Genomic DNA, 141751 nt, shown 5'->3' with positions numbered 1-141751 from the left:
CCGAGCTGACACAACAAACAAACAAGTCAAAATGATGAAAGACAACATGCATCAATACCAACAATAACATTACAGAAGACAAACTTCAAGTTAAAGTTAAAATAAACTCACACTGATCCAGAATGAACCCCAGACCTGATCCCTTCAGAACCCCAGACCTGATCCTTTCAGAACCCCAAACCTGATCCTTTCAGAACCCCAAACCTGATCCCTGCAGAACCCCAGACCTGATCCCTGCAAAACCTCAGAGCTGACCCCTGGACTCATCCGGACTGAACAGAAACCAGGACCCTCTGAATCCTGACAGTCTCAGACTCACTTTGTAGATGATCTTTGCTGCTTCGTTCAGGATGCAGGACTTCCAGTTTTCATCAGTCGTCTGAAAAACAAAACAGATCAAAGACTCGAGAAGCGAGAGTGTGTCACTGTGTGTGTCACTGTGTGTGTCACTGTGTGTGTTACCTGCAGGCTCAGCTCTGACAGGGTGACCCCCATGGACAGGGGGCGCTGTGGATCGGAGAGCTGAAACAAACAGTCACATGTCTTGGTTAGCTGGTTCACCAGCCAGGGGATGGCTACTGTAGGCCTGAACCTGAACTGAGACCAGAATCATAAACCTAAACTGAGACCAAAACCTGGACCTGGATCTGTACTCACGTCGTCCTCGTAGCGCAGGTGGATGCTGCTGATCTTCACCTGCAGGTTCTTGATCACCTGTGTCGCCAGTTTCTCCGCAAACGTGTCCTTCTTCTCCTCCGGAGGCTTTCCTGGAACAACCACAAGACTGTGAGGACATGCCTGAGACCTGAGTCTTGAGACCTGAGTCCTGAGACCTGAGACCTGAGTCCTGAAACCTGAGGTTGTTTGTCAGCCCCTAAAAATCGCAGCTAAATCTGCTTTGTTTTCCAACAAAGGACACTGACTCCAACTGGGTCGCCCAGGATGGAGTTGCAGTCACTGCCTCTATGTATGAGAACATCTCATTAGATCGTCTGAGGGAGGTCCACCAGTTATAAAACCTGGAGACCTCCCTTCTTCAATCTCTTTTCCTTCAGCCTCTCTCCTGGGACACACAGTCCCTGGACCTACATACTGCTACCCCCCTTTCTGGACCTGGCCCGGACTCTCTGGAATACTATGCATGTGGTCTACTTGGGATAGTAGCCACACTTTTGACTAGTGAAGTCACTGTTAACTATAGTAACAACTTAGACCTGATAACCCAGCAAAGAGGGGACCAGCTGGGAACTGGACCCAGTAACAGTCTGCACCAACAAGCAACCAACTCTCAGCCTTTCCTGCTCTCCTCATCCCTTCATGGCTTTGGTGGTAAAGTAACTGGGCATACATTTAACATAGCAACAAGCAAAAGGCTGAGCACGGAATATGAACTGTAATCAATGATTTGGTTTAATGTGTTGTTGAGTGTTGATCTCTGTGAAGGTTTTTACACATCAACAACATGTTAGTTTGTCTTACACAGACTTAGAATCTTGCATGCAATTAACTATACCCTTCCCTTGGCTTTCTCAACACAGAAACCTAAGTGGTGTTCAGGTTTGAGGCGGAATAAATCCAACAGGTCTGATGTCTGAGGTTTGAGAGCCTGGTCCTTGACATACACCTGAGACCAGGACAGTCTGATTAGACGTATCCACCAGGACTTGTTCCAGTAGGAGGTCTTACCTGCTTTGTTGTCGTGTCGTTTCAGCTTCTTCAAGCCTTTTTTAGTCTTTTTATGTTTTTTTTGTCCTTTTGGGACTTTGGCAGCATTAAAGAGAGAGACAGCAGTTAGTGACAGAGACGCCCGAAGACACAGAGACAGAAAGCAGAGACACTTCAGACATTCATGCCCAGGGTCACAGAGACAGCTGAAGACACAGAGACAGGAAGCAGACACACTTTAGACCTGCAGCAGCTACCGTTAAAGACACAGTTTTTCAGCCCTCTACCATCTGGCAGCGCTACAGAACTTTGTAGACTTTAGAGCAGCTTGGGCTGGCCCCCCAGCCACACAAACCTGCTATGTCCACTGTTCCCCAAACTATATTAATCCATGTATTTCTCTCTCTTCCTCCTTGTCTTCCTGTCCTGTTCAACTCTGTCTTATTGTTTGTGTGTGTTTTATATGTTTGGATGGGATGATGGCTAATTTCGTTGCAATGGTACTTGTTACTCTGAGCAATGACAATAAAGATGATTCTGATTCTGATGTTCAATAATGATGTTTTTCATGTTCTAATTGCTCATTACATACTGTCAACATTGCTTACTTTGTACTCAGGATACATTACAGCACTGACATTTTCTCTCTTATTTAGATTAGATTAGATCCTTGTGTGTATTATGGGACTTTTTTCACACAGTATTGTTGTAAAGTATTTAACCTTTCACTGTACATAGCTTTTTCTGAATATTTTTCACTTTATTGTAAATATTTCTCTGCATCTATAAGCGAGCTCCTATGACATTTCATTGTGCGTGTACATTGATAATAAGGATATCTATCAGTAGTCCTGAGAGGACAGCAGCCAATCACAGTGCAGTGTCAACTGAACTGAAAAAGCACTAAGAGACAAACTGCTGATTCTGTTTTATTTATCAGCGATAATATCCAGAGAGACGTCTGAGAGTTCATCCATCCTCTGAATGCTCCAGGTCTCTAGTTTGTCATTGTAAAGTTTCATGAGGCTGTGATTATCCTAGAGGTCACAGCAGCTCATTTCATACACTGAGCTTCACACATGAAGAAGATTGGGCTCTTTGAACCCAGAAGAGTCTCAGCTTTCCAGTCAGACCCCATTTATGCAGCTCACAGACTGTTTAGGGACCCCAGGATGCACAAAGACTCACACCCAAGAGGACACAATGACACATTTACTGCAGGAGAAACACTGACTGTTATCAGATTAATGTGGGCATGTCATTCAAGAGGAGACTCGTGGGTTATCAAAATAAAGTGGGCATGTCTGTAAAGAGGAGACTCGTGGGTTATCAACATAAAGTGGGAATGTCTGTAAAGAGGAGACTCGTGGGTTATCAACATAAAGTGGGAATGTCTGTAAAGAGGAGACTTGTGGGTTATCAACATAAAGTGGGCATGTCTGTAAAGAGGAGACTCGACAGTTATCAACATAAAGTGGGCATGTCAGTAAAGAGGAGACTTGACGGTTATCAACATAAAGTGGGCATGTCAGTAAAGATTTGTGGGTATCAACATAAAGTGGACATGTCAGTAAAGAGGAGACTCGTGGGTTATCAACATAAAGTGGGCATGTCAGTAAAGACTTGTGGGTTATCAACATAAAGTGGGCATGTCAGTAAAGAGACTCGTGGGTTATCAACATAAAGTGGGCATGTCAGTAAAGAGGAGACTCGTGGGTTATCAGCATAAAGTGGGCATGTCAGTAAAGAAACTTGTCGATTATCAACATGCGGTGGGCATGTCAGTAAAGAGACTTGTGGGTTATCAACATGCAGTGGGCATTTCAGTAAAGAGGAGACTTGTGGGTTATCAACATAAAGTGGGCATGTCAGTAAAGAGGAGACTTGTGGGTTATCAACATAAAGTGGGCATGTCTGTAAAGAGACTTTGTGGGTTATCAACATAAAGTGGGCATGTCAGTAAAGAGGAGACTTACACACGTGGACAAAATTGTTGGTACCCCTCGGTTAATAAAAGAAAAACTCACAATGGTCACAGAAATAACTTGATTCTGACAAAAGTAATAATAAATAAAAATTCTATGAAAATTAACCAATGAAAGTCAGACATTGCTTTTGAACCATGCTTCAACAGAATTATTTTAAAAAATAAACTCATGAAACAGGCTTGGACAAAAATGATGGTACCCTTAACTTAATATTTTGTTGCACAATCTTTTGAGGCAATCACTGCAATCAAATGATCCCTGTAACTGTCAATGAGACTTCTGCACCTCTCGGCAGGTATTTTGGCCCACTCCTCATGAGCAAACTGCTCCAGTTGTCTCAGGTTTGAAGGGTGCCTTTTCCAGATGGCATGTTTCAGCTCCTTCCAAAGATGCTCAATAGGATTTAGGTCGGGGCTCATAGAAGGCCACTTTAGAATGGTCCAATGTTTTCCTCTTAGCCATTCTTGGGTGTTTTTAGCTGTGTTTTGGGTCATTATCCTGTTGCAAGACCCATGACCTGTGACTGAGACCAAGCTTTCTGACACTGGCCAGCACATTTCTCTCTAGAATCCCTTGATTGTCTTGAGATTTCCTTGTGCCCTGTGCAGATTCAAGACATCCTATGCCAGATGCAGCAAAGCAGCCCCAGGCCAGAACATAACAGAGCCTCCAATATGTTTCACAGTAGGGACAGTGTTCTTTTCTTAACATGCTTCATTTTTTCGTCTGTGAACATAGAGCTGATGTGCCTTGGCAAAAATTGCCATTTTTGTTTCATCTTCCCACAGAACATTCTCTCAGAGAAGTTTTTCTGGGCTCTTTTGTTACCATTCACATTATCCTTCTCTTTGATTTGTCATCAATTTTCCTCCTGCGGCCACGTCCAGGGAGGTTGGCTACAGTCCCATGGATCTTAAATTTCTGAATATTATGTGCAACTGTAGTCACATGAACATCAAGCTGCTTGGAGATGGTCTTATAGCCTTTACCTTTAACATGCTTGTCCATATATTTTTTTTAATCTCCTGAGACAACTCTTTCCTTCGCTTCTTCTGGTCCATGTTGAGTGTGGTACACACCATGTCACCAAACAGCACAGTGACTACCTGTACCCCTATATATAGGCCCACTGACTGATTACGATATTGTAGAGACGTCTGATGCTAAAAAGTGGACACATCTTGATTTAACATGTCCCTTTGGTTACATTATTTTCAGTCTTTTCTAGGGGTGCCATCATTTTTGTCCAAGCCTGTTTCATGAGTTTATTTTTAAAAATAGTTCTGTTGAACCGCGGTTCAAAATCAATGTCGGATTTTCATTGGTTAATTTTCATCGAATTTTTATTTATTATTACTATTGTCAGATTCAAGTTATTTCTGTGACCATTGTGGGTTTTTCTTTCATTAACCAAGGGGAACCAACAATTTTGTCCATGTGTGTATGTGTTACCCATAGAACCATTTTATTCAGATATCTTGAGGTCAAATGTCAGAGGGACTCTTTAAAAATGAACATGTCAGTTTTTCCATTGTTATAGTTTGGCGACTGTTCATGAACGAAGAATGGGATTTTTTAAAAGCTGTAATGTTGTTAAAGAACATCAGAGTTCTCAAAATTGGTGTGTGTGTGTGTGTGTGTGTGTGCGTGCGTGTGCGTGTGTGTTACCGTTGTGAGGATCCTTGTAAACAACACTCTCCAGGCTGAACAGCAAATCTCCAGTTTGAGATGCTGACAGCAAACGCAGCATGAACAGTACACACAACATGTTAACACAATAATAATGTGTGTGTGAGTCTGACAACACAAAAAGGAAATCACCAGAAAACGTAAAATTAGCGACAGAGAGAATAGAGGAGAAGAAGAGCATGAGTCAGAGGTCAGTCTGTCTCACCTCGCTGTGCAGCCGTCTGGAGCGCCTCCTCGATGCGCTGCAGCTCTCTCTGCTTGGCCTCCTGCTGGTATCGCTCCTCCTTTGCTGCATCGTATTTTATCGCTATGAGAAAAATTGAGAGGAAACAAAAGATCGACAGATTTAATGTTCAGCTACCTGCTCTGACTCTGGTCTCGCAGGCTGTAACCTCCAACTCCACATCATCCGAATCAGCAGCTCCAGGTGTGCCCAAACCTGTATTCAGATGATATCTCTGAAATCAGGCTGGAATGTTTTGACCTCCATCCTCCAGATCAATCTCTATGTGGAACCTTCTAACCTTCCAGGTTTATAAAAAAAACAGTTACTAGAGCAAACCAGTCACTACATTAACCCAGGTAACTGGAGTAAACCAGTAACTACAGTAAACCAGTAACTACAGTAATTCAGTTAACCACATTAAACCAGTAACTAGGGTAAACCAGTAACTACAGTAAACCAGTTAACTGGAGTAAACCAGTTACTACAGTGAACCAGGTAACTGGAGTAAATCAGTTAACCAAATTAAACCTGTAATTAGAGTAAACCAGTTACCCAGAGTAAACCAGACTAGCTTTAACCAGTTAAACTAGAGTGAAGCAGTTAACCAGAGTAAACCAGTAACTACAGTAAACCAGTCAATGTTTGACCTTTTAGTGAACACGTTTTCATTTGTGACCCTGAATAACTACCTGTTCTACAATCAGAACAGATCAGACCTCAACATTACTGGCAATTATTTCATAAGTTAATGTCCAAAAGCCCAAACTGTCCCTGTTAACTGGTCAATGTGTTGGTTTAAGTTGTTCCCTGAGCTGTTACTGAACGGTTTGTAATCTCACCACACTGATCAGACTAATATCAGAGGGAGCTCTAATCTTTTGTTCTGAACTACAGAGACTGTTTCCATCTTTGTATTTTTACCTTGTCGACCATATTGTCTTGTAGGTATGCAGCCATTTTTTACACTAAAACTTTTGTATATTGTACTTTATTTTGAATAAAAGCTGTTTGGAATATAGTGAATGGTGTCCTAAACCTCCAGCCTTTAATAACTGTTGACATGGTAATCTAGTTTATAGATATTTAGTTAATATTGGTAAGAGTTCTTATTTGATGGTTTAGTAAAAATTTAATCTTATTTCTGTTCCACGGAGTGGCGTCCTGAGGGGATTTAATGTAAAAATAATGACATTCCTTAATATAGACACACACCTGGAGGTGTTACAGGTTGTTAGCAAGCCTTGACCGCTAGTGCTTCAACAAAACACCAGATACAGAAGAACGCCCGCAATCACAGAATTTAGAAGACAATCCCAGATTACAGACCAGCTGACTCTACATGAACACAGGGCTGCACGATGTGGTCGATCCTCCAGATTCTACTCTGTGAAAGGTTGAGATATCTCTCTGCAGTCATTCTGTCACTAAAAGTTCCTCTCACACACTGTAGCTGTAGAAACTGTAGCTCCTTCACAATAAGAGCTCTCACACTGAACTGCAGGAATCTGACAGCAAAGAGGGATTTATTGTGAAGGAGATTTATCAGATCACATCAGAACATTTATTGTTGTTGTTGTTGTTGTTGTTGTTGTTGTTGTTGTGTGGACGTCGTGCAGCCCTGACAGAAAGCAGGGACAGGATGAGACCGGATGAGACCTGAACCACCACCTGCGACGTCTTACCGTTATAGGGACACGACTTCAGCTCTGATCCAACTGGAACACATACACACAAACACACACAGCTGAGAACACACACTCCATCATCATTAATAAACTTTTAACTCCACTCATCAGTCCTTTATGGACAAGCTCTGCCTCCAGATGAGACCAGCCAATCAGCGGGCTCCATTCACGAGCCTGTTCCAGAAAACTCTGAGCTTGTTAACCTGAAATGAGGGAAACTCTGGGTTTCTGTTCCAGAAAGGGATGTACCTTTAGTTGTGGTTGCTGTGGTAACTGACTGTGAGAAGCCCACCTAGTCTCTGCAGGTTTCTCTGAGTCTCCTCCTCTTTATAGTGGAGCGGCTAAGTGCTCATTTTTGCCAGAATCTTTCAGTTTATGATACAAGCGTGAAAATTGGCATGAACACTCTCCATGGGTCACTTAAGAAGAAAATTGTCCGAGACATTTGAAATTTTAAGATGGCTGCCATTTTAAAGATGGCCGACACCTAAGTGGAGCAGTTTAGTGATATAATGGTTTCTTTGGTGATACAAGCATAAAAATTGGCATGAACAGTCTCTGTTAGTCACTTGACAATGACCCACCGACAGTTATTTGAATTTCCAAGATGGCGGCCATTTTTCAAGATGGCCAACACCTTAGTGGAGCAGTTAAGTGATATAATGGTTTATTTGGTGATACAAGCATAAAAATTGGCATGAACAGTATCTGTGGGTCACTTGACAATAACCCACCCACAGTTACTTTGACAAAAACACTCCCAGCCACTTGAAATTTATATTTTGAAGATGGCCGCCCCCTGGATCCTCAAAAGATCAATTTTCTCATAGAAATGTATCGGGTTTTAGATTATTCTGGAAAACAAGTTTTAACACATCATAATACAGTTGTGTTGATTTGTTGATCATAGACAGATTAGACAAGAGTGAGTATCTGCACTACCAGGGCACACTGGTGATATATGACTGCTGTTAAACTCAGAGTGGGGTTCAGTGTCAGCCAATTGTAAAGTCAAAGAAGAGACGACAACTCTCTGAGTAGTTTTAGTTAACCAGGTGGTGTACAGATCGTACAGGGTAAAAATGGCATTGGATGAACGATTGGACTAAGTATAGGGTTAAGGCATGAACTTAGTTGTATCCCATACATCAAAGTGCTTATTAAAAGGTGGTAAAAGGCTAAACCCTCGGCCTCTGCCTTTGAATTTGCTGCAGACATTGCAGAAGCCAACATAACAGTTGAGATAACAAACAGCAGGATACCAAGATCATACTGGTTATGATACCATTGCAAGAAATGTTCCATTATTTCATAAAATAAATGCTCTGCCTACCTTACGTAGTCCAACCCGACTAGATGAAGGTGATGGCATAGAAAGCACATTGACAAGAAACACAGCTGGAAAGGGCACGAAAAAAGGTATTTACTGCTGCTAAAGACACTACCAAAGATATCCATGTCAAGAGGTCAAGAAGATCCCAGACTTCTTATGAGGCTGGATATGTGTGGGGACAGGCATTGAAGAGACACCCACAAATGCTGAGCCCGTCCGACTGGGGAAGGGTTAAACAGGACAAGGTGTGGAAAGTCTTCTGGACTCCACTTCTACCTATTGCGGAGAGCTGTGGGAGTTGACAAAATGTGGGTGCACCAAGGCTTGTACTGGAAAGTGTAAGTGCTACAGATATGGACTCAGTTGCCCCTGCTAGAACTTATTTGCTTGTTTCTTTTGCTAGTGTTATTCCTTGTTGTCCTTTGTGTTTTCAAGTGTAGACCTATGGCTCGGCTTCCCCTCGCCACATCGGCGCATTATGTTCTATTTTGTCACCAGCCTATTACTGTGACATGTTCAGTTTTTACTTTGTAGCATTGCTTTCACATTTTCAGTTTAGTTCCCTAGTATAGTTTCAGATACTGTTTGTCATGGTTCCGTGTCAGCCAGAGCTGCTGTTGCCTCTGGATCTGTCATTATTGCCATTCAGTATTAACCATTGCTCAATTATTATTTTGGAGCACTGTCCGTTCAGCACCACAACTGTGTTTCCCCACCCCTTAGTATTTATTTGGCATGTTTAATGGCAGTAGTAATGGTTAGTTATAAAAAAAGTAATTTAAAAAAGTATTTTAAAAAGCCGTCATGGTAAGGGAGCCTGTGTACCTCGGTGAACCCGGAGAGCTACGCCGGTGGGAGGGAACTCCTGTCAGGTTTTACCAAACTGTACAGGTCGTGGGCAAGGAGTCAGACAAAGCACAGTCAAACAACCTCTCTTGAGGAACCCAATACATTTCTATGAGAAAATTCATAATTTAAAGATCCACATGGCAGGCGGCAGTCATCCTGAAAAAAAAAATTGCCGCCTTGAAATTTCAAGTAGCTGTGGCTGGCTTATTGTCAAGTGACCCACAGATACTGCTTATGCCACTTTTTATGCGTATATCACCCAATAAACTATTGTATCACTTAACTGCTCCACTAAGGTGTCGGCCATCTTGAAAAATGGCCGCTATCTTGGAATTTCAAGTAACTGTGCGTTGCTTATTGTCAAGTGACCTACAGATACTGCTCATGCCAATTTTTATGCTTGTATCACCAAATAAACCCTTATATCATTCAATTGCTCCACTAAGTTGTCGGCCATCTTGAAAAATGGCCGCCATCTTTGAATTTCAAGTAACTGTGGGTGGGTTATTGTGAAGTGACCCACAGATACTGCTCATGCCCATTTTTATGCTTGTATCACCAAATAAACCATTATATAATTTAATTGCGCCACTAAGGTGTCGGCCATCTTGAAAAATGGCCGCCATCTTACAATTTCAAATGTCTCGGACAATTTTCTTGTTAAGTGACCCATGGAGACTGCTCATGCCAATTTTTATGCTTGTATCACCAAATAAACCATTATATCATTCAATTGCTCCACTAAGGTGTCGGCCATCTTGAAAAATGGCCGCCATCTTGGAATTTCAAGTAACTGTGGGTGGGTTATTGTCAAGTGACCAACAGAGACTTCTCATGCCAATTTGTATGCTTGTATCACCAAATAAACTATTATATCACTTAACTGCTCCACTTAGGTGTCGGCCATCTTGAAAAATGGCCGCCATCTTAAAATTTTAAATGTCTCGGACAATTTTCTTGTCAAGTGACCCATGGAGAGTGTTCATGCCAATTTTCACGCTTGTATCATAAACTGAAAGATTATATCACTTAGCCGCTCCACTATTAGAGAGACACGCCGTTTCAATTCCTCATTGATTCACAGTAATCAGCAGGTAACTGACAGTCACAATCACAATCCTGTTTATATCAGTTTGTTACTCTCCGACTGTGCAAGTTAACACTTAAATGACCATGTGTCTGTATATGAACCCTCCACTCTGACTCAGCTCTTCATCAGGTTTTCTATAAAAACCCTCATCTTTCCGTCTTTTCTGTCCTGCTGTTTGAACTCTGTTCTTATATTTCATGTTCAGGATCACAACTTAATGAATAAAGTTTAGCTTCAAAACCGCTTCACCAGTTTACCAGCAAATTTAACATGTTATAACTCCCCATACGTTCCTATGAGGATTTAAAGTTCAACCATTTGTTTTATCTGTTGCCATGGTGACCCTGCTGAACTCAGATCAGATGTTGTGGAAGCAGAAACTCAGAGTTTCTCCTCTCAGAGTTCATGTCAAACTCCTGGACCAGACCTGGAGACACAGTTTTCTTTTTAAAGATTATTTTTTGGGCATTTTTGCTTTATTGAAAGTGATAGATAGAAAGGGGGAGACAGAGGGGAGGACATGCGGCAAAAGGACCTCAGGCCGGATTCGAACCCGGGTCCGCCGCAGGAAGGACTCAGCCTTAATGGTACGCGCTCTACCAGTGTGAGCCACCGGGACGCCCCCGAGACACAGTTTTCAACAAACTCAACAGATAAAACTAGTGAGAATATAATGTATAATCATTTATTTTATTTCCAGGAATATTCCCACTGAGACTAAGAGGCAAACTGATAACAGGACGAGTCCATTAATCCTGTTTTAGATCTTTCAGCTCACGCCAACATCACTCTGCAACCACGCCATACGATCCCTCGGAAAACACATGTGACGATGTGCTGCGTGACGACGTGCTGCCTGAAAGTAACTACAGTTAATCAGTTAACTACAGTAAACTAGTAACTACAGTAAATTAGTTAGCCAGAGTAAACCAGTAACTACAGTTAATCAGTTAACTACAGTAAACTAGTAACTACAGTAAATTAGTTAGCCAGAGTAAACCAGTAACTACAGTTAACCAGTTAACTACAGTTAACCAGTTAACTACAGTAAACTAGTAACTACAGTAAATTAGTTAGCCAGAGTAAACCAGTAACTACAGTTAACTACAGTAAACTAGTAACTACGGTAAATCAGTTAACCAGAGTAAACCAGTAACTACAGTTAACTACAGTAAACTAGTAACTACGGTAAATCAGTTAACCAGAGTAAGCCAGTAACTACAGTAAGCCAATTAACTACAGTAAACTAGTAACTACAGTAAATCAGTTCACCAGAGTAAACCAGTAACTACAGTAAGCCAGTTAACTACAGTAAGCCAGTTAACTACAGTAAGCCAATTAACTACAGTAAACTAGTAACTACAGTAAATCAGTTCACCAGAGTAAACCAGTAACTACAGTAAGCCAGTTAACTACAGTAAGCCAGTTAACTACAGTAAACCAGTAACTACAGTAAACTAGTAACTATGGTAAATCAGTTATTAGAGTAAAACAATTTGCCAGAGTAAACCAGTTAACTGGAGTAAACCAGTAACTACAGTAAGCCAGTTAACTACAGTAAACTAGTAACTACGGTAAATCAGTTATTAGAGTAAACCAGTTAGCCAAAGTAAACCAGTTAACTGGAGTAAACCAGTAACTACAGTAAACCAGCGACTAGAGTAAACCAGTTAACCACAGTAAACCAGTTATCTGGAGTAAACTAGTAACAAGAGCAAACCAGTAAACTGGAGCAAATAAGTTAACTGGGGTAAACCAGTTAACTGGAGTAAACCAGTAACTACAGTAAACCAGCAAGTAGAGTAAACCAGTTAACCACAGTAAACCAGTTAACTGGAGTAAACCAGTAACTAGAGTAAACCAGTTAACCACAGTAAACCAGTTAACTCGAGTAAACTAGTAACAAGAGTAAACCAGTTAAACAGACCAAACCAGTAAACTGGAGTAAATAAGTTAACTGGGTTAAACCAATTAACTGGAGTAAATAAGTTAACTGGGGTAAACCATCGGTGCGGCATGACTTACTGGCTCCGGGGACGACCAGCAGGTAGAGGCCGTCCAGCGTGGCAACCACAGCGTCGTTGTACAGATTCTTCCAGGGAATCTTCAGAGTCAGTTTGCCTGGAAACAAACAGGAAGTGACATCATCAGGCTTTATACTTTAACATGAAGCTGTGTAATATTTATATGAAACTGAACTCACCGATCTGTCCGGCCTTCACTCTGAACGGGACATCAAACTCACTCTGAAACACAAACAGATGTTGTTGTTGTTTTATTTACTGTTCCTGTTGCTGTTATTTATTGTTACATATGAAATTTTGAGTTCTGTCAACAATCTGATGAGAGAAAATGAATCAGCAGCTGTCATAATTAAAAATAAAGGTTTTAATGGTTACAGCTGTTGATTAAAACGTGTCGTGATGACATCAGAGCGAGGAGGCGGAGCCTCAGACTGACCAGAGCATTCTCCTTCACCCTCAGGTTCTCCAGGACCACATTCCCTAAAGACACAAACATCAGATAGTTAACATCTTCAAAAACAACCAATCAAAGCTTCAGGTGAGGACAGGTGAACAGCCGTCAGCTGACAGGAGGAACCTGTCTGTCAGCTTTATGTGTTGCAGGAATGTTTGTTTTTGTCCAACAGGTGACACCTGTCCTCAGGTGTGACACAGTGGGACGCTCAGACACACCAGGAGGTTGGTACAGGTGTGACCTGGTGTAGCAGGTAAACTGACTCACTGTCTGAACTCTGCAGAGTTTTAGCTTCATTAGATCAGAATTAGACTTAATGATTCTCTGCTGATCTGTTAATGTTTCCATGAAAACATGTGAGTCAGTTTACACTTCATAATCAAATAACGTTTTAACTCAGACAGAGAGAGAGTGTGTGTTTGTTAGTTGTTAGTGTGTGTGTGTGTGTGTGTGTGTGTGTGTGTGCGCGCGCGCGTGTGTGTGTTTGTTAGTTTGTGTGCGTGTGTGTGTGTGTGTGTGTGTGTGCGTGTGTGTGTGTGTGTGTGTGTGTGTGTGTGTGTTTAACCCTGATCTGTTTGTTTATCAGATCTGCCGCCTTGTCTGTCTTGTCAAACCCCCAAACCAAGCCTGGTTCATAAACCGGGATATTCTGTGTGACTCTTTTCTAAACGCGCTTTTTAATTCGGGGTGATTGTTTCTCACCAGGAGTCTCTCTAATAAACCAAACCTCACATATTAATGTGCAGATATTCCGCCCTCTGCTCGCTGTTTCCTGGAGGAAACGAGGCGGAATCAGCAGGTGTAGCTTCACTAAAGTTTACATTTAATCAGAATGAAAGCGGGTCTGTGTGTTTCATTCATGCCGATCATCACAGCTAAAAGTGATGATCGGCAGGTTATATGTAGACATGTCATAAATGGTGTTAATATCTGTTTATAACGGACTGAGTGTAGAAACTTTCGGTTTCTGAACGGAGTCTGGCTTAGCTCAGCTAGCTCACCTCCCCAGATCCCGATCTTCAGCTGGGACTTGTCCAGGTTCTCCACGTAGTCCCCGATGAACCTGTTGAGCAGGTCGCTGACCAGAGACTCGAACACCATGATGCCGCTCCGGGACACGGTCGGACCCAGCTGCAGGGTCACCGTCGGTCCGCACCTGATTTCCGGTTCTGATGATCACAAGTCACGGATCGACTCGCTCTGCGATCCACTAGGATGATCGATTAGTGCTGCCTGCCCGCTGACAGTGATACTGAGTCAGAGCGCATCGATCAGTCAGCTGACGGAGGGCGTGGCCTTTATATATTGTTATTTATAGACGTCACGTGATTAATTATACACAAATACACGTGTACTGTGTACTAATACACGTCAGAGTAATCCAGTAGCCTACTGTGTACTAATACATATCAGAGTACTGCAGCACTGTGTACTAATACACATCAGAGTACTACAATACTGTGTACTAATCTGTACTAATACACATCAGAGTACTACAATACTGTGTACTAATCGGTACTAATACACTCAGAGTACTGCAGTACACACAAGTGCAATAGTACAAACAACAAAGTTCCCAATTGTCTCTCATTGTTAAATGTAGTAGGATTATAGAAGCATAACGTCCTGACATCATTGCTTGTTTAGAGCGGCAATAACAGATGGGACAAAACAGAACCTGGACCGACTGATGCATTGAGGGAAACTAACCCTAACCCTGAAGGAAGCAGCTAAACTCAGCATGCCAGGGGTTAACAGAGTCAGAAGCAGGAGATGAGACTGTCTTCATGTAGCATCCTGAATATTTGTTCCAGTTTGTTTTTGTTTTTAAGACTGAGATCCAAAGCAAAAGATAACATTCAAGGAAAGGACAGATTAATAAAAGCAGAATAAAACATTTTAATTAGAGTCCTGTCGACATTAAAACTCTGCAGCTTTCTTAAAAAGAACAGAAGCTGGTTCACCTTTTTGCATAAACCGTCAGCATTTGCATCAAATGTCAGTTCATCATCCAGGACAGTGGCCAAATATTTATATTGCTGCACTGCTGCCACTGGCTCCCCTTTAATCACACAGGGTGTGGGAGAGCAGGGCTTCCTCGAATCCATGACCATCTCTTTGGTCTTGGCCTGGTTTATCTGGAGGAAAGACTGGTCACACCAGTTTAAAAAAATCATTAAGTCCTGGGCCCTGAAGTGTGTTCCATCAATCAGGATTAAGGAAATGCCTGGCTTATTTTTGATAAGTCTCGCTAGTTTAGTGAGAGATGCGTTCCATCAAAGTGGTTTGTGTGAATCCCCGCTCAGTAACCATGGTACCACTGAACTAGCCTGCTCCGGGGCAGGCTAACTGACAAGTTAACTTTAGCTGTGTGTCAAATAATTCCAGATGAGCGGAAACAATGTAGCCCTGTGGCTATTATTTTCATTGATTCATATACAGATATTAAAATGTTTGTGTTGATAATACATAATAGTTCATGAAGTGTTAATATGTTAAAAATGTTGGATTATAAAATGTTAAAACAGTCATTTCATATACAGTTATAAGACAGAGATAAAAGAGTGGTGTTATTTTAAAAAAATCCTTCATAGGTAATGTCAGCACAAGGAGACCTCGATTGTTGTGGGGCAGTAAAGCATCTTTCTTTTTATTCTCCCATCTTTGTATGTCTGTAGAGCCAATCCTGTCCTCACCTTGTTCAGGTAGGAGGGACTTAGCGTCACCTACACGCTCAAAAATTGGCTGATCGGCCTGAGGTTTTCTCCTTGTCCGAGTGGGATGTGGGTTTGGCAAAAGGAGTGGAGCACTGTATTAGGCTGAAAGACCCGAGCCCCTTTCGAGAGAGAGTCAGGCGTCTTGCTCCCGCAGAAATCGATGATGTCCGCAAACATCTACAGGAGCTCCTTGCTGTAGGGATTATCAAAGAATCACGCAGCCCGTACGCTTCTCCCATAGTGATAGCTAGGAAGAAGAATGGTAAGATAAGAATGTGCGCATTGATTATCGCACCCTTAATCTGAAGACCATACCTGACCAATACACCCTTCCTCGGATCGATGATGCTTTGGCCAGCCTCACGGGAAGCCGTTGGTTTTCTGTGCTTGATCTTCGCTCTGGCTATTATCAAATTGCAATGTCTGAGGAGGACAAGGAAAAAACAGCGTTCATCTGCCCGCTTGGGTTTTACCAATTCGAGCGGATGCCCCAAGGCATCACCGGGGCCCCTGCCACGTTCCAGCGATTGATGGAAAAGGCAGTGGGAGATATGAACCTGCTTCAGTGTCTTGTTTACCTTGACGACCTCATCGTGTTTGGTCGCACCCTGGAAGAACACGAAGAACGTCTTCTGCGCGTACTTGACCGACTGGCAGAGGTCGGCTTAAAACTTTCACTGGACAAGTGCCAGTTTTGCCAGCCGGAAGTAAAGTACGTGGGACATATTGTGTCCGCAGCCGGCATTGCGACTGACCCCGACAAAATCAAGGCTGTAGCACAGTGGCAGCCACCCACCCACTTGAAGTCGCTGCAGTCATTTCTGGGGTTCTGTGGTTATTACCGCAAGTTCATCAAGAACTACTCAGCCATAGTTCGCCCCCTTACTGATTTAACAAAGGGATACCCTCCTGTAAGGAAGGGGAAGAAACCTGCCAAGTCCGATGTTCATGACTATTTTCGACCCTCTGAGCCCTTTGGCCAGCGCTGGACCCCAGCATGTACAGACGCTTTTCGCCAAATCATCCAATGCCTTACCAGTGCGCCAGTGCTGGCTTTTGCCGACGCAACAAAGCCTTACATCCTACACGTGGATGCCAGCATGGACGGGCTTGGTGCGGTCCTAAATCAAGAATACCCTGAAGGGTTGCGACCTGTGGCATTTGCTAGCCGTAAGCTATGCCTATCAGAGAAAAACTACCCGGTCCATCAACTTGAATTTCTGGCCTTGAAGTGGGCCGTGGTTAGGGTTGCCAACTCCCCGAAAAATAAATAAGGGACACTTCATTGGCAGGGCCGGCCGACCCGATTGCCTTCACCCATTCTGGCGTGGTGAAATTTTTTAGCCCCTTTTTTGTAAGTAAAATGATTTTTTAACAATTTGACTCGAACCTGAATTGAACTAGATGCATATTTTTGTGTGACATGAATACATGGAAAACAAATGATTATCCAGCAATTCACTTTAACACAAAATAACAATTAGGCCCTGTTTTTCAAAGATGTAGTGGAGTTTGCTGATAACAATTTGATTCACTTCTTTTGTTGGCTTTTAAAATGCAGCATGTATGCAATTGAATGGCCATTTTGGAAGATTATAGCATTCCATAATTCCAAATTGGTTCAGTAAAAAGGCATTAAATTCATGTCATGAACACATGGGGACCTGGTCTTCAAGAATGCACTGGAGTTTGCTGATAACAAATTGATGTATTTATTTTATTGGAGCAGCATGAATACAATTGAATGGCTATTTTGGAGTCATGCAGCTGACAAACGGGCCGTAAAGTGCAATGTAATTGCGCACTAAAATTTAAAGTGCGGATGGCGTGACCGCTGTACTGGAAGCATGTTGTTTCAGATCAGTCAGTCCACCATGGGCTACGGAAAAAGAGCGCCGGCACAACGTGCGGTGTGCTTTATAGATGTTATCACGCACTTTTTCCACCCAGGTGCTTCCTTTTACCCATTCTTCAGTATTTTTGCATCCTTTTCTGTTTTTTTCTCGGAGGGGTACTAGACACATTGCTGCTCGAAGGTGTAGCGCCCCGTAAAGCAGTGTCGGCGTCTGTGTCACTGTCACCTACGCATGCTGCTTTGTTGTCTTCTGCTATCTTCTCCTCGACCAATGGGATGAGCGTATTCTGTATCGTCATACTCGTGTGTGAATATGCTGTCAGTTCATTGGTCACAGAGCAGGACGGGGCCTGGGAACAAGTTTACCGTAAGTTTACATATAAAGCGCCCTGTTATTAAATTTTCATTGGCATTTACTGACTATTTTTTGACTGTCACAATAATACGGGACAAAGTGCGTCCCTTTTCACCTCAATACGGGACGGGTGCTTTTGTTTCTAAATACGGGACGATTCCGTTTTTCAAGGGACGGTTGGCAACCCTAGCCGTGGTGGATAAGTTCCACGATTACCTCTATGGTGCCAGATTCACGGTGAGAACCGACAACAACCCACTCACCTATGTTCTCACCACGGCGAAGTTGAGTGCTACTGGCCATAGGTGGTTGGCTAACTTAACTACCTACAACTTTGACATTAAGTATAAGCCTGGCAGAGAAAATGTGGATGCCGACTGGTTGTCCCGGAACGCCATGGAAGAGGACGACGGATGGAGACACATCCCTCAATCCGGTGTTAAGGCTCTCTGTCGCCCATTTAGTGTCTCTCAATCATCTAAACTACCCAACCGTCTCATAGACCAATTGGGAGTTCCACCTACTGTCATCCCCCCTGCTTATGCTTTATCCACTCAGCTTGGGGTGAGTTCTTTGGAACAGCTAAGCAACGAGGAGCTGCGCAAAGCCCAAGCGAGGGATCCTGACATTGGTGTCGCCAAACAAGCTGTACAAAGTGGAGTCTGGCCCCCGACCTCCCAAAGCCACATAGATGTTGCTTTGCTGCAAAGAGAAAGCAGCAGGCTTCTGATAAAGTCAGGCCTGTTGTACAGGAAAACCACCAGACCGGTGGGCGGCCAGATTTTCCAATTGGTTCTCCCCCGTGAACACCGTCTTAAAGTGCTTAAGTCCGTTCATGATGATTCTGGCCATCTGGGAGTTGACCGTATCACTGACCTGGTCAGTGATATCCCAGAAGACAGTTCCTCCACATTTCTGTGGCACTTTTGTCATGACCGTGGGGAAAGTTCAGACTTAGTTTTTTCTTTTATGTTACAGTCTGTTTTAGACCTTTTTTCTCACAATGTGACAAGGCATGAATTTACAAACCTATTCCAGTCAATCTGTTGTTTAATTCATGCAACTTGCTAAACATGTATAATTTTAGAAAAGTGTGTAAAAGTTTTTAGTAGTCCTTTATTCATTCATTTTGTTCTAGCTGTTATGACAAAAAAACACATTAAATGCAGTTTAAACCAGGACCTTCTGCTGTGGTGAAATGTATACTGACATTATCTAGTTACTTTATTTCCAATTTAGTTATTACATTTTTAGCTTTTTGTCTCCATATTGAGTTTGCTTGCAGATTGCACGGACATCCTGTAAAAGAAATCGTGTCAAAGAGTAGGCTTAGCTGCTTATTTTGTAGTTGCCAGTTATTATTTAATTTTTCAGTTTCATCATCGCTTGCTGCTGTAGTTGTTCCAGCTGTGTCCTGCAGCAAGTTGCATGGTTATACACAATCTGAAGAATGAAGATACAGCCCAAACATTATAAAGTTTTCACTTGTCCAAGTCCTTTTTTGGCTGTTCAGATTCCTACTGTTGAGATGTAACAGAATAATTAATATAGGACAGGGTTACTTCACCAAGGATTGAAAAATGTAGGAAAAGATGCCACTGAGTTGCCTGGCACACCTCTTTAACAGTTTCCCCCCCAGGCCATCAGGACCAGGGCTCTTTCTCTCCTAAATGTGACCAAGAGCTTTGCACACCATCGCCTGATCAATTATAGTGTTGCAGCTTGTAGGCCCATTTCTAAAATTTGATAGTTCTTTTTTTTAAATCAAATCTGGAATAAAATATATTTAACCCCTCAGCTAATTAAGCCTCAAACATATTCAGGAGGGACACTCCTTTATTTCTATTCTGCATCCCCACCATAGACTTAATTCCTCTCCAAGCCGCCCTAGAACACCCAGAATCCAGCTCACTTTCTACTTTCATTTTATTATTATTTTTGGCTATCTTAATCTCCTTCTTAACCAAATGATGTGCCTCCTTCCTGTCAAAATAATCACCTTTATAATATGACAGTTTCTTCTGATTGATAGCATATTTGAGTGCTTTATTAATCCACGGTTTACTATTGGGGAAGAAAGTTCATGCTTTTTGTGTAATCACCATATTTTCACAGAAAGAGATGTAACTGGATACAGTGTCTGTAAGATCATCCAAGTCTGAACAAGAGTTTTTAAACAAGTCCCAGTCTGTACATTCAAAACACTGTTGAAGTTCAAATGTGGAGTCATCAGTCCAAACAGGAACACCTTGACATTTAATTTTTCCTCTTTTTAAGGCTGACTGATAGGTGGGGACTAAATGGATAGTACAGTGGTCAGATAAACCCAGAGGAGCCATTGCTTGGAATTTATAAGCTCCCTAATGGAGCAATAGCACTGATCCAGTCCTCTACCTTGTCTGGTAGGACAGGAGATGTACTGGGAGAAGTGATTCAGAGACTTGGACATCGAACAGTGATTACAATCGCCCATTACAACATTGGGAGCATCAGGACAGATAGACTAAAGGCGCTGCACGGTTGTGTTGTCCACATTTGCCTTAGGGTGAATTTAAGCAACTGTAACAAACAGTTGTGGAAATTCACGTGGCAAATAGAACGGCCGAAGAGACACAGATAAAAGCTCATTATCAGGAGTACACACAGTTTCGCTCACGACCACAGTCCTGCACCATCGGGTGTTCACATACAGGCCACGCCCCCACCCTGAGATTAGCCTGTCAGCTGTCTGTCACGATCCACGGCCAGGGGTGCCCAAAACCATCGATTTCAAAATCAGCATCAGGATCATAGTCTTTAAGCCAGGTTATTCATCAGAAAGAAAATGATTAATAACTTATGATAACATTATTAACAGACTGAAAACAGATGAAACAGAATTAGAACACGTTGATTCAAGTTCAGCTGGAAAACTCTCCGTCCTCTGCAGCTGTCCAAACTCCCACCTGATAACATGTCCCCTCCTGTCCCTCCTGTCCCTCCCCTCCCATCCGTCCCTCCTGTCCCCTCCCTCCTGTCCGTCCCGTCCCTTCCATCCCTCCCCTCCCGTCCCAGCCAATCCCGTGTCTCTTGGTCTAATAAAAGCTGGTGTGTCTCTCAGAGTCTCCATGATCGAGCCATGGCCTTCCTGTGGATCCTCTCGTGCCTCGCCTTCGCCGGCGCTGCCTACGGTAAGATGCAACATGTCCCCTGAGAGTGAAGCATGCTGGGTAAAGTATGGCTGCAGTCACATGACTGGATGGGAGCAGCCGTTAGATCTGCTGTAAACTGTTGGCATGGAGACGGACGTGTCCAACAAAGTCTTTTTTTTTTTAAACTTTATTTAAGTATTCAATTTACAAATTATATCAAACATTAACACATAACACAATTCATAAGAGCTCTTTCACAGATACAAAAACAAAAAGTCAATAAATAAAATAAATGAATTTACAGAATAGATTCCCAAAGTCTCAGATAAGATAGAACATAAATAATAAACAACAAAATAAATAAATAAATACTAATAGCTAATACAATATCATTTTGTCATAAAATGCCAGAGAGTACATCAAATATCTTTTCATAGTAATCTAAAAATTGTGTATTCTTTTTATTTTTAACCAGGGCTAAGGATTTATAAAGTGAATTAAATTCAACCAAAAAATGAGGAAAGGTTGGCTTGGAGGCTGAACATTTTTGCTTATGCATAAAATATTTTCCCAGTAAAATGAAAAAAAAATCACTAAATACTGAAGACACTTGTGCTTCTTATTTTCATAATAACATATAACATCTTTTAGGGAAAAACAGTATGACATGATAACATGGGTGAAGACATGAGAACACAAGTCCGACCAATTTCATTGTGACATTACATTAAAAAAACAGATAGTTCAACGTTTCATCAGCATGCCCACAAAACACACAAGAGCTGAATTTTGAAATGAAAGAGTTAACAGGATATATTTTGTGAAGAATTTTGAAATGAGTTTCTTTTACTTTGTTATGAATACAGTATTTGTGAGGTAAAAGCCATGCTTTTTCCCAGTCTATGTCCTCAAAATGAGAGCGCCAATACATTTTTCTTATATGTTTATTGTTACTGTTGCTTCAAAGTCGCTGCAGTGAAACTTGTTATTAATGATGTCATGATGATGTCACCAGGCTGCGGCTCTCCCGCCATCCCTCCCGTCATCACCGGTTACTCTCGTATCGTCAATGGGGAGGAGGCGGTGCCTCACTCCTGGCCCTGGCAGGTGTCCCTGCAGGTACAAACAAACAAACACACACACACACACACACACACACACACACACACACAAACACGGTGTGTTGGTGAACATGTGGTCTCACTCTTGTTGTTGTTGTTGTTGTCCAGGACTACACCGGCTTCCACTTCTGTGGCGGCTCTCTGGTCAATGAGAACTGGGTGGTGACGGCGGCTCACTGTAACGTCAGGTGACCAGACTTTTCAATTCAATTCAATAAAGCTTTATTTGTACAAATGTTAAAAAACAATATTGCCAAAGCACAAGTACAATTTTTTTTACACAATATCTGTACGATATAAGAATCAATAAGGCAAAATCGATGCATTGCATAAAATATATGTGTGAGACAAATCAATGACAGATATACAATTCATTAAGTCAATAAAGAGACAACAACAATATATGAATGTGTCAGCTGTAATATAGTGTCGTAGGGGAGTGAATGTGTTCGATGTGTTGTGCTGGTTTTCCCTCAGGCTGTGACAGGCGCTCACATGTCTTTCTATCTTGACGTTCTCTCTCATGTTCCAGTTGTTCTTCTCTCTGAATGTCGCCTCACATTGTGACCTTTTCTCCGCAGGACATCCCACCGCGTGATCCTCGGAGAACACGACCGCTCCTCCAACGCCGAGGACATCCAGGTCATGAAGGTCGGCAAGGTGAGTGAACGCCGCCGAGATGCTGAAGGACGTTTTGACACGTCAGCATCAGGTCGTCTTTAGAGACTTGAGACTAGAACTGAGAGCAGAATGTTTGTTCTGAGTCATGAACCAGCTGAAGAGTCTCAGTCTGCAGTGAGACAGAGAGAACTGGACGCTGGCGCCCCCTGCTGAAGCTCTGACTCACTGCAGGCTGAAGGCACTTCCTGTTTGCTGGCTCAGACCGGGGGACGGCACTGTCTTCATTGCGCTCGCCGTTAAAAACTGTGTGGTTTCCCGTCAGGTGTTCAAGCACCCCCGCTACAACGGCTACACCATCAACAACGACATCCTGCTCATCAAGCTCGCCAGCCCCGCCAACATGAACATGCGCGTGTCCCCAGTGTGTGTGGCTGAGACCGGAGACAACTTCCCCGGAGGCATGAAGTGTGTGACCAGCGGCTGGGGCCTGACCCGCCACAACGGTGAGAGCCAATCACAGCGGAGCAGGGGCGGGGCCTGTAGAGTCTGTTGGTGGTGTGAACCATCAGAACTTCAATTTGTCTTAAGATGTTTGTCAGGACGTCTTTGTGTCTTCAGATCAGTTTCAGAGTGTCGATACAGAACCAACACTAGCTGCAGACTCACCTGAGTCCAGGTGAGCCGGGACATGGTGCTGCTTCTCATGTGTCTGTGTGTGTGTGTGTGTGTTGCAGCTCCCGACACCCCCGCCCTGCTGCAGCAGGCCGCCCTCCCCCTGCTGACCAATCAGCAGTGCCGTCAGTACTGGGGCAACAAGATCAGCGACCTGATGATCTGCGCCGGAGCATCTGGAGCGTCCTCCTGCATGGTGGGCAGAGTCAGACACTGTGACTGTCCGTCCTCACTTGGTGTTGTTGAGATGACTCGTTTATTGTTTGTTGTTGTTTCAGGGCGACTCTGGCGGTCCTCTGGTCTGTCAGAAGGCCGGCGCCTGGACTCTGGTTGGTATCGTGTCCTGGGGCAGCGGAACCTGCACTCCCACCATGCCCGGTGTGTACGCCCGCGTCACCGAGCTCCGCGCCTGGATGGATCAGACCATCGCCGCCAACTAAGCGTGTCAGACTGGACGCCATTAAGTTTCAACGTGATCAACAATAAAACACAAAAAGTCTCAAACAACAGCTGTCAATGTCGTTTTTACCAGTGAGCTGTGATCACAAATATAATGATAACAACAAAAAAATAGCTGATAAGAGTTTAATTTAAGAGCTGATATCTAGACATTTCAATGGTTTTCTTGATAATGATTTTGGTTATTATCATTATATTTTTCCAAACAAATGTACCTTTAGTTGTACCAGGCATTCAAATAACAAGACATTGAAGAACACAAGGGTGATCTAATATTTTTTTTCCAAGACTGTATATATATATATATAAATAATAAACATGATAATTATATAAAGAGTCACTTATTAGAACACATTTTCACTATAATTATCAGGTCTTTGGGTTTTTATTGTGGATCCTTCTTTCCTTAATGTATAAATCTGTACTCTTGTTTCTTTACTCAACTGCTTTAATTTTATTTCTGTGGTAGTTTGTCAGAGATATGAACACAGTTGAGATTTATTGGGATTTTAGTATCCAAACTCTCAAAAGCCAAAGAGCTAAAGTGAAGAATGCAAGCTGTGATTTGTTTTCTACTTTTGCACTGAAGTTGTGACTGTTCCAAATCTTCTCAACCCTAAAACTAAGCCCTTCTTTTATTTTGGGAAATTTTTTTCAGCAATGGTCTGCTAACATCAATGTATAAATAAAGGTAAATTGAGGAAAATGGTTAAATTCAATAAAGGTAAAGTCTGATCATCCAGTAAACACATCCAAACCCAAAGAATCCATACTGGTTTTTAAGAAAACCATTGTGAACAGAACATTTAAGTTGCTTCCAAACTTTTGGCCTGTAGTGTACATATAAAGAGAGAGATGTTCTTCTTGCTGCAAAGCATCAAAAGTAATTTGACATAAAGTTATAAATGTTTTTCTCAGCAGTTTATTACACAAAGAACACATTTTATCAGAAACACTATACTGTCAGTGAGGGGTCAACGTGGGGTTGAGGGGGTCAGGTACGGCGGGGTGGGATGGGGGGGGTGGGGGGGGGGGGGGGTCAGGTGCGGCGGGGGGGGCAGGTGTGGCCGACCCGGCGGCAGTAGCAGATGGCGTTGAAGAAGCGGCAGTAGCAGGTGTCACAGGGGTCGCAGCAGGGCAGTGGGTAGCCCAAGCAGGACTGCTGATGGGGGATGCAGCGCCGTGGGGACCGCATGGCCCGCCCCTGCAGCTGCAGCGCCGCCGACGAGTCCTGAACCAGGAGAAGGAGAACAGTAGTGAGAAACTGGAGTACTGTGGCTGCACCTCATGTTGTCTTTTCTCTGTTTAACAAACACCTGCACATGAATAACAACCTGCATTGTGTATTTATACTGTGAACTGTGTCCTGCTCAGGGGCACAGGAATGCCTTTATATTATTTATTTATTGTTATTTTCTTCTGTATATTACAATGGTGTATTAGGGCCAAGTTTAAAAGAAAAAAAAATACGGACCCGGAAACAAATTAAATGTGGTGAAGTAGTACCATCACCTCATGTTATGCGTTTTTACCTGTGCCATGGTGGCTGGGCCCCTCTCCCCTGGGTCTATATTTGTTTTATTTTTTTCCATACATGGCCCTAATATGCCTTCGTAGTAGATGATCTGTGTGATAAATTCATGATCTAATATCCCAGAACATGATTGTGTCCGCTGAACACCGGCCAATATTTTATTAGGTTGGATGATTAGGTAAAATGTAAATTATGTCACTCAGATCAAAGTGTTTCTTGCTGACGGACAGACTCTCATACGCTCTACTGTTTGTTTTTTTTACTTTAATAATATCCATAATAAATCTGAATGGTGGAAATAACAGATCACAAAAGGTAAAAAAGCTTCTAGAGTGATCTGTCTTTTAATTAATTATAAATGTAGAAATATGTTTGTGGTCTTTTTGTTGTTCAGAGCCCCAATAAAACAGATTTTAACTACATGGGGAATCATATAAATAAAATATAAAACTTGTGGTGACACACTTGCGTTTAATCTGTGATCTGTCTCCACTCTGGTTTGAAACTACAGTGATGTTGCTATGTGTAAGATCAGTCCGATCAGCTGCAGCGTCTAATCAATAAGTCAGGGGGCGGGGCCACCGCTAAAAGACTTCCACATAGGATGCTCTCATGTATCCTTGCTTGTGGCTCCTCCGATATGCCTCCTCTATCCTCTATCCTCCGAGCACAAACAAGAGCTTTGGGATGGTCGTAAAGATGGCGCACGTGAAAGAACTTCGGTTCAAGCGAGGATAGAGGATAGAGGAGACATAAAATAAGGGATATGGGATGCACCCCTTGTCATTAAAAAAGCCATGCCCACCTCGTCGTAGGCGCCCGCATCCATCAGGAAGTGATCCTCCACAGAGTCCACGGGCAGGAGGCCGTGGTCAGCCATGGGGTCGGGGGCGTGGCCTCTCTCTGCAGGAAGCAGAAACACTGACAACATTGATTGATCACGATACTGGAGTTGCCATACGAGATGACTGTGATACAATATACTGAGATTTAGCTGTTTAACTGCATTTAGATTAAATTCAGTCAAGAATTGTTTTGTCCAATCATAGAAAATTCTCAGTCTATTCATCTCACTTCAGTCTTTTTATTTCTCCACAATGAGAGTCAAACCCACAGACTGACCAACAAAGTATTCAGTCAAACTGAACTGAACTGATATCAAATATGTATGGACGACAACAACTGCAGCATTTTATCAAACTTTTACAAACAACAAGCTTCACTGATTAAGATGTTTCTGAATCAAACAGAAAAAAAGACTGCAGCGTTATTCCCACAACTTCCAACACGATATCGTGACACATGGACCCTGTAGATTCCTGACATCTTATAGTCTATTATGATACCAGGATCTCCAGGGGCCTCATGTATCAACGGTGCATAGGCACAAAAACATTGCGTACGCTGTTTTTCACGCACACGCCACATGTATGAAAAGTGAACTTGCCGTGAGAATGTGCAGTGGCACCGCAAACTTTTGTTTGGCGGAAACGACTGTCTTTTCTGCTCTATTTAAAACGTGTTTCATATATAAACTCAAACAACACACAACTGGCTTTGTGTTTACAGTTTATAGCTCTCGGACAATGGAGGAAAAATGCCATTCTCCACCCTCAATAACCCGTTCTAAATATGAGGGGATAGACGATTTTTTTCATCCATTATTATTATATTTTATATTTCACCTGCGTACTGCTGCTTACTTCTGCAATAATAGTATGTTAAAGTCTGTATGTTTTTTAATATTGTATATTTTCTATAATTATATATTTTCTTAAGTCTAGCCTATATATTTAGCTATTTCCACTATTTTTATATACATATATAGGCCTACCGAATTTTCCTCTGAGGATCAATAAAGTATTTCTGATTCTGATTTAACATGGAGCGGACACATTTTTCACAGTTTACCTGCCTTAATTACTGTGTCAAAGTCCTGATCACCGACTGTTTCTCCTTTGGTTTAACATGGAGATGTTAACGCTGCAGGTGCACAGCGATCCATGACGCACAGATCCCTCTCCCCGGAGAAAAAACATTTGTGTCCTTTCAGAATAAGTCAGGTGTGGTGCATATTTGATCCTGTATGTGATGTTTAATTGGGACAACAAGTTAAGAGTGAATTATAAACTGATGCGTAAAAATGATTATAGCACGCATTACACACTGGCTGCTCTAACGGCTCAGATTAAAGTCAATAACGGTGACGTTTAGAAGGAGCGTGTGTTGAGGGACCCTTCTGCCATGGTGCAGCTCTCTAATCCGGCTGCGTTAACAGCCACAGTGACACCTTGTTGCTGATCCCAGATCTGAGGCACCAAAAAGCACATTTTCCTGCCTCCACCTGGAGATCACCACGTCCACCGCAGTGGCAGTAAGTAGACTTGCCATTGTTTTGTCGATAATCAGCGGGCATGCCGGCGATTTATAGTCATTTGCATGTCATCTGCGTATTCATTTGTGGGAGGAGCCGGGGCGTGGCTGGTGGCTCGTGCATGTGCGCTCAGTTCCAGCTGATCGGGATGTATCAAGGAAAGGTGCTCTGAACCTGGCGTGAGCACAGTTTGATACATGTGGAGGAGAGTTTGCATACGTACTTTTCTAGTTTTGGGAGTATGCCATCTTTCAGTATGAAAGCTATGCACTGTTTGATACATGAAGCCCCTGGAGATGACTAAAAGTGAGCCGCTACGATCTCTGTAGAATACTGACAGCTGTCAAAATGCTAACTATGGATACTAGCTCCATGATTGGATATAATATATACAAATATATATAATACGGTGATTCTCTGCTGAATTGTCTAGTTAATTCAGTCAAAGTGTGACATTTGTTTGCAGATGAAACATTTCTTTACTTTTAACAGGCTGTCTGGTTGTTGTTGTTGTTGTTGTTGTTGTTGTTGTTGTTGTTGTTGTTGAGGTGTAAAGCTGCAGAGTGACATCGCTTCTGCCTGCTGAGCTCTGTTTAACCCTTTATTCCTCCTCACATTAACCCTCTCCTGACCTTCATTAAATCACCAGACATTAAATGTTATATTTTTTCTTTTTTCCCCCCATAAATTTCTTAAACAACTTCAGACATGATCATAACTATCAAACATTCAATCATGTTCAGAATTTTAACTCTCTACACAGCAAAAACTGGAATGTTGAAATTTCAGGGTTAAACATGTCAGAGTTGATTTCCACTCTCAAAGTGTCATTTTAACACATTCTGATTCAAATGGTGTTCAGTGTTGGAGTTATTTAACAGAGTTATTCAAGCCCAAGCAAATTAACTCTGTAGAGATGTAAAAAGCATCTTGACAGAGTTAACTTGCTTGATAGGCCCCTGGGCTTCAGTCCAGGTAAACCCATGTGTTAGGCCCCTGGGTTTTCAGCCGGGTGAACCTGTGTATCAATTAATTGTCTGCTGCGTGGCGTGGTCGTAGTAGCTGCTGGTTTCAGGAGTGGATGTGGAAACTCCTTAACCAAGAAATACTTGTCACAACCTGAGTAAAAGGCAAGGCAGTCTTTAAGTGGCATTGTGATCAACATGCTAACATGTTTTATGTGTAGGAAAGTTTATCCCAGCAGTCAGGAGTTGATTTCACATTTAAGAGGTGAACATAGTTGTTATCCTGGACCTAAGTTTAAGCTGTTTTGTTGTCAGCCGAGCTGCAGACTTCAGTTTGAAACTTATGCCGGCTTTAGAAAGCACCTCAATATTGTTCACAGCAATGTTGAACAAATTGCTCAAACTTCAGTTGCCATTTGGCATTCAAAGCTCATACGGGATCCTTAAAATGCTGTTTTTGAAAATGTATTTTTCTTGGAATTAATTATTCTGTCATTTTAATTGTTGTATTAGTTATTATTTTTTAAACTATGTAGTGTTAATTTAACCCAGTTTAGTGAGTTAAAAAGTAACTCTGATATAGTGTTAATGTAAATCGCTCAGTGTTAATTTAACCCAGTTTAGTGAGTTAAAAAGTAACTCTTAGCACAGTGTTAAATAATTAACTATTTTGAAAATGTTGATTTAACTCTGTAGAGTGTGGAGCTATATAAACCCTCAAAAAGTGTTAAAATTGACTCTATGGGAGTTGATTCAACACTCCAGTTTTTGCTGTGTACATGCCAGATTATATATTTGAATTATTCCATAATTTCTTAAAAAAACAACAACATGAAAAGTGATTTTTTCCCCCCATCTAATAATCGTCTGAGGCTGCAGCTAGACACCTCAGGGACAAAAACCCTCATTGACTTCTATTCAAATCACATTTTAATGTGTAACTGAGAATATGGTCATTCGCTCTGACTGTGATCTTGTTTCTGTGTTTCTTTCTAGTTAAGTCGTGAGTTAGACTTTAAACACTGTTTTTAGTATCTCAGTTCCTCTGTGAGTTTCACTGAACACATGATAATGTGTGTTTCTGTCAGAGAGAAACAGGTGAGAGGTGCCAGGTGACAGGTGTGGTGCAGCTCTGTGATTGGACACTGACCTCGGTCAGACAGATAGGAGGCGTCGACACGTCGCCCATCGGCCGGCCCGTCGTCCAGCTGAAGGTTCCCATGAACCAGAGAAGAAGAGAGACGCAGCAGTGTGAAGGAGCAGCAGCAGAGCAGCACGGAGCCAAACATCCCAGGGTCAGCGTCAGGGCTCAGAACAGAAGAACAGACGCCTGCACTACAACTCCCACAATCCTGCTCCTGCAAACACAGACAGCCTCTGATTGGTCCAAAGACTAAAATAACCTGAACAGCTGCTGACCACCGAGAAGACATGTATCATTACTATAATAATGACAATAACAATAATAATAACAACTAGAAAATTTCCTCTGAAAGGGCCACGGGGCTACTGCCGGTGTGTGTACACTATGATGAGATTCTTCAGAGATTTCAAACTATGCCCTTTTTGTGTGTGTGTGTGTGTGTGTGTGTGTGTGTGTGTGTGTGTGTCACATCACTATGGGGAGGAAGGGGAAGGGGACAAAACAGAGGAAGAGGAAGAAGAGGCCAAGTACATAGGCAGATCCCTGATGAAATCAGGGCTACAATTTTGCAGCCATCTCAGAAAACGGCATCCTCACCCATATTCCCCGTCATACAACACACAACATCTGTTGATTTTTTTAGACACTCTTTACAGGGACATTATCCCTGAGAATGAGAGGGGTCTAACTGGAGACCATTTCAACAAGTATGTTGTTGTTTGGGATAATGTGCGTTTTCACCACTCAAATGTCGTCAGACAGTGGTTTGCAGCACATGACAGGATGCTGGTGGAATATCTCCCTCCCTACTCGCCATTTTTGAATCCAATAAAGGAGATTTTCTCTTCCTGGAGGTGGAGGGTGTATGACCAGCGTCCACATATCTGGCCCTCTTTGCAATTCTATTTTGTTCACAGCATTGTGCAAAAGGAAAAAAACAGACCCTTATTTACAACAACCATAAAGTCCCTTTGGGTAGAGCTGTACACAACTGTAAACAATATTGTAGTACATAATGGAACTGAACATACAACATATATAGTACTGTAAATCATTCATGCACATCATGATATTCCTCTCTGTCTGGCCACATAGTTTCATCTACATCACAGCCAATATCATCTCTGGCAATGCAGCGAGGAAAGTATCTCCTCCAGTGGCAAATCCGCCCTCTGCAGGACTGTCATCCCCTTTTTCCCCGCACCCTCACCCCTCTTCGCTTGGTTCATATATGTTGTAAAGTGTTTATGGTTTATGGATTCAGCTCTGAGTGATTGTAGAGAAGTGACTTATCATTGGTTCAACTAATGCTGCACACAGCCTTCTCATCAGTGAAAGCTAAGCTTCACCTGAGTGAAATTGTAAATTATAAATTTTGCTTGACAGATTTTGACAACTAGTTCAACATTTTGAAATGAATGAATGAATGAATGAATGAAATGAGGACTATTAGTTTTATATGGAATGACTATTCAGCATCCACAAGTATAGTTAATTTTGACTGACATGATAAAGTTATAGAACAGCAGAGAGTTGTATGAAAGCACTTGATGACTGTCCAAAAGCATTTGTAATGTGTTGTAAGGAATGAGAAACTGCTACTATAACATATAAACACATGTATTTACATATATATTTTATAAAGTCTCCAGAAAGAATCTGCAGTTCAAAGCTGGATCACATTTTTACAGTTTGTGTGTTACAGATATTAATTTTCATATATAACTATAAATAATATAACTACTAAATATAACTTTAGTTCATTATATTAGATTTGACATCATTCACAGAAAGACAGGCAGAGAGACAGACAGAGCAACAGACAGACAGAGAGAGAGAGAGAGAGAGAGAGAGAGAGAGAGAGAGAGAGAGAGACAGACAGACACAACAACATGTTTATATTCATTATATTTACATAACAAAAATATCTGTGACTTTTACTTTGAAACTTTCAGGATGTTTGTCTGATAAAATGTGTTTGATAATAATAAAATGTGTCAATAATCATCTGCAGAAATGATTATTTGTTAAAAAAAAAACCCAACAACAATCAGAGAAACGATGTGAGTTAATGAGAAACACACAAAATATGCACTTTATATATATATAAATGTATTTTTCAAAGTGTATGAAGCAGCTAGACTCACCTGTTGCTGTGACTCGCTGAGACTCGCTGAGACTTGTCTCTGTTGGCTGGACGGAGATTTAAAGGAGCAGGAGGTGGGGGGGGGGGGGGGGGGGGGGTAAATGATGTCATAATTATTTAAATATAAGTTCATATTTTATTGTTTGTGTGAAAGTTATTCATTAATAAACTTCTAATAGAACTCGTCTCCGGTTTCGTCTGTTTATTATTAATATTATTGTATATGGTTTTGGTTCGCTATGCGTGTGTGTGTGCATGTGTGTGTGTGTGTGTGTGTGTGTGGAGAACATCATGTTTCTTGTGTTTCCATCAATCAGCCACTTCATTAAACTCACCGTTCGGCATCCGCCAACATGGCGCCAATTCTCTGAACTGATGACACGCTGATGACATCACAGCTGCACTCAGCTGATTACCTTCCATCAGAGGAAGTGATTTCTAATAAAACATGTTCTGATCAACAACAACAACAGCATCATTATCATAAGCGCTGGGCCGTTACCGTGGCAACACTGTCGGCTTCCACAGAAGGAAGAAGTAATCAGATTACTGCAGTAAAATTACTAGAAAAATACTAGAGAAAAGTTGTGTGACCAAACAGGGGTTAAAGTGCTTTACTGTGAAATCAAGTGGGAATGTTTCACTTCCTGTTTGTTGGTTTTAATCTGAATCAGATTCAACAAAACTTCTGAATCACCAAAGCACGTTTTTATTACAGCGTGAACGATCAGCATTAATCCATCAGCATGAGTAATCAGCGTGGACGTTCAGTGAGAACGGTCAATGTGAAATCAGAGTGAACGATCAGAGTGAATGATCAGCGTGCACAATCAGCCTGAATGATCAAATCAAAAGCAAATCAAATCAATTTTATTTATAAAGCCCAAAATCACATATCACAGATTTGCCTCAAAGGGCTTCACAGACTGTACATGGTACGACATCCTCTGTCCTAAGACCCTCACAGCGGCCATCAATGTGACTCAATGTGAACAATCAGCGTGACTCAGTTTGACACAGTGTGAACGATCACAGCTCGGTGATAAAAACAACACTGACAGTTGATGTTTGAGAGTTTTTGTGTTTTATTGATGATCACGATGAAACTTAATGGCGTCCAGTCTGACACGCTTAGTTGGCGGCAATGGTCTGATCCATCCAGGCGCGGAGCTCGGTGACGCGGGCGTACACACCGGGCATGGTGGGAGTGCAGGTTCCGCTGCCCCAGGACACGATACCAACCAGAGTCCAGGCGCCGGCCTTCTGACAGACCAGAGGACCGCCAGAGTCGCCCTGAAACAACAACAAACAATAAACGAGTCATCTCAACAACACCAAGTGAGGACGGACAGTCACAGTGTCTGACTCTGCCCACCATGCAGGAGGACGCTCCAGATGCTCCGGCGCAGATCATCAGGTCGCTGATCTTGTTGCCCCAGTACTGACGGCACTGCTGATTGGTCAGCAGGGGGAGGGCGGCCTGCTGCAGCAGGGCGGGGGTGTCGGGAGCTGCAACACACACACACACACACACACACACACACATGAGAAGCAGCACCATGTCCCGGCTCACCTGGACTCAGGTGAGTCTGCAGCTAGTGTTGGTTCTGTATCGACACTCTGAAACTGATCTGAAGACAAAAAGACGTCCTGACAAACATCTGAAGACAAACTGAAGTTCTGATGGTTCACACCACCAACAGACTCTACAGGCCCCGCCCCTGCTCCGCTGTGATTGGCTCTCACCGTTGTGGCGGGTCAGGCCCCAGCCGCTGGTCACACACTTCATGCCTCCGGGGAAGTTGTCTCCGGTCTCAGCCACACACACTGGGGACACGCGCATGTTCATGTTGGCGGGGCTGGCGAGCTTGATGAGCAGGATGTCGTTGTTGATGGTGTAGCCGTTGTAGCGGGGGTGCTTGAACACCTGACGGGAAACCACACAGTTTTTAACGGCGAGCGCAATGAAGACAGTGCCGTCCCCGGGTCTGAGCCACCAAACAGGAAGTGCCTTTAGCCTGCAGTGAGTCAGAGCTTCAGCAGGGGGCGCCAGCGTCCAGTTCTCTCTGTCTCACTGCAGACTGAGACTCTTCAGCTGGTTCATGACTCAGAACAAACATTCTGCTCTCAGTTCTAGTCTCAAGTCTCTAAAGACGACCTGATGTTGACGTGTCAAAACGTCCTTCAGCAGCGTTCACTCACCTTGCCGACCTTCATGACCTGGATGTCCTCGGCGTTGGAGGAGCGGTCGTGTTCTCCGAGGATCACGCGGTGGGATGTCCTGCGGAGAAAAGGTCACAATGTGAGGCGACATTCAGAGAGAAGAACAACTGGAACATGAGAGAGAGAACGTCAAGATGAGCCTGATCACAGCCTGAGAGAAAACCAGCACAACACATCGAACACATTCACTCCCCTACGGCACTATATTACAGCTGACACATTCATATATTGTTGTTGTCTCTTTATTGACTTAATGAATTGTATATCTGTCATTGATTTGTCTCACACATATATTTTATGAAATGCATCCATTTTGCCTTGTTGATTCTTATATCTTACTGATATTGTGTAAAAAAATTTTTACTTGTGCTTTGGCAATATTATTTTTTAACATTTGTACAAATAAAGCTTTATTGAATTGAATTGAAAAGTCTGGTCACCTGACGTTACAGTGAGCCGCCGTCACCACCCAGTTCTCATTGACCAGAGAGCCGCCACAGAAGTGGAAGCCGGTGTAGTCCTGAACAACAACAACAACAACAACAAGAGTGAGACCGCATGTTCACCAACACACTGTGTGTTTGTGTGTGTGTGTGTGTGTGTGTGTGTATGTGTTTGTTTGTTTGTGTGTTTGTACCTGCAGGGACACCTGCCAGGGCCAGGAGTGAGGCACCGCCTCCTCCCCATTGACGATACGAGAGTAACCGGTGATGACGGGAGGGATGGCAGGAGAGCCGCAGCCTGGTGACATCATAATGACATCATTAACAACAAGTTTCCCAAGTTACCCAGCATGCTTCACTCTCAGGGGACACGCTGTGTCTTACCGTAGGCGGCGCCGGCGAAGGCAAGGCACGAGAGGATCCACAGGAAGGCCATGGCTCGATCATGGAGGCTCTGAGAGACACACCAGCTTTTATCAGGCCAAGAGACACAGGATTGGCTGGGACGGGAGGGGAGGGACGAGAGGGACTGGTGGGACAGGAGGGGAGGGACGGAAGGGACTGGTGGGACAGGAGGGAGGGGACAGGAGGGAGGGGAGGGGAGGGGAGGGACAGGAGGTCATGTTATCAGGTGGGAGTTTGTTCAGCTGCAGCTGACGGAGAGTTTTCCAGCTGAACTTGAATCAAGGTGTTCTAACTGTGTTTCATATGTTCTCAGTCTGTTCATTATTCTCTCGTCAGAAAATACTGAAAAACATCCCCATGTGTCTCATTGTGTCCAACAGTCCGAGACACGGAGACATTCATCTTCCTGTGAATATAACTGATCTGCTCTCAGTAACAATGTTACTTTTATGTTCAGTGTCATGTTTCTGAGTTATTGAAACTTTTAAATACAGACTGTATTAAATTTGTTCTCCGTTGGTTTGGCTCATTTCTTGAAACAGAAATTACATGCTCAAAAAAACATGGACAAACCTCCAAACCACTCTGAAATTGTTCACAACAGAAGGGAATTTCTCATCATTTCATCAAGTTGCAAATGTCTTAGTTCATCTTTGCAAATGATGAAGTACAGGTAGCCTACAGTTAGCACAGTTACTCTACATTTAGCAAAATGTCAAAGTGAATAGATCTTGTTGATCTTAACTGATTGTTGATTCTCAGTCAGTAAGTAGGTTATCGCATGCACAGTAGTCTGTTCAGTTGTCAAAATGATTCAAGAACCTAATAGCATGAATACCATATATGAATCTCTTGGAACATTTGATAACTTGATGAATTGACAGTGAGGTGAAAATAGGACTAACGAAGCAGGAGTTTCACACATCTCAGATGACCAATCAAACAATATGTTTAATTACCTGACAGGTGCTGTCTATGATTGTGAACACTGCCAAACATGTATGTATAGAGCTTGACCTGGACCATAAAAGTTTCTGAACATGGAGGCACCTGGCCAAGTAAATGAACAAGGGCAACTGCCTGCTGGAGGAAGAGGAAGGAGAGGAGGAGGAGTGGGAGGGTGAGGATGGTGGTCAGGAGGGTGATGATGGTGGCCAGTAGGGTGAGGATGGTGGCCAGTAGGGTGAGGATGGTGGTCAAGAGGGTGATGATGGTGGCCAGTAGGGTGATGATGGTGGCCAGTAGGGTGAGGATGGTGGTCAGGAGGGTGATGATGGTGGCCAGGAGGGTGATGATGGTGGCCAGTAGGGTGAGGATGGTGGTCAGGAGGGTGATGATGGTGGCCAGGAGAGGGAGGGTGAGGATGGTGGTCAGGAGGGTGTGGATGGTGGTCAGGAGGGTGATGATGGTGGCCAGGAGGGTGATGATGGTGGCCAGGAGGGTGATGGTGGTGGCCAGGAGAGGGAGGGTGAGGATGGTGGTCAGGAGGGTGAGGATGGTGGTCAGGAGGGTGAGCATGGTGGCCAGGAGGGTGAGGATGGTGGCCAGGAGGGTGATGATGGTGGCCAGGAGGGTGAGGATGGTGGCCAGGAGGGTGATGATGGTGGCCAGCAGGGTGAGGATGGTGGCCAGGAGGGTGATGATGGTGGCCAGCAGGGTGAGGATGGTGGCCAGGAGAGGGAGGGTGAGGATGGTGGTCAGGAGGGTGAGGATGGTGGTCAGGAGGGTGATGATGGTGGCCAGGAGGGTGATGGTGGTGGCCAGGAGAGGGAGGGTGAGGATGGTGGTCAGGAGGGTGAGGATGGTGGCCAGGAGGGTGAGGATGGTGGCCAGGAGGGTGATGATGGTGACCAGGAGGGTGAGGATGGTGGCCAGGAGGGTGATGATGGTGGCCAGGAGGGTGAGGATGGTGGTCAGGAGGGTGAGGATGGTGGCCAGGAGGGTGAGGATAGTGGTCAGAAGAGCGAGGATGGTGGTCAGAAGAGCGAGGATGGTGGCCAGGAGGGTCCTGGCAGAAAGCGAAAGTTTCCTTCATTTTACATTCAGTTATATGAAATGATCTTTTGTGTTTTTACAGAGATTTCCCTGTAATTTAACTCAAGAACATCAAACGATTAAATAATACTGTAATTATCTATAATGTCCCATTATAGTGGGGCGGATTAGCTGAACAATCGTTCATTTTGTGATAAAAGCATGACATTTGGTAGATGTGTTGGTGAATATGTTTCAAACAAATCTGGATATTGGGCCACCTCAAAAGCGCCCCCTAGTGGCCGTGGCAGGCATTTGTTATAGGAATAAACCAATAATGAATAAAAACTGCCCTTTTAATAATACCAACTGGTGATGAATTGTATATTGTTGGAAAGCCTGATTAGTCACCTTTACAACGAGGTACAGCTTGTAAGGATCGTGCATTCATGGAATGAGCAACGGGGCTAAACGTGTGGGTAGCACCCCCCAAAAATGTGCATCCCTGTGGGGCGGATTAGCTCAATAAATCACAAGAATTGTTTATTTTGTGATAGAAGCACACAATTTGGTGGATGTGTTGGTGGATATGTTTCAAACAAATCTGTATATCAGGCCATCGCAAATTCGCCCCCAAGTGGCCATAGCAGTCATTTTCTTCGTTAAAATTACAAAAAATATTTAAATTATTTCTTAAAATATTTAAAAAATGTAAACTAAATATACAAACGTAAATTAAAAAGTGTAAATACGCATATTAAATTAACAAATATCCAGTTAGACACTCTTTCAGTTATTTTTCCTGCCCCACCACAATCGGGCTAGCCATCGAGCTATCTAGCAAATGGGCTAGCTAGCATTTACTTCCTGGGACAAGCAGTGCAGTGGACTGTCCATCAAGGTATGTCTAAATATTTTATTTCACCTGTTATGAATAAAATATGCTATGAACATCATAAAGGCTACAGAGAAAAACAATCATCATGGGCCTTGGCAGAAAAGTAAATTAGCAAGATAGCAAAAATAGGTACTTAAGCTAGCTAGTTAGCTTGGAACATGTATCAGTGGCTGTTGGGTGTGAAAGCTTAATAAGACACTGTTAAATTATGTCCTGTGGAATGTGGACATCTCTCTCTGCAGACACACACACACACACACACACACACACACACACAGGCACACACACGAACACATACACTATATGTCATATGTCTTCTTTGCCCATGTGGTTCTTTTTTTCTTTTTTTAAAAATGTATTTTATAACTCCATCACAGTTAGTCAGGCGGCTTAGGACCAGATTTGAGAAGAAAGGGGACACGCCGGACAAAAGCACCAACATTTTTCCACATGCTCTCTATCACCAAAGGTTTCAACTTTTGGTAGGAGCCACTTCATCAAGATTGCAGAAAGGAGATGGCAGCCATATAAGCCATAAGCCATAAGTCTATGAGAACCAATATATCTTCCAAGCCACTTAGAAGGTCAATCTTGGTGTCAAAATATACATTTTCTGGGTCAAAGAATCATTTAAAGCTATTGAGAATATCACTGGATGACTCACTGTAAATAATTTTTTGATCAAGATCTGACATGAGATGAAAGCGTACCCTTGATTTTTTTGAGCAGTGTACATGGCAGCTAATCCACACTCTCCCGTGAACATTGATTCCAAACAGTTTCAACTCAGGCTACCCTGCCGCAGCACTTGAGTTGCCCAGTCTGAGTGAAAAAGAACATATCTATTTGATCAAATAATCATCTAGTGATATTCTCAATAGCTTTAAATGATTCCTGGACCCAGAAAATGTATATTTTGACACCAAGATTGACCTTCTAAGTGGCTTGGAAGATATAGCATTTCTCATAGACTTTATATGGCTGCCATCACCGCAATCTTGATGAAGTGGCTCCTACTAAAAATTGAAACCTATAATGATAGAGAGTATGTGGAAAAATGTGGTGCTTTTGTCGCCTGACTAAGTCACACACCTCAGTACAAGGATTTTGCCAGAAAGAGTAACCTGCTACAAGTAACCCTAGTAGAATTTTTTAAAATGTATGATTTTTTTCTCTGTCTAAATGTGTTTTATTTTTATTGTTGCAGGTCATACAATATTGAAAATTAGCCAAAGAGGAGGCCGTAGCCTGTGAATGGGAATATCAAGACCTAATAAAATGTTATATAAAGTTAATGTTCTTTTCTATTAGACTGTAATAAAGCTTTTGTCACTTTAACATGTCTCTAAATTATATTTGTGGTGCTGAAAACATGAAACAGCAGCTGTAGGGTAGGCAAAGCATTCCACGCCAGTAACCACCGAGCTAGCGAGTAGTCCAGTAACAGGACTTCAAAAGTTATTAAATAATGGTCTGATAAAACAGGATTCTGTGGAGAAACTATTAAATGTTCAATTTCAATCTCATACGTCAGCACAAGGTTGAGGGTTAAAAGAATGAGTGGCTTCATGGCCTTTCTGATTAAAGCCAATTGAATCTAATAAGGAGATAAAAGCAGAACTAAGGCTTCATTCAAAAAGGGGCAGAGCCGCCTGTTTTTCTTAGGAAGCTCAGATCTCTTGACATGGACATAAGATGCTGCAGATGTTTTATCAGTCTGTGGTGGTAGTGTGTTGTTTTATGCTGCATATGCTCCATTGCAGGACGGAGAGATTAAAAAGATCCTTCCCTCCTACAGCCATCAGGCTGTCTCATTCCAACAGAGCTAACAGACTCACTGAACTTACCCTCTGGGATAAATAAAGTAGTTTTGATTGATTTTTAGTTTGATTATCAACATTAACATGAATATCAAAATAATCTACAATAATAACCTTATCTGTAATTAGTACTAAACTTGATAAAAACTCAGAATTGTGATAAAAATTCTGAATATGGCCCAGGTGGCCGGTAAACAATGACAACTAGGATTGGCTGTTGGATTTTTCAGGTTGGGTGTGAAAGACTGAGAACAAGGCTTTCAAATGAGATGTAGTTTATTTAGGTTTTGGGGTAATTAGATGATTTGACTCATATATCGCTGCAACCCCTCCTCCCTGGCCTGTGCCACGAGGGATATGAGTATTAATATGACGAGGAGGGGTAGATTAATTGAGAATAACATATTCTTCATCACGCAGCCAGGTTTCAGTCAATATTAATCTGATATCAACTCATTTACTAAAAAAGCTTTAGATGATAGAGAGCTGATGTTGAACAGTCCACATTTAATTCTTTTGTGTTTTGGTTTAATTGCAGTTGAAGTTTACATTTTTATCACGACACGAAACACAACAACCAAATACTGAGAAACGCACAGAGCATTAGTGACTGAGTGTATGTGTGTGTGTGTGTGTGTGTGTGTGTGTGTGCGTGCAGTAGTCATCAGCAGCCAATCAGAGAGCAGGATGTCGGGGCGGGTGACCCGTGGGAACGCCTCAGGTGTGACGAGCAGCTGACAGCGTGCTGCGCTCTGATTGGCTGAGGCTCTGTAGCAGCAGGTATAAAAAGCAGGTTCGTCTTCATCTCCTCATCATCGTCAGCATGGCCTTCCTCTGGTTCGTCTCCTGCCTCGCCTTTGTCAGCGCCGCCTACGGTGAGAAACATTCATGTTTCAAACATGAGCTGCACCTGAGAGAAACATTTCAAATCTAAAATAACAATAATTATTATATTATCATTACTATTTACTATTATCACATGATTATTATCATATTATTTATAATCATATTATATTATTATAACATTATTTATATTATTATTATATTATTATTATTTTATATTATCATACTATATTTGTATTATTATTATATTATATTATTATTATTATAATTATCATATTATATTATAATACATTACTATTATTATTATTATTACTACTACATTCAATATTATTATTATTATTACTACTACATTCAATATTATTATTAAATTAATATAATCACATTATTATTATTATTATTATTATTATTATTATGTCCTTTAACGTGTCCTGCCATGCTCTCAGGCTGCGGCACCCCCGCCATCCCCCCCCAGGTGAGCGGCTATGCCCGCATCGTCAACGGTGAGGAGGCGGTGCCTCACTCCTGGCCCTGGCAGGTGTCTCTGCAGGTGAGTGCCGAGTCTTCTTCTCCTTCTTCTTCTTCTTCTTCTTCTCCTCGGGTCGTTCAGTGACGTCAGTTTTCTTCTTGCAGCAATCCAACGGCTTCCACTTCTGCGGCGGATCTCTGATCAACGAGAACTGGGTGGTGACCGCTGCCCACTGTAACGTCAGGTAAGTCATCGTTGGAGCTCCGCCTCCTTAAAAAACACCAACATGTCAATAATAAATATGTTTACTAACAGGACCTACCACCGCGTGATCGCCGGAGAGCACGATAAGGGCTACGGCTCCAACGAGGACGTCCAGCAGCTGAAGCCCGCCAAGGTGAGTGCCACCACGCCGACAGCCAATCAGCTGTTAGAACAGCCCTAACCCTGCCACTAACTCCACCCCCCTCCACAGGTGTTCACCCACCCCGACTGGAACCCTCGCACCATCAACAACGACATCGCCCTGATCAAGCTGGCCACCCCCGCCCGCCTGGGCACCAACGTGTCCCCCGTCTGCCTCGCCGAGGCTGCCGATAACTTCGCCGCCGGCATGACCTGCGTGACCTCCGGCTGGGGCCTGACCCGCTACAACGGTACAAACCTTTAATTATTACATTCACACAACATCCATAAGAGGCTTTTATTGTGACGGGTGTTTCCTGTCCACAGCTCCCAGTACTCCCAACAAGCTGCAGCAGGCTGCCCTGCCACTGATGTCCAATGAGCAGTGCAAGAGACACTGGGGCTCCAACATCTCCTCCGTCATGATCTGCGCCGGAGCCGATGGGGCCACGTCCTGCATGGTGAGGCCCCGCCCATCTGTCTGTCACCTGGCTCACACATGTCTCACACCTGTCCTCCTCTCTCACATCTGTCCTCCTGTCTCACACCTGTCCACCTGTCTCACACCTTTCCTCCTGTCTCACACCTGTCCACCTGTCTCCTGACCCTGATGTGTTGTTGTTGTGGTTTCAGGGAGACTCTGGCGGTCCTCTGGTGTGTCAGAAGGACAACGCCTGGACTCTGGTGGGCATCGTGTCCTGGGGAAGCAGCCGCTGCTCCACCTCCACGCCCGCCGTCTACGCCCGCGTCACCGAGCTCCGTGGCTGGGTCGACCAGATCCTCGCCGCCAACTAAACGCTCCGAGGCATCGAACCCCCGACTGCTGTCCCCTGTCCCCTGTCCCTGTCAGCTCAGAGTGTTTGGACGATGACTGATAATAAAAAAACTGAACTTCACTCATGTGTTTGTGTGTTTTATAATAAATATAATGAGGCCAGACAGCAGTGTGATCCCACGGTTCAGTTAGACAGAGACAATTAATGCTCTTCACCAGGACGACAGACAGGGACAGACAGGGCCCCCTGAGGCCCCTGGGCACATTGTGTTCTTTATGTTGTGTCCCTATAGTCACATCTGACAGTTATTAGTTAGAAATCTGATTGTAAGTTCAATAAAACAATAAACAGCGAAGACTGTGTGTGTGTGTGTGTGTGTGTGTGTGTGTGTGTGTGTGCGTGTGTGTGTGTGTGTGTGTGTAGGAGAGAGAGGGGGGAAACACTTAAGCGTCTTCAGTCTATAATAAAGTGCTTTTACATTGAAAGGCCCTGACAGGAAGCAGTGTGTCCGTGTCTCCAGCAGTCTGGGGAGTGCGGACTCAAGCTGGACTTGTTGGATCCGGATCATGGCCCTGCTCCGCTCCGTGCTCTAACCCCGCAGCTCCACGCGGAGCTCCAACATGCTGCTGCCGGGAAACGAGTCCTCCGGCTGGGCTCCGGTCCCGGAGTCCAACCGGAGCGAGGCGGCGGAGGGCGGCGGGTCCGGTCCGGAGGCGGTGGTCGTGCCGGTGGTGTTCGGGCTGATCTTCGTGGTGGGGGTGGTGGGGAACTCTCTGGTGATGGTGGTGATCGGGAAGGTGCAGTACGGAGGGGGAGGTGGAGGGGGGGCCAGGCGCGTCGGGAGCCCCACCAACATCTTCATCCTGAACCTGAGCGTGGCGGACCTCAGCTTCCTGCTCTTCTGCGTCCCGTTCCAGGCCACCATCTACTCCCTGCCGCAGTGGGTGTTCGGGGCTCTGCTCTGCAGGTTCGGACACTACTTCTCCACCGTCAGCATGCTGGTGAGCATCTTCACGCTGGCGGCCATGTCCGTGGACCGTTACCTGGCCGTGGTGCGCTCCAACAAGTCTCCGCGCGTCCGGAGCCGCAGGAACGCGCTGATCGGGATCTGCGTGATCTGGACTCTGTCTCTGTTGTTCTCGGTGCCGGTGGCCCAGCACCAGGTCCTCACCGACCACCCCGCCGCCCCCAACAGCACCTTCTGCTGGGAGAGGTGGTCCGGAGGCTCCAGACAGGCGTACAAGGTGTCCATCCTGCTGGTCGGGTACCTGCTGCCGCTGCTGCTCATCAGCTGCTGCTACACCAGGGTCAGTTCACATAAGAGATTGTTTACCGCAGCATGGTTGTAAAACACTGATTAATACCAGAGACAGGGGGCAAAGGGCGCGCACAAAGTCCTGATGCTCATAAAACTCGTGCGTAAAATCCTGCGGCGAGCGCGCGCAGACCAAAACTGAATACACCGGTTTGACCTTTCAAAATAAAACGCCGATACAGTGAGTCCAGAGGAAGTGGGTTATAACGCGTCCCACTCCACAAAGACACGTTTCATTAAAGTCACACACACAATCTGACATTTTCATTACAAATAAATAAGATTTCAAACCCAAAACACAGAAAGAATGAAAAAAATAAAACTGTTTATTGCAGCTTCGTAATATTTAAGCATTCAAAGCAGATTTATCATCCTGTAAAATAAATAATAATAAATATTTGTCTGCCGAAAAACATCATGTTACAATTAGTTACTGTCAGTTACTGTCTATTACTGTAATTTGCTGCCTGTTACTGTCTCTGTTACTGCCAGTTACTGTCTGTTACTGCCTGTTACTGTCTGTTACTGTCAGTTCCTGTCAGTTCCTGTCTGTAATCTGTAATTCAAACTGTTGATTTGAATTTTTCAGGTTCTGTTTCATCTTCATAAAAAGATGAAGAACATGTCCAAGAAGTCGCAGCGCTCCAAAAGAAAGGTGCAGTCCTCAATATAACCATAACATTAAAATATAGCCATAGAATTAAAATATAACGATAATGTTAAAATGTAACCCTACAATTTTGTGTGTTGTAGTGGCATTAGAGTGTATAGTGTGTAGAGTATGTGTAGTGTGGCACCACCTGGTGACCATGGTGCAGAGTGTGTTGGTGCCCCGTTGTTGCCGGCTACAGACCTGTTGGGGCCCCCTGGTGCACCAGTGCAAACGTGTTGGCGCCCCCTGGTAGCTGGAGGCAGACCTGTTGGGCCTCTCTGGTGGCCTAGTGCAGACCTGTTGGGCCTCTCTGGTGGCCTAGTGCATACCTGTTGGCGCCCCCTGGTAGCCAGGTGCAGACCTAATGCCGCCCCCTGGTGGCCTGTTGCAGACGTGTTGGCGCCCCCTGTTGGCCCAGTGCAGACGTGTTGGCGCCCCCTGGTAGCTGGATGCAGACCTGTTGGCTCCCCCTGGTAGCTGGGTGCAGACCTATTGGCGCCCCTGGTGGCCTGATGCAGACCTGTTGGCGCCCCCTGGTAGCCGGGTGGAGACCTGTTGGTGCCCCCTGGTAGCTGGAAGCAGACCTGTTGGCTCCCCCTGGTGGCCTAGTGCAGATGTGTTGGCGCCCCCTGGTGGCCCAGTGCAAACATGTTGACGCCCCCTGGTAGCCAGGTGAAGACCTGTTGGCGCCCCCTGGTGGCCCGGTGCAGACGATCACAGATCACAGATCACTTTCGGCTCCTCAGGTCAGCTCAGCAGAACAAAAGCTGCTGGGTAAATATTTAGACAGCAGACTAAGAATAGAGCAGATCCCCTCAGAGTCCCAGCAGACTCTCATTCTTTACTTTCTTCATGAAGTGTGTTGGCATTCAGGGAGACATGTTCTGATCTGTTCTGATCTATGAAGTTAATCTATAAATGTTAAACTGAAGCATGTTTTTGTGATGGACGCAGCTGTTGGTCCTGTCACCTGTTGAACCTGATCCTTAGATTCCCTGCCCCCTCTGGTCTGGACCCTGCAGAATCTGCAGAGAGGAAACAGAGCAGTTGGAGGATTTGAGAAACATGAGTTCTTCTGCTGAGTGGAAGTTTGGAGCTGTTCGTGTTTTAAACAGATTAAAAATAAATCAGACATGTGAGGTTTGAAGATGAGTCACAGTGATACAAACACAAGAATAACTGAGTAAAGTGCAGCTGTGTGTGACAAGTTTACTTCTTGTTTTATACGATTTCTGAAAGCTTTTATTAAGTCGGAGGCATTTAAAAGTCAAACAATGAGACTGATGTTGTGTTTCATGAGGGCGGCAGGAGGAGTTGAGCTATTTGTTGGAAAGGTCACACAGTTTAAACTTTGATCCTCGTTAGTTTCTGGACTGTAACCTGAAAACTAAGAGCTCCACTGACACTGGTCTCTTTCTGTTTCATTGAAATAACAGAGAACACAGGAAAGCCTCAGATAATTCTGTGATCAACAATAAATCATGTTTATGATTGGTTTCACTTCAACAACAAAAAAGGCTTTGATTTGGTTGAATTTGGTTGCTTCTTTAAGGTTAGGGCCAAACAGTTCCTGATTAGGCTCTAAAAGACAATTTATGACAGTTTTTTGTTAATTTTGTGTCTTCTTTTGGTCTTTTTGTGTCTTTTTGGTAATTTTGTGTATTTTTTCTGTAATTTGTATCTTTTTGTGTTTTTTTTTTTGGTAATTTGTGTCTTTGTGGGTTTTTTTTTAGTAATTTTGTGTCCTTTTTGGTAATGTGTGTCTTTTTGGTAATTCTGTATCTTTTTGTGTCCTTTTTTGTCTTTTTGTGTGTTTTTGGTCATTTAATGTATTTTTTAAAATCATTTTGTGTCTTTTAGCAATTTTGTGTCTTCTTTTAGTCACTTGGTGGAAAGTGAAGTAGTTAGGAGGATGACATGACTACTGGAAGTGACAAAGTTCACTAAAAACCTGATGCAGGAAGTTAAGAGGGTGATTTTCTGTGAAGATTCTCAGTCATCCAGCTGGTTCATCCAACAGGCCTCAGCAACTCTGAACAGACTGGAGGGCGATTCTGGGTTGTAGGGGGGTCATGGGTCAGCTTGAATAGGGCTGCAGTCCTGAGTCATGGGGGGTCGGAGGGTCTGGGTGTGGAGCGGTTGTTAGAGTCGTTGGCTGATGGGTGATTAGTGTCTCTTATCTCTGAGGTTAGAGGACCTGGATGATAAGATGATGATCTGAATGTTCCCCCTTTGCCAGAGAAGACAGACGGTTTCAAAGAGGGCTTAAGGAAAACATGATATATATAAAATAATATAATATAATATAATACAATATATATGATAATATACCTGTAGTGAACTTTGTTGTTGATTTTAATTGTTTGTTTTATCTTTAACTGCATTTTGACTGTTTTATCTGTAAAGCGTCTTTGTGTACCCTGAAAAGCGCTCTATAAATAAAATGTATTATTATTATTATTATTATTATTATTATTATTATAAGCCAACCCTCAGCAGAGAGGAGCCTGGAAACTAGGGTTGTCACGATACTTAAAATTTTCAGTATTTTTATTTGTAGTATTTTTATTAACAAGAAAAATGCAACATGTTAAAATTAACAGAACCACGGGTTAAACATGTTCTCCTGGGTAGGCTTAGAGTCCTGGTCATGGTCCTGGCTGGGATCAGACTGTTCTGGTCTGGGTCCTGATGCTTATGTCCCTGTGGTCCCTCAGACGGCCCAGACGGTCCTCCTGCTGGTCTCGGCCTTCACCGTGTGCTGGCTGCCGCACCACATCGTGGCCCTGTGGGTGGAGTTCGGCTCGTTCCCTCTGAACGACGCGTCCTTCGCCTTCCGGATCCTGTCCCACTGCCTGTCCTACGGGAATTCTTGCGTCAATCCCGTCCTCTACGCCTTCGTGTCCCAGAACTTCCGCCGGGCGTGCAGTCAGGTGTTCTCCTGCTCCAGGTCCCCGCCGCCGGCCCGGGGCGAGTCGGTCCGACTGCGCCGGGAGAACTCCTCCGCCACGCACTCCACCACCAACATCTGAAGCTCCAGAGGTTCAGGGTTTAGAATGAGAACAAAGTTTTAATAGTTTTATTAAATTATTTCTGATCATTCTCCTCCATAAAAAGTGAAACAGAAGCTTCAGAATGAGTTTTCATCTGTTTCACTTGTTTGATATGAGATGATGTTTCATACTAAAATCTAAGTCTTTATTAACCAAACCTGACAGATCACAGCTACAGAAATAATTAAATAATGTGTAATATGTAGGCTATACAGTGTGTAATGGTTGTTATAATAAACACAAAGAAAGTTTTTAATTATTACTGTTTGTGTTTAAATATCATAACTGACAGCTGATTATCTGTTTTCTTCTGTTCATCATGTTTGTCTTATAGCGTTATAAAATAGGCTTCAACGTTTTAAAACTCAAGAAACAAAAAGGCTAAATGCAGTTAAATATGATTCATTACATTTGATTAAAATGTTAATTCAAAATGAGTTTTTATTATATTGTTGCTTTTCTAAATTAAATAGTAACTATTTTAAGCTCATAAAGAATCTAAAGTTTACAATCAGATATCATAATAATAATAATTATAACAATAATAAACATTATTCATGTCACTGAAATGCAGTTGAAGAGACGTTTAATACTGAGGAGGGAAGTGACATGATAAAGTTATCAAGAACAAATAATTAATAAAAACAGGAAATATAAAGATGTTTTGACAGACAGAGAGCTCTGACAGCAGCAGCCAATCAGGCATGAATATGTGTGAAGGTGAGCGGGGCTCATGATTGAACCTCAGGCTGAAGACGTAACTGACATGTTTGTTGTTGGGGAGGGACAAACAAAATAAACACCACAAACTGACAAGAAGATCCAGTTCAGTCTGAGTCACAGTTAAGATCAGCTCAACACGCAGGTAAGTCCTCTCCTTTATCCTTATTATTATTATTATTATTATTATTGTTATTATCTCTTCTTAAAACTCACTTTTATCATATTGCCTTTTATTGAGCCTTTCCTTCTTTTACATTGTTTTATAAATTGTTTAATTGTTTTATTTTTGGGTTCCTAATTGCATTTTGCCTTATTGTCAAGCTCCTTGTAACTTTTTTTGGAAAGGTGCTATACAAATAGAATTATTATTATTGTCATCATTGTTATTATTATTATTATTATTATTATTATTATTATTATTATTATTAACAATAATAATAATAATAAGTGTGTGAGACAGAAAAGTATGTGTGTGTGTGTGTGTGTGTGTGTGTGGGTGTGATAGATAGATAGATAGATAGATAGATAGATAGATAGATAGATAGATAGATAGATAGATAGATAGATAGATAGATAGATAGATAGGAGCTTTATTAATCCCTTGTGAAGGTTTCCTCAGGAATTGGCAATTCCAGCCCCAGCACAACACCAATACAATAAAATAGAATATGTGTGTGTGTGTGTGTGTGTGTGTGTGTGTGTCTGAGACGAGTGTTTACCGTTCATCAGGACCTGATGAGTCTGATCAAGGGTCTGTTTCTGTTTCTGCAGGATGGATGATAAAGAAGAACTAGTAGCAGATTGGGATGCACCCCAAAGTCCTCACAGCAGAGAGAAGGCAGCAGGTGAAAGGTGAGAACAGATCACTGAACATTCAACTGCTGCTTCACTCCAGAGCTTTCTACCACCTTACACTAGCTTCATCTAGAGCTTTCAATCACCTCTCACTGTCATCATCCGGCTCTGGATGATGGGGGGGACTGGGTCTGGTCTCTGTAGCTGGACTGGTTCTGGTCTCTGTAGATGGACTGGTTCTGGTCTCTGTAGATGGACTGGTTCTGGTTTCTGTAGTGGATCAGATTCTGAACGCTGTGCTTGTTGTGGTTTTGAGGTCTGGCCCTGAGGACGGATCCGGCTTCCAGTCCTTCACCAGCCTGTCCTCGATGACTCTTCTGATGTGGTCCATGTTCAGGAAGAAGCTGGACGTCAACTCCCTCCACCTGTCCCCCGAGGACAGAGCCAAAGTCAACGGAGATGGGTAAACAACAACAATCGTCACAATAAACGTTTATTTATACATAATTTATTACAAGGTTCTCTTATCCATCCAGCCGCAACATGTGTGTTGATGTGTTGTTGTTGATGTGCGGCTGATGTGTTGTTATTGTTGTTGATGTGTTGTTGTGTTGTTGTTGTTGTTGTTGCTGGTGTGTTGTTGGTGTTTTGTTGATGTTGTGCTGTTGTTGTTGCTGATGTGTTGTTATTGTTGTTGATGTGTTGTTGTTGTGTTGTTGTTGTTGTTGTTGTTGCTGATGTGTTGTTGTTGTTTTGTTTATGATGTGCTGTTGTTGTTGCTGTTGTGTTGTTGTTTTTAATGTTTTGCTGAGGGCGGTTCCATCAATGTGGCTAAACAAACCGTGGCTTCATTGTAAAAGCCTGGTTAGAATTAACACCAACTATCACTTGAGGCTAAAGCCGTTCCACTAACGCAGCTCAGCCGAGTCTAGTCAACGCTAACTCAACCCAGGCTATACAAGGCGGCATTGTACCCGAGCACGGAGTATATAAGCAGCCCGTATTAATCGATCGTGGAACAGCCGGGAACAGCCAATTAGTTGTCGCAAAGAGTGGTGAAAAGCAGCGCTGAAGCTTTATGAAGAATATAAAGTGACAGTCACAATAACAGACAATACTACTCCATTAACAGAGCCAGGGAGATGGCATGGCAAAAAAATGCAGACTGATAAAATGCACGAGTAATTAAAGCCTACTTATTGTTTTATTTGTAGTTGTTAATAAATTATCAATTAGATCACTAGATCAATAAGAGTGGTTATATTATCAGTAGGCTGGATAATAACAGATGTATGTTCACAGTTAGCTGTAGGCTAAGTTGGGAGAACTCACAACTAAAATGAATTTACTGTTAATTGGCCTAACTTGGTGAAGTAACCCTGTCATATATTAATTATTCTGTTACATATCAACAGTAGGAATCTGAACAGCCAAAAAAGGACTTGGACAAGTGAAAACATAATAATGTTTGGGCTGTATCTTCATTCTTCAGATTGTGTATAACCATGCACCTTGCTGCAGGACACAGCTGGAACAACTGCAGCAGCAAGTGATGATGAAACTGAGAAATTAAATAATAACTGGCAACTACATAATCAGCTAAGCGTACTCTTTGACACATTTTATTTTACAGGATGTCAGTGCGATCTGCAAGCCTCATATGCCTCTGGGAAATGAAAACCAAAAACTCGATATGGAGACAAAAAGCTAAAAATAGAATAATTAAATTGAGATAAAAAAAATAGAGAAGGATGTAAGTATACATTTTACCACAGCGGCAGCAGAACGTCATGGTTTGGACTGGATTTATTGTGTTGTTGTTGTTTTTGTCTTAACAGCTAGAACAAAATGAATGAATAAAGGACTACTAAAAACTTTTGCACACTTTTCTTAAATTACACATGTTTAGTTTTCAAATAAAGGAATTAACTCCAAAGCACAAGTTGCACGAATTAAAAAACATATTGACTGAAATAGGTGTGTAAATGCATGCCTCGTCACATTGTTAGAAAAAAGGTCTAAACCAGATGGTAACATAAAAAAACTAGGTCTAAACTTTCCGCGCTGACATGACAAAAGTGACGCGTGCACGAACAGAAACCTGGCGGAACTGATTTTTGCCATATTGTTTCAGTCCGTCAGGAATTATTTGACACACAGCTAAAATAAGCTTGTCAGTTCAGTGGTGCAGGCTAGTTCAGTGGTGTAAGTTACCATGGTTACTGAGCGGTATTAGTTACCATGGTTACTGAGTCGGGAATCACATTAACCACTCTGATGGAACGCATCTCTCACTTAAACTAGCGAGACTTATCAAAATAAGCCAGGCTTTTCCTTAACCCACGTTGAACACCCTATAGGAGGTGTTGTGTTGTTGCTGATGTGTTGTTGTTGTTGTTGTTGTCAGGCTGAGGACACTGTGGAACCAGGAGGTGGGTTCTGTGGGTCTCCAGCAGGCGTCTCTGCTTCGTGTTCTGCTTCGTTTCCAGATGAAGCGTCTCCTCGCCATCGTCTTCTTTGCCACACTCTTCATGCTGTTCCTCTTCTTCAGCTCCGTGAGTCACCGCAACATTGTTGTTGTTATTATTATTATTATTTATTTATTTGCAAATAAATCTGCCCCGGTCTGTCTCTGTGTCCTCTCATTTCCCTATAATGACTCCGTGTCCTCTCAGGTCCCTATAATGTCTCTGTGTCCTCTCATTTCCCTATAGTGACTCCGTGTCCTCTCAGGTCTCTATAATGTCTCTGTGTCCTCTCAGGTCCGTATAATGACTGTGTCCTGTCAGGTCTCTATAATGTCTCTGTGTCCTCTCAGGTCCCTATAATGACTCCGTTTCCTCTCAGGTCTCTATAATGTCTCTGTGTCCTCTCAGGTCCCTATAATGACTCCTTTCCTCTCAGGTCTCTATAATGTCTCTGTGTCTTCTCAGGTCCCTATAATGTCTCTCTGTCCTCTCAGGGAGTCCTGGTCTACCACATTGTCCTGTACATCATGCATCCGGACTTGTCCTCGGTGGGGGGCGGACTGGGTCTGTGTCTGGTCTTCTTCCTGGCTCTGGTTCTGAAGATCGTGTGTTTTTCGGTGATGTGGACCATCAACATTAGGACTGCCATCAGGATGAGGACCGGGTTCTGCATGATGGGCTTCCACAAGATCCTGTCTCTGAGGACGCACGCCGGAGTCTCTGTGGGACAGGTTAGCCTAGCTTAGCACAAAGAATGGAAACAGAGGGAAACTGTTTGTCTAGCTTAGCACAAAGAATGGAAACAGAGGGAAACTGTTTGTCTAGCTTAGCACAAAGAATGGAAACAGAGGGAAATTGTTTGCCTAGCTTAGCACAAAGAATGGGTCAGTTATTACATATGGCAAAATATTGAATATTCACACTGATAAACTTTATAGTTGATTGTAAATATAAACTGACTGTTTGTTATTCTCTCTGTCTGTCTCTCTGTTTGTCTGTCTCTAGATGGTGAATGTGTTGACCACTGACAGTCAGAAGATGTATGAAGGTTTCTTATTGGCTCCCATGATGCTTCCATTCCCTCTGCTGCTGCTTGGTTGTGCCATCTACTCCTGCCACATCCTAAACTACACCACGCTGATAGGCTTCGCCATCCTATTCATCGTCATCCTTGCCCAGGTGTGGTTAGCTTAGCTTAGCATTAACCCTGAGAACAGACTCTGATGCTGCTCTGTGCAGCAGGTCAGACTGACTGTAGAGTAGTTCCTCTGGTGTCCAGCAGAGGGCGCTCTCTGGCCATGTTGTTCAGTCATGTCTCTGTGTTCCAGCTCGCTGCTGCCAAGATCATCAACAAGTTCCAGAAAAAGACGGTGGAGAACACAGACAGCCGAGTCAGAACCATCAGTGAAATCCTAACATGCATCAAACTCATCAAGATGTTTGTTTGGGAGTCGTCCTTCTACAGCAGAGTCACAGGTAAACCCTGAACCCCTCACCTGTACAGTCTCTCGGCCCTCACCTGTACAGACTCTCCCCTTTACAGACTCTCACTTGTACAGGCTCAGTGAAATAATCTAATAATCACCACAAAAAAGAAATGTAAGCTCCAAAATGTAACATTTTTTTTCAAAATATGAATATAAACATTTAAAAATGTGAAATTCAGAAATATAAACATGAAAAATTACAGAGGGTTTTAACAGTTACACCCCCCCACACACACACATCAGGTTAACTTTCTTTCAGTGTCTTTGTTGTTGCTGTTTGTTTGTTTGTTTGTATGTTTACACAAAGAGTGGCTGGAGTCGGGTGGGGCCCCCTGAGGGGGGTCTCCTACAGTCACTGCTTTTGTTTGTAGCTTGTTGGCCCTCGGGGCCCCAACTGGCCCCAACGACCTGCCTCTGGGTTCAGGTCCAGGGTCTGGTCATGGGTCTGGTTCAGGGTCTTCTCTTTTTGTTTTTGTTGTTGTTTTAAAATAACAGATTTAAAGTTCTTAAATGTGACTTTCACTGACTGACTGATACACCGTGTAATAAATTGTACAATAATAAAGATGATGAATGATGTCAGACATCAGGGGTCTGGAGAGGAGGATGCTGGAGAAAGCTGCTCTGATCCAGAACCTCAGCGTGACTCTGAGCCCACTGGTCCCCATCATGGCCGTCATAGTCACCTTCATCGCCCACACGGCGCTCGGCCTCCCGCTCACAGCCAGCACGGTCAGCACCACCACACCTATGCTGATAATACTAACACTACTAACTCTAACTGCTGCTAACTCTCCTGCCAGTGACCTGTAAAGCTGGCTTACACTCTGAAATGTGATTTTATAAACACCAGTTTGTTATTTACTCATTAAAAGCTGCAGATGTGATGGTTTTCAGCAGCCTGGGTTGTAACAATGCTTCTCGTCTCCTCAGGCGTTCCCGGTCATCACCCTCTTTAACTGTGTCAGGTTCATTCTGTCCTGGTTGGCCCCGACCATCAACTTTGTGTCTGAAGCCGTCGTGTCTGTAAATCGCCTGAAGGTACCTGAGACTCATTTGAGACTCACCTGAGACTCACCTGAACACAGAACTCCTAAAAACCAGTAAACTGTCCAGGTTAACTCACAGTTATCAGGATAAGATCCTCCTCCATGTGAACAACAGCAGGTTGACAAGCTCCCCACGTAGACATTAATATGTGTGTGTGTGTGTGTGCAGACGTTGCTGCTGACAGAGAATCCAGAGTCGTACATCATCCAGAACTCAGACATGAAGTCAGCCACCGTCGTCATGGAGAAGGCCACTCTGTCCTGGAACAGACCGCTCCACCAGGAGACGGAGGACGGGGACGACCTGGTGTCCAAAACCAGAGCCAGCGAGGGGACGCCGGTCCTGAGGGACATCTCCTTCACCCTGCACAAGGTCCGACGGATGAAACCTACACAACAGTGTTTATTTATTATCTAAGTTATATGAGGGAGAGTTGAACAGACCTCTTTATGCAGTGGTGGAAAGTAACTACAAGTACATTTACTCAAGTACTGTACTTAAGTAGAGTTTTGAGGTACTTGTAGTTTACTTGAGTATTTCCATTTTATGTAACTTTATACTTCTACTCCACTACATTTTGAGGCAAATATTGTACTTTTTACTCCACTACATTTAGCTGACAGCTTTAGTTACTTTTCAGGTCGAGATTTAACATGAAAAACATGATAAATGCAAAATCATAAGACCTTTTAAAATTGTTTTTAACCTCATCACAGTATATAAAGTAATAAAAATGAGCCCTATTTTTACAAACTTAAAACACTGCTTAAATAAATCAATTTTCAGGTAAGATTTAATGTAAAAAAAAAGGTGATCAATTTCAAATGATTAGGCATGTTTATATAATAATATATTTGAAATAAATATAACAATCTGAGTGGGTTCATAACGAGTACTTTTACTTTTGATACTTTAAGTACATTTTGATGCTGATACTTTTTTACTTTTAAGTTTTTAATGCAGGGCTTTTACTTGTAGTGGAGTACAGTGTAGTATTAGTACTTTTACTGAAGTAAAAAGGATCTGAATATTTCTTCCACCACTGTCGTTATGAGACGCTGTAAACACCACGGACATTTCATTCATTTTTAATTTCATTAACCATGACCTGTGTTTTCTACCTGCTTTGGGAGGTTCACCTGTCACATCCGTCTCATCATCAGAGGAAAACTCAGACCATGGTCTCTGTCAGCAAGGTCTGAAAATATAACACCAGCAGAAATGTTTAACAGTGTGATGTTTTCTGCAGGGCCGACTGCTGGGAGTGTGTGGGAATGTTGGCAGCGGGAAGACGTCAGTGATCTGTAGTCTGTTAGAACAGGTGAGCTGTCTTTCAGGTGTTACCTCACACTCACCTGTCTGTCAGGTGTTACATCACTCTCACCTGTGTCTGTGTGTGTGTGTGTGTGTGTGTGTGTGTGTGTGTGTGTGTGTGTGTAGATGCACCTGCAGAAGGGCTCGGTCCAGGTGTCCGGTTCGATAGCGTATGCTGCTCAGCAGGCCTGGATCTTCTACGGGACGGTCCAGGACAACATCCTGATGGGGGCACCGCTGGACCTCTGCAGGTAATAATAATAATAATAATAATAATAATAATAATAATAATAATTAGGGCCGGGACTCGATCACAAAAATTAATCTAATTAATTAGAGGCTTTATAATTAATGAATCAAAATTAATCGCATTTTAATCGCATATTTAACCTGAGAATAGTGAGAGGTATTTTTTTCACATGGATTTTTAGTATACCATTGAATAATGACTGAATACATAAGCTTAAGCAACAAAAATATTGTTTATTTTTGTTCAAGTCCAACAGACCAGTGCAATTTTTGACATTAAATGTAGCAATAGCATATTTAGAAATATAGTACATTTCAAAAATTCAGGTAGCCTATAGGTAGGTAGACCTTCTATAAACTATAATACTTTGGTTTTTTAAGTAAAACACAATCCACGCTAGCTACCACACTAGCCGCTAGCTGCTATATGTTTAGCATTGAGGTGATACTTGAGGCTCGATGTGCTGCGGTGATATGTGAATTCCTTGTTGCATAGCAACACAACCATGCTCTTATCGACGCTTCCATCCATTGGTTTTCTGTAACAAAATGTCCCATCATCCACGGGGCCGACCAAAGCGCTCTCATCAGCTTCTTCCTTCATGTTCACTGTGGTTTGTTGTTGTCTGAACTCATGAACGCTAGTTGGTGCTCCAGTATAATCGGTCCACCTGAAACTCATCCAGTGAGAAACGTTCCGCGGTGCAAAAATAAGTGCGATTAAAATGCGTAAATTTTTTAACGCGTTAATTTTTGTGTAATTAATTAATCTTAATTAACGCGTTAAAGTCCCGGCCCTAATTATTATTAATTATTAATGGTATTAATTAATGTTTTTGATTGGTTAACTGAGTGTTTGTGGCTCTGCAGGTACAACAGAGTGCTCCGGTCCTGCTGTCTGGACGTTGACATGGACTTGCTGCCTTTCGGAGATCAGACTTTGGTAAGAGACTGGATCTGGATCTGGATCAGTCCCCAACCAGCTGAATAAACCGGTGTGTTTATAATGAGATGTCCTGTGTGTCTCAGCTAGGGGAGCAGGGCGTGAACCTGTCAGGGGGACAGAGGCAGCGGATCAGTCTGGCCCGGGCCGTCTACTCCGACAGAGACCTGTACCTGCTGGACGACCCCCTGTCCGCCGTTGACGTCCACGTGGGCAAACACATCTTCGAGGAGTGCATCAAGAAGGAGCTGAGGGGGAAGTCGGTCATCCTGGTGACTCACCAGCTGCAGGTGAGTTAAGACTGCTGAGTCAGATCAGAAACTAACAGACCATGGAGTATTAATGAGTGTGTGTGTGTCCTGCAGTACCTGGAGTACTGTGATGAGGTCCTGGTCCTGAAGGACGGGGCGGTCCTGGAAGCAGGACCTCACCAGGACCTGATGCAGGCCGGTCGTCACTACACAGCGCTCCTCACTGCATACCTGACGGAGCACGCTTCCGCGGAGCGGGTACCTTCACCAACACGTTTCAGTTCACTGTTTCATGATCCAGCTCCCTGGACCAGGGTCATCATCTCCACTGCTTGTTTCTTGTTTTCAGCCTCAGAAAGACGAACAGACGAAGCTGAAGGTGAAGCAGAGAGAACGCAGTGACGGAGGCATCGTCAACCCAGGTACCACACCAACACTCATGATGTCCTCACAAACTCTTCACTAATATGATCCTTTGGTATTTTACTCCCACAAATAATCCCACAAGAACTCTGTTTGAGAGCTTAAATGACGATTTGTCTGGTTGGTAAGATCAGCTGTCTGAGGAGGAAGAATGATAAATATAATGAACACTTGAAGGGAAACTGAAGCAGCTGGTTCACTCTGTTCACAACCAGCAGACTCCAGCTGGAAACAACAAACTGCTAAATTATAAATAAATAAACAAGTAGATAGATAGATAGATAGATAGATAGATAGATAGATAGATAGATAGATAGATAGATAGATAGATAGATAGATAGATAGATAGATAGATAGATAGATAGATAGATAGATAGATAGATAGATAGATAGATAGATAGATAGATAGATAGATAGATAGATAGATAGACTTTATTTATCCCAAGCTGGGAAATTACAGTGTAGCAGCAGCATTACACACATAGACAATAACAACACAATTAAATAAAAGAACAACCTAGGCATACTACAAGCAATAAAATATAAAAATACAATAAAATATAATAAAAAATTAAGTGTCTAAAGAAGGAGTATGTATTAAGGAGTAGAATAGAATTCCAGTGCAGAATAAATATGAATATACAGTATAAAAATGTTGGTGCTATGAAACAAATAAGGTGCAATGAACAGTGTGCATAAAAAACACATAAAGTGCATAGACAGTATGTAATGAACCAGACTATTATTTGTTATTGTACAGTGTGATGGCATGTGGAAGGAAAGATTTTTTATATCTGTCCCTATGACAGCAGAGCTGGAGCAGCCTGTGAGAGAAGGTGCTCTGCTGTCTTTCTACTGTGTGATGGAGAGGGTGCTGATCATTGTCCATGATGGCCAGCAGTTTGTTCAGTTTTCTCCTCTCCACCACAGTCCCAAAAGTCTCCAGCCTGAGACCGAGTACAGAGCCAGCCTTCTTGATAATTTTATCAAGTCTGTTGGTGTCGCTGGCTCTGATGCTGCTGCCCAAACACACAGCAGCAAAGAAAATGGCGCTGGCAACAACAGACTGGTAGAAGATCTCCAACATCTTGCTGCACACATTGAAGGATCTCAGCTTCCTCAGGAAATAAAGTCTGCTCAGCCCCTTCTTGTACACAGCCTCTGTGTTAGATTTCCAGTCCAGTCTGTTGCCGATCACCACTCCGAGGTATTTATAGTCCTCCACCTCCTCCACCACCTCCCCCCTGATCAGAAGTGGCTGTGGAAGCATCTTCTTCCTCCTGAAGTCAATCACCATCTCTCTGGTCTTGTTGACGTTCAGCTTCAGGTGATTCTGTTCGGACCACTCTACAAATCTGTCCACCAGTGTCCTGTACTCACCCTCCTCTCCCTCTCTTATACACCCGACAACAGCTGAGTCGTCAGAAAACTTCTGCAGGTGACATGACTCAGAGTTGTACTGAAAGTCAGTGGTGTATAAGGTGAAGAGGAAGGGAGAAAGCACAGTTCCCTGCGGAGCTCCTGTATCACTGACCACCACATCAGACAGGACACTGCCCAGACGGACAAACTGTGGCCTGCCTGTCAAGTAGTCAGTAATCCAGGAGATCCTAGAGTCGTCGACACCCATCCCCCGCAGCTTCTCACCCAATAGCAGAGGTTGAATGGTGTTGAAAGCACTGGAGAAATCAAAGAATGTGATCCTCACAGTGCTTCCTCCACCATCCAGATACAAATGGGCTCGTTGCAGCAAGTAGATGACAGCATCGTCGACTCCTAAATGGGGCTGGTAGGCAAATTGCAAGGGCTCCAGAAACGTCCTCACCTGTGGCCTCAGCTGGGCCAAGACGAGTCTCTCCAGGACCTTCATCACATGAGATGTGAGGGCGACAGGTCTGTAGTCTGCTGGGTCAGATGGTCTCGACTTCTTGGGGACTGGGACCAAGCAGGAGGTCTTCCACAGCAGCGGGACTTTCTCCTGACTCAGACTCAGGTTGTACAGGTGTCGTAGTACAGGAGACAGCTGGCTGGCGCAGGTCTTCAGGATCCTGGGTGTGATACCATCAGGACCTGCAGCTTTACGCTGATGGAGTCTTTCCAGCTGCCTCTTTACCTGGCCTGTAGTCACCGCTGAGGGGGGGTTGGTGCAGATGTCATCAATGTAGGAGGAGGAGGAGGGGGGGCAGATGGAGAGGTGCTGCACTGGAGAATGCTGGGGGGAGGGTAGAGCCATTCGGGACAGTGTGGATGTGTGGGGGGCAGAGGGTGCAGAAGGGGTGGCAGGCGGTGAGCTAAACCTGTTAAAAAAGTTGTTAAACTGGTTTGCTCTGTCCAGGCTCCCTGACATCTGCCTGTCCTTCCCCTTCATCCCTGTGATGTGTTTCATTCCTGTCCACACATCCCTCACACTGTTCTGTTGGAGTTTGGCCTCCAGCTTCCTCCTGTAGGTGTCCTTACATGTCCTCAGCATCTCCCTGAGTTTGTGCTGCACTCTCCCCTGCTCCTCTCTGTCTCCAGACATGAAAGCCCTCTTCTTCTTGTTAAGAAGTGCCTTCAGGTCACTGGTAATCCAGGGCTTGTTGTTGGAGAAGCAGCGTACTGTCCGGGCTGGCACGGTGGTTTCCTCACAGAATTTAATATACTCTGTGATGCAGTCAGTCATATTGTCAATGTCCTCCCCATATGGCTCACAGAGTACATCCCAGTCTGTCGACCCAAAGCAGTCCTGCAGTGCCTCAGAGGCCTCGTGTGTCCACCTCCTCACCGTCCTGGTGTTCACAGGCTGCCTTTTCACCAGAGGAACATACTTTGGGGTCAACATGACCAAGTTGTGGTCCGACCTGCCAAGGGGGGGAGGGCTGTTGCCTCATATGCATCCATGTTGTTAGCATACAGGAGATCCAGCGTCTTATTGTCTCTGGTGGGGCAGTCAACATATTGTTGGAAGTTATTTAATGTTTTGCCCAGAGAGGCATGATTAAAATCCCCTGTAATGACCATGAATGCATCCGGGTGTTCAGTCTGTAGTTTAGCAGTGACGGTGCTGATGACTTCACAGGCCACTGCTGCATTAGCTGACGGGGGGATGTAAACAGCGACAAACATGGTGGACGTGAACTCCCTCGGCAAATAATACAGGCGCATTCCCACAGCAAGCAGTTCAATGTCCGCGGTACAGAGCCATTCCTTCACACTGACGTGCCCGGGGTTACACCACCGTCTCACTCACATAAAGTGCAAGCCCGCCACCTTTCTTTTTCCCACTTTTGGAACAGTCTCTGTCTCCTCGAACCAAACTGTAGCCAGGAACATCAACGCTGCTATCCGGGATATGTGAGTGCAGCCAAGTTTCACTGAAGCAAAAAACGCTACACTCACGGTATTCCCTCTGGGTCTTCACCAGCGCTGAGAGCTCGTCCGTCTTATTTAACAAAGACCTCACGTTTCCCATAATAATCGCCGGGACTGCTGGTTTATGTTTCCTCCTTCTCTCCCTCCGCAAGGCTCCAGACCTGCAACCCAGGCGTCTCCTCCGCAACTCATGCGGGACCGCAAGTCTGTCTCCGGGCAGCAGTAGAGGCTCGCGCAGCGCAATCAGCTGTTTGCGCGTGTAAACAATGCCCTCATAACTACCGGCGAGGTTCTCCGTTACAAAGAGTAGAAAAAGTAACAGAAGAACGTGGAGAATGGTAGTAAAACTTAGTCCAGCCATTGTCACAACGTTTGTGAACAGTATGTGATAGATAAAAACCAACACCAAAAAGAATAAAAACCAACAATTAAACAAAAGTTACAATACACTACGGGAGCTGCGGCTACAGGCTGCCACCTGGAGCGGCGCCAGAGACGAAGAGGTAAACAAGACTATCTGCTGCTCTGTGTCTGTCTCTTCGCAGCCTTTGACGAGTCTGACGAGAACATCGACGCATCGTCACCGGACTGTAAACGTGAGTCTGAAGAATATGATTGTTCTTTAATTTGTAATAACAATATCAGATCAATAACAGATCAATAACAAATTAATAACAGATCACTAACTGATCAATAACAGATCAATAACTGTGTGTGTTCTCTGTGCAGTTGCTGATCAACTGATTGCTCCGGAGCAGAGCAGAGAGGGAGTCGGCTTGAGAGTGTTCCTGAAATACCTGCAGGCAGCCGGAGGTACACACACACACACACAAATGATAAGACCACCATTGTTTTCTTCACTGCATTTTTTTATTTTAATGCCTGCTACAACTAAAGGTACATTTGTTTGGACAAATATAATGATAACAACAAAACGAGCTGATAAGAGTTTAATTTAAGAGCTGATATCTAGACATTTTCCATGGCTTTGTTGATCATGATTTGGTTATAATCATTAAAACCATGTTAAATGTCTAGATATCAGCTCTTAAATTAAACTCTTAACAGCTATGCTATTATATTTATATGAATAATGGACGTGGTCATGTGAGGGCCCCGTTAGTTTGTGGCGTTCTTCATGTTCCAGACTAACCTGTTACTGAAGGGAACCCCTCCAGCTGACTGATGTTTACATTTGAAATGGTTTGAATCCTACTTGAAGGGCAGGGACTACTTTGTGTCAATAGTTCTCCAAGGGTCCATTCTGGGGCCTCTTCTGTTTAACATCTACATGCTCCAACTGGCTCATACCATAGCTATGCAGACAACACAGAAATTTACAGAACAATATCACTAGGAGACTATAGTCCAATACAAGCACTGATTAGATGCATTGAGCAAATCAACAATTGGATGGTGCAGAATTTACTCCAATTAAACAAAGAAAAAACAGAAATTATTTTTGGAGCCAAGGAAGAACGATTAAAAGTTAGCACCCAGCTTCAAACGGTGATGCTAAAAACCACAAACCAAGCCAGAAACGTAGGTAGTCATGGACTCAGATGTGAACTTCAACAGTCACATTAAAACAGTTACCAAGCCAGCCTACTATCACCTAAATAATATGTCAAGGATTAAAGGACTAATGTCTCAGCAGGATTTGTAAAAACTTGTCCATGTGTTTATCTTCAGCAGACTCGAACACTGTAACAGTGTCTTTACAGCTCATTCAGAACTCTGCTGCCCTAGTCCTCACTATGACCAAAAAAGTAGATAGTATTACTCCAGTCCTGAGGTCCTCACACTGGCTTCCTGTCTGTCAAAGAATTGATTTCAAAATACTATTGTTGGTCTACAAAGCACTGAATGGTTTAGGGCCGAAATACATTTCTGGTGTTCTGCTCAGCTACCATCCAGAACTCTCAGATCATCAGGAACTGGTCTGCTCTGTGTTCCCAGAGTCACAACTAAACATCAAGATGCAGCGTTCAGTTTTTATGCTCCACATATCTAGAAAAAAATCCCAGAAAACTGCAGATCTGCTGCAACTCTCAACTCTGTTTCATCATGACTAAAGATTTTTCCTGTCAGGCCGGGCTCGAAGCAGGACTCAGACGCAGAGATAGAGTATGTCAAAAGCACTTTATTTTGGTACTTAGTCAGCAAGAGGAACTCCCCGAACAGAGGAAACAAAAGGGCTATGAACATTAACAGTCTAGAAGACCTAACACTAATAATCCCTAAAAAGAGGGAAAAACACAAAACTCCTGACTATCCTTAAACTCAGGGCAAACTATCCTACGGGATAAGGAACAAACAACTAGACAAGGGAAGGGGGAAAAAGGGACAAAATAAAATACTAATAAACAAAAGGCGCTCCAAAAGGGAGGAAAAGACCTAACAGGGAAAAAGACTAAACTAAAAATCACTCCGTAAAATGGAGGAACAATCTAATGCTACCTATACACCAGAAGACTTTGAAAAGATTTGGAAAGACTCCTGCAAGACTATCAGCTCACACCTGCTCACATCTAAAGACAAGTGTTTAGAGTTTTTAGTCCGAGCCTAGTCTCAGACTGAGATTCTACAAAGACTGTGAATCTTGCAGGGTCACTATTTACAATACTACAACTAGATTTTCTTTAGCATTTTTTTACCTACCATGCAATATTTGTGTGTGCAGTGGTTTGTGTTGGAAAAAGAAAAAGAAAAGAAGACGCCACAAAATGCCCCTCACAAAGCTGAAAAAGGGTTTCTGTTTTTGACATGAAAAGTTGACTATTTTACAGTAAAAATAGACAAGAAGAATAGATAAGGAAGAATAAAGGAAAGGAAAATTTAGAAAATAATTCATGATGTACATTTATGTCGTATTTAATTATATTTAATTTATTTGTTTAATAAGAATAATTATACTTATCAGCTCTATCAACTTTCATTTAGTTGATCACACATTAATCATCAATTATTTATTACTTATTTATGTATACATTTATTTATACATTTTAACCGGGTCTGCTTACTATTCTCTTTACTATGAAACAGCGCCCCCAAAATCCCGCTTGTGGCCGTAAATATATTACATCTCTATATTTGTATTTAGGCTTGAGCTTACTAACATTATTGTGATGTAACTTTTTCCTGTCGAAGTGGTTTTACTGGCCGGTCTGCTCATCTATTGGTTGTTGATTGTGTTCCGTCACTGCGACTTGCGATAATATCAAACACGTTTGATATGATCGCAAACCAAAGACTAGGAAAAGACTGATATCAAACAGCGCAGATGACTACCTTACACTTAACGATCGGGATGACGGGAGCGCGCTGTGACTCCAGTAAGACTCCTAGATTTACTAAAGACTTTCAGTTTTTAGTCTGGGACTGGGAAAATCGTTTGGTGTAAGCCCAGCATAAGGGAGAAAAACTAAATAACTCAAAATCACTCTGAAGGAGGAATAACAAAAGGCAATCTAAACAACTAACAAACTAAGGGAGCAGCTAAGCTGTGAAAATTTACAAAAGAAAATCACTCTTACGAGGAGAACAAACTTGAAAACGAAGCAAGGCAGATGACTGTGGCGATGAAAAGAACTGTGGTAATGCTGGCGAGACGAAAAATGACACTCTGGCACAGGACAAGGGAGACACAGACTATTTAACACATGAGGGAGGGAGCACCAGGTGAACACAATTGGTAATTAGGGGAGACACTCAGGCAGGTGACACACACAGGGAGGGGCAGGTGACCTGAAACGAGAGGAGAGTTACTTTTCAAAATAAAAGCAGTGACGAGACCAAAACATAAAAAACCCAAGACCTCACCACGGTGTGACATTTCCCCCTTTACGGCACTGGAACTTTTATCAGCTCGCTTTCAATTTTTTAAATATTTGGATATACTTTTATATTTTTTACATTTCGGATCTTCTGACTCCTCTCGTTTAGCGATATGAGTAGATAATAGATTAAGGGACTCCTCTTGTTTAGCGATATGGGTAGATAATAGATTAAGGGACACCTCTTGTTTAGCGACATGAGTCGAGAATAGATTACGGGACCCCTCTCGTTAAGCGATATGAGAAGAGAATAGATTAAGGGACTCCTCTCGTTTAGGGATATAAATAGAGAATAGGAAATTATGTATCATATTATTATTATATACATACACCATACGTGATGACGTAGCCAGCAAAAAAACGTAGCTTCCTTCAGAATAAAAGCCCATGTGTTGCAGGATACTGTGTGAGGTTCCTTCAGAATAAAAGCCTGTGTGTTGCAGGATACTGTGTGAGCTTCCTTCAGAGTTAAAAGCCCATGTGTTGCAGGATACTGTGTGAGTTTCCTTAAGAATAAAAACTCATGTGTTGCAGGATACTGTGTGAGTTTCCTTAAGAATAAAAGCCCATGTGTTGCAGGATACTGTGTGAGCTTCCTGATCCTGGTCCTCTTCGTGCTGCTGATGACGAACGCCGCTCTGACCTACTGGTGGATGAGCTACTGGCTGGAGCAGGGACACGGGGTGAGCCTGCACTACACTTCCCATGAGGCTTTGCAGGGAGCATCATGTTGCCATGTCTTTCAGAAAGAAGTCTGATTGTATAGAAGTCTCAGCAAACATTGTCATGATGAGTTTATGGATCATTTGTCGTGATATTCTTCATACTGTATATCAGATGTTAAACAGATGTTTCTGTTCCTCAGACTGCCAACGTCACGTCTTCAGAGCAAGGAGACGTCTCTCTGAACCCAGACCTGCGCTTCTACCAGAAGATCTCCGGCGTGCTGATTGTCCTCATGCTGATTATCTGCATCACCAAATGTGTCAGCTATGTCAAGGTCACGCTGCACGCCGCCACCACCATGCACAACACGCTGCTGAAGAAGGTCAGACTCAGAGCCAGAGATTAACAGTGAACAAACTGAAGATCTTCCATCTCACCCACCAGATGGACAGTTTTTATATCAAGCCTGTCCTGTTTAAGTGTCGGTGTTGTCCACGAGTTCCTTCCTGCAGGTCTCAGGATCTCAGGGTGTCTGGGTCTCAGGGTCTCAGGCTTTTTGGGTCTCAGGGTCAGATCAGACCAGACCAGATCAGATCAGACCAGATCAGACCAGACCAGACGACCAGATTAGATCTGATCAGACCAGATCAGATCAGATCAGATCAGATCAGACCAGACCAGACCAGACCAGACGACCAGATTAGATCTGATCAGACCAGATCAGATCAGATCAGATCAGATCAGACCATATTAGATTAGATCTGATCAGATCAGATCAGATCAGATCAGATCAGATCAGACCAGATCAGATCAGATCAGACCAGACCAGACCAGACCAGACGACCAGATTAGATCTGATCAGACCAGACCAGACCAGATCAGATCAGATCAGATCAGATCAGATCAGATCAGACCAGACCAGACCAGACCAGACCAGATTAGATCTGATCAGACCAGACCAGACCAGACCAGACCAGATCAAATCAAATCAAATCAAATCAAATCAAATCAAATCAAATCAAATCAAATCAGATCAGATCAGATCAGATCAGATCAGATCAGATCAGACCAGACCAGACCAGACCAGACCAGACCAGAGCAGAGCAGAGCAGAGCAGAGCAGAGCAGATCAGATCAGATCAGATCAGATCAGATCAGATCAGATCAGATCAGATCAGAACAGATCAGATGGCAGCTCTGTGAGGGTCTGGCTGCTCTCAGCTGATTGGTCCATGTTTTCTCTTAGCTGACTGGTCCATGTTGTCCTCAGATCATGGGGAATCTGATGAGCTTCTTCGACACAACGCCGTCCGGCCGGATCCTGAACTGTTTCTCGTCCAGTCAGCTGGAGATTGACTCTCTGGTGCCTCATCACCTCAACGTGCTGCTCATCTACTCCCTGATGGCCCTCACCATCTGCATCATCAACTCGGTGGTGTTCCCCGTCATGCTGCTGCCCATCCTCTTCCTTGTGACGGGCTTCAGCGTCCTGCTCCGGTGAGTCTGACCAACAAACATCACCTGTTAGAACAGACAGAGATCTGGCATCAGGAGCCGGGACCCCGGGGTTCAATCTACTCTCACCATAAGGGTTTTTAACCCCTTCACGTTCTAACACATTTAAAAAGGTATTGGGGAAGATAGTAGGTCAACAGTAGATGCCAAACAGAAGTGGTGTACATTATCTGAAAGCTGGGAACCTGAAGATTCATTGAGATGCAGCTCAGCACTGTGTGTCAAGATGTTGTGTGTCGTGTTGTTGTGCGTTATGAATCTGTAATATGTTCGGAAATAGGATTGAGGAAACCTTTAAAATTAATTTATCTGACTCCAACATAAAAACCTCTCACCTATTTATCAGCACAGATCGTTTGATGGAGAAGGATTAGTAGGAGACGTCCTTTACCTTCACTTTATTACAATACGCCAAGAGTCTCTGGGTTCAATTTACATTTCCCTGACAACAGATAGGCTGGTCAGTTCGCGAGTCTGAACACAGTCTATTTTCCCTGAACCCATTTTATAGCCTAACAAAAGTTTACTAAGAATGTACTAAGTACTAAGATCTTTATGCAGACGTTGCCTCCATTTGATCCGCTGGTTAGTCAGTTTATTCAATACGTGTACATGAGTCATGTCACTGGGCAGAGCTGTCTTGTATCTCTCTGCTCATGTCCCGTGACCTTGGCCTGCAACAAACTGCCAAATCACCAACTCCTGCCTTGAGGAAAACCAGGTGCAGAGAAAATAAATGGAGACACAGATTTTGCAACAGACACATCCATACAAAATATATCTTTTTGTGATAATAGAATCTTCCTCTAAATAGGGCAGAGGAAGGTTCTCACACAGCACTTCATTGTTTGCATGTAGTAAGCAGATGGAGTAAATGTATTTAGTTTAATCATAGTTTAGCAACTAATTGTAATATTAGCACATGAGCATTGTAGCAAAGCAGCTTGCATGATTAACCTATCAATGCACACAGAGAGATTACACACGCAGACACACGTACAGAGCGAGAACTTACACACACACACACACACACACACACACACACACACAGACGTACACAGGAACAGACACACATGACTATTCTAACAAATATTAATCAATTAACTAATTAAGTGTACAAGGGGTTTAAACATTATGATATGAGCATATGAAGAGCATTCCCATGCTTAATTATGCCTCATGAGTTGTTGCATTTTTGGTGCTGAAAGTGACGAGAAGTGCTAAAAATGGTCGTTAATTACTGCAAAATACCATATTAAAACACCATAGAAAAATTCATGCTGAGATTTGGTATCAAAATCTGCTGACATTTTGGGGATTTCTGTATTTTCGGTTCTATTAAGTTATTTCGGAACTATTAAGTTCTATTAAAGGGTTTTAAAGTGTTTAAACAAAATACATATGCAAATCAGGACAATGTCTTTGAAATAAAACAGAAGTGTTACCAATGCTTGTCGAGATAGTGATATTATTGTGACTGTTTGCTGCAGGATGTTCCTCAGAAACATCAGTGAATTAAAGAGGATGGAAAGCATCAGTCGGTCTCCCTGCATCTCTCTCTGCACCTCCATCGTCAAAGGCCTCGGCACCATCCACGCCTACGACAAGACCCTCACCTACACACACCTGTAAGACACACTCACATACACACACACTCACATACACACAGCTGTAATACACACTTGCCTACACACACACACACACACACACACAGCTGTAACTCTTTAACAGTTTACCTCCTGAGCTTCGTCAGCTGTGTGTGTGTGTTGATAACGTTCTGATTGTTTTTTTTCAGGTTTCAGAGCCTCACTGACACACATGTGAACAACTTCCTGTTGTTTAACTTTGGTCTGCGGTGGCTCTGCACCGTGGTAGACTGCCTGTGTACCGTCGTGGCGCTGGTCATCTCTCTGATGGTAGTCTTCATCTCTAATAACGTCTGCAGTGCCCCCATGAGAGCCCTGACCCTCAGCTTCATCATACAGGTGGAGCATGCACACACACACATGCACACACACACACACACACACTGAGGTGTACTGTGGTTGTGATAAAGAACATAATCATTTACTGTCTGATGGAATAATAAACGATGTAAACTGTCTGTTGTTAATATGAATATTTGTATTTTCAGCTGACCAATAACTGTCAGCATCTGATCCTGTCCCTGACGGAGTTAAAGGCTCGCTTCATCTCTGTGGATCGGCTGCTGGAGTTCACCATGGTCGGTTCATAATACCACGGTTACTTATCATAAGATACAGTAGATATAATATATTACATGATAAACTAAGTAGGAAATGGTTAGATATGGAAGAATTATCCTATCTTTATTCAAGAGCGTAGATTTTCAGTTTGAGAGCATAATTTGTCTTTCTCGTGCTCAGATTTGTTCTCCTCATGCTCACATTTTGCGCTCGCACTCAGATTTCTGCTGCTTTCTTTCAAAATGTGTGCGTGCACTTAAAAATCACATGCTTGTGCTCACATTTCTTCTTCTTGGACACAAACATTTTGCTCGCACTCAAATATGTCCTGTGCGCACTCAAATCTAAAGTCTACGCGCTCAGATCTCAACTCTGCGCTCTCAAAACTTTTGTGCTCGCACCCAGAACACGCACGTCCTCTCAGGTTGAGGTGTCTGCTCAGACTGAACGATGTCCCGCCCTGCGCTTAAAATAGTGTGTTTCACCAGCCAATAGGGAGACAGCTAGATTGTGGGCCGGTCTTAGGTGCGTTCCCTTGCCTTTTTGAGCGCTCCGTCGGGGCGGGTATATGGTCTGTTTGTAAAACTGCTTCTCTCTTAAAATACACCAATTTACCATATTAGCCAGCTATTTGAATCGTCACCTATTTAAAACGCAGCATATTTATGTAGAATTAATCTTAAGTAGTCCTAAAAAGAGTTATGGTAGTTTAGATTATATATATATATATTTTTTCTATTATTATTATTTATAGATATATATATATATATTTATTTTTTTTTATCTGTACAGTGGTGTCACGATAGTCCAGTGGTGAAGTACATTACCATCTGTTGCCTTTTAAACCATGGGACGCCGGTTCGCATCCCATCCGCCGCACTCTTGCTGCATGTCTTATTATGATTTAAAATTTTAATTGATAAATTAATGTAACAGTAATACAATCCGTGTAACCAGCTGATTCTCTTATTGCAACGTGTATCAACGTCCTATTTACGTGGTCAAAGCCAGGGGGCGCATAATTAGGCTAATGTTGGTAATACTTTCACTTTCACAAGAAGAAGACTTTGAGCAGGATTCGGAGCGCGGCAGCGAATGAATGGGAGACCAGATGGATGGCCAAAGACCTCAAGTAAGTTCATTGCTAAATGTTGCTACAACTCAAAACACATCGATCATATACAGTAGTTTCAATAACAGTACAGTAATCATTTTGACACTCGTACTTATCAACATATATAGCGGGCCTTCATTGTAACATGTACAACGAAAGTACAATAATTGGCAACGTATGATCGTACCAGCGGCAGGTAGGCACACATAATGAAGAGCGAGCTGAAGGGAATCCCCACTGACGTCACTTCATTCATAATGAGTTTCTGTCCCTAGTGCCGACAAAGGCCCGCTATATATGTTGATAAGTACAAGTGTTTTGAGTTGTAGCAACATTTAGCAATGAACTTACTTGAGGTCTTTGGCCATCCATCTGTCTCCCATTCATTCGCTGCCGCGCTCCGAATCCTGCTCAAAGTCTTCTTCTTGTGAAAGTGAAAGTATTACCAACATTAGCCTAATTATGCGCCCCCTGGCTTTGACCGCGTAAATAGGACGGTGATACACATTGCAATAAGAGAATCAGCTGGTTACACGGATTGTATTACTGTTTACTGTATTAATTTATCAATTAAAATTTTAAATCATAATAAGACATGCAGCAAGAGTGCGGCGGACGGGATGCGAACCGGCGTCCCATGGTTTAAAATGCAACAGTTGGTAGCATACTTCACCACTGGACTATCGTGACACGACTGTACAGATGAAAAAAAATTAATATATATATATATCTATAAATAATAATAATAGAAAAAAAATATATATATAATCTAAACTACCATAACTCTTTTTAGGACTACTTAAGATTAATTCTACATAAATATGCTGCGTTTTAAATAGGTGACGATTCAAATAGCTGGCTTATATGGTAAATTGGTGTATTTTAAGAGAAGCAGTTTTACAAACAGACCATATACCCGCCCCGACGGAGCTCTCAAAAAGGCGAGGGAACGCACCTAAGACCGGCCCACAATCTAGCTGTCTCCCTATTGGCTGGTGAAACACACTATTTTAAGCGCAGGGCGGGACATCGTTCAGTCTGAGCAGACACCTCAACCTGAGAGGACGTGCGTGTTCTGGGTGCGAGCACAAAAGTTTTGAGAGCGCAGAGTTGAGATCTGAGCGCGTAGACTTTAGATTTGAGTGCGCACAGGACATATTTGAGTGCGAGCAAAATGTTTGTGTCCAAGAAGAAGAAATGTGAGCACAAGCATGTGATTTTTAAGTGCACGCACACATTTTGAAAGAAAGCAGCAGAAATCTGAGTGCGAGCGCAAAATGTGAGCATGAGGAGAACAAATCTGAGCACGAGAAAGACAAATTATGCTCTCAAACTGAAAATCTACGCTCTTGAATAAAGATAGGATAATTCTTCCATAGTTAGAAAGTCAAATGTAACAGTAGGAGACAGAACAGCTGGATTCACATGAGTTATTATATTCATTTCAGTGGATTAGTGGAAATTGCACTGGGACCACTAGTCTGAACCAGTCTAAACCAGTCTGAAGTAGTCTGAAGTAGTCTGAACCAGTCTGGACTAGTCTGAACCAATCTGAACCAATCTGAACCAATCTGAACCAATCTGAACCAGTCTGAACTAGTCTGAACCAGTGTAAACCAGTCTGAACTAGTCTGGACTGGTTTGATTAGTCTGATTGGTCTGAAATAGTCTGAACTAGTCGGAACTAGTCTGGACTGGTCTGAACTAGTCTCAACCAGTCTGGACCAGTCTGAATCGGTCTGAACCGGTCTGGACTGGTCTGAACTAGTCTGAACCAGTCTGAACTAGTCAGAACTAATTTGAACCAGTCTGAACCAGTCTGAACTCGTCTGGACTGGTCTGAACTATTCTTAACCAGTCTGAACCATTCTGAACTAGTCTGAACCAGTCTGAACTAGTCTGAACTAGTCTGAACCATTCTGAACTAGTCTGAAGTAGTCTGAAGTAGTCTGGACTGGTCTGAGCCAGTCTGAACCGGTCTGGACTGGTCTGAACTAGTCTGAACCAGTCTAAACCAGTCTGAACTAGTCAGAACTAATATGAACCAGTCTGAACTTGTCTGGACTGGTCTGAACTATTCTTAACCAGTCTGAACTAGTCTGGACTGGTCTGAACTAGCCTGAACTAGTCTGAACCAGTCTGAACTAGTCTGAACTAGTCTGAACCATTTTGAAGTAGTCTGAAGTAGTCTGAAATAGTCTGGACTGGTCTGAGCTAGTCTGAACCAGTGTAAACCAGTCTGAACTAGTCTGGACTAATCTGAACCAGTCTGAACTAGACTGAACTAGTCTGAACCATTCTGAACTAGTCTGAAGTAGTCTGGACTGGTCTGAGCTAGTATGAACCAGTGTGAACCAGTCTGAAATAGTCTGGACTAGTCTGAACCAGTCTGAACTCTACATTGTCAATCAATATGTGCTGTGTGAGAGTCTGAGTGTGTGTTTGTGTGCATGCGTGTCTATGTGCGTGTGGGTGCATGTATGTGTATGTGTACATACAGATGCGTATGTTGAGATGAAAGGGGTGGGTTTTGTCATCTGCTTTTATTCTTATTTTTTGTAAAGCACTTTGTGTTGCATTTATATGTATGAAAAGCACTAAATAAATAAAGTTTGATTTGATTTGAACCAGTCTGAACCAGTCTGAACCTGTCTGGACTGGTCTGGACTGGTCTCATCTATTCTGGACTGGTCTGAACTAGTATGGACTATTTTGGACTAGTCGGAACTAGTCTGGACTGGTCTGAAGTCTGCATAAGACTACCAAAGACCCTGAGGAGTGGGAGGTCTGCTGGTCTCTGACTCTTGGTGCTGGTTGTGTTTCAGGGCTCTGAGTCTGAGGCATCTGGACAGCTTCAGGTGGATCAGGTCTCAGAGGACTGGCCTCAGCACGGAGCCATCACCTTCCTGGACTATAAGATGAGGTACAGACAGAACTCACCTGTCGTCCTCAACGGGCTGCAGATCCACATCAGAGCCGGGGAGAAGATCGGCATAGTGGGAAGGACCGGCTCCGGTAAGAACAACCTGCGGGAGAGCCCTGTGTCCCTGTGGACACAGTCTCCAGAGGACTGTCTGTCCCACCTGGGGGAGCTCAGGTTCAGGTCTAGGTCCAGGTCCAGGACATGGTTGAAGAGCAGTGGACTGAGGTGAACTCAGGTCCTGACTCCGTGTCTTTGTGTGTCCAGGGAAGTCGTCTCTGGCCGTGGCTCTGTACCGGCTGGTGGAACCGGCGGGAGGAAGCATCCTGATAGATGGAGTGGACATAACGTCCATCAGCCTGTCCGCCCTGCGCTCCCAGCTGTCCATCATCCCCCAGGACCCCGTGCTCTTCACCGGGACAGTCAGGTAACTCCTCACAGACCGGTTCAGTCCACGTCCTGTCAGGAGACTACAGGTTCTCATAGTTCTGTTGGACTTCTTGGGGACAGACTGAATGTGTCCGTGCTGACAGACAGGTGTGTCTCTCTGCAGGTACAACCTCGACCCATTCAGCAGACACAGTGACGAAGAGGTCTGGGCCGCGCTGGAGAAGGCCTTCATGAAGGACGCAGTACGTCACATATACTGGATATATATTAATTATATAATAATAATTATGATTATGATTATGATTATGATTTTGATTATTCAGATCAGCAGTCTGGACGGGAAGCTGCAGGCCGTCGTGACGGACAATGGAGGAAACTTATCAGTAGGACAAAGACAGCTAATGTGTCTCAGTAGAGCTCTACTGAGGAACTCTAAGGTCTGTCTGCTTGTCTGTCTGCTTGTCTGCCTGTCTGTCTGTCTGTCTGTCTGTTTGCTTGTCTGTTTGCTTGTCTGCCTGTCTGTCTGCCTGTCTGAACATCGGTGCACCACAGGGTTGTGTGTCGAGCCCCTTCCTCTTCTCCCTCTACACTCTCGACTGCAAACCCACCCACGAGGCCAACACCATACTGAAGTTTGCAGACGACACCATGGTGGTAGGCAGGATCTCAGGCAACAGCGAGGCTGCCTACAGGACAGATGTGGAGAACCTGGTGAGCTGGAGCAAAGAGAACAACCTGATCCTCAACGCGGCAAAAACAAAGGAGATGATCCTGGACTTCAGGAGGAAGACGAAGCCCTTCGTCCATCACCCCATCACCATCGATGGCGAGACAGTGGAGGTTGTGCAGAACATCAGGGGTCAACATCAGCCATGACCTGACTTGGACCGTCAACACCACCGCGACGGCCAAGAAAGGACTTCAAAGGCTTCACTTCCTGAGGTGCTTGAAGAGGGCACGTCTCCCACAAAAGCTGCTGGTGAGCTTCTACAGGTCAGCCATCAAGTCGGTTCTCACATACTGCATCACTGCATGGTACTCTGGCTGCACCACAGACAACAGGAAAGCTCTCCAGCGCATCATTAAGACTGCTGAGAGGATCACCGGCACCCAGCTCCCCAGACTGGAGGACATCTACCTGACCCGCTGTACTCGGAGGGTCAAGGGCATCCTCAGAGACAGCACAAACCCTGGACACTGCCTCTTCACCCTCCTGCCCTCAGGGAGACGATACAGGACACTGCCTGCCCGCACTACAAGACTGCAAAACAGTTTCTACCATAGAGCTGTGACGTTATTAAACTCCACTCCCACTCTACTGCCACACTGATACTCCCCATCTCATCTCATACACACATGATTGCACTATTGCACTATTGCACTTAAGGACTTGGACTTTTTAAAACATTGGTACTTAGATATACATTTTATTTATACAGCGTTGATAATGTTGTGTTTTGTGTTTTTCTATATTGATATAAATATCAATATTTTGTACTGTGCAACTGGAGGAGGACTGCTCCAAACAAAATTTTGTTGTCTTGTACAATGACAATAAAGTTCTATTCTATTCTATTCTATTCTATTCTGTCTGTCTGTCTGTCTGTCTGTCTGCCTGCCTGTCTGACAGCCTGTCTGTCTGTCTGTCTGTCCCTCAGATCGTCCTGTTGGACGAGGCGACAGCGTCCATCGATGCCGGGACGGATGCTCTGATCCAGACCACCATCAGAGAGGCGTTCCAGTCGAGCACGGTGCTGACCATCGCTCACCGCATCAACACGGTGCTGCACTCAGACCGCATCCTGGTGCTGAACCACGGACAGGTGAGTCCCTCCGCTCAGGTGTTACAGGTGTTAAAGGTTGTATTACAGGTGTTACAGGTGTATTACAGGTGTTACAGGTGAATTACAGGTGTGTTACATGTGTATTACAGGTGTTACAGGTGTGTTACAGGTGTATTATAGGTGTGTTACAGGTGTATTACAGGTGTTACAGGTGTATTACAGGTGTGTTACAGGTGAATTACAGGTGTATTACAGGTGTGTGTCTGTGTTGCCCTGCAGGCTGTGGAGTTCGACCGTCCAGACGTGCTGAAGCTCAGACCGGACTCTCAGTTCTCGTCTCTGCTGGCTGCTTCCAACTCTGTGACGTCCTGAAACTTTGATTTGTTGTTTTGATTGTTCTGTACAATAAATTATTTATTTAAATAAATGTTAAAGAATCTAAGTGTTGACCTGAATTATTCATGAAGGATTTCTGTTTATAAAACCATTCGGCCCCACCCACCTGACACATGAACTGTGACATCACAACCCGTGACATCACAACCTCTGTAATATATGAACTCCAGTTATTGTACACAGGAAATCATACAAAGTGTTCATGTGGACGGCAGAACAATAATCCTGAGTCTTTATAATCTGAGTCATATAACAATCTGTGTGTGTGTGTGTGTGTGTGTGTGTGTGTGGATTACAGCTGAATATCACTTTAATCCTGCATCTTCATTAATAATCTACAGTCAAACATTCAATCACATTTATTACAAATGAAATGTATCCTTTAAGCATATTAAATAAAAATAATAAACCAGTGAGGACAGAAACTGATTGTTCCTGACAATCCCGGTTTCATTTTTACTTTGAAATGTTTGGAAGAGTTGATTAATAAAGTTTGGAGAAGATAGAAACTATATCAGTGAGGAGCAGATCATTTCATACCCAGACTCCTCAGCTCTGTGAGAAACCATCTGTCACTCAAACCTGTCTCAGCTGTCCACGTTTCCTCTAACGAGCCCAGAGACACACTGACTGATAACAGCTGATCTGTTTATGATCAGAATCTCTCTGCAGCTTCTGGTTTGATTTGTTTAAAACAGACTGAGCTCTGAGGTTTGTGTCTCTGTAGCTTTATTTTATGTCTCTGCTGCGTGTCCTCCTAAAGTAGATTTACCTTCAATCACCATTTATTAAATCTCCATCCATTAAAGAGCACCGCCCTCCGTCCTCAGTCCACTAATCCTGATTACAGAGGAGGGGGGGTGGAGGACAGGGTCTCTGACCGCAACATACACCAACTCACTGAAAACCGGGACAGGGACGGGACAGAACACGAGATGAGACAGCAGAGACAGGAGACACAGGAGAGGCAGAGAGACAGCAGAGACAGGTGAGACAGCAGAGACCGGAGAGACAGGACAGACAGCAGAGACAGGAGAGACAAAGAGACAGGAGAAACAACGAGACAGAGAGACAGGAGAAACAACGAGACAGGAGAGACAGAGAAAGGAGAGACAGCAGAGAAAGGAGAGACAGCAGAGACAGGAAAGACATCAGAGACAGGAGAGAAAGAGAGACAGAAGAAAAAGGAGAGACGGCAGAGACAGGAGAGACAGAGGGGAGACAGGAGAGAAGGGACAGACAGCAGAGACAGACAGAGACAAGTGGGGTCGTCCCGTCACATACCTCCACCTGAACACATCACGTCACTAAAAGACACGAGGACGTAACAGGACAGAGGAGACAGGGGGGGACAGACAGGGGACAGAGAGAAGATGGTGGTGGAGGACAGCTGAACCATGGACAGCAGAGGGAAGAGAGGGACCAACGGATCCTTCAAACGTTCATCCATCAAACGCAGCGCGTCCTCCGCGTCACAGAAGGTAAGACGCTTTATTCAGAATCCTGACGGAGAAGTGTCCAAAACTCTCAAGACCTTCCTCGTCTCTCAGCATCCACACACTGACAGACATGTCCAGCTCTCTGTCTCACAGGAGACACGGGTGTCTCAAAGGGGAGAAGTATCAGCGTGATGGTCAGATGTCTCAGTACAAGTGAATCAGTCTCTCTGCTCTCACAGCAAACTGAAAACCTGTTTCTATTTCTGTGTGACCTGAAGCAGCGAGTCTCCGTCTCATACCATATATTACAGGATATATAAAAAATATAACATATATACCATACAGTCATGGAAAATGATTAGACCACTGTTTTCTTCAATTTCTTGTTCATTTTAATGCATGGTACAATTTTTTCATGGTTTTCTTGATAATAACCAAAATCATTATCAATAAAACCATGGAAAATGTCTAGATGTCAGCTCAAAAACTAAACTCTTATCAGCTATTTTTGTTGTTATCATTATATTTGTCCAAACAAATGTACCATTCTTATTTCCAGGCATTAAAATGAACAAGAAAGAAAGGAGAAAACAAGGTGGTCTAGTATATACCATATATACCACATATAACATATATACCATATATAACATATATAAAAATGTTATATATGATATATATTTAATATATATGATAAATAACATATATAATGTATAACATATATAACACATATAATATATATTACATGTATAACATATATATAATATATGTACCATATATAACATATATACCATGTATAACATATATGAAATACACACCATATATATCATATATAACATAAATATAATATATTCATACCACAGTGGATACAGTATTTATAGTGATGGACTCAGAGAAAATGTATCATTATTATTATTATTATTATTATTATTATTATTATTATTATTACCACTACTTCAGTAAGACAGAGTCATTATGTGGATTGTAGCAGATTTAAGGGACAGTTCCAGCAGCTGCAGCAGCTGCAGGAGTACTGTAGGGACCGCAAGGATTAGGAGGACGGAGGTTAAGAGGATTTTATACATAAAGAAGTGAAAGCTCCACTCTGAGGAAATTAGCCAGATACATTCAGACAGGAAGCTGAGATTAACACACACACACACACACACACACACACACACACACACACAATGTACACAATAATAAACATAATAAACAGTTCCAGTAGAGGCAATAAAGAAAACTACAACTTAAAACTGAAAATGACAAAATGTGATGTTGAAGCTGATGAACTTCTGTAGTTTCTGTGAATATAACCTTTGTTGTTTATATTGTTGTTGTTATGATTTATTGAAGTGATGTGATGACGTCGACTGTTTCCTGTTCAGACTCAGAGAGCGTGGATCGAGAAAACCTTCCAGAAGAGAGAATGTGTCCACATTGTCCCCGGGAAAGACAGCAGCAGGTCCTGACAGCCTCCACCAATCACAGCTCAATCCACTAATCCAATCTCACTCCACCAATCACAGCTCACTCCTCCACCAATCGCAGCTCAACTCCTCCACCAATCATTGTCCCCGGTAAAGACAGCAGCAGGTCCTGACAGCCTTCACCAATCACAGCTCCCCGCCTCCAATCACAGCTCCCCGCCACCAATCACAGCCCAGCTCCCCACCACCAATCACAGCCCAGCTCCTCCACCAATCACAGCTCCCCACCACCAATCACAGCCCAGCTCCTCCACCAATCACAGCTCCACACAGGTCACATGACCATGTCCTTGTTGTTGTTGTTGTTATTGTGGTTGTTGTTGTTGTTGTTGTGGTTGTGGTTGTGGTTGTTGTTGTTGGTGTCCAGGTGTGGTTGTGGTCAGCTGGTGGCGCAGCACTCGTTAGTCCCTGCCGGGTCCAGAGAGGAGGGGGCCCCTCTGGTCCAGCTGGAGGCCCAGCCTGCAGAGAGATGGAGCCCACTGAGACACACCCAGACCTCCTGCACCGACGCCTATGGGGTCATTGAGTTCCAGGGAGGAGGACACGCCAACAAGGCCATGGTGCTGCTCTACTCTATACTTTATCTATACTATACTACAACAAGGCCATGGTGCTGCTCTACTCTTATATTGTTCACAAATCTGTCTAAAGCCTGGTCAATAATCATGCTGTCTAATCAGCATCTTGACATGCCACACCTGTGAGGTGGGATGGATTATCTCGGTTTACTATCACAGATTTAGACAGATTTGTGAACAATATTTGAGAGAAATGGTTATTTCGAGTATATAGAAATAGTTCAGCTCATAAAAAATTGGAGCAAAAACTAAAGTATTGCGTTTATATTTTTGTTGAGTGTACATCCAAACTATGACTGATAAACCCCCTCCCCCTGCTCCTCCTCAGTACCTGCGTCTCTCCTTTGACTCCCGTCCTGAGCACCTCCTGCAGCTGATGGTGCGGGACTGGCAGCTGGAGCTCCCCACGCTGCTGATCTCAGTGCATGGCGGCCTGCAGAACTTCGAGCTGCCCCCCAAACTGAAGCAGGTTTTCGGTAAAGGCCTGATCAAAGCGGCGGTGACCACCGGAGCCTGGATCTTCACCGGAGGAGTCAGCACTGGTACGGCATCCTTATGTTAAGTTAGGCTAACTCAACATGTTGAACCGTTCGTGTTTAAAACTTCTTCTTCTGTGGTGTCTCAGGAGTGATCCGGCACGTTGGAGATGCTCTCAAAGATCATTCGTCAAAGTCCAGAGGGAAGGTCTGCGCGATAGGCATCGCTCCCTGGGGCATCATCGAGAACAAGGAGGACCTCATCGGGAGAGATGTAAGACACACCAGAACCAGAACCAGGGCCAGACTAGACCAGGACCAGAATGAACCAGAACCAGGGCCAGACTGGACTAGAACCAGACTGGACCAGAACCAGAGCCAGCACCACACTAAACCAGAATCAAAGCCAAACTGGACCAAGGCCAGACTGAACCAACCTTAGCCAGACTGGACCAGAACCAGAGCCAGACTGAAAAAGAACCAGGGCCAGATTGGACCAGAGCCAGACTGGGCCAGATCCAGAGCCAGACTGAACCAGAACCAGGGCCAGACTGGACCAGGAACAGAACCTGAGCCAGACTGGACCAAACCAGAACCAGACTGAACCAGAACCTGAGCCAGACTGGACCAAAACCAGACTGAACCAGAACCAGGGCCAGACTCCAGACTGGACCAGAACTAGAGTTGTTTCCGATTCCGATACCAGTATCAGAAATTGCTCTGATTCTGCCGAAAGTGCTGGCATCGGTATCGGGGAGTACTTGAGTCCAGTCACCGATCCGATACCATGTTATTTATTAAATTAGTAATCTATTTACTTATTCGCTCCGTTAATCTCTGGCACAGTTCTTCTTCACCGCCCTTAAAACAGTGGTGCTGTGCTGCAGCCTGCAGCTGCAGTTTTAGAGGGACGAGGAGGAATTGATTACGTAACACAGACACAACAGACACACACGTGTGTCAGGGCAGGTTGACGCGAGGCTTGGAGCTGAGCTAAGTAGCACTATCATGTCGGCGGGTCAAAACAGTGGATTAATGTTCCGTTAGTTAGACTATTTACATTGCAGCGCACATAGAGAGTCCAGCAGCTAATGGTGCGTTCAAGGTCTACACGAATGTCAGAATTTTCAACGTTGTTCCGAGCTCCAAGTTGCGACTTTCAAATTCTGACTTTGCGTGTAAATTAAACACACCATACATCGTTACAGTCATAGACATATATACATAGACTCCGTATTGAGTGCTGAAGCGTACGTCGACGTCGCCGCCATCTTGGATGTGGCAAAGTGGAGAAGCGGAGACAGCGAGAAGATGCCTCATTCATGTGCTGCATGGAAATGTACCAACAGATTTACAGTACAAACCCGATCGCATGGCCTTACCTTTCACAGGTAAGAATCAAAAAATACTTTTGATTGTATCTGGCTATTATAACGTAATTTTACGAACAGAATTTGCTGATTTTGGCTAATACTATGAAGTCCTGCGCATAATACTAATAAGATTTATTCATCCCCGAAGGGAAATTCGGTTGTCACAGCAGTCCAGTATCTAAGTACAATAAAATACAATAGAATAAAATAAAATACTGAGGTAGCATAAATAAAAAACAACAATAGAAAAAACACTGGATAGAACAAGGACACTTAAGAAGTTAAAAAAGCAGATCAGTTGGTAGGTTGGCAAGATGATGGTAATTATAATTATACTGATGATATGATGGCAACAATGCTGTAGTGACTAGACGGTATATAATTATAATAATAGTACAGTATATAATATAAAATATATGTAATAATAAATAGTAAAAATATAAAATAAAATAATTATAAATAAAATAGTATGATATATAATATATAGTATGATATATAATATATAAATATATAATAATAGTAATAGTAATAGTAATAATAATAAATTAGGCCGGTATAATAATAATAGTAGTATATTACAGTATATACCGTATTTTCCGGACTATAAGTCGCTCCGGAGTACAAGTCGCACCAGCCATAAAATGCATAATAAAGAAGGAAAAAACATATATAAGTCGCACTGGAGTATAAGTCGCATTTTTGGGGGAAATTTATTTGATAAAATCCAACACCAAGAACAGACATGTCATCTTGAAAGGCAATTTAAAATAGAATAGAGGCAACAACAGGCTGAATAATTGTACGGTATGCTTACATTACATGACACAACTGAGAACGTGCCTGGTATGTTAACATAACATATTAAGAGTTATTCAGATAACTATAGCATAAATAACATGCTAAGAAGTTTACCAAACCATTCGTGTCACTCCAAATAACTAAAATCCAATGAAATCTTCATCCTCTGTGTCACTTTTAAACAACTCCGCTAAGTCCGGAGGTAGAAGATGCGGCGCTTCTTCTTCTACGTCGCTTATGTCAGACTCATCCTCATACTCGGCCTAGAGCGCCCTCTTGCGGTTTAGTGTGAAAATAACATGTGAAATGATATACCGGTAATAATGTGTTAATAATTTCACACATAAGTCGCTCCAGAGTATAAGTCGCACCCCCGGCCAAACTATGAAAAAAACTGCGACTTATAGTCCGGAAAATACGGTAGTAATAATAATAATAATAATAGTAATGTCAGCAACAGTACATATAATAATAATAATAATAATAATAAATAAAAATAAATAATAATAGTAACTTAATAGTAACTTGCACACACACACAGACTGCAATTGTATAGCTGTATAGATATGTATTCTCATCAATGCCCCCTGTGTAGATATGTTCATCAATGAGAATATAAAAACGATTAATCAAATCAGTTAAATGTAAACGTTAGTGCTCTTTATTCAGAAAACCCTCATGTCACATCTACATTTCAGGATCTGGTTATTATAGACACAGATTAAATGTTAAATTTCAATATGTAATGTTGCTCCGCTGTTCGATCTGCCCTCTGTCTGCTCTGCTCTCTGTCTCTCTCTGTGTGTGTGCGCGGCGCTGACTCACCCACAAGGCAGCCTCTTGGTTATTACGTCTCGCAAAGTTGTGTGCAAAGCGCACTGGTCCTATGAAAAACATTGAACACTGGACATTCTCGTGAATTTATAAAACCCGGCCGGACGCCCCGGACAGGACGTAAAAAGTGGATATGTCCGGGCAAAAGAGGACGCTTGGTCACCCTAAACATAAGGAGTAAACATTTATAATCATCACTTTAAAAGTTACATACTTTGTTTTTGGTGCCTATTTGTTTCCCAGATATATTAGTGTGTGTGTGTGTGTGAATGGGTGAATAAGAGGCATTAACTTAAAGCACTTTGTAGAAAGGCGCTTTATGAAGTTCAGTCCGTTTCCTTTCATTAGTTTACAGGCAGATCTGCCACATCCAATATGGCGGACGCGCTAACGTATTGCAGCAACGGACCAACCTGCTCAATGCGGAGTCTATGTATATATGTCTATGGTTACAGTAAGAACTTGTTAGACCCGCCGTCAAAATAAAAGCAAAAAAACAAACATGTGGCTTTCAGAATAAGAGCACGTGTTAGCAGAGTCCACCACAGAATTTACAAGAAGAAAACCAGAAAATTTCCTCTGGAGAAATTCTGTAAGGGCCAGGGGGGCCACTGCCGGTATGTGTACACTATGATGAGATTCTTCAGAGATTTCAACTCAACTCAACTCAACTCAACTCAACTCAACTCAACTCAACTTTATTTGTAAAGCACTTTAAAACAACAACAGCTGCAACAAAGTGCTGTACATAAACAAACAGAACAAGAGACAATAAAATAAATAAAACAGGAAATAAATACTAAAATAAATAGATTTATTGCTTTTTAAAAGACAATTTAAAAAACAATAAATAAAAGCAAACCATAAAACACTAAAAACAAGAGCAGAGTCTCATGCGTGGTTAAAAGCCAAGGAATAAAAATAGGTTTTAAGATGACTTTTAAAAATGGACAGTGAGGAGGCTTGTCTGATGTGCAAAGGCAGCTCATTCCATAGTTTGGGGGCTGCAATAGAAAAAGATCTGACACTAACTGGAGCCGTGCGAGGGAGGACTGGCTGACTCCAAGGTAAAGTGAGTTACAGTAATCCAGCCGAGATGTAACGAAGGCATGGATTACTGTTTCAAAGTGCTTGTGCGTAAGGAAAGGCTTCACCTTAGCCAGCTGCCTGATATGAAAAAAGCTTGACCTCACAGCAGCGCTAATCTGACGATCTAATTTAAAATCACTGTCCATCTTAAAACCTAAATTTGACACAGTTGGTCTTATAAAATCTGCCAGAGGGCCCAAGTCAAAAGGAGGGGTTACACAAGAGCCACTAGGGCCAAACACTATCACTCCTGTCTTCTTCTCATTAAAATTTAAAAAGTTCAAGGCCATCCAGGCCTTGATGTCTTTGAGACATGACAGGGGCGGTGTGAGGGAGAAAGCATCTTTTTTCTTCAGTGGCACATATATCTGACTGTCGTCAGCGTAGCAATGGAAAGGGATGCCGTGCTTTCTCAAGATGGAGCCCAAAGGCAGTAAATACAAAGAAAAAAGCAGGGGCCGTAAAATCGACCCCTGTGGAACCCCATACAGCAGTGGAGCGGGGCTGGACTCCGAGGTACCAAGGCTTACACTTAAACTTCTGTTGGTCAGATATGACTTGAACCACTCTAGCGCAGTACCACCGATGCCCATTAGGTGGCGTAACCGAGCCACCAGGGTGCTATGGTCCACGGTGTCAAACGCTGCAGTCAGGTCCAACAGAACAAGAATTACATGGTCACCGGAGTCATTAGCCAGGAGGATGTCGTTAAAAACTCTGAGTAGAGCTGACTCTGTGCTATGCATAGTTTTAAAACCAGATTGAAACATCTCCAGGACACCATGTACATCGAGAAAAGACTGTAGCTGACCATATACGACCTTCTCCAAGACCTTAGAGATAAAGGGCAGCTTGGAGATAGGCCTAAAATTGGCCAGCACGCTGCGATCTAGGCCAGGTTTCTTAAGTAGGGGCTGCACCACTGCATGTTTAAAACCTCGAGGAACAAGACCAGTAGACAGACTACTGTTAATTACATTTAATACAGACTGCCCTATACTGGGGAAAACCTCTTTGAAGAAACGAGGGGAGACAGCATCACAGGGAGAACCCGATGGCTTAATATGGCCAACCAGGTCCTCTAAAAAAGCCAGAGACACTGGCTCAAAACCATGAAAAGCTGCAGAACAAGGAGCAGTGACTGAGGGGTCAGATGCAGGAGCAGAGATGAGGGCCCTAGCAGTAGCAACCTTGTCAATAAAAAAGAGTCAATGGTTTTGAATAACACACGCGGGTTGTGGTGGTTGGTCTCAATGATGTTTGCCAGGTATTCTCTTTTAGTCTCTTTAACAGTTGTCTGGTAGCGGCGCCAACAGTCTTTAAGGATATGGAAGGAAACCTGCAGCTTGTCCTTCTTCCACTTCTGTTCAGCTCTGCGGCACTCCCGTCTAGCTTCACGGGTTCTGCCGTTAAACCAGGGCTCAGATTTAGCTTTGGGTTGCACAGTTTTTAATGGAGCCACAGAGTCCAGTATGGTCCTGCAGGAGGAGTAAAACCAGGAGCTGAGCTCCTCAGTGTCAGCAGAGACAGGAGGCACACAGAGCTGGTCAAAAGCCACAGAGAAATGACCGGCAGTGCAAGAGTTAAAAATCCGACGTTTCTGAACAAGAGCGCCGGATTTAAATTTAGCACAGGAAAAAGCGACTTCAAACAGCACAGGCAAATGATCAGAAAACACATCGTCACAGATCTCCAAGTTAGACACAGATAAACCATGAGAAAGGACGAGGTCTAAAGTGTGTCCATGTTCATGTGTGGGACCAGACACACACTGCACCAAATTAAAAGATTTGATAAGGCTCAGAAAGTCCTTCACCAGCGGCTTTTCAGGACAGCACACGTGAATATTAAAATCCCCAAGGAAAAGGGTCATATTTCGGCATAATCTCAGCCAGGAAACCAGAAAAGTCATTCACAAAGTCCTTGTTGTATTTGGGGGGCCGGTAGATGACGGCGCACAGCACTGGATCGGAACGACCCACCTCAAACAAAGACACCTCAAAGCTGGAATATGAGGTTGAGATGATGCGCTGTTTACATTTAAAGGTATTTTTGTAAACAGTCGCCGTTCCTCCTCCACGACCTGATGTCCGCGGGGAGTTAAAGAATGAACAGCCAGCAGGTAAAAGTTCGACAAGAGCGCTGCACTCACCGGTACCGATCCAGGTCTCCGTTACACAGAGGAAATTCAGGCCACGGGAGCTAAAGAAATCCCTCAGGATGAAAGTTTTGTTCGCCAGAGATCTAGCGTTCACCAAGCAGTTCCTGGTGGGAGCCGGCGGGGCTTGTGGCCCGGTGGATCGGGGAGCCCGAGGCAGCGTCCTCAGGAGCCGGTGGTTTATCCCGCGCTGAGAGAGCCGGAGGGGGCAGAGGCGGTGGGGCCAGGGCCCCTCAGATGAGCCGATGACAGGTACCAGGCAGGCGTCTATGGGATCCAAGAAGCGCCGGGGCACAGCAAAACGAGAGAATAATCCAAGTCCTGTCCGGGAAATGGACGAAGAGTGCGTCAGTTGGAGCCTCAGCTTCACCAGCCGACCTCCGTGTCTGCCGCGGCGACGGCGACGCTTACGCCGTACAGGTAAGGCCGAAGCCCGGAACAGGTGAGGCGGAATCCCTGCCAGGAGCGGGGGCAAGGTATTTTGTCCATCGCGAACAAACGCACCAAGATCTTTGACATTTTGCCGGAGAGACAAAATGGCATAGCGATCATACACCAGCAGAGACTCAATCTGTTTAGTGCCGATGGTTAAAAACAACAGAAACACCAAACATTGCAGGAGCAGCAGACGGCCAGCCACACACACTGGCACCATCTTACTGTTGAACTGTCAGATAATTACAACAATTAATACTAGTAATGTTATAATACTATATAATATACAAAGAGCACCCCTACAACAAGCATTCCTTTTCAAGTATTTATTTATACAGCAACCTATGCCCTTTAACGTCAAAATGTGTGTGTGTGTGTGTGTGTGTGTGTGTGTGTGTAATTAAAATGACATAAAGTTATGTGTGTGTGCTTATGCGCATGTGTGTGTGCGACTTGCGTGTATCTGTAATCACAGCAAAGATCAAAGGCAATCAGAGCAAAGATCAAAGGTGATCACAGCAGAGCAATCAACAGAATTAACTGCCACCTGTTGAATGTTCCGGCACTGTGACAGCAGCCAGAGGTGGACAGACTGGAATTTCTGGCCTCGAACAGAAAGCATTTTTGGCAAAACCATAATACCTATCATTGATCCGACTTCACTTTGAGCGTCCTGAGTTCTTCCTGAACGTCTACATATGTTGGTTTGTTGTTTTTTTTACGAAAAATGAAAAAATAGCTTTGTTAGAGCGATCTAGAAAAACTGTTACATCTCCCTTTTTCAGAAATCTTCCTGCGTTTTCTAATATGGGAGCCAATGGGGCTGTTGGTGCGTATTGGTGGTGCATCTGTGCGTCCTACGCCCAAACTATAACTCTGACAGCTTTACCAGAGGATTGTGAGTGAGAAGACAAATTTTCCTACGTTTCTATGTATAAATTATTTCTGTAGAGTGGAATTTATTTTATTTTTTTTACATTTTTTTCTCTCCCTCTACACTCTGGCGATGATTTCACACACTGTGACACGAACATTCCGTGCAATACACACCCATTATAATCTCAGAATTTCTCCAAAAATGATCATTGTCATTGAACAGGGATTGATAAAAAACTAAATGACCTATCAAAACGTGGATTAATAATAATAATAATAATACATTTTATTTAGCAGCGCCTTTCAGGTCACTCAAGGACACTTTACAAGTTAAAACAAGAGCAAACAGATAACAAAACAAAACAAAGACAAAAACAATTAAAAGTGCTAGTAAAAACATCATGACATCTATAGTGAGAATGCTATCCTGAAAAGGTGGGTTTTGAGAGAGGATTTGAACTGAGGGAAGGAGTCAATGTTTCGGATGTCCGGTGGGAGTGAGTTCCAGAGTTTGGGAGCAGAGCGGCTGAAAGCTGAAAGTTGCTGTAGGATGGGGGTGATGTGGTGGAAAGAGGGGGTTTGGGAGATGATACGGGCAGCTGAGTTCTGGACCAGTTGGAACTTATGGAGGGATTTCTGGGGGAGGCCGAAGAGGAGAGAATTACAATAATCGATACGGGAGGTGACAAGGCTGTGTACAAGAATAGAGGTGGTATGGGGGGTGAGGGAGGGACGGAGGCGATTTATGTTACGAAGATGGAAGTAGGCGGTGCGGGTGGTGATGTTGATATGGGATTTGAAGGAGAGTGAGCCATCGAGGATGACACCCAGACTCTTTACCTGGGGGGAGGGGGAAACTATGGAGCTGTCGATTGAGAGGGAGAAACTGTCAACTTTGAGTAGAGTGGATTTAGTACCAACTAAAAGGATTTCTGTTTTATCACTGTTAAGTTTGAGGAAGTTTGAGGTGAACCAGGTATGAAGTTCAGAGAGGCAATCTGTCAAGGATGAGGGAGGGAGGATGGAGTTGGGTTTGGTGGAGAGGTAGAGCTGGGTGTCATCCGCATAGCAGTGAAAAAGAATATTGAATTTACGGAAAATAAGGCCAAGGGGAAGGAGGTAAGTAATGAAAAGGAGGGGACCCAGGACAGAGCCCTGGGGGACACCAGAGGAGACAGGGGAGGGTTGGGAACGGAAGGATTTAAGTTGGATGAACTGAGTGCGGTCTGAGAGATAGGAGTGGAACCAGTCAAGAGGGATGCCAGTGATGCCGATGGAGGATAATCTATTGAGGAGAATGATGTGGGAGATTGTGTCAAAGGCCGCACTCAGGTCAAGGAGGATGAGGATAGAGAGCAAACCAGAATCAGCTGCAATAAGAAGGTCGTTGGTGATTTTCAGAAGGGCCGTTTCAGTGCTATGGCGGGGACGGAAACCAGATTGGAACTGTTCGTATAAACTGTTTTGAGATAGATGAGAATGGAGTTGAGAAGCAACGATTTTCTCAAGTATTTTGGAGATGAAAGATAGGTTGGAGATGGGGCGGAGGTTATTAAAGTTGTTGGGATCTGAACCAGGTTTTTTGAGGATTGGGGAGACAGCAGCTGTTTTGAAGGGTGGTGGAACAGAACCAGTAGTGAGAGAAGAGTGGATGATAGCAACAATGACAGGGAGCAGTGAGGGGAGGCAGGATATGACCAGGGCAGTAGGGAGGGGATCTAACTGGCATGTGGATGGTTTTGATTTACGGATGAGATCAGAGATAGCAGAGGGATCAGGGAGATAGAAAGCGGAAAATGGCAGACTGTAGGGGAGAGGTTCAGAGGAGGGGGGAAGTGAGGGAGTGGGGCTCAAGTGCTGGTGGATTTTTTCTACTTTCTGATTAAAAAACAAAAGGAGGGAGTCACACATGTCCGAAGAGTACAGGTGGGGGGGGGGTGGGAGATCTGGGGGTTGAAGGATTTTGTTGAGAAGTGAAAAGAGTGCCTTGGAGTTGCCATGGTTGGAACAGATAAGACTGGAATAATAAGTGGATTTGGCTGAAGCGATAGAGTCCTTATACTGTAAGATATGAGTTTTGTACATGTCGTGATGGACAGTGAGACCAGTATTTTTATGGAGACGCTCAAGTTGACGTCCTTTGGACTTGATGGAACGGAGTTCAGGGGTGAACCAAGGGGCAGAATGGGAGAACGAGACAGACCAAGTTTTAACAGGAGCGAGGGAGTTGAGAATGGTAGTGAGCGAGGTATTGTAGTGGAGAGCCAGTTCATCAGGGGAGGAAGAGTAGTCCGGGTCCGGTATAGAAGCGATGGTGGAGGAGAGGGTGTGAGGATTTATGGCCTTGATATTACGGAATGAGATGAGACGTGGTGGCTTGGTCATGGAGAGGCGGAGTGTGACATTAAATGAGAGGAGGAAGTGGTCAGTGATGGGGAGTGGATCAGCTGTGCAGTTGGTGGGAGTGAGACCAGAACAACATATTAAGTCCAGTGTGTGTCCTTTGGTGTGGGTAGGGAAGTCAGTGAAGATGCGGTAACCAGAGCTCTCAAGGCAGGATGAGAAGTCAGAGGTGAGGGGGAGAGTGGTGTTGTCCAAGTGGATATTGAAATCTCCCAGCAGAATCACATTAGGGGAAAGAGTGGAGAGATGGGCGAGTAGAGCAGCAATGTCATTTAAAAACTCAGAGTGGGGCCGAGGTGGACGGTAAACAGTGGCCACAACGGTGGGAGTAGGACCAGGTAGTTTACAGGCCATACACTCAAATGAGCTGGATGCAGGGACAGAGACGGGAATCACTTTCAACGTCTCGCGGTGAATTATCGCGAGACCTCCGCCGCGACCTGAGCCACGGGGTAGCGAGATGTAAACAAACCTTGGAGGGGTAGCGTCGTTGAGATGCGAAAAGTCGTTAGGCTGCTGCCACGTCTCTGTCAAACAGAAAAAGTCAAACTTGCGGTCGGTGAGGTAGTCCTGGACGAGATGGCCTTTGCTCATGAGTGAGCGGATGTTCAGAAGCCCGAAGTTGATGGTGGAGTTGTCGTTCTGGAGAGTAGTGCTAGCCGACCTGGGTAGGCTAGCTAGCAAGCTGTGGTCAACCCGGCGGCAGCCGGTGTTTCTCGGAGGACGACGAGTGGAGGACCAGAAGGATTTTATTGGTTTGGAGTTGTCATTATGGAAGTTCCGGCGGGAGCCACGGTGAATGTATTTTCGGCGGTGCAGGAGAATGTCATCCCGAAGGCGCAGCACCACAGGTGGAGGCTCAAACAGGTGGGAACGGAACACCGATACACACAAGACTTGTGTCTACTGTTTAAAGTTTAAATGGAGTCTCTAGGTGAAATTATGCCAAAGTAGTAAACGTTTAAATATCTCAAATTATTGTTCTTTTTTGCTCATTTTTTTCCGGCCGTCCCATTCACTTCAATGCAAAATTTTGGGCAGTTACGGTGCGAAAAATTTGTATTCCGTAGAGAAAAGTAATAGCACACCGATCCCGATCAAACCGCAATATTTGATATATAATTAGGACTAGTAGCGTGACAAAATTGCGTCCGGAAGAGGAAGAAGAAAAAATCCACAGAATAACAATAGTGCTCGGGGCTTTGCATTGGTCCCTACAGCTATTGCTGTACGGGACCAGTGCTCGGTGCGATTGCCCCGTGGCCCTAATAAGATGCCTTTAATAAAACATAGGAGAACCCTTATTCTCCTTAACAATAATTCTCTAAATATGCAATGATTAAGCTGGAATAGTGGCATTAGAATGTGCGAGAGGTGCCATATTTAGGCTTTTAGGGCAAAAATGTTCTCCGGGGAGTATGCCCCCTGACCCCCAGACTTATTTATATGGAGGTGTAGTATGATATATTTCTTATAAGATACTGGTATCGGATCGGTACTCGGTATCGGCCAGTACCCACAGCACAAGTACCAGAATTGGTATCAGGAGTGAAAAAATGGTATTAGAACATCTCTAACCAGAACCAGACTGAACCAGAACCAGACTGGACCAGAACCAGACTGAACCAGATCCTGAGACAGACTGGACCAGGATCAAACTGAACCAGAACTAGAGCCAGACTAGACAAGGATCAGATTAAACCAGAAACCAGAGCCAGACTGGACCGGGACCAGACTGAAGCAGAACCAGAGCCAGACTGGAAAAGGACCAGACTGAACCAGACTAAACCAGAACCAGCCAGAACCAGACTGAACCAGAATCAGAGCCAGACTGAACCAGAACTAGAGCCAGACTGGGCCAGAAGCAGACTGAACCAGAACCAGAGCCAGAACCAGACAACCAGAACCAGACTGAAGCAGAACCTGAACCAGAACCAGAACCAGGCTGAACCAGAACCAGAGCCAGACTGAACCAGAACCAGACTGAACCAGAAACAGAGCCAGACTGGACCAGAACCAGACTGAACCAGAACCAGAGCCAGACTGAACCAGTACCAGACCAAAGAAAACTAAACCAGAACCAGAGTCGGACTGGACCAGAACCAGTCTGAGCCAGTACCAGAGGCAGACTGGAGCAGAACCAGACTGTACCAGAATCAGACTGAACCAGAACCAGACCAAAGCAAATTACACCTCAACCAGAGCCAGACTGAATCAGAGCCAGGCTGGACCAAACCAGACTGAACCAGAACCAGAGCCAGCCTGAATCAGAACCGGAGCAAAGCAGACTGGTGTGGTGCTGGTTGGGTTGAGTGGGACTCTGGTTTTGGTTCAGGTGTGGCCCCAGTGAGCAGCTTTGTGTTCTGTATTATCGGTTCGAGTTAAACAGATCAATTTCGTTGTACTTGTACTCTGTGCAATGACAATAAAGGGTTCATTCATTCATTCATTCATTCAGATCAGAACGTATAACTGCTGCAGTACCAGCAGAGACGAGCAGAGACCACCAGAGCACGCAGGCCGAGACCTTCCCGTCTTGACTCTAGACTCATGTCCCCCCCCTGTCCCACCCGTCTGGACCGCCCCCTCCCCAGGTGACCCGGCCATACCAGACCATGTCCAACGCGCTCAGCAAGCTGTCGGTGCTGAACAGCAGCCACTCCCACTTCATCCTGTCCGACAACGGGACCAGCGGCAAGTACGGAGCGGAGGTCCGTCTGAGGAGGCAGCTGGAGAAACACATCGCCCTGCAGAAGATCAACACGCGTGAGTCACATTTATCATACATATTACACTGAACAAAAATATAATCCCAACACATGAGCTGAACTCAAAGATCTAAAACTTTTCCTATGTACTCAAAATAACCATTTCTTTCAAATATTGTTCACAAATCTGTCTAAATCTGTGATAGTGAGCCGAGATAATCCATCCCACCTCTCAGGTGTGGCATGTCAAGATGCTGATGAGACAGCATGAATACTGCAGCCTAAGGCACACCTGGTCAATAATCATACTGTCTAATCAGCATCTTTATGTCTCGTGTGTGTGTGTGTGTGTGTGTAAATATATGTGCGTGTGTGTCAGGTCTGGGGCAGGGTGTCCCCGTAGTGTGTCTGATCCTGGAGGGTGGTCCTAATGTGATCTCCATCGTGTTGGAGAGTCTGAGAGAGGAGCCTCCTGTCCCCGTGGTCATCTGTGACGGCAGTGGCCGAGCGTCTGACATCATCAGCTTCGCTCACAGATACTGTGGAGAGGACGGGTCGGTACACACACACACACACACACACACACACACACACACACACACACACACACACACACACACACACACACACACACACACACACACACACGGTCAGGTTTTGGGCTTCCACATTGTCTCTATAGAACATTGAGTGTCTCTGACTGTCTGTCTGCCCGCCGGGCGCCAGTCACATGATGCCTGCTGTCCGTCCTCAGGTTGCTAAGCGACGGGGTCAAAGATCAGCTGCTGGTCACCATCCAGAAGACGTTTAACTACAGCCGCAGCCAGGCGGCACAGATCTACCTCATGGTGATGGAGTGCATGAAGAAGAGAGCGCTGGTCGGTCATCACTCATTATTATTGTTGTTGTTATTGTTGTTAGTGCCTTTACAATAAGATGACAAACATCACTTGTCAATCAAAGGTAGCCAGGCCCCAAATCACACCCTGCTTTATCTTCTGTTTTCTGTAAAATTGGACATTGTTACACATTGACATCAGAGTGTTTCCCCCTGCTGGCTGCTGACAGACTACAGGCTGCAGACCTCACACACCTGACACACACACACCTGACCTCACTCACCTGACACACACACACCTGACCTCACTCACCTGACAAACACACCTGACACACACACACTTGACCTCACTCACCTGACACACATACACACCTGACCTCACACACCTGACCTCACTCACCTGACACACACCTCACACTTGTGACCTCAGCTCGTCTCAGCTCTCAGCTCTCTGTGACATTATCATAATGATGATGAAGATTTCACCTTTGACCCCAAACTCTTAATGGAGATTGTTCCATTTATTTAATCCGTCGATGCTGAGAGCAGCTGTCCACTCTGAAACATGAAGCATCCTGAAATCAGTTCACAGCCTGGAGAGAGAGAGACACGCACAGAATCACTGAGTCAACGTGTGTGTGTGTGTGTGTCTGTGTGTCTGTGTGTCTGTGTGTGTTAGATCACAGTGTTCAGGATGGGCTCTGAGGGACAGCAGGACATTGAGATGTCCATCCTGACGGCTCTGCTCAAAGGTAGTTTAACACATAAAAATAAATAAATAAATCTACACTGAACAAAAATATAAAGACAACACTTTTGTTTTTGCTCCCATTTTTCATGAGCTGAACTCAAAGATTTAAAACTTTTCTTATGTACTCAAAATAACCATTTCTCTCAAATATTGTTCTCAAATCTGTCTAAATAGTGAGCCGAGATAATCCATCCCACCTCACAGGTGTGGCATGTCAAGATGCTGATTAGACAGCATGATTATTGTACAGGTGTGCCTTAGGCTGGCTTCAATAAAAGGACACTAAAATGTTCAGTTATATCTCAAAGTACAATGCTACAGATGTCACTAGTTTTGAGGGAGTGTGCAATTGGATTTAGATAGATTTGTGAACAATATTTTAGAGAAATTGTTTTTTGAGTTTATAGAAAAAGTTTAAGATCTTTGAGATCAGCTCATGAAAAATGGGAGAAAAAACGAAAGTATTGCGTTTATATTTTGTCTGTCTGTCTGTCTGTCTGTCTGTCTCAGGTACGAATGCGTCAGCATCCGATCAGCTGAGTCTGGCACTGGCCTGGAACAGAGTGGACATCGCCCGCAGTCAGATCTTTGTCTACGGAGTCCACTGGCCGGTCAGTGTCCTCTGTCTCTGTCTGTCCTCTGTCTGTCTCTGTCTTCTGTCTCTGTCCTCTGTCTCTGTCCTTGTCTGTCCCTGTCCTTGTCTGTCCCTGTCTGTCCTCTGTCCTTGTCTGTCCTCTGTCTCTGTCTCAGTCTTTGTATGTCCTCTGTCTCGGTATTCTGTCTGTCCTCTGTCTCTGTCTTCTGTCTCTGTCCTTGTCTGTCCTCTGTCCCTGTCTGTCCTCTGTCCTTGTCTGTCCTCTGTCTCTGTCTGTCCTCAGTCTCAGTCTCTGTCTCTGTCTGTCCTCTGTCCCTGTCTAAGCCATCAGGAAACTGTGAAACAGTGAGTGTTTCTGTGGCTCAGCTCTGTTTGGACCTTTACTGTGTAACATGTTTTTTTCTCTGTCTCTGTCTGTCCCTCTCTCTGTCTCTGTATCCGCCTGTCTCTGTCTGTCTCCGTCCCTGTCTCTGTCTGTCCCTCTCCCTGTCTCTGTATCGGGTCTGTCTCTGTCTGTCTCCGTCCCTGTCTCTGCAGCCTGTGAGCTCTGTGACGTTGGACCGTCCAAAGAGTCCGGCGGCTCAGCGAGCGGCAGCAGGAGGAGGAGGGAAAGGGAAAGGCCGGGGAAAGAAAGGGAAAGGGGGCAAAACCAAACCTGAACCACCAGAGGAGACCGACCCCCGAAAACTGGAGCTGCTCAACTGGGTGAGAACTGAACCTCCACAGACCAGGTCCTGGTCCTGGTCCTGGTTGTTTTCCTGATACAGGTGATGAAGGTGCAGGTGCTGAAGGTGCAGGTGTGTCCCTCAGGTGAACTCTCTGGAGCAGGCCATGATGGACGCTCTGGTGTTGGACAGGGTCGACTTTGTGAAGCTGCTGATCGAGAACGGAGTGAACATCCATCACTTCCTCACCATCCCCCGCCTGGAGGAGCTGTACAACACGGTGAGACACACCTGGGACACACCTGAGACACATCTGAGACACACCTGAGACACAGAGACACACCTGAGACACAACTGAGACACACCTTGGACACCTGAGACACACCTGGGACACCTGAGACACACCTGAGACACAGAGACAAACCTGAGACATAGAGACACACCTGAGAGACCTGAGACACTCCTTTGAGACACAGCTGAGACATAGTGAGTTGTTGCCATAGGAACAGAGTGAGTTGTTGCTATAGGAACAGAGTGAGTTGTGTTCTATAGGAATAGAGTGAGTTGTGTTCTATAGGAACGGAGTGAGTTGTTGCCATAGGAACAGAGTGAGTTGTTGCCATAGGAACAGAGTGAATTGTATTCTTTAGGAATAGAGTGAGTTGTGTTCTATAGGAACAGAGTGAGTTGTTGCCATAGGAACAGAGTGAGATGTTGCTATAGGAACAGAGTGAGTTGTGTTCTATAGGAACACAGTGAGTTGTTGCTATAGGAACAGAGTGAGTTGTTGCTCAGATTATGGTGACGTCACTCAGCTGTTTGTCTCTAATCTGGTTCTCAAGCTTAAAACCACATGTGGGTTACAGCAGCTGTTGCCGTCTGTCTCTCTGTTCTCACATATTGTCATTATGATGATGTTCACACGCTGTTAATGAGACGTGTGTGTGTGTGTGTGTGTGTGTGTGTGTAATCCTTCACACTGCTGCAGTCAGAACATTATAAAGCTGATTTACACTTTTCATGACTATAATAATTTATAGCATTTGATTGATTTCCTGATCGTGGTGTCTCCCACTGTTATATTTGTTTATATACATTTCTATATAAATGTATTTATTTATAATGAGCCCTGTGTGTTGATGTTGTTGTTGACTTTTCATCAGCATCCTGTTTGTTTCTTTGTTTGTTTGTGTCCTGTAGAAGCTGGGGCCGGCCAACACACTGCACTTTGTGGTTAGAGACGTGAAGAAGGTTTGTGTTCTTGTATGAATCTCGATATATAGCATAGCCTAATAATAATAATAATAATAATAATAAACCTGCAGACACGAAACCATCGGTCAGCTCTTTCAAAATAAAAGCTGCTAAAGGCTAATTTAATGTTGTTTAATGAAACTAAATAGTTTGTTTTTCATTCATGGAATTAATATCAATAAATTAGATTTCTCACATTTCTCCTGCAGGCCTGAGCTACTCATAACTATAAATAACTTCCGTAAGATGACAAAGGTTCCAGATGTGTATAAATCCATGTTTCAGGGGAACCTACCTCCGGACTACCAGATCACCCTGATCGATATCGGCCTGGTGCTGGAGTTCCTGATGGGCGGAGCTTACCGCTGCAAATACACCAGGAAGAGCTTCAGGACGCTGTACAACAACCTGTACGGCCTGAAGAGGGTGAGCAGCGTCTCACTCATGTCTTTTATTTAGAAATAAACTACAACAACACACACACAAATATAATTAACTCATTGTTTCATATTTTCTCTCGCAGCCGAAAGCGCTCAAACTTCTTGGAATGGAGGTTTGTTGCTTCTGATTTCCATATTTCTGCTCTGTATGATGACAGTAGTGATGATGGACCCATCTGGAACCACGCGGGCCCATGTGGACTCATGTGGAACCATTTGGAACCATGTGGACCCATGTGGACTCATGGGGGCCCATGTGGACCTATGTGGACTCATGTGTGCCCATGTGGATCCATATGGATCTATGTGGAACCACGTGGAACCACGTGGGCCCATGTGGAACCATATGTAACCATGTTGGCCCATGTGGATCCATATGTAACCATGTTGGCCCATGTGGAACCATGAGGACTCATGTGGGCCCATGTGGACTCATGTGAGCCCATGTGGAACCATGAGGACTCATGTGCGCCCATGTGGAACCATGTAGAACCATGTGGACTCATATGGGCCCATGTGGACTCATGTGAGCCCATGTGGAACCATGAGGACTCATGTGAGCCCATGTGGAACCATGTGGACCTATGTGGACTCATGTGTGCCCATGTGGATCCATATGGATCTATGTGGAACCATGTGGAACCACGTGGGCCCATGTGGAACCATATGTAACCATGTTGGCCCATGTGGATCCATATGTAACCATGTTGGCCCATGTGGAACCATGAGGACTCATGTGGGCCCATGTGGACTATGTGAGCCCATGTGGAACCATGAGGACTCATGTGCGCCCATGTGGAACCATGTAGAACCATGTGGACTCATATGGGCCCATGTGGACTCATGTGAGCCCATGTGGAACCATGAGGACTCATGTGAGCCCATGTGGAACCATGTAGAACCATGTGGACTCATGTGGGCCCATGCGGACTCATGTAGAACCATGTGGACTCATATGGGCCCATGTGGACTCATGTGGCCTGGTGTCCCTGCAGGACGACGAGCCCCGTCCGAAGGGGAAGGGGAAGAAGAACAAGAAGAAGGAGGAGGAGGTGGACGTGGACGTGGACGACCCGGAGGTGAGCCGGTTCCAGTACCCGTTCCACGAGCTGATGGTGTGGGCGGTGCTGATGAAGCGCCAGAAGATGGCGCTGTTCCTGTGGCAGCGCGGCGAGGAGGCCATGGCCAAAGCTCTGGTGGCCTGCAAACTGTACAAGGCCATGGCTCATGAGTCGTCACAGAGCGAGCTGGTGGACGACATCTACCAGGACCTGGAGAACAACTCCAAGTGAGTCCCTCAGAGACTGGGCCCTGGTCCAGTCTGATGCAGATCTGGTCACTAATGTTTAGAAGCTGCCAGCAGAGTAAAGAATCACATTTCCATGAAATTGTCATGAAAGGATCTCCTGCAGCGTCTGCTGAACCAGACTCCATGTAGAAAACCATTGTTTTAACAGCAGTGTTCTTGTTCTTCAGACCTGACAAAGCATCAATTCAGACTGTCTCCACATCAGCATCACGTTGGAGTTATTTCAGCTCCTTTAGATCTGTTTATTCACATTGAATCACACATAAATCGGCTGCCATGTTCTGGGATTGAACCAACAACCTTCCAATCAGTAGGCGACCTCTCTACCAACTGAGTCACTACTACTACTTATTATTCAGCTTCAGCACAATTGTGTTAATGAACCAGCAGTCATCAGACTCAGCTCCTGCAGAAGCATCAGATTATTGATCAGACATGGAGGATCATTTCAGAGAGGGACGATGACAGAAAGTAAAAACACAAAAGTGTTTCTGCTTTTAAACTCACATTAGTAATGCAACACCTGTCCCACGTAGCTAAGGACTTGGGTCTGGGTGTAGTAGAATGGTGGGCGGAGCCCTGGGTACGTTTTCTAAATTCAGTGGCTCTCTTAACTGTTTATGTAACGGGTTGTGTATGGACCCAGTTGCAGCACACAGGAGGCAGAAACAGGAGGTAACCAGTCTTTAATCACAAGCAAAGGTTCGGTACACAGGAGTTCAGTCAGGCAAGGCAGGCAAACAATCCAAAAGGATAAGGCAGAGGAAGAGTCCAAAAAGAGTCAAAACACTAGAAAAACGCTGGAGAATAGGACACATGGTACACTAACAATCTGGCAGTGAGTGTGTGAGGCAGGAGTCTTTGGCCGTGTTCAGACTGCCAGCCAAAATCCGATTTTTAGCCCATCCAGATTGGAACTGGATGGCTCTTTTGAAGTCTGAACAGTCACAAATCACATGAAATCCAATTTTTGCGAACCGGATCGAAACCACCTTCGGGAGGTAGTTTCAGATCACATTTGGACAGGTGCGTCTCAGTCTGAACCGCTCCAAACACTCAGATCGATTTTGACTGTCCATGACGTCACTCTATGCGTAGCGCCGGCAGCGCGGAGACGAGGTGTCCACCGGCAGCCACGCCCGACTCATGCGGGCCCGGTGGGGGCGTCCATCCGCCCGGTTTCTCCCCTGGTGCGTCTGAGATGTTCTGCACCTCTACTTGACAGTGTTAAGGCCAATATCGTGAGGTGACCTGCCTCCCTCATGTTTGTCGTTGTTGTTGTCGCTGTCACAATTATATGACGTCTGACGCCGTTACTATGGCAACCTGTCAGCTCAGTCAATAATGTGGCCCAGTCTGAACAGAGCTATATCCGATTTGGACACTTGCTAAAAACAGTGTGGACAGTCAGCCCTAAAAATCGGATTTGAGTAGGAATCTGATTTGAATCAGATTCACCTGCAGTCTGAACGCGGCCTTTATAGTGGCTTGATTAGTGATGAAGGGCACCTGGGTAAACAGGTGAAGAGAGTCTGGCTGATGAGGAGGGAGTGGCTGACAGGTGGAGTGAGGAGGAGGCTCAGTGGAAAATTACTGGGAGACAGAGCTGAAACTGTGACAGTTTAGGTACATTTCTAAACTTTTAAATGCCTGGCGGAGCCTCCAGACAGATTTACAAAGTTGAACAAAAGCTTCTCACTATTTTTAAGCTTTGACCTGCAATTTAAGCCACACAGCCTCTTAAACCATCATGTAAACCGCTTAGACTTGTATACCTTGTAAACATGACACAAACAAGTTCACTTCAGATTAAATGGAAATAATTTTTAGTGTCTAAAGTTTTTTTAGTAACACAATAATAATTTCAGATCACATATGCAGTAGCAGTCAAATAATAACAATTCCCTTTAAATCCCTTTGAAATGTGAGTCTTTACCACAGTTAATAATTCAACATCACCACTTCTTCTCCTCTTTAACCCTTTAAAATTTAGCAGATTAAAAATGTTTTCAACTTTTTTCTGCATAAACCTCTTAAACAACTTCTGCCCTGCTCAAAAGTATCAAATGTTTAAATATTTTAGCTTTTTTTTTTATCCCTTTAAATGCCAGTTTGATTACACAATGTCATTCATGTTTCTTATGAAACCCCCCACACACAAAAATTTAGTAATTTTCCATATAATTAATCATTTTTGGCTGGGCATTTGTTTTTTATCACAGCCTTGTATATGTCAAAGATAAGCAGCAAACTTGATTTTGATGCATTTTTAGTTTTTGTGTAGTTTCAGATTTAAAATGTACTCTGTATATGGACACTTGATGGCAGACATGTCCACTTTCAAAAAACACTATAAAAATATTACTGGTAGATTTTTTTTTTTTCAACTTTTTTGGGTGAAATCTTTTAATCACCTTCAGTCCTGATCCAAACTATCAAATATTGAATAATTATCAGGATTTTAACCCTTTAGATTCCAGTTTGATTACATGATGCTAATACTTCTGTGTTGTGTTGGAGTCACTGTGGTTAGAGTCCTGTCACAAACTGTTTGCTCTTGTGAGTTTGAAGCTGCTTTTTTAAAAAATATTTTATGCATTTTAACCCTTTCAATGATTTTTATATATTTATACTAGGGCCGGGACTACATTTAAAAAAATAATCTAATTAATTATACGCTTTGTAATCAATTAATCAAAATTAATCACATTTTAATCGCATATAAATATTTGACCTGAGAACAGTGAGAAGTAATTTTTTTCACATGGATTTTTAGTATACCATTGAATAATGACTGAATACATAATCTTAAGCAACAAAAATATTGTTTATTTTTGTTCAAGTCCAACAGACCAGTGCAATTTTTGCTATTAAGTGTAACAATAGCAGATTTAGAAATATAGTACATTTCAGAAATTCAGGTAGCCTATAGGTAGGTAGACCTTCTTTAAACTATAATACTTATTATGCAGCCGCTAGCTGCTATATATTTTGCATTGAGGTGATACTTGAGGCTCGATGTGCTGCGGTGATATGCGAATTCCTTTTTGCATAGCTTGCAGACAACCATGCTGTTATCAACGCTTCCATCCGTTGTTTTTTTGTAACAGAATGTGCCATCATCCACGGGGCCAACCAAAGCGGTCTTATCAGCTTCTTTGTTCATGTTCACTGTGGTTCGTTGTTGTCTGAACTCATGAACGCTAGTTGGGGCTCCAGTATAATCGATCCGACTGAAACTCATCCAGTGAGAAACGTTCCGCGGTACAAAAATAAGTGCGATAAAAATGCGTCAATTTTCTTAACGCGTTCATTTTTGTGTAACTAATTAATCTTAATTAACGCGTTAAAGTCCCGGCCCTAATTTATACATTTTAAACATCTATAATATGACTTTTGCTCGAACCATATTTATGTATTTTTTTAACTTTCAAGAAACTATTCATATATTGTGTGGCTATGAATTTTATCATGTCTATATGACTTTTAGCAGTAACAAGAAAACTGTCTCTGCATCTGATGGCCTGCTGGGTCAGCAGGAGGGGATCCGGACCCCCCTCTAACTCCTGACTCTGTTCCTGCAGAGAGTTCGGTCAGCTGGCCTACGAGCTGCTGGATCAGTCATACAAACACGACGAGCAGGTGGCGATGAAGCTGCTGACGTACGAGCTGAAGAACTGGAGCAACTCCACCTGCCTGAAGTTGGCAGTCGCCGCCAAACACAGAGACTTCATCGCCCACACATGCAGCCAGATGCTGCTGACCGACATGTGGATGGGCTGCCTGAGGATGGGCAAGAGCAACAGCCTCAAGGTACCACTTCCACCAGGACCAGGACCTGCACCAGACCGTCAGGTCTCAGGACTGTGCAGGACCTGGACCGGACTGTCTGGTCTGTCCATATATTTATATCAAAGGACAGAAGAGTAACTTCATGCTCAGAACAAATTTAAAGGTTAATAAAAAATAAATGTTTGTATTACTTGATCAGCTGATGAAGGTAATGTTCCTGCCTGCTGGGAGGTCAAAGTGATAACATATACAAATAAATAATAAATATATAATACATCTATAATAATATTTGTGGTGATGGTTTGTGTCTGCAGGTGATCTTAGGGATCGTCTTCCCTCCGGCCATTCTCCTGCTCGAGTTTCGTCTCGGAGACGAAACTTCATTTCATTCGTCCAAAGAAAACGATGACAGCAAAACTAAAGAAGACGACAACAAATCCAGCAAGGTGCCGAACAATCAAATAAACAAACAAACAAACAAACAAACAGCTTCAGGGTCTTAAAGTTAATGATTAGTCTGATCGTCTGTTTCAGGACGCCGTCTCCAACGTGGACACCACGTCAAAGAAAGGAGATGAAGAGGAGGAGCAGAAGAGACAGAAGAGGAGAACTCCAGTCGGGAGGAAGATCTACGAGTTCTACAACGCTCCGTTCACCAAGTTCTGGTTCAACACGGCAAGTCCACACAATATAGACGCAATATTTATTATTTATATAATTTATATTTCTCATGTTAATGCCCAAAGTTTGATGAAATTATTCACATTTCAGGATTCACATTCTGACTGTGTGTGTGTGTGTGTGTGTGTGTGTGTATAGATCTCCTACCTGGTCTACCTGTGTCTCTATAACTACATCATCCTGGTGAAGATGGAGCGTTGGCCGTCTCTGCAGGAGTGGATCGTCATCTCTTACATCATCACTCTTGGCCTGGAGAAGGTCCGCCAGGTAAATGCTCGCCACACCAGACACCCAGGGACGCCCAGTGACGCACTGGGCAGTGTCTTACTAGTTATTACAGAGGTAATAACAATAAATGCTGAATCAGTCTTGATGTCCTTGTTGACCCTCCTGTCCCTCTGTCCCTCCCGTCCCTGTTGACCCTCCTGTCCCCCTGTCCCTCCTGTCCCTATTGACCCTCCTGTTCCTCCCGTCCCTGTTGTCCCTCTGTCACTCCCGTCCCTCTTTCCCTCCGGTCCATCTGTCCCTCTGTCCTCCTGTCCCTCCGTCTCTCCCATCCCTACCATCCCTCCCGTCCCCCTGTCCCCTGTCAGATCCTGATGTCGGAGCCAGGGAAGCTGAAGCAGAAGATCAACGTGTGGCTGGAGGATTACTGGAACATCACGGACCTGGTGGCGATCTCGGTCTTCCTGCTGGGTCTGCTGCTGCGGCTGCAGAACGAGCCGTCCATGGGCTACGGACGCGTCATCTACTGCGTGGACATCATCTTCTGGTACATCCGAGTCCTGGACATCTTCGGGGTCAACAAGTACCTGGGACCCTACGTCATGATGATCGGCAAAATGGTAAGAAGAAGCAAGAGGACGAACTCAGAGACGACCTGAAGGTGGTTCAGGGCTCTGATGTCCAACACACAGAGGACTGACTGTCTGAATGAATTGTTCCTGGTGGTGAACCTGATCAGAGATGTCCTCTTCTCGTCCTCAGATGATCGACATGCTGTACTTCGTGGTCATCATGCTGGTGGTGCTGATGAGCTTCGGCGTAGCGCGGCAGGCAATTCTGCATCCGGACGAGGAGCCCACCTGGCGTCTCGCTCGCAACATCTTCTACATGCCGTACTGGATGATCTACGGAGAGGTGTTCGCTGACTCCATAGACCGTAAGACTAGAGTTCATAGTAAGACTTCCTGTCTGTCCACTCTGCATGTGTCCCTCCGTCCTCTGTCAGTCCTGTCTTCATCTGTGCTCTGTTAGTCCTGTCTTCATCTGTCCTCTGTTAGTCCTGTCTTCATCTGTCTTATGTTCATCCTGTATTCATGTGTCCATCTGTCCTCTGTTAGTCTTCATGTGTCCATCTGTCTTCTGTTAGTCCTGTCTTCATGTGTCCATCTGTCCTCTGTTAGTCTTCATGTGTCCATCTGTCTTCTGTTAGTCCTGTCTTCATGTGTCCATCTGTCCTCTGTTAGTCTTCATGTGTCCATCTATCCTCTGTTAGTCCTGTCTTCATGTGTTCATCTGTCCTCTGTTAGTCCTGTCCTCATCTCAAGTCAAGTCAGGTCAAGTCAAATTTATTTATATAGCGCATTTACAGATGGCTGAGCCGCACCAAAGTGCTTCACATAAAAGTGCAAAAAGTGCAATAAAATACAGAATTGACAAAATTGACAAAGGTAACAAAAAACAAAAACAAAACAAAATTAAATTTAAAATAAATTAAAAGAAGATGGGATATTTTTAAAAGCACTGTGGGATTACTAGGGGACACTATTCCCTAGCACTTGTCAGAGGAAAAACTTTAATAGAAGGCAAGAGAAAAGAGGTGGGTTTTTAAGTGGGATTTAAAAACATTTAGTGACTGCGCTGCACGGATGTGGAGGGGGAGGCAGTTCCAGAGAGGGTGTGGTGGTGCAGGAGGTCAGACAGGTATGTAGGAGCCAGACCATGGAGGGATTTGTAGACAGTTAAAAGAAGTTTATAGTCAATGTGGTGACGGATGGGGAGCCAGTGGAGCGATGCGAGGACTGGGGTGATGTGATCATGTTTTTTAGTGCAGTTGAGGAGTCTGGCGGCTGAGTTTTGGACCAACTGCAGGCGGCGTAGCTGCAATTGATCCATGCCGGTGTAGAGAGCGTTACAGTAGTCCAGTTGTGATGTGATGAAGGCATGAATAGTTTTCTCCAGGTCACTCTGAGGCAGGTAAGCTTTTGTCTTGGCTAGTGTTCTCAGGTGGAAAAAGCTTCTCCTCACCACTGCACTAACCTGCTGCTCAAACTTGAAAGCACTGTCAAAAATCACGCCAAGATTTCTGACAGAAGGCCGGATGTTGGAGGCTAGAGGGCCTAGAGCATCGGTGGAGAAGGCCTGAGAGGTTTTGCCAAAAATAATGATCTCCGTCTTGCTCTTGTTAAGGTTGAGGAAGTTTGCACCCATCCATGATCTGATGTCAGCCAGACAATCAAGCAGTGGCTGGAGTGCAGCCTGCCCATCAACCTTAAGAGGCAGATATAGCTGGACGTCATCGGCAAAGCAGTGGAAGGAGATGTTATGTTCGACCAGGATGTCCCCTAGGGGTAAAATATATAACAGGAAGAGGATGGGACCTAGTATAGAGCCCTGAGGGACCCCACAGGTGAGGGGGGCAACAGATGAGAAGAAATCCCCAAGCAGGACAGAGAAGCTCCTTTCAGCCAGGTAGGACTGAAAGAACTTCAGGGCTGTGTCTTTGATGCCAACTTGGTGGTCAAGCCGAGACAGCAGGATCCTGTGATCCACCGTGTCAAAGGCTGCTGTGAGATCTAGGAGCACTAGGATCACAGGGCTCCCTGAGTCAACGACTAGGAGCAGGTCGTTTAGCACTCTCAGGAGTGCAGTCTCTGTGCTGTGGGCTGTTCTGAAGCCAGACTGGAATTCGTAGATGTTGTTATTGGTCAGAAAGGCTTTCAGTTGGTCATAGACTTCTCGCTCGAGGACTTTAGACAGGAAGGGTCTGTAGTTAGAGAGAATGGAGGGGTCGAGGTTGGGTTTTTTAGTAGTGGCTTCATCTGTCTTATGTTCATCCTGTATTCATCTGTCCTCTGTTAGTCTTCATGTGTCCATCTTTCTTCTGTTAGTCCTGTCTTCATGTGTCCCTCTGTCCTCTGTTAGTCTTCATGTGTCCATCTGTCCTCTGTTAGTCCTGTCTTCATGTGTCCTCTGTTAGTGCTGTCTTCATGTGTCCATCTGTCCTCTTTCAGTCCTGTCTTCATGTGCCCATCTGTCCTCTGGTAGTCTTTATGTGTCCATCGGTTCTCTGTTAGTTCAGTCTTCATGTGTCTTCTGTTCATCCTGTCTTCATATGTCCCTCTGTCCTCTGTGGGTCTGCATGTGTCCATCTGTTCTCTGTTAGTCTTTATGTGTCCATCTGTCCTCTGTTAGTTCAGTCTTCATGTGTCTTCTGTTCGTCCTGTCTTCATGTGTCCCTCTGTCCTCTGTGGGTCTGCATGTGTCCATCTGTCCTCTGTTAGTCCTCATGTGTCCATCTGTCCTCTGTTAGTCTTTATGTGTCTATCTGTCCTCTGTTAGTTCAGTCTTCATGTGTCTTCTGTTCATCCTGTCTTCATGTGTACCTCTGTCCTCTGTGGGTCTTCATGTATCCATCTGTCCTCTGTTAGTCCTGTCTTCATGTGTCCACCTGTCATTCGTCCTGTCTTCGTGTGTAATGAAATGTCCCAATAATGCAGTAAAGTGTCCTTGTAAGGCTCTTGTTGTTATTGATTATTGATTGTTTTGTCTCTCTGTTTCTGTTTGTTGACAGTTTATGCGATGGAGATAAATCGTGAGTATATCTGCTGACGTCACATATGAATGTGAATGTGTTTCCTGTGGCTGTTTCACAATAAAAGCCCCCAGTGGAATTTTTTAATGTGAAGGATCAGTTCCTGTCTCTGGACACAGAAATAAAATGCAGATCACATTCATATAATAATATAATCAATATGAGTCTGGTTCAGTCAAAGCATCTCCACTTTATTTCTGTATTTACATTAATTTTACTTTGATGCTTTCAGAGTTTTTCCCATTTAAAATTATTTGTAATGTAAAAGTGAAAACTGCACCCTGCTGGTCAAAACTAAAACTCTATCAGAAATATTACAAATATTTTCTCCTATTCATAAAGTCTTACACTGTGTGTGTGTGTGTGTGTGTGTGTGTGTGTGTGTCTGTCAGCTCCATGTGGGGACAACATGTACGATGAAGACGGGAAGAAGCTGCCCCCGTGCATTCCCGGCGCATGGCTCACGCCCGCCATCATGGCCTGCTACCTGCTGGTCGCCAACATTTTGCTGGTCAACCTGCTCATCGCTGTCTTCAAGTCAGTGTTCGAACTAGAAACTCCCAGAGAAAAAATCAAATCCCATCCCAATCCCGGGCCGGAGTAAAAAAAAAAATCCCATCCCGTCCCACTCCTGTAGAATGACTCCAGCTCCCGTCCCACACCATTTTTTTTTATTTTTTATTAATAAGTAAGTCATTAGGAAAGTCAATGGATTTTGTGTTTTTGTTAGAGTAATGTTTTTGTCCATTTATGTCCATTAGTTGAATGAACCCAAACATGTTGCAAAAATGTTGCATTTTTATTTGGTTTCCTTTAAAGCAACATTTAAGTACAATGGCCCTCATTTATCAAACGAGCGTACGTCAGAAAGTGTGCGTAAAGTGGGCGTAAGATGATTTCTACGCAAGCCTCGGCATTTATCAATTTGGACGTGAGCGGACGGTACGATCAGATCTCACGTCTGCTCTCAGCTCGTGTACGCAAATTTGAGTGAGCGTGAAGTCCACACGTCTGAGACGGAGAATTGATCTTAGACTATTGTATCGATGCCTGGAGGTGATAAAACTCTGTGGTGTTTTGATTTTTAATAGTGACAAAGCAAAACATGTTTAGACTACATAATTTATCACTAAAACATAATCCAAAAATAAATACACCCTGCGATCGTGAAATTCTTTAAACAGAATACCAGCCGAGGATATTAAATGTTGTTGTCTTTTGCTGTTTACTGTTATCCAGCTCCGACACCGGAGCGTCAGCGTCTCTTTTACCACCGGCGCTGCCTGAATAGAAACATTTCCAATCAGCGATGTCACACGCTCCTCTGACTAGGACATCATTATTAGTAAATGTAAAGAGGTGAATAATATATCTCCATCATAATAATAGCAATATTCGGATATTACATAGATTATTAGGCTTTATATATCACGATGTAATTACTCAAACCTCACCGGGAGTTAAATAGTCCGCTACTCTGCTGACAGCTGCACTGATTTCCTCCCTTTTCACTTTTTATGCTGCCAAATAAAACTAGTTTGTTGTGTTGCTGCTGTTGGACGTCAGCGTTTCACTTTCTGACTGAGAAATTCCTCTTCTTCTTGAATTAAAACTTACTTTAAAACATTGTTTACCTCCTTCAACCAAAAAGCTGAAAACTTCTAAGTCCGTGCTCCAAATGTAAAATATTCAGTGAACTTGTTTGAGTTTATAACTACAAGTACTTTTATTTCATAAACCTCCGTCGCTGCGTATTTCTTTAATATGTCTATATTGCCCCTATTGTTAATTGTAACGGTGTACTTTGCTAATAAAGCTGACTTTAGAGGGCGAAAAAATCCTCTTTTTGGCCGTATTGCGCCCTTCGGTGTCGTAAACTCTGAAGGCGAGTCTTCTGAATCGGGTATATATTAGGGCGTGGTATTTAAATTACGCATGTTTCGAGCCGCCACATTTATCAACAGCCGATCATTCTTACGCTGTGATTGGCGAGATACGATCGTTTGATAAATCACACGTGGACCCTGTCGTAAGACAAAATATACACTCAGATCTGCGCTCGTTTCTACGCTCGCTTGATAAATGAGGGCCAATATGTTTACCCTGACTGCACTATGCAAGTCAAGGTCCTCAATCAACTTACACATAAAAAAGGCAAAATATGCAAAAGGCATGTCTTCAAAAATGTACATACATTCTTCTAAGTTCTTAAGATTATACAAATAATGAATAAAAACAATACTGACATATCATTCTCTCCAGAAACTTAAGCTTAGTGCATATAAAAAGGCATTACCTTTAAATTTCACATTTCACAATACCTTACAGTTTTGTGTAAACAAATAAAAAGTGCATATAGGTTTAAACTTTAAAGTAACCTTTCTTGTTTTTGAAGGAATATAGGATGACAACAGCAGAACAGGCAGATTCTCAACCTATTTAAAATTATGCAAATAAACAAAAACACAACCCTCTTCAGCATGTGTGAATATTTGCCCAGTTGCAAGAAAACACTGTCCAGAAACTTAGGGCTTAACTCCTCGAAGGAAGCATAAACTTATTAAATGTCTCACCGATGGATCATTGTTCCTCACTTTACCTTGAAGCCCTCCACCTCCCTCCATTGTTGTTGTTGTTGCGGCCCGGAAGTCAAAGCACTGTTGAATGTGTATTTCTTTTGACTTGCGTTAGCGGGATTGACAAAACTTTGACTTTGATTCCCACGTGATTCCCACATTAGCACCATGCTAAAGTTAACACCATGCTAAAGTCAACACTAACATTAGCACCATGCGGAAGTTAACACTAACATTAGCACCATGCTAAAGTTAACACCATGCTAGAGTCAACACTAACATTAGCACCATGGTAAAGTCAACACTAACATCAGCACCATGCAGAAGTCAACACTAACATTAGCACCATGCTAAAGTCAACACTAACATTAGCACCATACTAAAGTCAACACGAACATTAACACCATGTGGAAGTCAACACTAACATTAACACCATGCTAAAGTCAACGCTAACATTAGCACCATGCTAAAGTCAACATTAACATTAGCACCATGCTAAAGTCAAAACTAACATTAGCACCATGGTAAAGTCAACACTAACATTAGCACCATGCGGAAGTCAAAACTAACATTAGCACCATGTTAAAGTTAACACCATGCTAAAGTCAATACTAACATTAACACCATGCTAAAGTCAACATTAGCACCATGGTAAAGTCAACACTAACATTAACACCATGCTAAGTCAACACTAACATTATCACTATGCTAAAGTCAATGCTAACAATAGCACCATGCTAAAGTCAATGCTAACAATTGCACCATGCTAAAGTCAACGCGAACAATAACACCATGCTAAATTCAACGCTAACAATAGCACTATGCTAAAGTCAACGCTAACATTAGCACCATGCTAAAGTCAACGCTAACAATAGCACCATGCTAAAGCTGGAACCAGCCTGGTCCTGTCCTGACGGTACTCCTCTTCCTGTCCTGACGGTCCGGTCCTGACGGTCCACCTCCTGTCGTGACGGTCCTCTTCCTGTCCTGACAGTCCGGTCCTGACGGTCCACTTCCTATACTGACGATCCGGTCCTGACAGTTCACCTCCTTTCCTGACTGTCCTCCTCTTCCTGTCCTGACGGTCCTCCTCTTCCTGTCCGCAGCAACACGTTCTTCGAGGTGAAGTCCATCTCCAACCAGGTGTGGAAGTTCCAGCGCTACCAGCTGATCATGACGTTCCATGACCGTCCCATCCTGCCGCCGCCGCTCATTGTCTTCCCGCACGTCTTCATTGTTCTGAGGACGCTCTGCTGCCGCTGCCGGCCGAGGACCGAGGGGGACCGGGACGACCGCGAGAGACGCCTCCGTAAGACTGGCCTCCTGCTGCTCCTCCTGATACACTTGCTGATCTTCCTGCAGCTGCTCCTCCTGCTGCTCTTCCTCCTGATACACTTCCTGCTCCTCCTGCTACACCTCCTCCTGCCGCTCCTACTGCTGCACCTCCTTCTGCTCCTCCTGATGCACTTCCTGCTGCTCCTCCTGCTGCTCCTCCAATGCCAAAAACATACTTCCTGTTATATTGTGTCCTCTGAGACATAATGTCCCCTGTGTCCCCTCAGATAATAAAGAATATGTGTCCCCTGAGACATTATGTCCCCTGTGTCCCCTCAGAGCTGGTGCTGGGTGCTGAGGAGCTGAAGAGTCTGCATGAGTTCGAGGAGCAGTGTGTGGAGGAATATTTCAGAGAGAAAGAAGACGAGAAACAATCGTCCAACAACGAGAGAATCAGAGTCACATCTGAGAGGTCAGAGACAAATTTATTTATTTTTCGTTAGTATATCTGTCCCTGTGGGGACACGCTGCACAATGACTGACTCTCTCATACGGTAGAATTCAGTTTGATAAAATACTCTGTCTTAACTGTTGTTGGCAGGCAGCAGAAACAGATAAGTCAAAAGAAAAATGGTCTAAAGTCAGCGGTGCACACACTCTGCTGGTGTTTACAGTTTAGTTTGCCGGCTTTCAACTGGTACAAAATGAAAAAAAAAAATACTTCTTTCAGCTGGCACAATAAAGTATGAGCATATTTGACCTATTTTAGCTTCACTGCACTGGCTGTCCGTCCATTTTAGGATTCTTTTTAAAATCATTTTATTTGCTTTTAAAGCTTTAAGTGGTCTTGCTCCACCTGACCTCTCTGAGCTGCTACACCCCTACTCTCCCAACCTGTCTCTCAGGTCAGCTGACCAGCTGCTCCTGAGAGTGCCGAGAGCTTGACTGAAGCTCAGAGGGGAACAGGCTCCTCACTGTCTCATGTTAAATCTCTTCTTGAAACCCATCCTTTTCTCCACTCAGGCATCATTTATAAAGACAAACGGGGAAAGTTAGAGGGACAGAGATGTCTCTGAATCAGAGAGAATCCTGCATTCAGGTGGATTATGTTGTTCAGAGGCAATCCTCCTCTTCCTGTATTAACAGAAACAGTGTTGTGTGTTCTCAGGGTGGAAAACATGTTTATGCGTCTGGAGGAGGTGAACGAGAGGGAGCACGCCATGAAGGCATCCCTGCAGACGGTGGACCTGCGCCTTGCACAGCTGGAGGAGTTCTCCGGCCGGATGATGAACGCTCTGGAGAAGCTGGCGGGCATTGACCGCGCCGAGCTGGTCAGAACGCACTCCCGAGCCTCGTCTGTGTGCGAGCCGGCCGCTCTGCTGCGCCACGGCAGCCTCAACAGCGCCGACAGCTACAGCCTGTACCGCTACCAGCTGGAGCACGACGACAGGGCGTCCGCTGCTGGAGACGTGGACGGGAGCGACAGGAAGGTCCAACAGAGTCCAGAGAGACGAGGGACAGACGCTGAGGGAGGACATGCCACAGGTAGGACCAGACACCTGGACAAGGTTACAGGACCATGTCTGATGATGTAACGGGGCGGGGATGACACTTTGAGATGAATTATGATGAATTTCCTGTCTGCAGGTGAGGTGAAGGAGTTCGGGTCGACTCTGGAGGTCAGAGGTCAGAGGGCGAGGGCTCAGTCTCTGTCCAACGTCGACATCCTGATTTCCCCCTGCGATGCCGTCCACAAACCCCCTGAGACCGCCACCTCCTTGCCGCAGCCCGACGTCACGGACAGCAACCAGGAGACGCCGGCAGAAAAGTCCCGGCTGGAGGCTGCGGTGTCCTTCCCCCTGGACAGATCAAAGGTCACACAGTATTTACCTTCCCCGACCCTCAGCGAGGCCACAAGGAAGTCCATCAGCAGCTTCGTCTGCAGCCCTGCCCATCAGAACCAGGACGGGCCGACCTCCAAACAAGAGGACAGAGTGTCCAAACAGGCCGGGGGAGGTAACCATGGCGAGGAAGGGGACGGTAACCACGGTGAGGAAGGGGGCGGTAACCACGGCGAGGAGGGGGACGGTAACCATGGCGAGGAAGGGGAGCAGCTGCTTGTGGCGGAGGACAGGATGTACCCAACCCTGCGCTCAAAGAGTCTCAACACCCCGAGGAAGACGAGGACGAAGAGCGAGGAGACACGCCGCTCTGCCGGCAGCGTCAAAGACCTGGTGTCGGCATTCAGCGAGGGGACAGGACAGCCACAGCCCAGAACCAGAACCAGGTCCAGAGACTCTGACAGCTGAGTGAAGCTGGACACAACAAAAACTACCTCAAAGAGGTAAAAACATCACAGGGAAGTAAAACAACATGAAAGACATTCAAAATTAACAACCATGTCCTGACAGAAGGACGGAGGACTTCCTGAATGTCCCTGAATGTACCTAAATGTCCCTGAATGTTCCATGGCCTGTTGGGAGGACGTCCTGACCTCCTTATTTATTACGTTGAATTCACAACATAAATATTAACAATGTAGTTTAATATCCTTCAGTTTTCTTTAACATTTGACATAATTTCCTGTTTGTAGTAAAATAAGAAGAGAATCGAGGTGACGGACATTGAGCGATAAAATATGAAAGTCAGGCCCCATAGAAATAGATAATTTAAATATTTTTATTTCAAACTTTAGTGCATCAGGATATTTGATCTGATTATTATTTGTCTGTTATTTGTGTTTTCTTTTTTCATGTTTTGTGATCGTGAATTCAAACCATCAGTTTGTTTTTAAATAAAAAATGTAAACAGCTGATCAACGTTCAGCTGGAGACAATAATGAAATATTTCAGTAAAACTCAAAGAGAAATAAAAGGACTCACAGAGAACAGATCGAATATCAATATAATATCTGTAAAAATCACACACAGACACCTTATTTTAACTGAAGCTTGTTGGGTTTGATGTGTGAAGAGACGTCACAATCAGAAGTTCAAATAAACACATTTTATAAAGAAAATTAGGTGAATCCTGCAGTTTAATCCTGAAGAATATATATATATGTTTATGACCCATAATGACACTCATTAAAAAAGTGTGACTTTTTATTTTTTATGTTTTTTTTTTTTTTTATGTTAATGTCCTCCTTTGACTTTTTTTCTTCATTACTTTCTGTTCAGTAAATACATAATTTTGGAATGTGAAAGTTTCATCAGGTTTTGTTGCTGATTCACATTAAATAAAATAATAATAATAACTAAAAAATTTCCTCTGAGGAAATTTTGAAAGGGCCATGGGGGCTACTGCCGGTGTGTGCACACTATGATGAGATTCTTCAGAGATTTCAAACTATGCCCTTTAACCTCAAAATGTGTGTGTGTGTGTGTGTGTAATTAAAATCACATAAAGTTACTGTGTGTGTGTGTGTGTGTGTGCGTGCGCCTGCGTTTGAAGCATGTGTATGCATGTGTGAGGAGTGTGCGTGCTTATGCGCGTGTGTGTGTGTGTGTGTGTGTGTGTATCTGTAACTGTAATCACATCAAAGATCAAAGGCAATCAGATCAAAGCAATCAACAGAATTAACTGACACCTGTTAATGTCCCGGAACATTGACAGGTGGAATTTCTGGCCTCGAACAGAAAGCATTTTTGGCAAAACCATAATACCTATCATTGATCCGACTTCACTTTGAGTGTACCGAGTTCTTCCGAACTTCTGAACGTCTACATATGATTTTTTAAAAGAAAAATAAAAAAATAGCTTTGTTAGAGCGATCTAAAAAAAATGTTCCATCTTCCTTTTTTCCGAAATCTTCCTGCGTTCTTAATATGGGACCCAATGAGGCTGTTGGTGCGTGTTGGTGGATCATCTGTGCGTCGTACGCCCAAACTATAACTCTGACAGCTTTACCAGAGGATTGTGAGTGAGAAGACAAATTTTCCTACATTTCTATGTATAAATTATTTCTGTAGAGTGGAATTTGTGGCCTGGAGCGCAGTTTTCAATTTTATTTTTTGACAATTTTTTCTCTCCCTCTACACTCTGCCGATGATGTCACACACTGTGACACGAACATTCCGTGCAATACACCCATTATAATCTCAGAATTTCTCCAAAAATGATCATGGTCATTGAACAGGGATTGATAAAAAACTATATGACCGTAACGTGGATTAATACACCGATACACAAGACTTGTGTCTACTGTTTAAAGTTTAAATGGAGTCTCTAGGTGAAATTACGCCGGAGAAGTAGACGTTTAGAAATCTCCAATTTTTGTTCTTTTTCGCTCATTTTTTGTCGTCCGTCCCATTTATTTCAATGCAAAATTTTGGGCAGTTTTTTTCGCGGCTTTTTTCGCCCTGAGCACTGGTCCCTACAGCTATTGCTGTATGGGACCAGTGCTCGGTGCGATTGCCCCGAGGCCCTAATAATATGAGTTTCAGTAACTTAAATACCTTCAGTTTGATCAGAGACAATAAACAGAGCAGAATTTATTTTAAACCTTTATTCATTCAATAAAATAACTTCCAGTGAAGCTACAGTCCAGTTCAGAATAGTTATCTTACAGTAGAAGATTGAAATATTACAGAGTAAAAAAAAAGAAATTACTCTGAGAAAGAAAGAAAATCAGAATGTCTTCAGACTGAGAGAGAGGAAACGATTATTAATTATCATACTGACGAAGAATAAACAAGTTCAGAAACCACCAACAAGAAATAAACTTCAGCTCTGATCAGACCGGGGGCGGGGCAAGGGGCGGGGCCAGAGAAGGGGCTGGGGGCGGACTGGGGCCGGTGCCGTTAGAGAGACCAACTAAAAGTGTTTCATTAATTTATATGATTTGTTTAACTGCAATGTGATTGATACTGGTGAGCTAGCGTGCTAAGGTTAGCGGGCTAGCTGAACCAGCACTGAAGCAGAACCAGTACCGTCTCAGAACCGGCCTTGGAACTGCTTTGGTGGAATGGAGGAAAAAAAGACACAAACAAGCTGTTAGCATGTTAGCAGCAACAGAATTTACTCAACTCTTTACAATAGAAGTCAAATCGAACAGATAAACTGCATCAAAGTCTAATCAGAGCTGAAGAGTACTTACACACACACACGCACACACACACTCTCAGGTTCAGGGTCCAGACTAGGTGCTGAGGAGAAGCTGTACTTCCTGTTTACTTCTCCGTCTTGGCCTTGTGGTCGTACATGCCGGCGTTCTTGTACGCACACACGTAGCCCGTGTTCTCCACGATCTCCTCGCGGCCCTCGCGACCTTTGCCCTTGCCGGTGTCGTCGAATCGCTCCTTGTGTGACCCGGTGTAACGGGAGGTGTCAGTCAGGCGGTCCAGCGCCGCCACCTTCGCCACTTTCTGAAACATAGACGACGGGAAGTCATGGTCTATAGAGTAATCTGAGCTCCTCCTGGTCTATAGAGTAATCTGAGCTCCTCCTGGTCTATAGAGTAATCTGAGCTCCTCCTGGTCTATAGGTTAAACTGAGCTCCTCCCGGTCTATAGGTTAAACTGAGCTCCTCCCGGTCTATAGGTTAAACTAAGCACCTCCTGTCTATTGGTTAAACTGAACTCCTCCCGGTCTATTGGTTAAACCGAGCTCCTCCTAGTCTATGTCTCCTGTTGTAACGAGTTCTCCTGTTTAACAAGTTCATGTTGTGATGACTCAGTGTTTCTCACCGTCACGCCCACGTTGGATGGCTCGCGACCCTCCACCAGCCCGTAGATGGACTGCAGCGCCTCATCTTTGCTCTGACCTCTGAACCTCTTTGGGGCCAAGTCCTCCAGAGCTCTCTGGAACTCATCATAGGTGATGACCCGAGATGTCTTCTGTCTTCACACGGAGACACAAAACAAAACTGAGACAGGCACAGCTGCAGGTCATTTTCTGTTTTTACTTCAGCTGTCTTATTTTCATAGAAACAAAGTTTGGTGCCTCTGAAAATTTCTTATGTCATCAGACCCAGCCCTGAACTCTAAACCCTGAACCTGAACCCTAAACCCTAAGCCCTGAACTCTAAACCCTGAACCCTAAACCCTAAGCCCTGAACTCTAAACCATTAACCTGAACCCTAAACCCTAAGCCCTGAACTCTAAACCCTGAACCCTGAACCTGGACCCTAAACCCTAAGCCCTGAACTCTAAACCCTGAATCCTGAACTCTAAACCCTGAACCTGAACCCTAAACCCTGAACTCTAAACCATTAACCTGAACCCTAAATCCTGAACACTGAACTCTAAGTCCTGAACCTGAACCCTTACTCCAGAACCTAAACCTGAACCTGAACCCCAAACCCTGAACCTGAACCTGAACCCAAGAACCTGAACCCCAGAACCTGAACCCTGAACCAGAGACTAACTACAAAGACTCACTTGACTTTGGAGAAGATGATGTCCACGTCGGTGCTGGTGACATTCTTGCTGTCGATGATCTTGCAGTCCTTGCAGAGTTTGGCCCAGTTCTTCCCGTGCATCTCCTTCCCCGTGGCCTTCGTGTCTCCGTGGACGGCGAACTTCTTAAACGCCACCAGGAGCCGGTCCATGGCCCCACTCTCCGCCATGACGGTAAATATCTGTAGAACAGGATAAACAGGAAGGAACAGCAGCATGACATTAATCAAACAACAAAACGACTCAGAGAAAGGTTCACAAGTTCAACCAACCAGAACCAGAACCAGATTCACATTGGTCAAAAAGGTGTAAAGACACTCAAAACCACCACAAACGTATAGACAGCAGCCCTGTTTAGAGAGAGAGAAAGAGAGAGAGAGAGCGAGAGAGCGAGAGAGAGAGTGAGAGAGTGAGAGTGAGAGTGTGTGTGTGTGTGTGTGTGTGTGTGTGTGTGTGTGTGTGTGAGACATGACCTCACTCTGGTTTCTCAGAATTGTGTGATGATTTCACACAAACACTGACAGTGGTTGTCATGGTTATTGAGTCTCTTCTTCTCTCTTCACCTGCATGTGATGTGCGTCAGGCAGTGTGTGTGGTGTGTGTGTGTGTGTGTGTGTGTGTTTACAGTTTCAGTTCAGTGAGTTAAACTTGTCTAAATGTTGATGTCATCATCTCCTGATGATCTTTGCTGCTTTACTTATTGGACGTTAGATTATTGTAACTCAGATCAGATTTCTGCTCCGGTAACATTTAAAAACCTCATAGCACCTACGAAAACTACCAAAACTACCACAAAATAAAAATTAAAACCCACAAAGAGACTCAAACTACCACAAAGAGACAAAAAAAATTACCACAAAGAGACTCAAAATACCACAACACTCAAAATACCACAAAGAGACTCAAACTAGGGCATCCCGGTGGCTCACACTGGTAGATCGCTTACCACATGGCCGTGTGCTTGCTGCAGCGGACCCGGTTTTGACTCCGGCCTGAGGTCCCTTTGCTGCATGTCTTCCCCTCTGTCTCCCCCTTTCTATCTGTCTCTATCAAATAAAGCAGTAAAAATGCAACAAACAAAAAAAAGGGACTCACTAAAGACACTAAACCACCACAAAGACACTTAAACTATCACAAAGAGACTCAAACTACCACAAAGAGACTTGAGAATACCACAAAGAGACTTGAGAATACCACAAAGAGACTGAAACTACCACAACGACACTCAAATTACCACAGAGAGAGTCAAACTACCAAAAAGAGACTTAAACCTACCACAAAGAGACTCAAAATAACACAAAGAAACGCAAACTACCACAAAGAGACTAAAACAATCACAAAGAAATTAAAACTACAACAAAGAGACTCAAACTACAACAAAGACAATCAAACTACAACAAAGAGACTTAAAACTACCACAACACTCAAACTACTACAAAGAGACTCAAACTACCACAACAACACCCAAACTATCACAAAGAGACTCAAACCACCACAAAGAGACTCAAACTAACACAAAGACACTCAAACTACCACAAAGAGACTTAAAACTACAACAAAGACACTAAAGACGACCACAAAGAGACTCAAACTACCACAAATAGACTAAAACTACTACAAAGAGACTAAAACTACTACAAAGAGACACAAACTACCACAAAGAGACACAAACTATGACAAACAGACTCAAAACTACCACAAAGGGACTCAAACTACCACAAATAGACTCAAACTACCATAAAGATACTCAAACTACCACAAATGGACTCAAACTACCACAAAGACACTAAAACTACCACAAAGAGAATCAAACTATTGAGACAACACTCAAACTACCACAAGGACGATCAAACTATCACATAGAGACTCAAACTACCACCAAGACACTAAAACCACCACAAAGACACTAAAAGTACCACAAATGGACTCAAAACTACCACAAAGACACTCAAACTACCACAAATGGACTCAAACTACCACAAAGAGATTTAAACTACCAGAAAGAGACTCAAACCACCAAAAAGAGACTCAAACTACCACAAATAGACTAAAACTATAACAAAGAGACTCAAAACTACAATAAAGACACTCAAACTATGACAAAGAGACTTAAAACTACCACAAAGAGAGTAAGACTACCACAACGACACTCAAACTACCACAAAGAGAATCAAACTATTGAGACAACACTCAAACTACCACAAGGACAATCAAACTATCACATAGAGACTCAAACTACCACCAAGACACTAAAACCACCACAAATACACTAAAACTACGCCTGAGAGACTTAAACTACACAACTACAATCAAACTACCACAACAAAGAGACTTAAAACTACAACAAAGAGACTCAAACTACCACAAAGAGACTTGAACCACCACAAAGAGACTCAAACTACCACAAAGAGACTAAAACTACCACAAAGAGACTAAAACTACCACAAAGAGACTAAAACTATAACAAAGAGACTCAAAACTACCACAAAGAGACTCAATCTACCACAAAGAGACTTATAACTACCACAGAGACATAAAACTACAACAAAGACACTCAAATTACCAGAAAGAGACTCAAACTACCACAATGACACTCAAACTACCACAAAGAGACTAAAACTACCAGTAAGAGACTCAAACTACCAGAAAGAGACTTAAAACTACCACAAAGAGACTCAAACTACAACAGAGATTCTCAAACTACCACTGTACCCCGAGGACAGACTTCAGAGTCTGCACTTTATTTTGGCAGTCTCTGATCATGTGACACTCTGGAACCAATCAGCCTCAGGTTCAATATTTACTGTTTATGCCAATTAATTTATTTTAATTCATTAAATTAGTTTTGATCGAAGTTGATTCTTGTTTAAAAAACTGAAAATTATGCTATGTTTAGTTTCTGTGTGTCACAGTGTGTGTACTGTATGGGTGTGTCTGTGTGTGTGTGTGTGTGTGTGTGTGTGTGTGTGTGTGTGTGTGTGTTGATCCAAATATGACATCATTAAACATGAGCTCATTAAATCTGGTATTTCATCCTCAAGTTGGTGCAGATAAAATCTCTGATTGTTCATCAAACAGAATCATTTGCCTCTGAACGACGTTAAAAACATGATACAAACATATATTATATTATTAAACACATATGGAGTTAAATTATTAAGGATATATAATACAATATGATCAAACATAAAATGTATTATCATACAGCTGAAACATTTAGATGATTCAGTCAAATTAAAAAGTTTTTCTGTCTCTCAGAATGAACGTCTGCAGTTTGTCTTCTGGATATTTTGTCTGTCTCTCCGCAGTAAACTGATGAAAAGACGTGTTGTCTTACCTGTCTGTCCTCGTCTGTCTGTCCTCTGTCCTCCTCGGTCTCTCCTCTCTCTCTGTCGGCCCTCAGTGGCGCTCCCACGATTCAAAAGACCTCTGTTATTATCTGTTTACCCTGTCGCCATGACAACAGGGGAGGGCCGTAGAGGAAAAGAGAGGAGTGGTGAGGAGGAGAGGAGAGGAGAGGAGAGGAAAGGAGAGAAGAGGAGAGGAGAGGTTTGGTTTTCCAAATCCCTTTATTGCACTATTTCAAGGAAACACCAGATGATTTTTCACCACATCATTTTAGCGGAAAAATACAAAATGAAATACAACCATTACAACCAGTGAATGGAGCAATAACCTTATATTAAAAATAAATGGTCAGCTCCACAGCCCTCCCCACGGAGCACAGCACCTCCCCAACAGCCCAGATGTGGCTAAAAGCATGTACATTGTCCATCATAATATAGTAGGTGTGTTCCACCTTCAGTCTGGCTTTCACCAGTCCTGCCTGAACCGAAACCGGCTCCACACAACCAGCATCCAGGACCCGGTTCCTACGTGTTGGCCAACTTTGCAGCACCGGACAAAAAGTTCAACAGGAGGTGCACAGCCTTCTTTTGAACAGAGTATTTGGGGCCAAAACTAAATAAACCAACTTTGTACATGCACCGCCAACTGCCTTTCGGGGAAGAGTCTGGACCAAAGAACTCAGTCCCCCACAGCTGGAGTGATGGACAACGCAGGGAAACTGTAGTTACTGTCCTCGACACACTGGTCACGCAGGGTGGCATCCCCAACAAAAGCCCTCAGGGGCCATGGCAGGGCGGCACAGAGCTCTCTCACCACTCTGTTTACCAGCCTGAGAGAGGAGATGTTTCAGTCGGCTGTTGTGTTGTTCACAGACGGTTTCATCAAATGGCCCACCTTTGTGTATCCAGCCTCCCTCAGACTGTTTCGCAGGCTGGCAAACTCAAGTGTTTGAGTCTTTAATCAATTATTCAAGAACAGCAGTTCCTCAAATAACCACATTCCAGGAATTTCATTCCCAGATCTTGCAGTCTTTACCGCCTGCCAAGCCTGCAGGACTGAGGAGTAAAATAGTTAAATGGCGTCAGCATGGTAAGGTCCACCTCAGTGAGCTGTAAAAGAAAGAGCTGCTTGTCGTACCCCAACCTGCCACCAACTCGCCTTAGCAGAAGCTTGGCTGTGTCCAGCCAGCTTGGACATCAGTCATACAAACGTTTTTTTTGCTGTTTGCAGTCTAAAAGCAGCAATCTTTGCCTGGATATTTACAAGTGCCTGACCTTCCTTCCTTTGCCACAGGCAAGTAATGGACTGCTGCCTGGACCCAATGCCGACCGGACCAGAAAAAAATCCACGATATCCCTCTGAATGTCATCAATCAGACCTCTAGGTGGCGTCAAAGCAAGAAGTCTGTGCCAAAGGGTCAAGGCAACCAACTTATTCCTAAGGTGAACTCTTCCTCTATACGACAGTTGGGGTAGCAACCATTTCCACTTAATTAACAGAGCTCACACTTTTTTCTTCACTCCCCCCAAAACTTTCAAGCCTTCCTTTCCCCACTCAAGCCCACCGGGCAGAATGGGCACTGCCTTATCTGGTTACTGTCCAACCAACAAAGCCTCGCTTTTTGCCCAGTTTACCCGAGCAGAAGAGGCCCTCTCATATAAAGGAAGGGTTCCCTGCAAACACTGAACATCTTCTTGGCTGGAGACAAAGACATTAACATCATCGGCATATGCAGACACCAAAAAAGGACACTCAAGTTCACCAGACAGTGATAGCCCCCCTGAGCTGACCCCTCAACATGCAGAGCAAGGGCTCAATAGCCAGGCTATATCAATAGCCAGGCTATATAGTTGTCCTGACAGAGGAAAACCCTATCTTATTCCTCGCTCCAGACTCAGACTTGGCAGACTCAGCCCAGCTCCCATTTTCACCATACATTGTGCACCCCTATACAGCAAACTCACCCAAGACAAAAAACCATCACCAATACCAAATGCCCCGAGTGCAGAAAACAAATATGAGTGGTCCATCCTGTCAAAAGAGTTTTCCGATCTAAGGACGATATCCCAGCATTGACACCCTGCAGTCTACATATATCAATGACATCATGCATGAAAAATACATTGTCAATAATCAATCTGTCAGGAACACAGTAAGTCTGTTCAGGCTGTACAATAAAATCCTAAATGTTTTTGAACCTGTTGGCCAAGGCTCTGGAAAGCACCATATAATCCATACAAGGAAAAGCAACCGGCCTCCAGTTCTTTAGCTGGGCTAGGTCTCCTTTTTTGGTATCAGCAAGGGCACCGCTCGCTGACGGGACACTGGGAGAGATCCTGTTTTAAAACACTCTAAAAACACTGCATGCAGCTCAGATCCCATAATATTCCTGAAGCACCGGAAGAAATCTGCAGAGAGACCGTTGATTCCCGGCGCCTTTCGTGGTGTCATCTGGTTCATGTCAGCTGTGAGCTCCTCCAGTGACAGCTCACGATCCAGGCTGGTTTTCTCCCCTGGGCTCTGCTGCAGAAGACCTCCCATAAGCTTCTTACGGCACTCCAAACTGCAGTTCTCTGCAGCAAAGAGCTCCGTGTGGAAGCCAACTGCATGACTTCTCATCTCGGCTGGGCTGGTGGTTGTTCTCCCCCCTGGAAGCTTCAGACAGGCCATCTGTTTCCTTGGAGGAAGCGAGATCGGACAAAAGCTCCCTTCACCCTTTCCTGCTGAAAGCAGCTCAACTCAAACCTCTTCTTCGGCAGCTGCTGAGCCACGACTGCATCAGGGGTTCTCTGAAGGCCCTGCTCCATAACGCGGATGCTGGTGTCAAGAGTAGGCTTCTTGCAGAATGTGGGTGTGGCTCTTCACTTGTCCTGTACATTGTAAAATCCAGAGTACAGTTAAAATCCCCACCAATGATTATTTGGTCCTGGCTGTAATTCATCATTTCATTTTTCAGCTGGTTAAAAAGAGTTACTCTCTGTGCTCCCTGATTTGGGGCATAGATGTTAACCAAGCAGAACACAGAGCCCTCAATTTCTGCTCTGACGATCAGAAGCCGACCCTTCACTACTTCAGTGGACGCTAAAAGCATTAGCTGCAGTTTTAAATACAACAGCTACTCCAGCACTATTATTGGAGCCGCGGCTGAGAGCAAAAGGACCCTTCCATCATAAGCCCTAGTCAACTTCATCAGCAGGAGTTGTGTGTGTTTCCTGCAGAAATAGTATTTCCAACTTCTTCTGAAGTGTGACTTCAGATATCAAGGCATTTTTCTGTCTGTCTCTTCCACATTAATATTTAAGGACCCGATGTTGAGGCTCTTCATGGTAAATTTTTTACACTGTTTCTCTATACAAGGTCAATATAGCAAAATAGTTTCTTGTACCTGACAAGTTTTGGCTACCTTATGGTAAAGTCCAAGAAAAAAGACAGACAGGATAAAACAAGACAGTCGGAAAAAGAAATCACCTTGGTGTACATGATTATAATTACTTATAGTAATTGCTGTATGGGACCAGTGCTCGGTGCGATTGCCCCGTGGCCCTAATAAACAACTAGAATCCAACAAAAAGAGACAGAAAACCATTCAAATCTCTGTGCTGCTCGCGCCTCCACCACCACTGGAGAGGAGAGGATGACCAGGACTCTCAGACCTGCACACACCAGAGGAGCTGTGTTTGTGTTTTAGTTTCTGGAGAGACAGACAACAATAGGTCAGTGTGTGTGTGTGTGTGTGTGTGTGTGTGTGTGTGTGTAAGGGTGCAGTGAGGTAATGTGAGGGTCAGTGAGGTCAGGGTGTGTGTGTGTGCCACTCCTTTTTGATTGACATTGCTATGATGTTGTCACGGCTTGTTGCTAGGGCAACCCGTTCTTACAGTGCAGAGATGATGACATGCAACACACACACACACACACAGACAAGTTATCAGATTGATGATCAGGCTGACCTGATAAAGTTGATGTATTGTCTTTAATAAAACTGGTCACGGGTGGTCTGAAGTGGTCTGAAATGGTCTGTAGTCGTCTATAGCGGCCTAAGGTGGTCTGTAGCAGTCTATAGTGGTCTGTAGTTGTCTGTAGTGGTCTGAAGCAGTCTATAGCGCTCTGTAGCAGTGTGTAGTGGTCTGAAGCCATCGGTAGTGGTCTGTAGTGGTCTGAAGCCATCTGTAGCGGTCTGCTCTGACTCAGGACTCCACATGGTTTTCATTAACTCTGTCACAGAAGCTACAGTTCAGATTACAGACCTGATGATCTGGCTCGTCTCTTGAGGGGTTCCCCAGGGTCCAGGACCACTGCTCTGCTCGGCTTGATCCTCACCTGAACCCAGTCCTCCTCTCTGGAGACGGACCTCAGGCCGAACTCATCTATGTGTTTTATTCTGAGCTGATGAGAAACAACCCATCCTTTCCCCTGCTGTCTGTGTTAGAGAGTCTCAGCAGCTCGGCTCATTAAATCTCGTTAAATGAAGTTAGTTAAAGATGTTTATCACAATTTACCAGGACAAACAGAATGCCGTGGTGATTCCTATCAGAGCTTCAGGAGAAAGAACTCATGAACTGAAGTCAGTTTTATTTTGTGTGCTTGCTTGCAAAAGCACACTAATTGTTATTCCGTGGGCTTATTTTGTGTGCTTGCTTGCAAAAGCACACTAACTACTATTCACCGGGACTATTTAGTGCCACGGCTGAGCAGCGAGGCACTCATCTTCACTGCAAGCAGTGAGGATGAGTGCCTCGTGCGAAGCACGAGGCATCTCTTATTATTGCTCATGTTTATTATTATATATTATAGATTATTCTTCCGTAAAAACTTTGGCGCGTAACTAGTCCCACAGCTTTGAGAAATCGCAAAAAGTAAAAACGTCAAAAGTTGCGCCCTAATCGGGAATCGTGTGGAATGACTTTCATTAGCGATCGGCGTGCACGTTTTCGCACAACGTGCACAAACGTGCACTTTTTGGCCCATCCGGAACGCATTGCGCAAACTTTGGGGCCTCACCATTCGCAAACCGTTGCTCGTAAAATTCCGAACCGATTTAGAAAGTTGTAGGGCCTGAATTTAACTCTAGTCCTGTGAAATTTCAGAGCGATTGCACGTATAGTTTTCGCACAAAGTGCGAAAACATTTCCATTTTTCCAAACTAATGGGGACGGTGATTTTCCCATGTGTGTGTATTGCGCGGAATGTTCAGAATCTAGACTGGTGATGTCATCAAGCAGAGTGTAGAGGCAGAGAAGGAGTTGTCACAAAATAAATTTGAAAACTGCGCTCCAGGCCGCAAATTTCACTCTACAGTAATAATTTATACATAGAAACGTAGGAAAATTTGTGGTCTCACTCACAATCCTCTGGTAAAGCTGTCAGAGTTATAGTTTGGGCGCAGGACACAGAGAAGTGCCACCAAAACGCAACAACTGCCCCATTGAGTCCCATATTAAAAACACAGGAGGATTTTTGAAATAATCAGATTTTACCGTTTTTTTAGATCGCTCTAACAAAGCTATTTTTTCATTTTTCTTAAAAAAAAATATATGTAGACATTCAGGAAGAACTGAGGACGCTCAAAGTGAAGTCAGATTAGTGATAGGTGTTATGGTTTTGCCAAAAATGCTTTCTGTTCGAGGCCAGAATTTTCAGTTTGGCCACCTCTGGCTGCTCACTTTAGCAAAGCATTGTCAGTGACAGTTAGTTTCTGTTGATTGCTCTGCTCTGATTGGTCGACTCCACCTGGCACGTGGTAGCTTAGCTACCAAAGCTCCCCCCCCCTCCCTCTCCCCTCCTCCAACACAGACATTTTAACTGAAAACAGTTAACTCTTTTAACTTGACCATACATTGTCCAATCTGCCTCAAACTTGTCATACATGATGATGGCTCATCACTGATTGTCTACATAACAATATTTCATAAATTCCCGCCCTTTTTGATTAGCCACGCCCCCTTTCTTAACTAATGAACCGTTTGTCCTAGAAATTTGTGTGAGGTGTCAGATTACTCAGCATGGCGTCCCTGTCTAACTGTTGATTGATAACCCCGCCCCTTTTGATAAGCCACGCCCCTTTTACTAACTAGTGAACCGTTTGTCCTACAGACTTGTATGAGGTGTCTGTGAACTCAGGACAGAGTCCCTGTTTGACTGGTGATTGAAGCCACGCCCCTTTGAGTAGCCACGCCCCTTTTTACTAACTAGTGAACCGTTTGTCCTACAGACTTGTATGAGGTGTCTGTGGACTCAGGACAGAGTCCCTGTTTGACTGGTGATTGAAGCCACGCCTCCTTTGAGTAGCCACGCCCCTTTTGACTAACTAGTGAACCGTTTGTCCTACAGACTTGTATGAGGTGTCTGTGGACTCAGGACAGAGTCCTTGTTTGACTGGTGATTGAAGCCACGCCCCCTTTGAGTAGCCACGCCCCTTTTTACTAACTAGTGAACCATTTGTCCTACAGACTTGTATGAGGTGTCTGTGAACTCAGGACAGAGTCCCTGTTTAACTGCTGATTTAAACCACGAGAATCATCCGGCAGTAGTCCCGTGGCACTCCAAAATTTCCCTGGAATTTTGTTTCTAGTTTTATTATTATTCTTCCGTTTCTTCCGTGTCATTTTTCGGTCGACTACTCCTCCCAGAGTTTTGGTCGCACATACACAAAAAAGGTATCAAATCGACCGGCTCGCCCATGACAAGTGTGCTATGACTTTTATAAGGGTTTCGACAAACGGTTTTCAAATTATTGGGCAAAAACACGTCAAAAAATCCCCCCAATGTAACCCTATGGAGAGTCTAGAGTGGAGAAGTCATCAAACAGAGTGTAGAGGGAGAGAAAGAATTGTCAAAAAATAAATTTGAAAACTGCGCTCCAGGCCGCAAATTTCACTCTACAGAAATAATTTATACATAGAAACGTAGGAAAATTTGTCCTCTCACTCACAATCCTCTGGTAAAGCTGTCAGAGCTTTAGTTTGGGCGCAGGACGCACAGATGCTCAAACAAAATGCACCAACTGCCGCATCGGCTCCCATATTAAAAATGAAGGAAGATTTCTCAAAAAAAAAAAATTAACAGTTTTTTAAAATCGCTCTAACAAAGCTATTTTTTCATTTTTCTTAAAAAAAAACATATTTAGATGTTCAGGAAGAACTCAGGACGCTCAAAGTGAAGTCGGATCAATGATAGGTATTATGGTTTTGCCGAAAATGCTTTCTGTTTGAGGCCAGAATTTCAAGTTTGTCGACCTCTGTCTGCTCACTTTGATGGAATTGTCTCCATCGTCAGTTAATTTCAGTTGATTGCTCTGCTCTGATTGGTCGACTCCACCTGGCCACGTGGTTGCTTAGCTACCAAAGCCCCCCCCTCCTCCAACACAGACATTCTAACTGATAACTGTCAGTTTACTCTAAGTAAACAGACATGGCTTTCTTCATAAAACACAAGACCTTATAACTTGACCATACATTGTCCAATCTGCCTCAAACTTGTCATGCATGATGATGGTTCATCACTTTTCAGTTCTACATAACAATAATTCATAAATTCCCGCCCTTTTTATTAGCCACGCCCCCTTTTACTAACTAATGAACCGTTTGTCCTAGAAACTTGTATAAGATGTCAGATTACTCAGCATAGAGTCCGTTTAACTGGTGATTGATAACCCCGCCCCTTTTGATAAGCCACGCCCATTTTACTAACTAGTGAACCGTTTGTCCTAGAGACTTGTATGAGGTGTCAGCGTACTCAGCAGAAAGTCCCTGTTTAATCCGTGCCCCTTTTGATAAGCCACGAGAGTCACGGTCCAGAGGCAAGCACACAATCAAAATTTCTTTAGGAATTTTCTAGTTCTTATTTTTAATCTTCCGTTTCTTCCGTGGTGTTTTTTCGGTCGACTACTCCTCCCAGAGTTTTGGCCGCACATACACAAAAAAGGTATCAAACCGACCGGCTCGCCCATGACAAGTGTGCTATGACTTTTCTAAGGGTTTCGACATACGGTTTTCAAATTATTGGGCAAAAACACGTCAAAAAATCCCCCCAATGTAACCCTATGGAGAGTCTAGAGTGGGGAAGTCATCAAACAGAGTGTAGAGGGAGAGAAAGAATTGTCAAAAAATAAATTTGAAAACTGCGCTCCAGGCCGCAAATTTCACTCTACAGAAATAATTTATACATAGAAACGTAGGAAAATTTGTCCTCTCACTCACAATCCTCTGGTAAAGCTGTCAGAGTTATAGTTTGGGCGCAGTACGCACAGATGCTCAAACAAAATGCACCAACTGCCGCATCGGCTCCCATATTAAAAATGAAGGAAGATTTCTCAAAAAAAAAATTTAACAGTTTTTTAAAATCGCTCTAACAAAGCTATTTTTTCATTTTTCTTAAAAAAAAACATATGTAGATGTTCAGGAAGAACTCAGGACGCGCAAAGTAAAGTCGGATCAATGATAGGTATTATGGTTTTGCCGAAAATGCTTTCTGTTCGAGGCCAGAATTTCAAGTTTGTCGACCTCTGTCTGCTCCCTTTGACGGAATTGTCTCCATCGTCAGTTAATTTCAGTTGATTGCTCTGCTCTGATTGGTCGACTCCACCTGGCCACATGGTTGCTTAGCTACCAAAGCCCCCCCCTCCCCCCTCCTCCAACACAGACATTCTAACTGATAACTGTCAGTTTACTCTAAGTAAACAGACATGGCTTTCTTCATAAAACAGGAGACCTTATAACTTGACCATACATTGTCCAATCTGCCTCAAACTTGTCATGCATGATGATGGTTCATCACTTTTCAGTTCTAAATAACAATAATTCATAAATTCCCGCCCTTTTTATTAGCCACGCCCCCTTTTACTAACTAATGAACCGTTTGTCCTAGAAACTTGTATAAGATGTCAGATTACTCAGCATAGAGTCCGTTTAACTGGTGATTGATAGCCCCGCCCCTTTTGATAAGCCACGCCCATTTTACTAACTAGTGAACCGTTTGTCCTAGAGACTTGTATGAGGTGTGAGTGTACTCAGCAGAAAGTCCCTGTTTAATCCGTGCCCCTTTTGATAAGCCATGAGAGTCACGGTCCAGAGGCAAGCACACAATCAAAATTTCTTTAGAAATTTTCTAGTTATAGATTATTCTTCCGTAAAAACTTTGGCGCGTAACTAGTCTCACAGCTTTGAGAAATCGCGAAAAGTAAAAACGTCAAAAGTTGCGCCCTTATCGGGAATCGTGTGGAATGACTTTTTTTAGCGGTCGGCGCGCACGTTTTCGCACAACGTGCACAAACGTGCACTTTTTGGCCCATCCGGAACGCATTGCGCAAACTTTGGTGCCTCACCATTCGCAAACCGTTGCTCGTAAAATTCCGAACCGATTTAGAAAGTTGTAGGGCCTGAATTTAACTCTAGTCCTTTGAAATTTCAGAGCGATTGCACGTATAGTTTTCGCACGAAGTGCGAAAACATTTCCATTTTTCCAAACTAATGGGGAGGGTGATTTTCCCATGTGTGTGTATTGCGCGGAATGTTCAGACTCTAGAGCAGTGATGTCATCAAGCAGAGTGTAGAGGGAGAGAAGGAATTGTCAAAAAATACATTTGAAAACTGCGCTCCAGGCCGCAAATTTCACTCTACAGTAATAATTTGTACATAGAAACGTAGGAAAATTTGTGGTCTCACTCACAATCCTCTGGTAAAGCTGTCAGAGTTTTAGTTTGGGCGCAGGACACAGAGAAGTGCCACCAAAACGCAACAACTGCCCCATTGAGTCCCATATTAAAAACACACGAGGATTTTTGAAATAATCAGATTTTACCGTTTTTTTAGATCGCTCTAACAAAGCTATTTTTTCATTTTTCTTAAAAAAAAATATATGTAGACGTTCAGGAAGAACTCAGGACGCTCAAAGTGAAGTCGGATCAGTGATAGGTATTATGGTTTTGCTGAAAATGCTTTCTGTTCGAGGCCAGAATTTTCAGTTTGTCCACCTCTGGCTGCTCACTTTAGCAAAGCATTGTCAGTGACAGTTAGTTTCTGTTGATTGCTCTGCTCTGATTGGTCGACTCCACCTGGCCACGTGGTTGCTTAGCTACCAAAGCTCCCCCCCTCCCTCTCCCCTCCTCCAACACAGACATTTTAACTGAAAACAGTTAACTCTTTTAACTTGACCATACATTGTCCAATCTGCCTCAAACTTGTCATACGTGATGATGGCTCATCACTGATTGCCTACATAACAATATTTCATAAATTCCCGCCCTTTTTGATTAGCCACGCCCCCTTTCTTAACTAATGCACCGTTTGTCCTAGAAATTTGTATGAGGTGTCAGATTACTCAGCATGGCGTCCCTGTCTAACTGTTGATTGACAACCCCGCTCCTTTTGATAAGCCACGCCCCTTTTACTAACTAGTGAACCGTTTGTCCTACAGACTTGTATGAGGTGTCTGTGAACTCAGGACAGAGTCCCTGTTTGACTGGTGATTGAAGCCACGCCCCCTTTGAGTAGCCACGCCCCTTTTTACTAACTAGTGAACCGTTTGTCCTACAGACTTGTATGAGGTGTCTGTGAACTCAGGACAGAGTCCCTGTTTGACTGTTGATTTGAGCCACGAGAATGATGGGCCAGAGGCAAGCACACAATCAAAATTTCTTTAGAAATTTTCTAGTTCATTTTATTGTTTTATTGTCAAAAAGCTGAAAGGTGTAAAAAAACAACAAGCATCTCAGAAGTGTTGAAACATCCACAAAAACTGCTGGGCGGCTCTCATGTACAGCAACTGTTAGTTTGGCTTAGCATAAAGACTGGAAAAAGCTAGCTTAGCTTAGCATAAAGACTGGAAACAGAGGAAAACAGCTAGCTTAGCTTATCATAAAGACTGGAAACAGCTAGCTTAGCATAAAAACTGGAAACAGCCAGCTTAGTTTAGCATAAAGACTGGAAACAGAGGAAAACAGCTAGCTTAGCTTAGCATAAATACTGGAAACAAAGGAAAACAGCTAGCTTAGCTTAGCACAAAGACTGGAACGGAGGAAAAAACAGCGAGCTTAGCTTAGCATAAAGACTGGAAACAGAGGAAAACAGCTAGTTTAGCATAGCATAAAGACTGGAAACAGAAGAAAAAACAGCTAGCTTAGCTTAGCATAAAGACTGGAAACGGAGGAAAACAGCTAGGTTAGCTTAGCATAAAGACTGGAAACAGAGGAAAATAGCTAACTTTATGTTAAGCTAAGCTAACCAGCTGCTGTGCTCAGACATGAGAGTAGTGTCAGTGAACTCTTTAATGTGATTGAACCCTGAGCTGCAGCGTGGCAGCGCTACACAAACAACAACAACAACAACAACAACAACAACAACAACAACAACAGGAGTAAACTAGCAGGCGTGTGATTGGCTGAAAAGTGAAATTGTGGTTTAAAGTGTAAAAGCTGTGAAAGATTTTAAATATATAAATATAATCAAACAAACTGAAGTGAGAGTTTTACTGACATTAGTTTTAAGAATTTACTTTAATTTCTGGGTTGATTAAACTTTAATTACCATTATCCTCTTTTGATTCTTTGAGTCTGCTGGCCAGTAGCATTAGCGTTAGCATTACTGTACTGTAGCGTTTGGCGAGAATATGATGTCACGACCTCGAGACGAGACGCTGAAGATGTTGCTGATCATCTTTGGATGAAATAACTGTCCATCAGACCACAAAGTAAATTAAGTTAGTGAACAAGCTCCCTGCCGTCCGTCCGTCCGCCTCGCCGCACAGACGGATCTGTCCTCGTCCTAACTGTTTGTAGCTGTTAATGCTGCTGGGACAGGAAGTGATGTCAGCACTAGGTGACCAGCTGTGGGGACGCCACGGGGACGTTGTGATGTGTCTATACTCGTGGAGATTGTTGCACTCAGCTTTGGCGTTCACATAAAAACAATAAATAGACGAGATATAAAACTTAGATATAAAAATGAGTTTGTTGTGCAGGTGAAAAGTCTCACAGCTCCATCCAGGACGCCGCGCCCAGCAACGCCCGGGACGCCGGCCTGGACCCGGACCTGGATCCAGTCCTGGACCTGGCGTGTCTCCGGCCCAGGCTGTGGCCGTCCTCCCGGGGCTCGCCGGCGTCCCTGCTGGCCCGGCTGACAAACACTGCGGGCGGCTGCGTGGGCGCCATCTCGAACCTCAAATCGGCGGCGCTCTGTGGTCCGCGGGAGCCAGTCTTTCTCTTAGTTCTGGGCTGAGGGGAAGGGAGGGGGAACGCTGGGACCGCCCTGTGGGAGGACATGGAGGCGTCTCCGGCAGCTGCGGAGGACGAGGACCCCAGTTTGGCCAAAGCCACAGGGATCTCCTCCAGAGACTCGGCCGAGTCCGAGTGGTACTCAGCAGGAGGGGCGGCGGCCTGAACCGGACCCGGGGCCGGGACCCCCAGGGCCAGGGGGGGCAGGGACGCCCTCAGAGGGAACGCTGGGAAAGGAAGTCTCTGACCCAGAGACACTGTGGACACACTGCTGGGCTCTGCTGGGACACACACACACACACACACAAACTTTATGAGACTGATTTAGGTGAATTTGCTATATTTTTCTTTGTTACAGATGGTGCCCCAACGAGCTATGACTTAGAGCAAATCAAGTCATAACATTTCTTATAATTAATAATTATTCATGATAATTATTAATAATTCTGATAACCATCTAACCACACTTTTGAACCGTGAGATCCACACAAGTGCTCAGGTTCATCCCTACATATTTGATATCCTTATGGGAGGGACAGCATTTATGATAACGCCCTTTTATTAACATATTTGATGCCCTGTGCAGGGTATAATTTATTCATAAAAGGGGCATCCTTAATTCCCAACATACATGGAGCCCCTTGTGACGCATAGTACAGTTGGCAATCGTTCATAATTGTGCAATATTAATAACAGCATATTAATTTTTGGTCCACTCCAAACATTTTGATTCCAAAAATGTTCAATGCAACCCTTTCATATTTGCTATAAATCAAGTGCTCCCCTGTTTCCTTTGTTGAGTAAGACACAGTGTGCCCTCGGCTCTGTGAACATAAAGCTGTATGACTGACTGAGATTGAGCCACAGTGTGCTTCCAGCCCTGTGAAATTAATAATTTTGTACCTAGTAGTTACTACACGTGTTTAAGCTTGAGTCAGAATTTGAAGAAACAATCCCCTAACTGTTATTGTCCAGCATTTCAGTTAGTGTGCAAGCTTAAAAAGCAAACCTGCCTGGTAAATTTAAGTTTACATTTACTGGCTTAAACCTATACCAATTAGAGCCACTAGTTGGTGCTGTAGCTGTCCTCTTCCACAGGAAGCTATTTTCTATAGTGTAGAAAACAAAACAACACCTCAGCCAACCATTTTGTTTTGTACTAAACTCCCTTGTTTAGTTTTCTTTCCCTACTCATGGAGAATCCCTGTGGAGAACAGTTCATCTCCTCTCTAGCACAGAGCCTTAAACCCAGCTATTCTGAATTTATCAGCAAGTTAAATTTCAGTGAGTGCAGTAATGAGACAAACTCCCGGCTCAGAGACAGGTGTGATGGGCAGGCTGCATTTAATGATCCACTGTTAAGATGTTTCCTTTGGAACTACCATGGGCAAACCAACATTGCTTCTCAGAGCAAAGCTGCTCTAGGAAAGGAGGTAGTTTCACTTAAAGCACAAAATGATTCTCTCCTCCAGGAAGTTGAACAGCCAGCATGAAATCCATGCGCTATTTAGAAGATCTGCACTCAGCAGAGTTAAATCTTTGTGTGCACGAGGAGGAATTGTTCAGGCTTAGAGCCCAGTGTCTCCCTTCACCACAGACATTTGGACAATGTGATTCAGGTTTACTTTAAAACCTTATTCTTGAAAAACCTTCACCCCTGTGTACGCACTCACGTTGTACTCGCAACACATAATGGTAAGCCCTCTATGCATGAGGTAAGGAAAGTGACACAGGTGGTCTGGGAAAATTCCAAAGCTAGAGTGAAACCATTTGAGCCTGCAAGTGTAAAAACAAGAGCGTCTCAGAGCTCCCCTGCTCCAAACTCTCACCCGCAAACCAAAAGAGGGTGAGAAAAGGCAAACAGGGAGAGCATCCACCGACTGCACAGAGACAGGCATTCGCATAACGTCACATCAGATAACAGAAGCTGTAGAAAGCCGTACTCTGAGATCTTGGCCCAAAATTATGGCAAGACAATGAGCCCTTCAGATGATGACCTCAGCATCTCTGAGCATGGTTCAGAACATGGACATAATCAGTGTGATAGCGACTGCATCTCTGCATCTGGCCCCATGGAGCGTTACAGCCCTGAGCCACGACTGCAGAGAACTCACAAGAGCTCCAGAGGACGTTTTTAACATCAGAGAAAGGATATTCTATTTCTGTACTGACAGCAAAACAAATGCTGATTCAGTACCTCACCTTTCTTTTCTTCTTTTGCAGTTACATAGGCAAACCTGGGTTTGTTAGCAACAGCAGCAAATTTCAGTTAATTTTAACTAAGTAACAGCCAGACAATGTCCTATTAATTGAGTAAAAGCCTAAATTCTGATTGGATATAAACACAACTGTCTAATTTTACATGTACACTTGGACAAATTCCTTGTTAGTACTTTCTCAGTGAGACCTCTTTTGTTAAACATTAGCTTAGGACACACTATCATGACATCACAACCAGTCATACATACCACACCCTTCTCTCCTCTCACATAACAATAGTACATAACTAACATTTTTCTCACTAACCCTGATGATGAAATGTGTAGTTATTTTCCACCATGTCATTACAGTAGTGTTTATCTGGATTTTGTTTTAACTACTGTCCTTGCTTAGCCAAGATAGATAGATAACAACTGCCCAAACATTACAAACTGAATGAACTGACAAACTCTATCAACTGTGGATTCTCTGTGGATTCTCTCTTTGTTAGCTCGCAGAATCACACGTCCAGTGGAATTCAGTGACCGAAAGGGGGAATGTTGTGATCGGACCACAGGTGAATGTGTGTGTGTGTGTGTGTGTGTGTGTGTGTACCAGGGGGCGGGGCTCCCTGGTGCTCTCTAGTGACCTCTGCTGGAAATTTCCGGACCTTCTTCTTCTTTTTCTGAGAAGTACAAGCACAAACTATTACTGTCCAATCAGGAGGGAGCCTGAGCATGTGATGTAGTGTGTGTGTGTGTGTGTGTGATAATGTGTACTTGTGTGTGTGTGTTTATCTGTACTTGTGTGCGGCGGTATGTGTGTGTGTGTGTGTGTGTGTGTGTGTGTGTGTGTGTGTGTGTGTGTGTGTGTGTACCTGTGTACGACGGTGTGTGTGTGCTGCTGCCTTCAGCTCTGTAGACATGGTGGGCGGAGCCTCTTCCTCCATGACAGGACTGGACACACTCCTCACCCTGCCGTTAGCCAGGAACCTGACACACACACACACACACACACACACACACACACACATATTTATACTGTGAGCTGCGTCCTGCCTTTCTATTATTTTTGACTATCCTGATTATAAAGTGATGATTTAATATCCCAGAACAGGTTTTATGTTTTATTAGATGAGATGTTTGAGGGAAAATGTAATTAATGAAATTATGTCACTCAGATCAAAAAGGTTTCAGAGGTTCAGAGAGTTCAAACCTGCAGCTTCCTGCAGACGAGGTTCAGGGCAAACAGCCACAGAGCAGAGTTATTTATGACACACACACACACTCACACCCACACACACACACACACACACACACAAACACACACTTTGTTTTGTGCAGAGAGATGCGTCTCCATGGTGACGGCCTCACTGTGTGATGTAATGAGTGTTTACTGAAATATGTCAGCCAATCAGGAGAGACTTACTCTGCCTCCCCTCGCACCGCCGCCTCCACCTCCAGCTGAGGGTTAGTGTACCCCAGAGACCCTGACAGGACCCCGTCCTGGGGGATAGACAGGGGGAGAGACAGAGAGACAGACAGAGAGACAGACAGACAGGGAGACAGACAGAGACATAGAAACAGACAGACAGACAGGGAGAAAGACAGAGAGAGAGACAGAGACAGACAGAGATGGACAGGGACATAGAAACAGACAGACAGACAGACAGACAGACAGACAGACATACAGACGGACAGACAGGGAGAAAGACAGACAGACAGACAGACAGACAGGGATCAACAGACAGAGACAGAGAGACAGACAGAGAGACAAACAGACAGAGACGCTCGACAGAGACAGAGAGACAGACAGTGTAACATTAATCATTAATAATCAGGTAAAAGCTAGTAAGTAAAATGAACAAACATCCTCAGAGACACTGCCACTGTGTACAAAATATCACAGCAGTGACTGCACTTTCTCAGGAGGCTCAACCGGTTTGGGGTTTGCAGCAAACTAATGGAAATGTTTTACCACTCTATAATTAGCAGCCTCACATTAGTTGATAAGAAAAGGTTAGAATATATTGTTGCAGTTGCAGGTAAAATTGTTGATGTCACATTACCCGATCTCTAGAGAACCTTCTGTAGGAGTCTGTCGGAGATCTGCCCAGTCTGAGCTCCTACACTCAGGCAGGAGATTTAGAGAGCCAATGGCCAAATCCAACAAAATAAAAAACTCATTCATAACTTAAGCCATCGCTCAACTTTATTTGAATTTTTAAAAGTGAACAGCTAGGATATATCCAATGTATACTAATGTAATGATGGTCAGGTGTGCCTCATGGTTTATTGTGTACTTGTCCTCTTCCAGTGTCGTCTTTGTATGTGAATGTGTTTTCTATGTCTTTATGCTTCTGTGTTTTTTGTTTTTTACCTGCCTGCAAAACAAATTCCCCTAAAGAGACAATAAAGTTGAAGTTGAAGTTGTGTGTGTTTGTGTGTGTGTGTGTGTGTGTGTGTGTGTGTGTGTGTGTTACCTTAATGAGGTGGACAGACGGTGTCTCTGTCTCCTTCAGCGCCACTGGTTTCCTGTCTTTGTCCTGGCGGTGACGCTGCCGCAGGATGTACTCAAAGGTGCTAAGCCTGTTCCACACTGAGACACGCAGAGACATACAGAGACGTCAACAACAGGCACTGTGTGTGTGTGTGTGTGTGTGTGTATGTGTGTCTGTGTGTCTCACTCAGGTAGATGTGGAAGCAGAGCAGGTGTGTGAGCAGGATACAGGACAGCAGGCCGAGGCAGATGGTGATGGCAGCCAGAGCAGGAATCACTGCAGCAGCTGATCGTAGAGGAGCCACCGGCAGGAACACAAACCACACACCTGTATCATTCCTCCCTACACACACACGCACACACACACACACACACATAGTGGACAGATTAATACAGAGAGTTTCTGATGTTCAGGGACTGAAGGACGACCTTAACCAGACTCCATCCATTCTCGTCGACTATTCAGAGGCTGGGTTGCGGGGGCAGCAGGCTAAGCAGGGCATTCCAGACGTCCCTCTCCCCAGCCACAATGTCCAACTACTCCTGGACCTCGAGGCATTCCCAGGCCAGGCGTGAGATATAATCCCTCCACCGTGTTCTGGGTCTTCCCTGAGGCCTCCTACCAGTTGGACGTGCCTGGGACACTGCTAACGGGAGGTGCCCAGGACAATCCTTACCTGATGCCCAAACCACCTCAGCTGGCTCCTTTCGATGCGAAGGACCAGCGGCTATACTCTGAGCACCCTCCGGATGTCTGAGCTCCTCACCCTATCTCTAAGGCTGGGCCCAGCCACCTTACGGAGGAAACTCATTTCAGTTGCTTGTATCCGCGATCTTGTTCTTTCGGTCACTACCCAAAGCTCATGACCATAGGTGAGGGTTGGAATGTAGATGGACTGGTATATCAAGAGCTTTGCCTTCAGGCTCAGCTCCTTCTTCACCACAACGGTCCCCGAGATACTTGAACTCCTTCGCTTGAGGTAGTACCTCTCTCCCCATCCAGAGGGGGCAGTCCACCGTTTTCCGACAGAGAATCATGACCTCAGACTTGGAGGTGCTACCTCTCATCCCAACCGCTTCACACTCGGCTCCAAACCACCCCAATGAGTGCTGGAGGTCCAGGTCTGATGAAGCCAAAAGAACCACAACATCCGCAAAAAGCAGAGATGCAATTCTAAGGTCACCAAACCAGATCCCTTCCTCCCCCCGGCTGCGCCTTGTGATGATCCCCTCCCCCTCTGTGTGTTGTGCCATTCTGGATTTCTCTTCCTGTGTAGGAGGAGCCACAGGACATGCCACTCCTCCAGTCTGCAGAGGCTGGAGGAGGCTGGAGGAGCACACCTGACTCCACTCTCAATTACTGAGGTTATATAGAGGAGCTGAGGCCTCAGTTCTCTCTCTCTCTCTTTCTCCTCCACAGCCTCCACCTTGGTTTGTTTAGTTGGTTTGATTATGTTGGTTTTGTTTAGTTTGGTTGGTTGCTTTGGCTTATACATTTGCATTTCATCACGTCGCATGCATGCACACACCTCACCACTGATTTACTGACTCACATAATTAAGTTTCTTTGTGTTGCTTTTGGTAAATAAAATAAACATTACTTTATTATAACTTCAAAACATGTGTGGTCTCCTTGTTTGTCATGATCTATGAGCTGGTTCATGACAAAATGGGGGCTCGTCCGCTCGTCCATTTAGGACTAATTTAGTGTTTTTGTTTGGACTAGTTTGCAGTGGTGGAATTTGATTGTGGACTTTCTTGGTAAGTAACCTTTGGGAAAGTTTGTTCCACCATTTTGTTGTTGGATTACATTGTTTGTGGGAGACACACATGTATTGTTTTGGGAGTGAGAGCTTTTGTTTTGTGTCTTAGTTTGGTGCTCGGACACTGTGGCTCAGTGTACAAGCGTTCACATGCAGGTTCTTTGTTAACTGCCATTGTTTGTCCCTGTTAGGATAAGAGCGGGTTCCCTTGGAATTCGTTTGGGGGGTTTATAGTGTGGGGGTGAAAGCGGTTTTCAGCAGTTGTCTCGGGAGCACATCCGGCGTTGCAGGAAGCTGCCATTGCTGGTGGCTGCATCGGGCTACCGGGCTGCAACAAAAATCGGGCTTTAGTGCATAATTACCCGCCGCAATTAGCCTCCTGAAGACTAGGGGGGGAACTTAGTTTAGATTCTGGTTAGGCAGTTAGTGGGACGAACTTTGGTGGTAGGTTTGGATGTGTATTGTGGACGGTTGGCGCGCTGTGGGTCATGTGTAATTTATTTACCTGTAGCATCATTGGATGTGGAGTGTAGTTTAAGAGATACATTGACTTGTAGTTTGTCTGGAGTGATTTTGTCAGGCTGATTTGTTTGTTTTGGTAGCCATGGAGTTTCTGAGTGCTAGAAGTAATTCGGGTCTAACGTTTGAACAGCAGAGAGAGTTGTTTTTGTTGCGGCTGGATAATGAAAGGATTAGGTTGGAAACACGCAGGCTGGAACTAGAGGTGCGTCGGTTGAGCTTAAGTGCACCTGGTAGCTCAGTAAGTGGAGCTCAAGTGTTTCCTGGTCCACCTTTGTTTGAGGTTGCCACTAGTCTGCGTTTAGTACCTCCGTTTTCTGCATTACCTGTGGAAGGGCTTGACGTAATTCTTGGTAATGACCTGGCAGGAGATAGAGTTTGGGCTGAGGCTCCACCCCTTAGTGAGGTCACCCAGGTTCCTGAACCTCTACCTGCTGTCTCACAGGCTGTGAGGACAGAGGCTGATCCTGAGGCTGAGCTGTTTCCAGTTTGTGCAGTAACTCGAGCAATGAGTCAGGTAAGAGACCAACCTGCTCAACGATCGAAGGCTGAGGGAAAAGTTGTTATCATACCTGAGCCTCTGAAGTCCATCCCTTACATTGATCTTGTTAGAGAACAAGAAACTGATCCTTCAGTGAGTGCTTTGTTTGATCTGGTGTCTCCAGTGGTAGACATGGAAACTGCAGCTCAGGGGTACTTACAAAGTGGTGCGCTGGTGTGTAAATGTTCTGCACAGGGTGATTGTGTGGGAAAACCAGTAGTGCAGATTGTGGTGCCTGGAAAATTTGGAGAGTCTGTCATGAAAGCCTCCCATGATGATGTGGCTGGGCATGGGGCTGTTCATGGAACTTGCCATCAAGTCTTGCAGCATTTCTTTTGGCCCAGATTGGAAGAGGATGTCGCTGTTTTCAGCAAAACTTGTCAGCGGCAGAATTTGCTTGACTTTGTGAATGTCTTCAGGCATAGACTGTATATGGTGGGGCAAATGACAAAACAAAGGTTTTGCCATTTGAGGTGGCCGTTTCTGCTGTCTTGTGATTTGGGTTGATGCCTTTTTATAGAGGGCAAGGAAAATATATGGCTGATGCCCTCTCTCGTGCCTTCTAGTGGCTTGCTAAGTCTGCATAGTTAATATTGCCTTATATGCGTTTTCCCTTCATTCCATCATGTTCTCTTCTGCTCTCTCTTAAAGTGCTCCTAGGTCTCAAGGTTGCGGAGGGGGTAGGAAGAGTTTTTGCCAAACTGGTAAGATAAACAAACTTAAAATTGAAGGAGGCCTAATTGTGTTTTCAGTCAGACTTGAGTGCCCAGAAAAGATGTATCTTGGGGGATGGGATTATTTAAGTGTTTAATGTATGTTGCGGAGTACCTGTTTGGTCTCCTTTCTTATGCGGGGGGTGTGATGATCCCCTCCCCCTCTGTGTGTTGTGCCATTCTGGATTTCTCTTCCTGTGTAGGAGGAGCCACAGGACATGCTACTCCTCCAGTCTGCAGAGGCTGGAGGAGGCTGGAGGAGCACACCTGACTCCACTCTCAATTACTGAGGTTATATACAGGAGCTGAGGCCTCAGTTCTCTCTCTCTCTCTTTCTCCTCCACAGCCTCCACCTTGGTTTGTGTAGTTGGTTTGATTATGTTGGTTTTGTTTAGTTTGGTTGGTTGTTTTGGCTTATACATTTGCATTTCATCACGTCGCATGCATGCACACACCTCACCACTGATTTACTGACTCACATAATTAAGTTTCTTTGTGTTGCTTTTGGTAAATAAAATAAGCATTACTTTATTATAACTTCAAAACATGTGTGGTCTCCTTGTTTGTCATGATCTATGAGCTGGTTCATGACAGCCTTGAGATCCTGTCCATGAAGACCACGAACAGAATCGGAGACAAGGGGCAACCCTGGCGGAGGCCAACACCCACCGGGAACGTGTTTGACTTTGTGCCGAGTATGCGGACACAGCTCTCACTTTGTTTATATAGGGACTGGGTAGCTCATAACAACGAGCCCGGTACCCCATATTCCCGCAGTACCCCCCACAAGACTCCCCGAGGGACACGGTTGTAAACCTTCTCCAAGTCCACAAAACACATGTTGACTGAATTAGCAAACTCCCATGACCAGAACATGACGCCAGAAATCTCACGAGGGTAGAGCTGGTCCATTGTTCCACGGCCAGGAGGGAAGCCACATTGTTCCTCCTGAATTTGAGGTTTGACAATGGGCCGGAGCCTCCTTTCCAGCACCCTGGAGTAGACTTTCCCGGGGAGGCTGAGCAGTGTGATTCCACAGTAATTTGAACACACCCTCAGTTCCCCCTTTTTAAAAATGGGACCACCACCCCGGTCTGCCACTCCACTGGCACTGTCCGAACCTCCATGTGACACTGAAGAGTCGTGTCAACCATGACAGCCCAACAGTGTCCAGAGCCTTCAGCATCTCAGGGCGAATCTCATCCAACCCTGGCACCTTGCCACCAGGCAGCTTTTTAACTACCTCAGCGATACTGATGAGTCTTCCCCTGAGTCTTCAGACTCTTCCTCCTCTACAGAGGATGTGTTGGCTGGATTAAGGAGTTCCTCAAAGTGCAATAAAACCAACATACTGACTGGTTCAGAGGTCAGTGGTCAGAGGTCAGGGGTCAGAGGCCATGTCTTACCCATGAAGTGTTTGTCAGTGCGCAGTTTGGACGGATCCAGAAAGAACTCGATGAAGACGTAGAATGCAATGACGAGGACGAGACAGACGCCCAGCAGAGCCGAGATCACACTGTGGAGGAACAACCTGAGGACAGAGGACAGACAGCTGAGAACACACAGGACAGGACAGCTGAGGACACACAGGACAGAGGACAGGACAGCTGAGGACACCTGGGACCGAGGAAAGGATAGCTGAGGACACCCGGGACAGAGGAAAGGACA

General features: G+C 44.0%; 10 protein-coding genes across 15 annotated transcripts in view; 5 read left to right on the top strand and 5 right to left on the bottom strand.

Annotated features, from left to right (window-relative positions):
- Positions 1–14178, bottom strand: part of vps13c (vacuolar protein sorting 13 homolog C) — a 69456-nt gene extending 55278 nt beyond the window's left edge. For 3 of the 6 annotated variants that reach the window (XM_059357244.1, XM_059357245.1, XM_059357248.1), the window contains exons 1-9: positions 14005–14178; positions 12986–13029; positions 12729–12771; positions 12551–12646; positions 5548–5649; positions 658–767; positions 463–522; positions 320–379; positions 1–5 (exon numbers count right to left, since the gene is read on the bottom strand). The exon at positions 1–5 is cut by the window's left edge and continues 76 nt beyond it. In XM_059357244.1, the coding sequence (XP_059213227.1) occupies positions 1–5; positions 320–379; positions 463–522; positions 658–767; positions 5548–5649; positions 12551–12646; positions 12729–12771; positions 12986–13029; positions 14005–14104 (620 nt within the window). In that variant the 5' untranslated portion in view covers positions 14105–14178. Of the gene's footprint in view, positions 6–319; positions 380–462; positions 523–657; positions 768–1686; positions 1762–5321; positions 5385–5547; positions 5650–7250; positions 7284–12550; positions 12647–12728; positions 12772–12985; positions 13030–14004 lie in introns of all 6 variants that reach the window. The other 3 variants (XM_059357243.1, XM_059357247.1, XM_059357242.1) reach the window with 2 other exon arrangements.
- Positions 14179–21048: 6870 nt separating this feature from the next.
- On the top strand, positions 21049–23966 carry LOC131988813 (chymotrypsin A-like). The gene is made up of 7 exons (XM_059354079.1): positions 21049–21100; positions 22077–22180; positions 22291–22370; positions 22764–22842; positions 23126–23306; positions 23538–23671; positions 23754–23966. Exons 1-7 carry the CDS (start codon positions 21049–21051, stop codon positions 23913–23915), a joined length of 792 nt encoding a protein of 263 aa, XP_059210062.1. The 3' UTR covers positions 23916–23966.
- A 1007-nt stretch (positions 23967–24973) lies between these two features.
- agrp (agouti related neuropeptide) lies at positions 24974–30096 on the bottom strand. The gene is made up of 3 exons (XM_059357696.1): positions 29958–30096; positions 26274–26371; positions 24974–25165 (listed from the first exon to the last, which is right to left on the bottom strand). Exons 1-3 carry the CDS (start codon positions 30094–30096, stop codon positions 24974–24976), a joined length of 429 nt encoding a protein of 142 aa, XP_059213679.1.
- A 2938-nt stretch (positions 30097–33034) lies between these two features.
- LOC131988803 (chymotrypsin A-like) lies at positions 33035–35244 on the bottom strand. The gene is made up of 7 exons (XM_059354067.1): positions 35148–35244; positions 34958–35061; positions 34761–34840; positions 34300–34378; positions 33844–34024; positions 33473–33606; positions 33035–33390 (listed from the first exon to the last, which is right to left on the bottom strand). Exons 1-7 carry the CDS (start codon positions 35197–35199, stop codon positions 33229–33231), a joined length of 792 nt encoding a protein of 263 aa, XP_059210050.1. The 5' UTR covers positions 35200–35244; the 3' UTR covers positions 33035–33228.
- Positions 35245–40667: 5423 nt separating this feature from the next.
- ctrb.3 (chymotrypsinogen B, tandem duplicate 3) lies at positions 40668–42458 on the top strand. Its single transcript, XM_059353912.1, has 7 exons — positions 40668–40735; positions 41147–41250; positions 41334–41413; positions 41485–41566; positions 41645–41825; positions 41902–42035; positions 42208–42458. Exons 1-7 carry the CDS (start codon positions 40684–40686, stop codon positions 42367–42369), a joined length of 795 nt encoding a protein of 264 aa, XP_059209895.1. The 5' UTR covers positions 40668–40683; the 3' UTR covers positions 42370–42458.
- Positions 42459–42970: 512 nt separating this feature from the next.
- Positions 42971–47599, top strand: galr1b (galanin receptor 1b). The gene is made up of 3 exons (XM_059355651.1): positions 42971–43657; positions 44255–44320; positions 47035–47599. Exons 1-3 carry the CDS (start codon positions 42971–42973, stop codon positions 47347–47349), a joined length of 1068 nt encoding a protein of 355 aa, XP_059211634.1. The 3' UTR covers positions 47350–47599.
- Positions 47600–49969: 2370 nt separating this feature from the next.
- Positions 49970–75297, top strand: LOC131993064 (ATP-binding cassette sub-family C member 12-like). The gene is made up of 28 exons (XM_059358774.1): positions 49970–50069; positions 51296–51443; positions 51851–52087; positions 52362–52535; positions 52685–52832; positions 53427–53575; positions 53777–53884; positions 54062–54265; positions 55143–55214; positions 55334–55458; positions 56327–56399; positions 56486–56689; positions 56765–56937; positions 57041–57072; positions 60970–61020; positions 61154–61237; positions 64840–64943; positions 65126–65308; positions 66196–66422; positions 67931–68068; positions 68236–68425; positions 68575–68664; positions 72587–72776; positions 72949–73108; positions 73235–73313; positions 73395–73508; positions 74730–74894; positions 75135–75297. The coding sequence occupies exons 1-28, from the start codon at positions 50047–50049 to the stop codon at positions 75225–75227; spliced, it is 3738 nt and encodes a 1245-aa protein (XP_059214757.1). The 5' UTR covers positions 49970–50046; the 3' UTR covers positions 75228–75297.
- Positions 75298–76648: 1351 nt separating this feature from the next.
- On the top strand, positions 76649–112207 carry LOC131988727 (transient receptor potential cation channel subfamily M member 1-like). Its single transcript, XM_059353960.1, has 28 exons — positions 76649–76732; positions 78076–78152; positions 78545–78737; positions 79084–79297; positions 79381–79505; positions 91792–91963; positions 92285–92459; positions 92660–92783; positions 93423–93495; positions 94005–94105; positions 94627–94794; positions 94900–95034; positions 95955–96005; positions 96294–96434; positions 96532–96561; positions 97444–97736; positions 101342–101570; positions 101864–101995; positions 102084–102224; positions 102369–102497; positions 102824–103075; positions 103218–103392; positions 106027–106047; positions 106440–106584; positions 109730–109932; positions 110238–110370; positions 111067–111443; positions 111522–112207. The coding sequence occupies exons 1-28, from the start codon at positions 76649–76651 to the stop codon at positions 112205–112207; spliced, it is 4779 nt and encodes a 1592-aa protein (XP_059209943.1).
- A 2183-nt stretch (positions 112208–114390) lies between these two features.
- On the bottom strand, positions 114391–119814 carry tppp3 (tubulin polymerization-promoting protein family member 3). Its single transcript, XM_059354803.1, has 4 exons — positions 119634–119814; positions 116279–116478; positions 115586–115739; positions 114391–115264 (listed from the first exon to the last, which is right to left on the bottom strand). The coding sequence occupies exons 2-4, from the start codon at positions 116464–116466 to the stop codon at positions 115070–115072; spliced, it is 537 nt and encodes a 178-aa protein (XP_059210786.1). The 5' UTR covers positions 116467–116478; positions 119634–119814; the 3' UTR covers positions 114391–115069.
- A 10483-nt stretch (positions 119815–130297) lies between these two features.
- The window catches only part of zdhhc1 (zinc finger DHHC-type containing 1), a 14217-nt gene continuing 2763 nt past the window's right edge, over positions 130298–141751 (bottom strand). The window contains exons 5-11 of the mRNA XM_059355807.1: positions 141490–141614; positions 136735–136890; positions 136531–136646; positions 135477–135553; positions 134926–135040; positions 134664–134733; positions 130298–132127 (exon numbers count right to left, since the gene is read on the bottom strand). Of these exons, the coding sequence (XP_059211790.1) occupies positions 131607–132127; positions 134664–134733; positions 134926–135040; positions 135477–135553; positions 136531–136646; positions 136735–136890; positions 141490–141614 (1180 nt within the window). The 3' untranslated portion in view covers positions 130298–131606. The remainder of the gene's footprint in view (positions 132128–134663; positions 134734–134925; positions 135041–135476; positions 135554–136530; positions 136647–136734; positions 136891–141489; positions 141615–141751) is intronic.

Source organism: Centropristis striata, chromosome 2 (genome assembly GCF_030273125.1).
Source record: "Centropristis striata isolate RG_2023a ecotype Rhode Island chromosome 2, C.striata_1.0, whole genome shotgun sequence".
NCBI classification, from domain to species: Eukaryota; Metazoa; Chordata; class Actinopteri; order Perciformes; family Serranidae; genus Centropristis; species Centropristis striata.
The sequence above is the reverse complement of the archived record's forward strand: the minus strand, read 5'-3'. Positions and strand labels throughout refer to the sequence as shown.

Bases quoted from the DNA above. Each gene is read 5' to 3' on its own strand.
- ctrb.3 (XM_059353912.1), top strand. From the start codon at position 40,684: ATGGCCTTCCTCTGGTTCGTCTCCTGCCTCGCCTTTGTCAGCGCCGCC. The intron at 40,736-41,146 runs GTGAGAAACATT...CCATGCTCTCAG, and splicing joins CTTTGTCAGCGCCGCCTACG to GCTGCGGCACCCCCGCCATC. The intron at 42,036-42,207 runs GTGAGGCCCCGC...TTGTGGTTTCAG, and splicing joins ATGGGGCCACGTCCTGCATG to GGAGACTCTGGCGGTCCTCT.
- LOC131988813 (XM_059354079.1), top strand. From the start codon at position 21,049: ATGGCCTTCCTGTGGATCCTCTCGTGCCTCGCCTTCGCCGGCGCTGCC. The intron at 23,307-23,537 runs GTGAGAGCCAAT...TGTGTGTTGCAG, and splicing joins GGGCCTGACCCGCCACAACG to CTCCCGACACCCCCGCCCTG. The intron at 23,672-23,753 runs GTGGGCAGAGTC...TTGTTGTTTCAG, and splicing joins CTGGAGCGTCCTCCTGCATG to GGCGACTCTGGCGGTCCTCT.
- agrp (XM_059357696.1), bottom strand. From the start codon at position 30,096: ATGTTTGGCTCCGTGCTGCTCTGCTGCTGCTCCTTCACACTGCTGCGT. The intron at 26,372-29,957 runs GTCAGTGTCCAA...TGCTTCCTGCAG, and splicing joins CTCCTATCTGTCTGACCGAG to AGAGAGGCCACGCCCCCGAC. The intron at 25,166-26,273 runs GTGGGCATGGCT...CTCCTGGTTCAG, and splicing joins ATGCGGGCGCCTACGACGAG to GACTCGTCGGCGGCGCTGCA.
- LOC131988727 (XM_059353960.1), top strand. From the start codon at position 76,649: ATGGACAGCAGAGGGAAGAGAGGGACCAACGGATCCTTCAAACGTTCA. The intron at 94,795-94,899 runs GTGAGAACTGAA...TGTGTCCCTCAG, and splicing joins AACTGGAGCTGCTCAACTGG to GTGAACTCTCTGGAGCAGGC. The intron at 102,225-102,368 runs GCAAGTCCACAC...GTGTGTGTATAG, and splicing joins CCAAGTTCTGGTTCAACACG to ATCTCCTACCTGGTCTACCT.
- LOC131993064 (XM_059358774.1), top strand. From the start codon at position 50,047: ATGCAGACTGATAAAATGCACGA. The intron at 55,215-55,333 runs GTGAGCTGTCTT...GTGTGTGTGTAG, and splicing joins TCTGTAGTCTGTTAGAACAG to ATGCACCTGCAGAAGGGCTC. The intron at 56,938-57,040 runs GTTTCATGATCC...GGTGAAGCAGAG, and splicing joins CCAACACGTTTCAGTTCACT to AGAACGCAGTGACGGAGGCA.
- galr1b (XM_059355651.1), top strand. From the start codon at position 42,971: ATGCTGCTGCCGGGAAACGAGTCCTCCGGCTGGGCTCCGGTCCCGGAG. The intron at 43,658-44,254 runs GTCAGTTCACAT...TGAATTTTTCAG, and splicing joins TCAGCTGCTGCTACACCAGG to GTTCTGTTTCATCTTCATAA. The intron at 44,321-47,034 runs GTGCAGTCCTCA...GTGGTCCCTCAG, and splicing joins CGCAGCGCTCCAAAAGAAAG to ACGGCCCAGACGGTCCTCCT.
- tppp3 (XM_059354803.1), bottom strand. From the start codon at position 116,466: ATGGCGGAGAGTGGGGCCATGGACCGGCTCCTGGTGGCGTTTAAGAAG. The intron at 115,740-116,278 runs GTGAGTCTTTGT...CTCCGTGTGAAG, and splicing joins ATCATCTTCTCCAAAGTCAA to ACAGAAGACATCTCGGGTCA. The intron at 115,265-115,585 runs GTGAGAAACACT...TCTATGTTTCAG, and splicing joins CATCCAACGTGGGCGTGACG to AAAGTGGCGAAGGTGGCGGC.
- LOC131988803 (XM_059354067.1), bottom strand. From the start codon at position 35,199: ATGGCCTTCCTGTGGATCCTCTCGTGCCTTGCCTTCGCCGGCGCCGCC. The intron at 35,062-35,147 runs GTAAGACACAGC...TGATGTCACCAG, and splicing joins CTTCGCCGGCGCCGCCTACG to GCTGCGGCTCTCCTGCCATC. The intron at 33,607-33,843 runs GTGAGAGCCAAT...TGTGTGTTGCAG, and splicing joins GGGCCTGACCCGCCACAACG to CTCCCGACACCCCCGCCCTG.